Source organism: Hibiscus syriacus, unplaced genomic scaffold (genome assembly GCF_006381635.1).
Source record: "Hibiscus syriacus cultivar Baekdansim isolate YM2019G1 unplaced genomic scaffold, ASM638163v2 tig00110556_pilon, whole genome shotgun sequence".
Taxonomy (NCBI): Eukaryota; Viridiplantae; Streptophyta; class Magnoliopsida; order Malvales; family Malvaceae; genus Hibiscus; species Hibiscus syriacus.
Window position 1 is genome coordinate 2,721,044 of NW_024062779.1, and position 144,179 is coordinate 2,865,222.

At 34.3% G+C, this 144,179-nt stretch overlaps 7 protein-coding genes, 2 long non-coding RNA genes and 5 pseudogenes across 12 annotated transcripts; 8 read left to right on the forward strand and 6 right to left on the reverse strand.

Moving 5' to 3' along the window:
• The first annotated feature begins 29,758 nt into the window (after positions 1–29,758).
• LOC120131339 (protein LURP-one-related 5-like) lies at positions 29,759–31,260 on the forward strand. Its single transcript, XM_039148345.1, has 2 exons — positions 29,759–30,112; positions 30,818–31,260. The coding sequence occupies exons 1-2, from the start codon at positions 29,888–29,890 to the stop codon at positions 31,211–31,213; spliced, it is 621 nt and encodes a 206-aa protein (XP_039004276.1). The 5' UTR covers positions 29,759–29,887; the 3' UTR covers positions 31,214–31,260.
• A 2,948-nt stretch (positions 31,261–34,208) lies between these two features.
• Positions 34,209–37,100, reverse strand: LOC120131844 (annotated as a pseudogene).
• A 4,918-nt stretch (positions 37,101–42,018) lies between these two features.
• LOC120131656 lies at positions 42,019–55,076 on the reverse strand (annotated as a pseudogene).
• Positions 55,077–59,933: 4,857 nt separating this feature from the next.
• Positions 59,934–62,859, reverse strand: LOC120131897 (annotated as a pseudogene).
• Positions 62,860–71,287: 8,428 nt separating this feature from the next.
• Positions 71,288–73,375, reverse strand: LOC120131891. Of its 3 annotated transcripts, XM_039148765.1 has the most exons (4): positions 73,275–73,318; positions 72,808–72,832; positions 71,572–72,749; positions 71,288–71,470 (listed from the first exon to the last, which is right to left on the reverse strand). In XM_039148765.1, exon 3 carries the CDS (start codon positions 72,733–72,735, stop codon positions 71,608–71,610), a length of 1,128 nt encoding a protein of 375 aa, XP_039004696.1. In that variant the 5' UTR covers positions 72,736–72,749; positions 72,808–72,832; positions 73,275–73,318; the 3' UTR covers positions 71,288–71,470; positions 71,572–71,607. The 3 variants fall into 3 exon arrangements, with proteins under 3 accessions (XP_039004696.1, XP_039004694.1, XP_039004695.1); XM_039148763.1 differs by having other exon boundaries at positions 71,288–72,749; XM_039148764.1 differs by having other exon boundaries at positions 71,288–72,832; positions 73,275–73,375.
• A 1,954-nt stretch (positions 73,376–75,329) lies between these two features.
• LOC120131405 lies at positions 75,330–99,788 on the forward strand. Its single transcript, XR_005516913.1, has 3 exons — positions 75,330–75,434; positions 96,575–96,579; positions 99,778–99,788. It is a non-coding gene; the product is annotated as an uncharacterized LOC120131405 (long non-coding RNA).
• Positions 79,999–91,378, forward strand: LOC120131406. Its single transcript, XR_005516914.1, has 4 exons — positions 79,999–80,010; positions 85,865–85,868; positions 86,402–86,406; positions 91,305–91,378. It is a non-coding gene; the product is annotated as an uncharacterized LOC120131406 (long non-coding RNA).
• Positions 92,641–94,698, forward strand: LOC120131403 (WD repeat-containing protein 43-like). Its single transcript, XM_039148403.1, has 6 exons — positions 92,641–92,795; positions 93,262–93,512; positions 93,605–93,687; positions 93,731–93,842; positions 93,961–94,035; positions 94,140–94,698. The coding sequence occupies exons 1-6, from the start codon at positions 92,723–92,725 to the stop codon at positions 94,311–94,313; spliced, it is 768 nt and encodes a 255-aa protein (XP_039004334.1). The 5' UTR covers positions 92,641–92,722; the 3' UTR covers positions 94,314–94,698.
• On the forward strand, positions 98,511–99,573 carry LOC120131404 (annotated as a pseudogene).
• Positions 99,789–108,316: 8,528 nt separating the features above from the next.
• LOC120131401 lies at positions 108,317–110,558 on the reverse strand (annotated as a pseudogene).
• A 2,835-nt stretch (positions 110,559–113,393) lies between these two features.
• On the forward strand, positions 113,394–114,072 carry LOC120131461 (MAPK kinase substrate protein At1g80180-like). The gene has a single exon (XM_039148452.1). The coding sequence runs from the start codon at positions 113,453–113,455 to the stop codon at positions 113,828–113,830; it is 378 nt and encodes a 125-aa protein (XP_039004383.1). The 5' UTR covers positions 113,394–113,452; the 3' UTR covers positions 113,831–114,072.
• A 14,199-nt stretch (positions 114,073–128,271) lies between these two features.
• LOC120131573 (embryo-specific protein ATS3A-like) lies at positions 128,272–129,347 on the reverse strand. Its single transcript, XM_039148530.1, has 3 exons — positions 129,157–129,347; positions 128,865–128,972; positions 128,272–128,691 (listed from the first exon to the last, which is right to left on the reverse strand). The coding sequence occupies exons 1-3, from the start codon at positions 129,280–129,282 to the stop codon at positions 128,566–128,568; spliced, it is 360 nt and encodes a 119-aa protein (XP_039004461.1). The 5' UTR covers positions 129,283–129,347; the 3' UTR covers positions 128,272–128,565.
• Positions 129,348–131,320: 1,973 nt separating this feature from the next.
• LOC120131901 lies at positions 131,321–134,448 on the forward strand. Its single transcript, XM_039148773.1, has 5 exons — positions 131,321–131,404; positions 132,910–133,163; positions 133,325–133,415; positions 133,965–134,031; positions 134,115–134,448. The coding sequence occupies exons 1-5, from the start codon at positions 131,400–131,402 to the stop codon at positions 134,166–134,168; spliced, it is 471 nt and encodes a 156-aa protein (XP_039004704.1). The 5' UTR covers positions 131,321–131,399; the 3' UTR covers positions 134,169–134,448.
• A 79-nt stretch (positions 134,449–134,527) lies between these two features.
• On the forward strand, positions 134,528–135,758 carry LOC120131900 (26.5 kDa heat shock protein, mitochondrial-like). Of its 2 annotated transcripts, XM_039148772.1 has the most exons (3): positions 134,532–135,129; positions 135,169–135,197; positions 135,289–135,758. In XM_039148772.1, the coding sequence occupies exons 1-3, from the start codon at positions 134,909–134,911 to the stop codon at positions 135,696–135,698; spliced, it is 660 nt and encodes a 219-aa protein (XP_039004703.1). In that variant the 5' UTR covers positions 134,532–134,908; the 3' UTR covers positions 135,699–135,758. The 2 variants fall into 2 exon arrangements, with proteins under 2 accessions (XP_039004702.1, XP_039004703.1); XM_039148771.1 differs by having other exon boundaries at positions 134,528–135,197.
• The last annotated feature ends 8,421 nt before the right edge of the window (positions 135,759–144,179 follow it).

Genomic DNA, 144,179 nt, shown 5'->3' on the forward strand with positions numbered 1-144,179 from the left:
TGAATCTGTTATTGGTGGAAATTAACCCGAATTTCATAACAATTGGTATCAGAGCTCTTGGTTTATTTTAGTATGCTCTGTGATTGCGGCTTAGGCTGATCTTCCACATCAGAAAAATTTCCTTGGGATAATTGACATTCTGCATTGGCAGCTATTAAATAGAATTTGTAGCAGAAATGGCAGACGCTTCTTCATCTTCAATTTTGGCAAGAAATGTTGTGACAAATGTAGATTTGCAGTGGAGATTTTTGATGGCACCGGTCATTTCGGCATGTGGCAAAGCGAGGTTCTAGATGCCCTATTTCAGCAGGGTCTAGACATTGCTATTGAAGGAGAGAAACCAGATGATGTTGAGGAGAAAGAATGGAAGAGGATCAATAGAATGGCATGTGGTACTATTCGATCGTGTCTTTCTAGAGAGCAGAAGTATGCATTTTCTAAGGAAACTTCTGCAAGTAAATTGTGGAAGGCACTGGAGGAGAAATTTTTGAAGAAAAGCGGTCAGAACAAACTCTACATGAAAAAAGACTGTTCCGCTTCAACTATGTACCAGGTACCACTATGAATGATCACATTACTAGCTTTAATCAGCTGGTGACTGATCTGATGAATATGGACGTGACTTTTGAAGACGAAGATCTGGCTCTGATGTTGATGGGATCACTTCCTGATGAGTTTGAGTATCTTGAAACTACTCTACTTCATGGGAAGGTTGATGTGTCTCTCAGTGAAGTAACTGCTGCCTTGTATAGTTATGAATTGAGAAAGAAAGACAAACAAGAAAACACAAGTGTCGAAGCAGAAGCTCTTGTTGTTAGAGGCCGTTCCAAGAGTCAGAATAAAGGAAGCAGAGGGAGATCGAAGTCAAAGTCCAGATTGAGCAAAGATGAATGTGCCTTTTGTCGAGAAAAATGGCACTGGAAGAAAGAGTGTCCCAGGCTAAAGAATAAAGGCAAACCTGAAAGGGGGAAGGCTGTCTCAGAATCAAATGTGGTCGAGTATGATGATGGAGATTCAGATTTCGCATTCGCTGCTACGCCATCAACCAGCTGTTCCAGTTCATGGCTGTTAGATTCAGCTTGTAGCCACCATATGACCCCCAATAGAGAATGGTTCTTTGATTTTAAAGAGCTAAAAGGTGGAATTGTCTACACAGCAAATAATTCCCCTCTTGACACACTTGGGATTGGTTCAATTCGCTTGAGGAATCAGGATGGATCAATCAGAACCTTAACAGGTGTCCATTATGTACCAGATTTAATGAGAAATCTCATCTCTGTGGGAACCTTAGAGTCAAAAGGTTTAGAAGTGAGGGAAAAAGATGGGATTATGAGGATTATCTCTGGTGCACTGGTGATAATGAAGGGAATCCGAAAAAGAAACAATGTGTATTACTTTCTGGGTAGTACAATTGTTGGGACAGCAGCAGTGGCAGCTTCTACTGATGAACAGGAGTCAGAAGCAACCAGGTTATGGCATATGCGCTTGGGGCATGTTGGTGAAAAATCCTTGAAATTACTGATAGATCAAGGATTATTGAAGGGTGCTCGGGCTTGCAAATTAGCTTTTTGTGAGCATTGCATCAAAGGGAAGAAGACGAGGGTGAAATTTGGAACAGCAATCCATGATACTAAAGGTATTTTGGATTATGTTCATTCAGATGTATGGGGGCCTTCCAAGACAACTTCATTGGGAGGAACACACTATTATGTCACCTTTGTTGATGATTTTTCCCGGAGAGTTTGGGTGTATCCAATGAAGACAAAGGATGAGGTGCTAGGATTTTTCCTTAAATGGAAAAAGATGATGGAGACTCAAACAGGCAGAAAAATCAAACGTCTCCGTACAGACAATGGTGGAGAGTACAAAAATGATCCATTTCTGAAAGTCTGTGAAGAGGAAGGTATTGTTAGGCACTTCACTGTCAGAGGTACACCACAACAGAATGGAGTGGCAGAGCGTATGAACCGGACATTAGTGGAGAAGGTTCGGTGTATGTTGTCTAATGCTGGGTTAGGCAAAGAATTTTGGGCTGAGGCTTTGGTCTATGCTTGTCACCTTGTCAACCGCTTACCATCGACTGCTATTGGTGGTAAAACACCATTAGAGAAATGGTTTGGAGTACCTGCTACAGATTATGATTCCTTACATGTGTTTGGTTCCACTGCATACTACCATGTTAAGGAGTCAAAGCTGGATCCAAGAGCAAAGAAGGCGATTTTTATGGGGATCACCTCTGGTGTGAAAGGCTATCGTCTTTGGTGTCCAAGAAACAAAGAAAATAATCTTCAGCAGGGATGTTACCTTTGATGAATCTACCATGTTGAGAAAGGTGACTTCAGAAAAATTAGAGCAGACAGATGGAACTCCCAAAAAGGTGGAGTTTGAAGGAAGCAAATTTGTCCCAACCAGTAAAGAAAATGATGTTGACTCTCCTATGGTAGAAGAAGAGTCAGATGAAGAAGAGGTTCAGACCCAAGAACCTCCACAGCAACATGAATCAATTGCACTCAGAAAGGGAAAGAGGACCATTAGACAACCTGCTCGTTATGCTGATATGGTCTCTTTTGCATCACCAATTGCAATTGATGACGTTCCTGCCACTTTTAATGAAGCAGTTCAAAGTTCAGAACATAAAAAGTGGAGGATTGACATGAATGAAGAAATGCAATCCCTTCAAAAGAATCAGACGTGGAAACTAGCTAGTCTTCCGAAGGGAAAGAAGGCAATTGGGTGCAAGTGGGTATATGCAAAGAAAGATGGATTTCCTGACAAGAATAACATCCGCTACAAAGCAAGATTGGTGGCTAAAGGCTACGCTCAAACGGAGGGAGTTGATTATAATGAAGTATTTTCTCCATTTGTAAAACATTCCTCCATCAGAATTTTGTTGGCTTTGGTAGCGCAGTTGGATTTAGAACTAGTTCAGATGGATGTAAAAACTGCATTTTTACATGGAGACTTGGATGAGGAAATCTACATGACTCATCCATATGGATTCAAAGTTGCTGAAAAAGAAGAGATGGTGTGCAAATTAGAAAAATCGCTGTACGGATTGAAGCAATCTCCAAGGCAGTGGTACAAGCGATTTGACAAGTTTATGATAGGGCAGAAGTACACAAGAAGCAAATATGATCATTGTGTGTATTTACGCGATCTAGAAGACGGATCCTATATATATCTTCTTCTTTATGTTGATGATATGCTGATAGCTTCCAGGAGTCAGACAGAAATTGCGAAACTAAAGACTCAATTGAACAGGGAGTTTGAGATGAAGGATCTTGGTTTAGCAAAGAACCAGGTTTACCATGCAAGGACGAAGCACATCGATGTTCGATATCACTTTGTACGAGAGATTCTAGAAGAAGGTGGAGTCATAATCCAGAAGATTCGGACCACTGAGAATCCTGCTGATATGTTGACAAAAGTGGTAACTGCGGTCAAGTTTAAAAATTGTTTAGATTTGGTCAATATTGTTACAAATTAAAAGATTTTGTTTTTTTTAGAGATGTGTGTGGAATTTGCCAAGGTGGAGATTTGTTGGTTTTTGGCAAAAGTCCCACATTGGTTGTGTATAAGGAGGAGGGGAAATTCTTTTGTTATAAATAAAGCCCTCCTCCTCCTTAGTTAATCATCCCACAAATATAAGCCTTCTTCTATTTTAAAGGCTATTTGTATTCTTTCTCTCTTTGTAATATTTCCTCTATTAGTGAAATATTTTGGTGTTCTCTTTTATGTCTATTTAATAGCTATTGTCGGGTATAGTTGTTGTCAATTATTGTCCTATTAAAATTACTTGTCTTGGTAGTTCTGTCTAAGGAAAGTGAGTTTTAAGAGGGACCATTGTGACCCCTCCTCTTTCCTGGGAATCTACCTTGGGTGATTTTTAGTACAATCGTTTTCACACTAGTCACCTAGATAATAGTTTTCAAGGTGAATCTGTTATTGGTGGAAATTAACCCGAATTTCACAACATATCTATATTTAACATGTCCATGAAGTTTTCACTGTACACTTAAAATAACCAAGTTTAGATGCACAAATCAAGTTACCTTAGTGGTTACATGTATAATTGTTTTCTCTAGAGGTCTTATTTCGAACACCAACTATATACTACCACTTGTAATCATCATATGTTATCTAGAGGAAAAAATAACCAAGTCTAAATATAATTTTGTACTAAAATTTGATATTTTAGTAATTGATATATTCAAATTAATAGAAAAAATTATTCAAAAGATAACGATGGGATATTCTATCCGAATATGATCCAGACTGTCAAATTCGCAAACATGTTGATTCAAAATTATTAATGGTAATATTTTGTGAAGTGCTAATTGCATTTAAAATCTAGGGTCATTAATTGACATAATTCTTAAAAACGTTGATTTTTTTACCGGCATAAATTCTAGGGCCATTAATTGACATAATTCTAGTGTAATTTGTTTCTATGTATAGTTTTTTTCTAGTCACTTGATTTTGAATTTGAGATTTGTTGATGGTTTTTCAATAGTTTGATTTTTTCGTGGTTCGTTTGTTGATGCAATCAAATATATTTGTATATATCTTTTATTAGAGTTTATTTAGTTAGGTTTTTAATATTTTCTAATATAATATTTGCATTATCTTAAATGACTAATCTCTTTTGCTAATGATTATATGACAACGTTTGTATATAATATTCGTGGTAATTATACTCTCATTATAATTTAGATACTTTTATATTTTTAATAAAATTAGGGGTTCTATATTATAAAAAAATATTTGTATCCCATTTTTTCTAATAAAATAAAATTGTTATGATGCGTTCTTAGTTTTTAAGATGAATTAACGTGTTCGTATAATTAATTTTTATAAATATAAATTATTATTATTATTATTAAATATATATATATTTCGATTTCTTTTATTTTACTCCAAAATAAAAAATTTACAAAAAAGTTGTTATTCTTTTTTAAATAGTATAAGGTGATAAAGGTAATATAATGTAACTGTTTTAATTCGGGACTTATAAGAATAACAACATCTCCTTTCATTATTAAGATTACTTGATGGTTCCAAAAGATTATTACTTTTTATTGTGAAAGATGTACAATTAAATTTTTTATTATTATTTTCTTATTATTGCTTCGACAAATATTCCTCAAAAGTGAATTCCGCTTGAATAAATTAAATATATATATTTTTTATCTTTAATCTCAACAATTGAATGAAAAAAAAGGTTATTATAATTTCGAGCAAGCCATTATAATGAAATCGATAGGCATACTGCTTTAAGAAGCAATGCTAGAGACGATATAAAGAAATATTGAGAGCGCAACAAATATATATTTTTTATTTTAACCCTACGACATAAAAGGAATATGAAAGGAACAAACATTTTTTAAATTATAACTATAATTAATGTGGTGTAACTTGAACTAAAATATAAAAAAATATTTGCACAAACTAACTTACCTCAGTGATTAAAAGAATTGTTATTTTTTTAGATGTCATGAGTTCGAGCACCAATGACTGTAGCAGGGTAATTGAACGTTTATTGTCAAATGATTAAGAATATTTATAATAGATACTACTTTGTAATAATCTTAGCTTAATAATATATATATATATATATATATTTAAAGTCTGAGTTTGTCATTAAATAAAATCCTTTTAGGTGTTTAATTATCATTAAAATGAATTTATTAAATGATTTTAGTGGTTAAAGAGATTGTTGTTTCCCTTTGAAATCTTATATTCGAACAGTTGCATTTGTATAGTGTGTGTATTATTAATAATTAAAGAGAATTATAAATAAATATTACGTTATAATCACTTCAGACTATTAAAAATATTTTAAAATGTTAGCTAACAAAATAAAATTTAGGTGAGTTTGGTTCTCATTAAAATATGGGTAAACAATAAAAATAGTCTCCGAACTTTTAGGGTGTTTGAATTTTGATCACTCGACTTTTAAAACTTGCAAAACAGTTATCGAATTTTTAATTCGTTTTCAGTAAGATCCTGTCGTTACCTTCCGTTAGTTAGGACTGACATGACACGTTAAATCTGTCAACTCACCTCCATAAACTCTTCTTCTTCTTCTTCCATCATCCTTGGCAACCTAACAGCTTTATCCATACTACCGTTTAGACCTTAAACCCCCATCCTCCTCCTCCTCCTCCTCCTCTTATTCTTTCAACAGTACAATGCATTTAGCCGTGTTTTGTTTGAAACCCATGTTTTTTCTTTGTAATTTGCTGGGTTTTTTTTTACTATCCCTTACAAAGAAATGCTCTTTTTGCTTGAAACCCATGTTTTTTCTTAGTAACTTGCTAGATTTTGGCTTCGTTCCTCACGATTTGGAACTCTAGATATGATTTATAATTTTTCCTTTATTCATTGAGTATGACAACAACAACAACCATTGTTAAGGACAATGAATTTTAACTAACCAGATTTCATAAGAATAAAAATTGCTATCGAAAAGGGACATTGAAAAGTTACAATATCTCATCAACTAAACTCACAACTTGAGAAATCTTTCTTTGCTTACAAAGTCTATTAATCAAAGTAGACGAAATTACAACATTTTCCCAAAAACAGAATACCTAAAACCAATCAGACCTAATTTACAAAAACAATTAATCAAGATGTTAAAAGAATTAACATCATGTATTTCTTATATAAAGCATCGATGTGGGTAGCAAAAGAATAAGAAAAAAAACGTGGGAATTAGAAAGAATCCTTCCATTGACAACAAAACAAATAATTAGAGAAGAGTTAAGCTTACCCATGTTTGAAATGGAAAAGTAAGAACTGAGCTTGAAATGGAAAAGCAAGAACTGAGCTTGAAATGAAACCACATAAGGGGGCGGCAGTAGCAAAAGAATTAATGGTTTTTTCCGACGAGATTTGAGGCCCTTTCCACGACGAATGAATGTGAGTCTCGATGAGTGGCTAGCGGGGTTTTGGTTGTAATGGGGCGACGCTCCTACTGGTACCGGCGATGGTGGTTACCGGCAACTGACGACGGAGATTGGGATGCGTGTTCGAATAGTTTTCTTGCTATTTGGAGCAAACGGTGGACGATGAGTATGAATTGAGGGTTGGGGCGTGGCTGGGAGGCAACTCCGTTGACGATGGTGATGGCCGTGTGAGCCACTGCTGATCGGAGGTAAGGTGCACGAAAATTATTTTTGTGTGTGTGTGAGAGAAGAATAAAAAGAAAGAAGAAGAATAAAAAGAATGGGTGGGATTAACGACAGTAACATGCCATGTCAGTCCTAACTAACGAAAGGTAACGACAAGGCCTTACTTTTTTTTATAGGAATGGAGGGCTCATTAAAAACCTCCCACTTAATAGTCCTTTACCGTAAGGCAAGAACATACTAACAGTAGGATGAAAAAAGTACCTCAATTCATTAATAAAAAACCGATTATATAAGACTTCAAAAAACTCCTACAAAATAACATAATACATAACGCACTCCTCTTTCACCTTAACAGTAAAACAAACCAACCAACTAAAACATATTACACCATCACCCAATCCCCTCCTTTGCTAATTTGTCCGCCTCTATCACCTTAACGGCAAGGGCCTTACTAAAAACAAACTAAAAGTTTGATGATTGTATTGTAATTTTTAAAAGTTGGGTGACTAAAATGCAAGTGCCTAAAAGCTCGGGGACTATTTTATAGTTTACCCTTAAAGTATATAATTATATATACTACTTGTTAGGTCTATCCACTCTGATAATAAAAAGCTTTTCTTTCTTCTTCTTTTTTTCAAGAGAAAATAACCTCAGTGACCAAAAATCCTAGATAATATACGATTTTGACCAACATTTTTTGGATTTGCGAAAATGACCAACAAAATCGCAATGCGATCTCTAATTCGCATTGCGATATCCACTATCGCAAATTCGCGTCGCAAATTCGCGTTGCGATAGTGGAAAATCGCTCGCGTTGCGATAGTTGAAAATCGCGTTGCGCTTTTCCATTTCGCGTTGCGATAGTCTACAGTTGTCGTTGCGATTTTCCAAATTCGTTGTGATAGTTAAAAAAAAAGATTTTGTTTCTTAAGAATTTTCTCTAAAAAGATAGTATCCGCGCGGACGTGTCGAAGACACGTACGACCACGACCACGACCACGACCACGACCACGACCACGACCACGACCAGACCAGACCAGACCAGACCAGACCCGACCCGACCCGAGACGGACGGCGGCGGCGGCGCGCAAGAGTCCCCCTTGTTCTCTATCACTCAACAAGGAAGTGGGAAAGCCAAGCCTTAAATACCATTCCCAATAGTGTTTCCAATACTATGTGGGATTGAGCATTACCAACACTTGTTTCCAATACAATGTGATTATTCAGGAAACAATTAACAATCATGCACCTTAAAACAACTGAATCAGCAACCAATTGCATTAGTATTATACGATTAAATATGTCATAATTAAAAGTCAATCTACAATCAATCGCGATTATTGCAATTTTAAGCAAAACATTCAAAAACAATATCACTATTTAAGGCTCAATCCCACATAGTATTGGGAACAAGTGTTGGTAATGCTCAAATCCCACATAGTATTGGAAACACTATTGGGAATTATATTTAAGGCTTGGCTTTCCCACTTTCTTGTTGAGTGATAGAGAATAAGGGGGACTCTCGCGCGCCGCCGCCGCCGCCGCCGTCCGTCTCGTCTCGGGTCGTGGTAATACGTGTCTTCGACGCGTCCGCGCGGATACTATCTTTTTAGAGAAAATTCTTAAGAAACAAAATCTTTTTTTAACTATCACAACGAATTTTCGCAACGAATTTGGAAAATCGCAACGCGAATTAGAGATCGCATTGCGATTTTGTTGGTCATTTTCGTAAATCCAAAAAAAAGTCAAAATCGTATATTATCTGAGATTTTTAGTCACTGAGGTTATTTTCTCTTTTTTCAATTTAAAAAAGTCTTGCAATATCTCTATTCTAGAGTTTATAGCAGTTTGGCTCTCAACTAAAATGGTATTTAAATAACTTATTGACAATGATATTTGTAGTCTTTTTCCCCTTCTTTATTATTTGAATTTTTCCCTCAAAATTTATTTAAAGTTTGAATTTTCCCCTTTGCATTAATATTTACTTCTATCAAGGTTTTCCTTCCTACATTCAAAATTTATGAATGATGGCCACTTTCTTCCAGAAAATGATGAAATAAAATTTAGTTATTTCAAATATTAAAAGAATTATTCAAAACCATCATTGTGGACACACCAATAGATGGGAGAATTAAGGTAAAAGATCAATTAAAAGATGGATTCGGTCCATATTGTGTGGTGTATATTCAATTGCTTTAAAGTTTTAAACAGTGATGGTCGATTATAATTCTAGATGACTCTTTCCCCAATTATTTGTTCAACCAATTTTTGAATTATAAGAAGATTTTGACAGATCGTCCACTATTTTGGCTTTGTTCGAAAATATGGACCCACACAAAGATGGACACTTGATTTTATATTAGGGGTGAGTTTATAAAATTTTAAGTAAAAAGAATTTATAAAATTTTAAGAAATAAAAATATATTTTTAATAAAAAAATAAAATATATAAAAAATTTATACCAGCCCAACACACAGCGGACATCCCTGGACCCATGAGTTCGGCTGTCAAGATTGCTTGCTTTGTTACAACGTATACATTATTATGTGTATAAGCCAAATGTTAATTTAAAACTCGATTAATTTCATCGTATTTTAATTTGCATATCGTATTATCAGTGTAGATTTATTTGATTTAAACTATTTTATATAAATTATAATTAAAATTATTTTGATCTAGGTCCGGATATATTAGCATTGTCAATTTTTGGTTGTTTATGTTTTATAATGATTTGTTTTAATTGTATTTATCTAAAAATATTACTCCTATTTATAATTCCGTTTGTATATTGTATCGATTTATTTTAATTGTAGTTATATTAATATATTTTTTGTTAAAAAAACTCACCAAGTCAAATTGTTTATATATGGTCATTTTTAAATGGTTTAATACTTAAAAAGTCCCCTATACTCCAGTGAAGATTTCACTGTCCTTTTTACAAAATTCCTGTTAATTTTTACTTAATTTTCATTTCTTTATCGTATTAGGCCCTTGGCCATTTCTGTTAAAAAAAGGTTTTATGTGATCCAATCAATTTTTGTTGTTTGTAATAAGAAAATAAAAAAAAATCAAATGAAATCATAAAGGTGTAATATATATATATATATCCAATTTTTAATGAAAATGTAAAATGTTTTAAATTTCTTTTTCCTTTTTGTATTTTTTAAATAATAATGTTATACGAAGAAAGGTCGAGCCGCCTCGTCAGCGCGTGCGAAAGGTCAGTGCCATTTGTTGATAACATTATGGATTTCCATTATTGAAGCTTTAATTATTTCCTTCATCATTCTCTTTCGTTTTCCTTTCGAGTTTCGACCCAAAGCATAATGTTGTACTGCTTTTTTCCCGGCCCTTGTTCGCTGGCTTTCGTCCCCCCCCCCCTTCATTGGGTTGTTCAGGAGAACTCGGAAGAAAGTGTTGTTTTTATATTTTTATTAGTATAATAATCATGCAACTAAAATGTTGAAGTGAAGATATATTTTACATTGATACGACCTGTCGTAACCAATTTTCGTTCGGGCACGAAATATTTATTTAAAATTGATGTGAATAAATGGTTTTGAAAATAATTTGGGAGTCGCCATCGGCCTTTTGGGTCAGGTAGGTCGAATACCTAAAAATTATTTTTTAAAAGAGTTTTAAGAAAACATCAAATAAAAAATGAACTGATCTGCGTTTATAACTAAAAATTCGTTCTTTTTAATAATAAAAAGGGATTCGTGGCGATTACGTTTAGGGAAGATTAGCACCCTACAACGCCAAAATTGGTACTTTTAATTATAAATTGTCTCTATTATTAGAAATTTAAAAAAATATATATTTAATGCATAATCTTTTATTTCAAATAATTTTAAGAAAATATATTAATATATAAATAAGATATTTACTTATTTAAAAATATCAGAAAAGGGTTTCTAGGTGCTTTAAGACAGCTCTTTTCTTTGATATTAATAAATAAATAACCAAAGATTTTCTTAAAATAAAAATTTATTTTAATAAGATATTTATTTATTTAAAAATATCAGAAATAGCTTCTAGGTGCTTAAGACAACTCTTTCTTTGATATTGATAAATAAATAACTAAAAATGTAAAAATTTAAAAGTAAAATAATTTAAGTAAAATTAAATTATAATATTTAATTATTTAAAATACCAGAATAGGACATCCAGTTATCAAAACTGTCATTTTCTTCGATATTTTCTACTTGTATGATTTATAACACCACACTTATCGATATTGATTATAAACTTTCAAAATAAAGAAAATTAGTAGATAATTATAATTAAATCAACTGGGATATACGGAGTTTGGATATGTAAAACATTACTTACTTTGGATTTATTTTCTTCTAAAGATTTGAGTTAATTAGTATAATTCCAGCAATAGGCATCAACTGAAACTAGTGGTATTCGTAAAAAAGTACAAATAAAAGAGAATAAAGGAACAAGTATATTTTTCTCTAATGGCCCTTCCGTATCAAAGCTTTGAATGTGACAACATGGTCTGCAAATGTATACAAAAAAATATTAAATAATTGGATAATTGTATAGTTTTATATGCATGCATCCATGCATCTGTCTTGAACGCATTTTCTACGGCGTTGAAAGAATAAAGGTGGAGGGTTGAAAAAAATATAGAGGAATTACTTCAATTGACCTAGCAATGTCATTAATCTTATGAGATATCTTATGACTTTCTTTTCTAATATAATATTTAATTGTTTAAACTCTTATACAAGTGGAAGGATGTTTCTACGATTAAACGAGTTTCAAATAGTGACTAAATTGCAAAGTTACAAATATAGAGGGCTGCGGAAAGGTTTACCCTTGAGGGTAATTACAGAAATATCCCTCCCCCAAAACGGCGTCATTTGGGAGAGGGCATTTAAACCCAACTCAGGCCGGCCCTTCGGGCCATTCCCTCATTTTTCTTTCTCTCTCTCTCTAGCTGAGAGAGGAACTTTTCTCTCGTTTCTCTCTAAATTCCTCCTATAGGAGGCGATCTCCAGCAGCCGCCAACCACCATACTCTGGTGGTGATCGCCGCCGCAGCCGGCCACTGTACATGGTGGCCGGAATTTACTAATATACACCAAATCAAAGCCCCGATTATCCTAAAGTTAAATCCAGGGTTATCTTAACCTAAAAATCTACCTAACGTCGTAGATCTAGCCTTTTTTACCTTCAACCTTTCGGTTTTACGGTCGCACAAGGAGGCTCCGATGACTGCAAGTTCTTCGGTAAGTTTCTTTCCTCTCTTTTCCTACGATATTTGGCTACTGTGGTTGCTTGTTATTCGTTCGGCTCTCCCGTTTTCACCGTGGTCTCTTCTCTAGTGGTTGTAGTTCTTGCTCTGGTTGTTCGTATCTTTTTCTCTGTCTCTTTTTTTTTTGTTTTGTTGTTGGTTTGTTTTCGTGGCTCGTCTCTGTTGCCCCTCCTTTATTTTGCAGGTAACGGTGGCTTTTATAGCCACCACGGTGCTCCTCTCTTACTGGTTAAAGAGTGGAAACTTTGGTGAGTCACCAAACTATGTGGTGACTCACCCCATAGCCGAAACGTGGACGGCCGGCGTATGTTTCTGGAGTCTTCGAAGAGGCGGTGATGTCATGGCTACAGCGGGTGGAACACCTGGAGGTGGCAGCTAAGCTCTTCTGGAAACATGAGGCGGCGCCGCGCGGCTTCTGGAAACGGCGGATGATAACCTAGGGTTAGGAAAACCCTAGGGTTTCATTTGCTGGAACCATCTGTGGACCGTTGGATCTCTCAGATCCAACTGAGATCATTGGCGGCTGGCTGAGAAGAATGAAACCCTAATTGGGTTTAGGGTTTCTGTTAGGCCATTTCTGATTGGAATTGTAAACGGCTTCGGGTTTTGGGCTTGTAAAATGGGCCTCCGGCCCTTTGGGCTTGTAATATATATATATATATAATAATAATAATAATAATTTTAATAATAATAATAATTAAAATAATTTTAATGAAATTGAAAAATTAGTGTCTACAGATGCCCCTCTTTGCTCTTGTGTTAACAAGAATAGAGCAAAGATGAAAAAGACAATAATTTTTTTCATTTAGCTTATTTTGAGTAATATGGAAATGTTGAAAACATTCTGCCCAGAGGTCTGATGAACATCATGCACTGCAGGACTTACAGATGACCCTAAGGTTTTGAAAACATCAAAAAGCTCCCGAAGGCTTTTTGGAAACATCATGCACTGAAGGACTTACAGATGACCCTAAGGCTTTGAAACATCAAAAAGATCCCGAAGGCATTTTGGAAACATCATGCACTGAAGGACTTACAGATGACCCTAAGGCTTTGAAAACATCAAAAAGCTCCCGAAGGCTTTTTGGAAACATCATGCACTGAAGGACTTACAGATGACCCTAAGGCTTTGAAAACATCAAAAAGCTCCCGAAGGCTTTTTGGAAACATCATGCATGAAGGACTTACAGATGACCCTAAGGCTTTGAAAACATCAAAAAGCTCCCGAAGGCTTTTTGGAAACATCATGCACTGAAGGACTTACAGATGACCCGAAGGCTTTGAAACATCAAAAAGCTCCCGAAGGCTTTTTGGAAACATCATGCACTGAAGGACTTACAGATGACCCTAAGGCTTTGAAAACATCAAAAAGCTCCCGAAGGCTTTTTGGAAACATCATGCACTGAAGGACTTACAGATGACCCGAAGGCTTTGAAAACATCAAAAAGCTCCCCGAAGGCTTTTTGGAAACATCATGCACTGAAGGACTTACAGATGACCCTAAGGCTTTGAAAACATCAAAAGCTCCCGAAGGCTTTTTGGAAACATCATGCACTGAAGGACTTACAGATGACCCTAAGGCTTTGAAACATCAAAAAGCTCCCGAAGGCTTTTGGAAACATCATGCACTGAAGGACTTACAGATGACCCGAAGGCTTTGAAAACATCAAAAGCTCCCGAAGGCTTTTTGGAAACATCATGCACTGAAGGACTTACAGATGACCCTAAGGTTTTGAAAACATCAAAAAGCTCCCGAAGGCTTTTTGGAAACATCATGCACTGAAGGACTTACAGATGACCCTAAGGCTTTGAAACATCAAAAAGATCCCGAAGGCTTTTTGGAAACATCATGCACTGAAGGACTTACAGATGACCCTAAGGCTTTGAAAACATCAAAAAGCTCCCGAAGGCTTTTTGGAAACATCATGCACTGAAGGACTTACAGATGACCCTAAGGCTTTGAAAACATCAAAAAGCTCCCGAAGGCTTTTTGGAAACATCATGCACTGAAGGACTTACAGATGACCCTAAGGCTTTGAAAACATCAAAAAGCTCCCGAAGGCTTTTGGAAACATCATGCACTGAAGGACTTACAGATGACCCGAAGGCTTTGAAAACATCAAAAAGCTCCCGAAGGCTTTTTGGAAACATCATGCACTGAAGGACTTACAGATGACCCTAAGGCTTTGAAAACATCAAAAAGCTCCCGAAGGCTTTTGGAAACATCATGCACTGAAGGACTTACAGATGACCCAAGGCTTTGAAAACATCAAAAAGCTCCCGAAGGCTTTTTGGAAACATCATGCACTGAAGGACTTACAGATGACCCTAAGGCTTTGAAAACATCAAAAAGCTCCCGAAGGCTTTTTGGAAACATCATGCACTGAAGGACTTACAGATGACCCTAAGGCTTTGAAAACATCAAAAAGCTCCCGAAGGCTTTTTGGAAACATCATGCACTGAAGGACTTACAGATGACCCGAAGGCTTTGAAAACATCAAAAAGCTCCCAAAGGCTTTTTGGAAACATCATGCACTGAAGGACTTACAGATAACCCTAAGGTTTTGAAGACATCAAAAAGCTCCCGAAGGCTTTTTGGAAACATCATGCACTGAAGGACTTACAGATGACCTTAAGGCTTTGAAAACATCAAAAAGCTCCCGAAGGCTTTTTGGAAACATCATGCTGAAGGACTTACAGATGACCCTAAGGCTTTGAAAATATCAAAAAGCTCCCGAAGGCTTTTTGGAAACATCATGCACTGAAGGACTTACAGATGACCCTAAGGCTTTGAAAACATCAAAAAGCTCCTAAAGGCTTTTTGGAAACATCATGCACTGAAGGACTTACAGATGACCCTGAGGCTTTTAAAACATCAAAAAGCTCCCGAAGGCTTTTTTTTTGGAAACATCATGCACTGAAGGACTTACAGATGACCCTAAGGCTTTGAAAACATCAAAAAGCTCCCAAAGGCTTTTTGGAAACATCATGCACTGAAGGACTTACAGATGACCCTGAGGCTTTGAAAACATCAAAAAGCTCCCGAAGGCTTTTTTTTTTGGAAACATCATGCACTGAAGGACTTACAGATGACCCTAAGGCTTTGAAAACATCAAAAAGCTCCCGAAGGCTTTTTGGAAACATCATGCACTGAAGGACTTACAGATGTGGGAAATAGTTTACTAAGTAAAAAACTAAGGAAATCGTTTTCTTACTTTTCAACAATTTCATTTTAGAAAAGATTGAATGCACTCAGATGTATCAATGTAATGCATTGTCTTTTGTGTAATGATATTCTTATGAATGCATGAATGTTGATGCAATCTTCGTTTGACTTCAAAGTGGTGAACTTGATCTTCCTTTACTTCATCATTTATTGCCAGGGTTATCTCTGGATATTAGTGTAGAAACTTATGCTATCAAGCTTGCATTTCTTCAGAATCTTCTGATCAACTTGTATCTTGGCATCTTATTTGCTTCATGAAAGTCTCAGAAGAAATGTTTCATTTGTGGAACTCTTGCTGTAGTCAAAATTATGACTCTGATGCCCCATTTTGTCTTGGATTAAACTAACTTTATTTGCTTGGACTTGTGTGTAAATCCCATAAAGCTTTTATTTTTGAAAAGAGAATATATCATCTTTAAAAAGAGAATCTATCATCTTTGAAGAGTGTAGATGTAGATATGCCTGACTCAGCAGGGATGAATTAGGAGAGTAGAGTCTGTTCTAATTTAACTCTTGAAACATCACAAGGAAGATTTATTCCAATTCCTTTCATGTCTCCACATAATCAGATCTCGAATAAGGCAACTTGGACCAATACATGTCGAGATGCTTAACAACCTGTAGTTCAACCTTAGTTGACCCTATTAGTTTCTTGTTTAAAATTTCAGCTCTCTTTGGAAAGAAATCTTCATTATATCTTACTTCTAATCTTGGGGTTGAAGAAGACAAACTTCATCTTGAATGGAAACCATATGATTGCAACATTGGTTCAGCACCATAATCATTGGTTCGTAAAACATTTGACAATACATTCATCTTTTCCTGTGGTTTCTGCTCGGATTATTGGTCAATGAAGAATTTGACAACACATTCATCCTTTTCTGTGGCTTCTGCCAAGATTTCTCAATCATTGAAGCTCTTTGCCTAGCGTTCAAAGCTTTTGTATGATGTCACAAGACCATTTGAGAACAAAACTCAATAGGGATACAAGTGATATATTGGTATGACCAAAAAGTTGGTCAAATTCACAATATATGCTGGTGTCGAATTGAATAGAAGACACTAATTACTCTTGATATCATCTCGGGCAAAGGCAAATGTAATACCGATCACATTTTCTTCTGTAATGAGCATTGTAGAAAGTAGAAACACTTCAGCTATAGGATCTATATACAAAAAGATATTCATGGATTTCTTGCTGCTGGGGATGAAATGCACATGATAAACCCTAAAAAATTCAATTCAGCCTGGCTGGCAATGATAACTTCAGTAACATTGGGAAAGAGCAATATACATGAGCTTCTCTCTTCAATGTCATCAAATAAACAAAACTGATATGAAAAACAGCTTCGTAACCTCAACAGTATGGTTGAAACTAACTGGCAGAAATCTCAAAGAAATATTTTCAATTATCACCGACACACAAAAGGCCAAATTCAGAGTTTGAGGTCTCGATGAACTGATCCTTGGATGAAATGGTCTACAAAGGGACCATTTTTATTCATGATGTAGTTTAACACACTGTCATGTGATACATGGTTAAGAAGATTGGGTATTTGAAACCATACTTGCTGAGTAGATATTTGTTCAACAACATGATCATATGCAATTGCCTGATGAAGTAATTATGTGTAGTCAGCTCGACTGTCACTGTTTCATCATTTTTATTCTTCATATCTTTCTGTCTCATTGGAAATATCTGCTCAAGTCAATGATTTTTAACATATGATGATGTGGGCCTTCAGCTTGCCCCAGCATTTGCTAATACAGATGTTAAAAGTATGCTCAACATTACTTCTTGCTGAGGAGAGCCTCCAAGAATGCCCAAATATTAATATTGTTGTGAGCCTTCAAAATGCCCCAATATTCTATTTCTGGTTGAAAATGGGCCCTCAAGATGTCCCTCTAGATTTGTCTGATTCACTCTCAATGTCTGCTTGACTGAAATGTCATGATCCCCACGAGGTCCAATTTTGACAATGAACTGTTGTAGGTACTTGTGGCTTTATTCATGCCTCAAATCTGTTTATCTTGAATACTCTCATTCTGGTGTCACTAAACAGTAGTATTGTCAAGTAACTGGAGAAATTTTCTTCATGTTGTCACAAACTTAAGAAGTACTCGGTCATTCTGATAGAAACATCTGAGATATGTGTCTTCTGAATGAGGTGACCATTTTCTGTATTTGGAGGGATATATTCAGACAGAGCAGTAAAAATAGCTTGGTAATCCGTTCCAGGCTGACACGGTGGCTTATCATCTTTCAGTGAAGGTCATCTCTGAAATATACTTTTCTGTGGGAGAAAACCAATTTATGTGAATAGTAATCTGATGCAATGGCAAGACTACATATACAATGATATAAGCTCATCAAAAATCCGGCACCCATGCAACATGTTGAACCTGATAACAACTCATCTGATTATGAAGCGATCTTTCAGGATGATTTCACAGATATTGATAGTTCTTCTGTTATCGAAGAAATCATGAATTCTGATTCTGATGAGGAGAATAAACTGTTATACTTGACAAAAATGGAATTCTCAGAGGCTGAGGCTTCAATAACCATGGAGAGATGTGGTTCAGATTCATCAATTGCAGAATTGACAGATTTTATATGTGCTGATCAAATGGCTAAGGTTACTGATGCACTTCTTATGGTAGAAGATAGGAAGCCATTATGCAATGATCCCAATTACAAGCAAAGGCGAAACTTGGGCTATGATTTGTGAAAAGGAAGAAGCAGAGGAAGCTTGAAAAGAAGCTTCTTAATGAAGACGATCATGCAATTCATCTTTTAATTCCAATGATTGGTTCTGGGGTTCCTACTGAACCAGATCAGATAATTCAAAGAACACTTCCAGAAGATGCTATTGGGTCTCCTTATTTCTACTATGAGCAAATTCATCTTTCAACCAATGATTGGTTTTTTTGGGTTTATACCAAACCAGATCAGATAACTCAAAGAACACTTCCAGAAGATGCTATTGAGCCTCCTTATTTCTACCATGAGCAAATTCATCTTTCAAATCCAATGATTGATTTTTGAGTTCATACCAAATCAGATCAGATAATTCAAAGAACACTTCCAGAAGATGCTATGAGCACATTCATCTTCCAAATTCAATGATTGATTCTGTGGTTTCATACCAAACCAGATCAGATAACTCAAAGAACACTTCCAAAAGATGCTATGAGCACATTCATCTTCCAAAATCAATGATTGGTTCTGTGGTTTCATACCAAACCAGATCAGATAACTCAAAAAACACTTCCAGAAGATACTATTGGGTCTTCTTATTCCTACTAGGAGCACATGGCACTTGTTCCAGTTAATGTTTGGACTGGAATATCACAGTACTTATTCGATGTAGAGCCGGAATTTGTAGATTCGAAGCATTTTCATGCTATTACACTGAAAATGGCTATATTCATAATTCTGCCAATTGAGAACAGATTTTCTCTTATTCTGCTTCCTCCATGTGCTGATGCTTTTCCATTGACAAAGAAATGATGGTCTTCCTTCGAGTGTCCATAAGTATGTTCTTGATGAGTGCTTGAAAATGGAATCTGATATGGATTAGAAGGAATAAAATGGTTCCACTTGAACCTAATGAGGTGGAAATGCTTCTAGGTTTCCCTAAAAACCATACACGAGGAGAAGGATCTGCTAGAGACATGTTCCCCAGTGGTATCTATGTCCTGTCTTTTTTTCTTCTGGAATCAGTGATGCAGAGGCTGTCTTCTACTGTCTTGGCATATTTTTGAAAACAGATGTGCAAGAACTGAATGATGATCGGTTGGAGCAATTGATGAGTAGTTTTGTCGAATTCGACCTTGTTGTAAGTGGCATCCAGCGTAACAACCTTACTGGAAGAAATAAACATTATTGTGAGGGGCTTGAAGATTTTTTGTTGGTGCATTTACTTGCAATGATTGCTACAATATATCCACTCTTTTCGAATTAGGAACGGTTTAGTGGACAGTAAAATTTGTCATCTTTAACTTTTGGAATCCTGTAACCAATGTTACCCTATATAAAAGGCCTATAAGGGTAGATCCTGTTCCAATGTCTCATTCTGTGCCATAAGTCCTCAAATTCAAATTCAGCAATCTTCTGAAGGACCTAATGAATATCATCTTGACAAAGAAAGTGATCAGCATAGAAGAAGTAGCAATATTGTATCAAGATTTGAGCCAGCATCACGGTATAACCAGAGTGCAGGTAGTGACTTGTTCAGGCTTTATGATGTAATCTTCTAGAGACATGAATTGATGGTTGGGGAAAATAATCTGTCTGGTGATGCTTATCGCCCTCAGTATGAGATAAACGATAATCTTTCTTGATGAATTGCTAATGTCATAGGAGAGTGTCACAAGTTCAATTCTCCAGACTTTCTGGCTTCTTGGACCACTTGCCTTCAAAAATGTGAAGTGCTTATTCTTCTGGCTTCATTCATTCTTCTTCTACAACAGAGGTAGAATAAGCAACAATTGCTTCAAAGACCTTTCTCATTTGAGACTGTCCTGTTTGAAAATGTTTTTTCTCTTTCTTTATGAAGAATGAAAGAATTTGCAAAGTGTTGCCTATTAGGTTCACAATAAATCAAATCATAAACATGATTCAAGAATATCAAATAATCAACAATTCTTAATGTTTGAGAATTATAGCTCTTTGACAAGTAAAAATTTGGGTTGGTTTCAGGATGGCTTTCCTATTTTCTATGGTTACATCTATTTAAGATGTCACTCCTCTCTTTTTTGTGAACTTTGTCACATGCCTCACTTTAAGGACTTGGTATTTAACCGGATGCGTACAAAATGACGCACTAGGATTGTCATTACTAGACTTTCTAGAGTTCTTCCATTTCAATTCTCTGGAATTTTCATTTAGACTCATCTAATCAAAGTAGTGCGAAATATCGGTCTAAAAATGAAATTTCTGAGTGCTTGTGTGAAGTTGACTATAACAGGTGTTTCGTAACTCCCTTAGTCCATTTGTTACACATTTGCCATTTTGGCTAGCTGAATCAGCTTTATGTATAAAAATATAATCACCTTTATCAGGCTAATTGAAACTTATCCAAAGCCGGGGTGATTAACCAATTGCTCTAGAGGGACAGCTTTATTGCATATAATATAATGGGTTAGCTGACTAATATCCATAAAGCCAGGGTGATTAACCAATTGCTCTAGAGGGACAACTCAAGCTTATTGTATAATAATATAACATGAGTATTTAAATCCATTTCTTAAGCTTGTTAAGAAGAACCTGTTATAGTCTAGGTGTTTTAGTGGAATTCAAAATCTCTTCGTTAGAATTAATTCCCAAGCAACTGACTTAAACTAGATTTACCTATTGTAAAATTATGTTCATCATCGAAAATCATCAATAAAAAATACTCTAGTCAGTTTTGTAATGTAATACACCAATGATGCCCCATGTTGTACGCTCCTATATATAAATACCAAGCTTCTTTTTTTTTTGTAATTCCTTTCAATAGGAGGAGGCTATCTCATATTTGTAATAGGATAGTATTTGGGTGTATTTCTTCTGGGGTAAGGTCAAGGGTCCTTGTTTTTCTGGTTTTCAATCTTGATATTTTGTCAAAGATTACAATTCTAATCATGAAGAATTTTTAATCCAGTTGATATTCAAAGAACTGGAAGCTTACAAAATTGATTTAATGCAACACAAATTTATTTATTGCACAAAAAGCGGAGAAAGGAAAAAAACAAGTTCAAACAAGATGCTGAAAATAGAAAAGTACTATAGTGATAGGTAACACTTCTTTATCTATTATGCTTCATTACTTCTCTAATGTTGGGTATGTAATCAGGATTCTCATCCTTATTTGCCCCCCATTTCTTGATCATTTCTTGTGTCAAAACCCCTTTGTCAACAAGTATCTCAATTTCTTTTAACAGTGGCCTACAATTGCCTGTAGAATGCCCGGATACCCCCAAGTGAAAATTACAAACTCTATCTTGATCATAGCTATGAGCAGAAGGGTTTGGTGTCACTTTAGTTGGTCTTGGTGTGATGTATTGACCTTTAACCAAATGAGGATACAAGTCTAAAATGGAAGTTTGGAACACTTCCAAAGTTTTTCTTGATCGCATGACTTACTTTGGTCTATCCGAACAGTTACTTGCTCTTTTTCTTTTGCAGTTGCGGGGATTCTGGATGCGACATACATTTACATCATCAGCTTTTGTTTTCTGATCAGTTGGGCTCCTGGATGTGACTTTTGATTTTTCTTCACTGATTACATTCTCAATTAAATCTCCAGTTGTCACAAGATTCTCAAATTCCTTTGTCGGATTTGCCTGCATCAACTCGCAGAAAGGAGCGGGAAGGGAATTACGAAACATACGTGATATCTCTTCTTCTAACATGGGAGGTTGAACTTGTGCTGCCACTCCTCTCCATCTTAGGGCATATTCTTGAAATCTTTCATTGGTTTTTCTTCTTTACTCTTCGAAGATCCATACGTGTTGGAGCTAAGCCTTTAACATACTGATATTGTCTCAAAAATGCATTAGCTAGATCTACCCATCTCTTGATCTGTTCTTGGGTCAACTGATTGTACCAGACTACTGTTGGGCCAACAAGACTATCATGGAAAGAGTGAATTAATAGATCATCAGAACTCAAATATCCTTCCATTTTTCTGCAAAACATTCTCAAATGGATTAAGGGACAACTTGTGCCATCATATTTCTCAAAATCAGGCATTTTGAATTCATGGGGAATAATCAAATCTGGAACCAAGCTGAGCTTTCTTGCTTCTAATTCTTTATGGTGGGTACTAACATCTTTCATGTTTCTGATTGCTTTCTCTGTCCTCTTGACTTTCTCCTCATATTGTGAATAATTAATGAGGCTATTCTTTGGGTTCAAGTGGGATGCCCCAGGGTATATTATCTGTCTCGACTCTTCAATCTGATAGCACGATTTCTCTTTAGCAGTTATCTTTTCTTTATCAGATTCCATTCCCTGAATAATTTGATCTGATTCATCTGGTACTGAATCTGATGTTTCTTTCCTTATATCCTGAGGTAACCTTGTCAATTGTTCTAGCCACTGATCTTGTAGTCCCTCATAGGATTGCTCCATTGTTTTCATGATGATAGTAAAGTAATATGAATGAATGGTCTTGGTTTTTACTGTTACAGAACCTTTCAAGAATTATTTACATGTTTTTATAATTAAAGTACATAACAGTACTTAAATAAAAATGTGAAAAATGTATAAATGGAAAAATAAGAATGCAAAATGTGCAATTCAAAGGCAAACATAAAAGTATGAATGCAAAATGAAAAATGCAAAGATGCAAAATGAAAATGCATGTATGAAAAGGTGTTTCTCAAGAGTGATCATCTTAGAACAGATTTCATTGAACACAAAAGTTTCGGTACATCAAACAAAACTTTTACATGTAGGGGACAACTTTTAGTCCTAACTTCAACAAAACTTTACATATAAGGAATAACTTTCCCATTTTCTTCTCTAAAACCAAGTTAGTTTATCAGCTTATGGACCATATTGCTTGTCTGGACTGCAGCTTCTTCCATAACATTCTGGTGTTCTTTCATCTCCTATGTCAATTCTCGGAGTTGCTCCTTTTCCCTCGTGAGAGAACATTTGTGTTCAAAAAGTTTTTTGGACAAGATCTTCATGTATGTTGCAACTTTTTTTTCAGTTTGGTGACCCCTGCTATCCACTCTTCTGGGGTGTTTCCTATACCAGCATTTTGAAAGGCTTGACTGACCTTCTGGAAATCTTCATGTATGGTTTCCATTTTGGTGCTCAATTTATCGTTTTCAATCTTCAAATGACGTATTTGAGCTTTAAACCTCAGCAAATCTTCTTCTCTCTGGGCGCCCCTACTGATATTCTTACCTTTGAAGACATTTGGTGTTGATCTGGAAGGATCTTCAGTTACCAAACTAGGTTGATCATTTATCATAAACTGCAAGATTCCCTGATCCAAAAGACTTTGAACTCGACGTTTGAAAGCAAGGCAATTCTCAATGGTATGTCCTTGAGCTCCGGCATGATATTCACAATAAGCGTTGATGTCATACCACTTCGAAATACGGGGGTTGGAATGGTTTTATGTAGTACGGGGCCACTTCTCGTGCTTCAAGTAGCTTATCATATAATTCTTTATACAATATAGGGATAGCATCAAAATGAGAACCGCCTTTTGTCTTGGATTGATCCTGAGTTTTAGATGTCGGGAGCAGACTAAACTTCAACGATTTCAAATTGCATGATTTCTTCTCATCTCTGGGAGCTTTTACAGTTGTCATCATTTCCTGAATATCTCCATACGATTTGTGAATACGAATAATGACTGTCTGTAATTTCTCAAATTGGTTAAGAATCGAAATCCCTTGCGTATCTGAAACTGCAGAGTTAGGTTTATTGAGCTCTCTCTCTTTCTGTGCTGGAATCTCTTTTCCTTTGGCCAAAACAGATATTCTATCCATCATCTTGGTCATCTGCTCTCTTATTTCTCGTATCTCCTTTTGCTCTTCAATGGCCATATGATCTTTGGGTGCATAGCTTGCTTCTATCCTCAGAGTTTCCTCAGGATGTCTTTCTTTGGCCGCATCATATTTTGTTTGATCATAAAACTTTTTGTCCATTTACAATTTCTTTCCAATATGATGAACAGTCTTTCAAGTAAACACCTTTTGGTTATACTATGATCATGCAATGCAAACAAAAGAAATGAAAAAAAATAAAATAGTTAGTACCAACTAATAAAAAAATCTATCTATCAAGGTATAAATCTTAACCTCATGCTTTCTAGTTCCATGTTTTGTTAGTAAAAAATAACCTAACCGCATGATTTTTAGTTCGCAGGCATTTATTCAGAAAAAATAATAAATTAAAAAATTAAAAGCTAAAGCTTATTTCTCCTTTGTGTACACCTAAGGACAGAGGTTCAGTACTGTCTTAGATCAGGAGAAGTTCTAAGGTTTATTACATGTAGGGTTTTAGTTCTAGGAGTAAAGGTACTCGAATTGTCCATGTTAGTGTCCCCTTGGGCTGTCAACCCTCAATCCTAGTCCATTACAGATTTAAATGGATCGAGTTCAATTCGAGGGGATACATTTCTCTATACCTGACACGGAGAATAAATTCTCACGAAGACATAAAGCATATGAATCCCGAAAGTTACTTGCTAGGTCTGACACGGAGAATAAATTCTCACGAAGACGTCGCTTTCACTCCCACTTAAAAGGGACAAACTCAATTATAGAGCTTTATGTTATGCAATGCAAGTGTTGTGTGTGAGGAGAAATGTTCAAACTTCTAACAGATAAAAAAAATAAAATAAAAAATTAATGATAAGTATATGAAAATAGTATGTAATAAAAAATTTTGAAATAAAAGAATTAAAAATTAAATAAATGATTTTTTTTAATTTCTAATTAATAGAGACAATTTATAATTAATTTCAAAGCATGACTGAATCCCCAGCAGAGTCGCCAAGCTGTCGTAACCGGTTTTCGTCCGGGCACGAAATATTTATTTAAAATTGATGTGAATAAATGGTTTTGAAAATAATTTGGGAGTCGCCATCGGCCTTTTGGGTCAGGTAGGTCGAATACCTAAAAATTATTTTTTAAAGAGTTTTAAGAAAACATCAAATAAAAAATGAACTGATCTGCGTTTATAACTAAAAATTCGCTCTTTTTAATAATAAAAAGGGATTCGTGGTCGATTACGTTTAGGGAAGGATTAGCACCCCTACAACGCCCAAAATTGGTACTTTTTAATTATAAATTGTCTCTATTATTAGAAATTTAAAAATTCAATAATATATTTAATTCATAATCCTTTTATTTCAAATAATTTTAAGAAAATATATTAATATATAAATAAGATATTTACTTATTTAAAAATATCAGAAAAGGGTTTCTAGGTGCTTTAAGACAGCTCTTTTCTTTGATATTAATAAATAAATAACCAAAAGATTTTCTTAAAATAAAAATTTATTTTAATAAGATATTTATTTATTTAAAAATATCAGAAAATAGCTTCTAGGTGCCTTAAGACAACTCTTTTCTTTGATATTGATAAATAAATAACTAAAAATGTAAAAATTTAAAAGTAAAATAATTTAAGTAAAATTAAATTATAATATTTAATTATTTAAAATACCAGAATAGGACATCCAGTTATATCAAAACTGTCATTTTCTTCGATATTAAAAATAAATAAACATTATTAATTTATAAAATTAATCAAATAATATATATTAATAAAAATAAAATAATAATACTAATTAAAATATTAAACATATAAAATTAAAATATATTTAAACAATAATTAAAATAAAATTAAAACTAAATATAAAAAGTAATAAAACTTGTAATTAAATAAAAGTATTAAAATTAATGACTAAATTATAACATATTGAAATTAAATACTCTAATTCATAATTAATTATTTAATATTGCAGTGGCTAAACATGCTATTTTACGTATTTATTAATTTAGTGACTAAAATAATAATTATTAAAACATAAGGGACTAAATTTATTATTTATCCTAAAGATATATAAACTGATAATGACTAAAATGGGTATTTACCCTAAATATTATATAAGCAGGCAAGGATTAAATTATAAATTAAATAAAATTATAAAACCGAATTGAAATGATTAAAAATCAATTTTAGTGACTAAATTGCAAAGTTACAAATATAGAGGGCTGCGGAAAGGGTTTACCCTTGAGGGTAATTACAGAAATATCCCTCCCCCAAAACGGCGTCGTTTGGGAGAGGGCATTTAAACCCAACTCAGGCCGGCCCTTCGGGCCATTCCCTCATTTTCTTCTTTCTCTCCTCTCTCTCTAGCTGAGAGAGGAAACTTTTCTCTCGTTTCTCTCTAAATTCCTCCTATAGGAGGCGATCTCCAGCAGCCGCCAACCACCATACTCTGGTGGTGATCGCCGCCGCAGCCGACTACTGTACATGGTGGCCGGAATTTACTAATATACACCAAATCAAAGCCCCGATTATCCTAAAGTTAAATCCAGGGTTATCTTAACCTAAAAATCTACCTAACGTCGTAGATCTAGCCTTTTTTACCTTCAACCTTTCGGTTTTACGGTCGCACAAGGAGGCTCCGATGACTGCAAGTTCTTCGATAAGTTTCTTTCCTCTCTTTTCCTACGATATTTGGCTACTGTGGTTGCTTGTTATTCGTTCGGCTCTCCCGTTTTCATCGTGGTCTCTTCTCTAGTGGTTGTAGTTCTTGCTCTGGTTGTTCGTATCTTTTTCTCTGTCTTTTTTTTCTGTTTTGTTGTTGGTTGTGTTTTCGTGGCTCGTCTCTGTTGCCCCTCCTTTATTTTGCAGGTAACGGTGGCTTTTATAGCCACCACGGTGCTCCTCTCTTACTGGTTAAAGAGTGGAAACTTTGGTGAGTCACCAAACTATGTGGTGACTCACCCCATAGCTGAAACGTGGACGGCCGGCGTGATGTTTCTGGAGTCTTCGAAGAGGCGGTGATGTCATGGCTACAGCGGGGTGGAACACCTGGAGGTGGCAGCTGAGCTCTTCTGGAAACATGAGGCGGCGCCGCGCGGGGCTTTTGGAAACGGCGGATGATAACCCAGGGTTAGGAAAACCCTAGGGTTTCATTTGCTGGAACCATCTGTGGACCGTTGGATCTCTCAGATCCAACGGCTGAGATCATTAGCGGCTGGCTGAGAATAATGAAACCCTAATTGGGTTTAGGGTTTCTGTTAGGCCATTTCTGATTGGAATTGTAAACGGGCTTCAGGTTTTGGGCTTGTAAAATGGGCCTCCGAGCCCTTTGGGCTTGTAATATATATATATATATATATTAATAATAATAATAATAATTAAAAATAATTTTAATGAAATTGAAAAATTAGTGTCTACACGACCCACCTGAAAAAATAGATATTATTTCATTTTTTCTCTTAAAAATGATTTATTAGTACAGATACAGAGCCAATTATATTGATACTAATACTGCTGTTACGTGAAAAATATTATGTTCCATTTATGGAAAAAAATGTTTTTTTAGTTTTACATGAGCGGAGGCATAGGAGAGTGAAACTTGACATGTTGTGAAAGAGAATAAGCATTAAAGCCAAATACTAAATCTAGTATTTGTCGACTTTAACTCTTATCACCATGTTCTTGATGTCTCTCTTTCATTTGTTGGAAGATATTTATTCTTAAAATTCCAATCAAAAGCATCCGCCTCTTCTTTCTATTTTTGATTATACATCTGAAGCTAATATACAAGGAATCAAGCATAGAATTATTGACCGAAGCGGTACAGAGTAAAAGCTTATAATATTCTTTTGCTCTTTATCTGCTTCTTCATTGATCGGTCCATGTGTTGTGACTTTATATCTATTAGGTATATAGATACCTACCCCGTTATGGAAATAGCGAGCAACAAGAATGTCAACGCCGTTTTGTGAGTAGATCGAATGAAGACATTAAGCCTGAATTACTGCTAATCGATCCTTATTCTACTTGTATGATTTATAAACACCACACTTACCGATATTGATTATAAACTTTCAAAAATAAAGAAAATTAGTAGATAATTATAAATTAAATCAACTGGGATATACGGAGTTTGGATATGTAAAACATTAACTTACTTTGGGATTTATTTCTTCTAAAGATTTGAGTTAATTAGTATAATTCCAGCAATAGGCATCAACTGAAACTAGTGGTATTCGTAAAAAAGTACAAATAAAAGAGAATAAAGGAACAAGTATATTTTTCTCTAATGGCTCCTTCCGTATCAAAGCTTTGAATGTGACAACATGGTCTGCAAATGTATACAAAAAAATATTAAATAATTGGATAATTGTATAGTTTTATATGCATGCATCCATGCATCTGTCTTGAACGCATTTTCTATGGCGTTGAAAAGAATAAATGTGGAGGGTTGAAAAAAATATAGAGGAATTACTTCAATTTGACCTAGCAATGTCATTAATCTTATTGAGATATCTTATGACTTTCTTTTCTAATATAATATTTAAATTGTTTAAACTCTTATACAAGTGGAAGGATGTTCTACGATTAAACGAGTTCAAACCTAAAATATCAACAAAACCAACCAAATTAATAAAATCTTTGTATTCTTTCAAATTGTAATATTAATAAAACCAACCAAATTAGAATTTAATATTTTTCAAAATTAATGTTTATGAGTTTTTTTTATTATCTAAAATATGTAAATATGAAACATTTTATTTATAGGGTAATTATTGAAAAATAATTTTATGATATTGAAGATGATGAAAAGTGTCCTTATAATATAGTTGAGTCTTTAATTATTTTTTATAAGAAAATTTCCCACTCTCTAGTTTCTATTCAGTTTTATTGTTAATGCTTAACACTATATTTATAGAAAGGTAAAAGCAACTTTTAGTCCACTAAACGTATAATTTTAATTAATTTGATCCCTAATCTTGAAAGATGGATAAAAAATTAGCCTTTATTAAATAATATAATATTTCAATCTTTTACATTTACTAGTATTTTTTAAGAGTCAAAGTAATAAATAACTATAAATATAAACAACTGAAAATTATTTTATCTTTTAAATAATTTCCTACAAACACTTAAAGATAAAATAAAAAAAATTAAAATTTTTAAATAAAAAGAATATAAAAACTTAATATCATACAATAAAACATATAAAATAAGTTTTCAGATTAAAATAATACAATAACTTTTAATATATTTAAAACTAATAAAAGCTTTTTGTCAAAAAAAAACTAAATTGTTTTAGATGTATTAAGATGTCGGCTGGCCTGGTCCACCAACATATTCCAGTCGTTGCCCGAGTTATGCCTAAGGAACTCAGTCGAACTGTAAAGGATAAAAGGAAGTATAAAACTGAGCCATACATATTCGATCCACTTTTTCGTAGTTCAAGTCCTAACTCCCAATTTGAAATTTTCCTTTTCTCCTGCGGTACCCAGACTTTTTTCCAATGGGAGACGGGGGCTTTAACTTTAAATATAATTTTATTATAGTAAATTTATTTTTATATTTTAGCACATGTTCCAATTCAGTAACCGAGTCAGCGTCTGAAAAGAGAACACTATAAATCTTCCCTTCAGCGTTCTACCTTTCCTCAACGTCCAGTTTTCTTCTTTCTTTCTTCGTTAATTACTCCACCAAAGGCCGTCGAATCTAAAGAAGCGAAAGGTGAATTGTATTCAGGGGAACGAAATGAAAGCAGGTTTGGTTGTGGATGGCGGTTATATATACGAGGCAGAGAAGCATCTAACGGTTCTCAAAACTTCGTTTTTCTTCGCCAACGATGGCTTCACTGTTTACGATTGTAAAGGTCAGTTGGTTTTCCGAGTTGACTCGTACGGCCCCAACCCTCGTGACAAGGCCGAAGTTGTTCTTATGGATGCTCATGGAAGATGCCTTCTCACTGTTAGAAAAAAGGTAAACAATTTGACTTTGTTTGTTTGAATCTGTTTAGTGAAATGGGCAGTAATTTGATTTGCTTTAATGGGTTCTTTTACGATTTGATTTGGATAAATGGGTATAGATTCGATTTACATATTGTTTAAGAAATGTTGATTAACTTGTTTGTGGAGGGTTAGGGTAAGGATTCAAATCGCTGTCGTAGTTATATTTTTGGTCATGTTGTGTTTATTATGATTGCAGTCATAACAGATGTTATTACGGGTCATAACGAGCGTTATTGCGTATATAACGAGTATATCGGAAGATAATACTATTATTATTTCGCGGGCGCTATCACGATCACGGATTATTATTTAAAATCCTGTTTCTGGCATTTAAACGAATTGAGTCGAGACAAATCTATTTACTGAAATGGGACCGTATTTGGATTCGATTTATTCCGTTGTTTTATGATCTGATTTGGTTAAATAAGCATAGATTTGATCTTCATATGGTTTAAACTTTGGTTACTCGTTCATGGATTGTTCCTAGTTGAGTCAACTCGCCAGATACTTTTCTTTTTCCTTATTAATTTTGATTACCTAAACAGAAGCCAATACAAAACCTAATTTAGATTTTCACCAAATGGGGCATAATCTATTTAGGGAAAACAAGTATTTTCAATTTTAGTGAGTTTAACTCACCGATAAAATTTTCTTCTCCCTTGTGTTACCTAAACAGAGGCCGAGTTTGCATAACCGGTGGGAAGGGTTTCTAGGCGAAAGATCTGAGGGTCAGAAACCGGTCTTTAGTGTGAAGAGATCATCGATAATCGGACGGTGTGGAATGACAGTGGAGGTGTTCAACAATCCTGGGGAGGAGTACCAGATCGAAGGAAGTTTCGGACAGCGAAGCTGCACGTTCTTCAATGCGGCGAAGGAATCAGTGGCTGAGATTAAACGCAAAGTTGATGCTTCCACTAACGTGGTCCTTGGTAAGGACGTCTTCTTGCTTTCTTTGAAACCTGGTTTTGATGGGGCCTTTGCTATGGGCTTGGTGCTCGTTCTTGATCAGATCTACGGTTATGATTATGTGGTGAATTATGAACCTGATATGCGCCCTACCGCAGAGGATTAATGTGATTTGTATATTTTAAATTTCTTAATATTGGCCCTAGATTTCTTTTTCTTTTCCGCTAAAGGTTTGCCCACCTTGACATCGAGAGTGAGAAATCAAAATAATAAAAGCTTGTATATTATTACAAAAGTAATAAGAATTGCCCTTGAAGAAGATCAAAATTATTGTCGTTTCTACAAAATATAAGATTTTATATAAGAATTTGGAGGATGACAAAATAAATAAAATATACTAAAACTTAATTTAATTGAACTTAAATTATTTTTTATAGAAATTGTAATTAGTAAATTATTTATAATTTTTAATCTATGAATTAAAGATAGATATATTTAAGTGTATTCGATTTTACAGTTATATGAATGTTATAACAATAATATGAATGAAACTAATTTTTAATTAATTTAATCTAGTTAATTTATCTTCTTCAATAAACATATAAAATTATTAATTATTTTGGTGTAAGGTTAAAATTATTAATTTGATTCTAAATGCAAAGTTGAAAATGAAAAATCTAGATTTTAAAGTTGGTTTTAAACCACAGTTTTTACTGTACTTTTTTTATCCGTTTGACATTGATTTTGAGGTCAAAATAAACTTTTTAACTAAAAGTATTTTTAGAAAGCTTTACCAAACCCACCCATAATAATTAAACTAGCTATTTATAAAAATTATTTTATGACCATTTAATCAATAGTAACAAGAAAATATGTCGATATCATCTTAATCATCAGATGTTAGATGATAATATTATGTCACTTATATTAATTAAATAATATTTTTTAATAAAATAAATAATCAAATATATAGTTTATCATTCTTTAAAATTTCATTTTTTTTAAAAGTTTGTAACGTCAAATTCCACTTCGTATATATGATGATATTGATTACGTATTTTTAAAAGAAAAATTAAATGATCAAAATAAAAATTATATTAAATCAAATCATTGTACATGTAATTTATCCAAAAGTGAAGGAAAAGCAAAGCCATTCTTGCGGAATTGATTGTTTTTTGTATTAACTATTGAAGACTAAAAGATTCACGGTCGACCACAAAAACAATGAGTGCATATAAAAGTGATGAGAGTAAACAACATTACATGTATAGTGGAACACTTAAATACATTTAGGTAACGTTTAGGTACAATATTTAATGAACTCCAATGGGTGTCACGGCCACGCAGCATTTACTTAATAATAGGAGTTACTAATTGAATTAGCTTAAGAAATTAACAAAGCAAGACTCCACACTTATTTATCATTATTTTAATAAATATTATTTAATAAACTAATTTTAACAAATCGTAATTCTTTTTCTTTTGAAAATGTCACTTTGATTTTTATTCCTAGTTATGAGTAATGTGCGTGGTGCGAAGGGGACCAAATGAAAATGAAAGGGGTCTGATCTCACGTGTAACAAAAAGAATAATAATAAAGACAAAAACAAGAAGAATATATTCATTTTTCTTTTTGCATGGCACGACAGAGTTTAATTAGTAAAGGATATGCAGTTAGAGTGAATGGCAGGCCGTATAAAACATGACCACATCTACATGAACTTTATAAAAAAGTGTTCAGATATATATATGGCGTGGGTGGCCAGCATTTATACATGTATTATATCAGTGAAGGATTTATAAATTAAAAAATAAAGTCTAAAATTTTAATATTTTTTCTTAAAAATAATGGGTATGCAAAAAAATTATTTTTTCTATTTTCCTTAACATGTTAAATTAAATTTCACATTTTTTCGAAATAATGGGGCGTACTTGACCCCCTAGGGGGCTTAGTTCATCCACCCCTAAATTATATAATTAAACGATCCATAATTTTTATAATAGTTTATATACACCATGAAACTGTAACATATAAATTCTTGATTAGTAATTTCGGGTCTATCGAGACCTAAAATGAATTAGATCATTATTGAAAAAGAGGCTAAAATTTAAGATTTTGTTGGAGTCTTGAACGTTTGGGACTCCTAGAGATGAAAAACTTTCATCTTCTTCTCTTTATTCTCTTCCCTCTCATTTTCCTTTTCCTCATTTTCTTTCCAAGTGCCATAGATAAAGGTAAGTCCTTGAGCCCTTTTATGCTCACTTTAAGCTTCATACTAATTATTTTGGCCTTAGATATCAAAATGTGCTGATTTCATGACATTTGCTTCTGCTTCTACAATATTAACACACAAAATAATCAATGCTATTATCTATCCATTTCTGGTTACCAGTGTTACTTCCTTCTGGCAGGAACTGGCCATCTACTCCACTTGTGTCATCATCTTCATGTTGAGCTACAGATGTTACCCTCTGGGATTCATACAAGGCTGCACAAATATAGTCAGAATATCATTAATAATACATATAAATATATGTATTGTATCTGTTTAATGACTTGGAGTTGACGATTAAAGACATTCACGACCGAGATAAGTGAGAGCTAGAGTATATAATAAATTGAATACTAATATGAACCCCACCAGATCGCCAACCCCTATCCAGTACCAGTATGCTTCTGTAAAGAACTCGCGAGTCTTTAAAACTAAAACTCCCAGCCTTTCAGTATTGAATGGAATAACCTATATCAAATAGTTATTTAGACATTAGCTTTACTTGATAACCTGACAAACAAACGATCAAAGGGATACAGAGAAAAGGGTAGCCAATTGCAAGGAGGCTCCATTGTTGCAGGGTTCGGGCGAGAGTCAAATGTAGACAGCCTTAACCCTGGTATGCAGAGATGGCTTTAGCACGGCTTAAAACACTTGACCTTCCAGGTCACAATGAAAAACCTCAACTACTGCACCATGACACACCACGAAATGTTCAAATGACAAGCCAGTTCAAGGAAGTACGTGATTCCAGCTCTTTCCAAGGAATTCGTTAATTACTATAGAATTCTGTGAGTACATCATAGGGGATATCCAATAACCCCAGATCCACCATTTCCCGACTTCATCTACAAGGTGATGAAAAGACAAGGCACCAACATTAATGCTTCAAACTTTAACCAAACTTGTTATCATGTATGTAAAAGTAAAACTGTTTACTAGTATTATATCTCGTAACAAGACGTACCCACAATTCGCAAAAAGAACTAGCATAAAAAATGAAGCCATTGTGATGGTAATAGTCAGCTCCCTATCCAATGCTGCAATTAGCCGAAATAGTGCTGAAGCCATTTGGTTCGTTAGCACCAGCAAAAGAAACTGCTTTAAAACCCTGCAACACATTACATTATAGTGAATGAAAAAAATATGAGAAGCAACACTCTAATCTAGCGTATCATAAGTACAAGTATTATTTGCTCTTTGTTTTCAGCTTACCTGATAATATCGGGATCCATGCCCATGAGATAATAGGTGACTACCACCCAGAGACCAACCTCTGTGAATGATATAGAAATTTTCAAAATCCATGTAGGGAGGGCATATGCCCATGCAGGACAGAGTAAGTTGTCTCTTTGCTTGTAGAAGACTGGAAGCTTAAAAACAGTCATGCCAAGCTCAACTAATCCATTAAACATGATCATAAATACAGAAAAGAATACAGCACCCATCTGAACTATTCCATCAGTTACAGTCTTCTTATGCATCTCAGTCCTTAGGAAGATGGTTGATCCTATCAAAGCCATCATTACAAGCAACAAGCAGAAATAGAAAACCCTAGTCATAACCAACTGCTAAATTAGTACCAGGAAACGACACTGCATTGTAGAGTCCGACTCCTACCTGTACAAGCTTGAAGATGTAGACGAAGGAGTTCCTCTTCATCAACAAAAGTTCTTTTGAGAAGCAAACTTTGAGAAGCTCCATTTTCTTAACACCAAATCTCTTGGTCGTCAAAAGAGTAGGATCACTTTGAGTCTTATCAAATAGAATCTCAAGATCATTTTGCAATCTTCTTCCCACATGGAATGATAGGAAGGCCTCTGCAAATTCCTCCACAGTGACAAAACTATAGGCCCTGTCAGTTTGAGTCCAATACTGTCTTTGATCTTTTTTCGATGTAACCTGCAATTCAAAATGAAATTAAATATATGCCACACTCTAGTTCTGTGTGGTTCGTCTTTAATATGTTAATCAGTACTATCAGTATAAAATAAGGTACTCGGTAAACAATGTAGCTTGTGAATTTTAGTGAAATTTTTTTATGCTTGTAAGGTTCGACAGACAAAATCTACATGCACTCTTACTTCTTGCAAGAAGTATGCAACACCCTTTCTTGCTGGACATTTGAACCCCATCGATTTGAAAAACTCAAGCACATGTTCACGGGGACCCTGGTACACGATCTGGCCATCAGACAAGAAAACGATATCATCAAACAGTTCGAAAGTCTCCGGTGCTGGCTGGAGGAGAGAAATGAAGGCAGTTCTGTTCAGAATGTGAATATATTGCCTCAGCGATTTGACAATCTGATATGTCGTTGAACTATCCAGACCGGTGGATAACTCATCCATGAGGAGCAGTTTCGCTGGACCAGCTAGCATTTCACCTATAACGCAGTCAACAGAGAGTTAGTATTGTAATAAGCATAGGAAATTAATGTGGAGCACATGACCAATATTGAACCATTTTCAGCTGTAGCGAGTTCTTCATATTATGGGAAACTACAAGAATGCATACCGGTTGTTACTCGCTTTCTTTGTCCTCCTGAGACACCCCTAATCATTTCATCCCCCACTAGGGTATCAGCACAAATTTCTAGTCCCAAAATCTGTAAGCATGGAACAAAGTAAAGGCAAGAAGCAAAGGGGTGTGTTTTCTTCACTTTCATTGTCCAGGTTATTGATCTGAATCACAATACCTTTATAATGTAATCTGCGATTATATTTGTTTCTTGACCCTCAATGGATGCTGCCTGGAATATTGGTGTTAGAACTAATAAAATAGAGTATAAGCAACACCAATTCAAGGTCTTGCTTCCATTCACACAGCATTAGCAGAAGAAGAAATGTATTCTCTAGGTGTCAAACTCAAACCAAGATAACAGTTTCTTTCATTTATTTTAAACCCCACAATTTCCCACCACCTGTTCGGGGATATGGATATGGATATCATTTTGGCCAATATATGCAGCAGTTCTCTGTGCCACAAAATCATCCATTTCGTGCCCATGTATGTTACCCTTCCTGAAAACTGTAACAGATGTTTAACTAAATTGTACCCTTGTAAAATTCTGCAAAAAAAAAAAAAATAGTTTAGAAGTTCAACCTTTAGATCTCGGTCAGGCTTTCCCACCAATGCTAACAAAAGAGTGGTCTTTCCAAAACTTGGAGGACCCAACAGCAATGTCATTCTGCATATATTTTCATATCCATATATACACAATGTAAATGGATCATAACCGGAACTAATATTAAGATATCTCGATCCGATTCAGCCTTTTCGACTGATTCTCACCTGCATGGCCTGATGATGCCACTCACATCTCGAAGAATGTTCACGTGTTTCTTTCTGCTAGATAGCAGATGTAAGGTATGCAAAATGCTCTTCAAAACCAAAAGAAGCAAGGTTGAAACAAATAAGAAAAAACCCTTTTCTAACACGAGTTTAAAAGAAAGAATAATAAAAGAAAAATCCATAATCACCTCTAGTTTATTGATAAAAAATTGAAAAACGAAGGGAATGCCCTGCTTCCTACATATGCCTCTTCCTCAACTCTCAGATTTTTGTATCTAACTTCCAAGTTTTGGAATTTCAAGACCAACCTAATAAATATCAAGAAACAGTGAGAATAAACAGTTTCTTGCATCAGCAAACTTGTAAAAAAAAAAAATCTGGTAATGGAGCAGCAAAATAAACAGTTTCTTGCCTGTCAAGTCGCTCTCTGACCTTTAGCAGGAAACTTTCATTGTCGCTCTCAGTGTGTTTAATCAACCTCCCCATCAAATTATTCCTTGTTGGGTCTCTCGACTCGAAAAACACATTAATGTTAAAATAACGAGTTTAAAATATATAAATAGTTAAGTGATTATTTAATAATTTTTAAAGTTGAGAGACTCAACAAAGCAACACCCTATAATCTATGGATCATTATATATTTTTTAATAATCAGGAAACTCAACAAAACAACTTTCTATAATTGAGAAATCATTTGTATATTTTACCCTTTATAATATATATATGAATTGAACTAGACCAATTAATTAATTGTGTTAATAATTTTGATTTTACCTTCCTACCCCAACCCCAACCCCGTCCTACAAATTAAAGCATCTATAAAACGATATAAGATTCATTAAGTTACACATTAAATGATTACTCTTAATTACAAAAAAAAGGCTTAAACGCATCATTCCCTCAAACTATATCATTTGTACTGAATTATCCCTTAAAATATTTTTTAAAATGTTTTATCTCCTGAAATTTAAATCATTACCACGTTTGTCCTAAGTGGTTAACTATGTTAAAATATACAAGGATAAATTACATATTTGGTCACTCAATTATTCTCACAATTCTATTTTGATCACTTAACTATTTTGCTTTTTAAAATCATCAATAAAATTAAGTTTTTGATATATTCTGATTTCTAAATTCGATTCGATTTATTTTTAAATTTCTTAATATATAAAAATTCATTTATATCATTTTTTTACTAAAAAATTTACTTATTCAATGTGATAAATTCGAAACAAATAAATTTTTATTTAAATTTATAAAAATTTTTATTTTATAATAAATTTAGAAATATAAAATTAATGAATTATGTTCCACGTTGGTGATATCCTAACTGATAAGAGTGTAAAAAATAGAGTTCGGTACTAGTGGCATAGCCTATAAATAATCAGTTCCCATAATTTTCAATATTTATATATTTTATTTCTTCGATTAGTTTCATCTCCAAAACTGCAATATAATTTTTAGTTTATATACACTTACCTATCAAACTGTCGAAATGATTTTTTTCCTTAAAGGTGAAAAAATAAGATTTTTAAAAATCACATTAATTATTAATTACCTCTTTTTAATTTAAAAACAAATGTTATTTAAAAGACCTCTCGTTTCGAAAAATTTTAGATTTTCTTTACGATCGAAAAAATATGGTTCAAAGAGTCGCCACCAATATTTGATTAGGATGTGATTGGGCACCCAAAAATGATTTGTCATTTTAAATAAAAATTAATTTTAATTAAAACAACAAATTGAGTCTGCATTGCCAAAAAATGAGTTCGGGAGTCGATTACGTGTAGAGAAGGATTAGCACCCCACAACGCCCTAAATCGGTACTTAGTCGATTAATTAACGTCTTTGCAATGAACTTTATAAACTCGAACTTAATTTGGCTTTTGATCCCATAAAACAAAGATGTAAATTAAAAAAAATCAAAAACACTCAAATAAATTAAATTAAAAATTATCAAGTCGTTTTAGAAAGATAAAGAATGTTCGATTATTTACAAATATCGAGACCAGATCTTAAAGCTATAACAACCTTTTCTCGATAAATTTAAATAAACGAACATTTCCTTTTCTCTCGTTCCCAAATTTTAGGTGACGAATCAATTTTTTTGTTTCACTTTCGGAATACACTTTTAGTTTAAAATCGTCAAAACAACCCTCTAATCAGTTAAGACAAACCACTCATGATAATTTTAAATTAAAAGGGTATTATCCTTTAGTCCGATTATGTAATATGTCGAGTTATGCAAATGAGTATATCATACAAATTGTGCAAAAAGTAATACCATGCGATTTACTCCTGAATTATTCACATACTCATACCTATATAAACATATCATCATACAAAATAAATATAAACAACTAATTAAAGAAAACAAACCTAAACAGGACTAAATTAAAAGAAACTTAAATGCGGGAATTAATTTAAGTTAAATACACTAATTTTAGAATAATGACTAAATTCAAGTAAATGTAAAATTAAATTTGTAAATTAGAAATAAATCAGTGACTTATATGTAAAAATATATATATAAATTATAATGATTAAAGAGAAAATAACCCAACAACATATATTAGACTAAAATGAAAACCATGAAAATATTATGTCAAATATGTAAAATAACCGAAAACTTAAACAGTGTAGTCTAGGACCAAACTATAACATGTGTAGAATTTGATGGCAAAAAATTAAAACTTTAAAAATATGAGACATGGATTAAATGGATTAAAAAAAAGAATTTGCTCTGCAAATAACCCTCCCAGGCACTGAATTTTCCTAGCCTAAGCACTGTCGTTTTATACTTCATTTATATTCTCACTTAGACTAAAAGTAGGACCCTAGTTATCATTTTAACCATCCCACGCAACCCTTCACTATCTCAACCCCCTCCTCTTCTTCTTCTTTCATTCGACAAAACCAGGGGGCAGAGAAAAAAAATTTTCCACCATCGCTTCGAACGAGACCCAATAGAGCTAACGCCGACCACCGCCTCGATGGCCTCCCTCCATTCGACTACAACCGTGCATCACCCCAACCCAATTTGATTAACCACTTCGATTTTCCGTCTCCCAAAAAATCCACTCTCAACGATGACTCTCTATTTATTCGGCGATGGACTCAAATAACTGAGGTAAGAAAATTACTTTGCTTCCTAAATTTCTTTTATTTTTCTGTTTTGATATTTTAAAAACCCTAAACGAAAACTAAACTCTAATATTACCCTGCAAGCCTCCCGAAAAATCCCCAACGGCTCGGCCTTGGACCCAACCCTGGCGACGTTGTAATCTCGACGAAAGAACCCTAATAGTTATCTCTCATTTACCTAGACTTCACACATAACCGAAGGTAAACCCAACCTCTCTCATTTCTATTTAGAGTTTCGTACTTATTTTGAAAACTATTAAGACAAATATAAAAAATGTAACTGTAAATAGTCATGAAAAGAAAATCTTACAGGAATTAAATTTTGAATCTGCTTTGTATCGCTTTCGGAAAAAAAGGTAGGGCAAATCTCCATTATATTGCTTGCTCTTTGAACACCGGCGATGGAATATTATTTACACCGTTTTTATATTTGCTTTGCTCTGTAAAAAACGAATCTAAAGGACTCCGTTTTTTTTTCTGTCTCCTCCCTTTTAAATGCTCTTTTTTTTCGTGTCTGTGTAAAAATTCTCTGTTCTTCCCCCTCCTCCACTTTTCTGTCTGTCTATTCTCTCCCAAAACAAAGAATCAGTGGGGTCCCCCTTTTTTTGTTCACTCAATTAATTTCCTCTTTATGTGTTCTCTCCTCCCTCTTTTTTACTTTGTGCTCTTTTTTTCTATGTCTGGTCCCCCTCCTTTTCGTAATAGCCATCCTCCTTTTTTTTTTTGTAATCACCCTAAAAAACTCCCGTTTCTTTAGTGGTTAATTGAAAATTAAAACCACCATTTACAGTTTCTAGCGGTTAATTCATGATAACTATTTTTTTGGTTTTCCAAGGTTTCACGTGGGCTGCTCTGTCGGGTCATTGGTTTGGGCCTCCCACTGCTCTGCTTCGAGTCTACTGCGACCTAGCCCCGGACAAAAACGAGCATATACACAAACTAAATTAAATATGGTGTTAATTACGTTGTCGTTCTTCGCATCAAAATAATTTATTCTTCTGAAATAATAAATAAAGGAAATTAAATATAATAAAAGAAAAGTAAGGATCGATTCCATAGAAACTAAGAAAACTTCTTGATTTATCCGTGCTTTATTTTATCTTTGAGCTCAGGAGTAGATTGAATAATATTTAAATAAATAAGGGGATTGCAGATGAAGAGAAATAAATAAAACAGAAGCAAGAAAATAAAAAGATTTTAAAGAAGATTAAAATGAAAGAAAAATTAAAATAAATATATTCAATATGTAGAAATCAGCCTTAGCCTTTCGCTTTGACTCAGAAAAATGATTTTTAATTCGAGACTCACGTAAGTTATTTTGTCTACAAAGGCAATCCTCGCGACTCTTCTTTGTATACTGAATACTTAAACTGTTTAAGTTCATGGAAGACCGAATCAGATTGTTGTTTCAATAACTACTAATTCCGATCTCAATTCCCTCTTAGCAAGGCAATCTTGTTAAGTGTGTTCCCAGGAAGTCGAATATGCTTTCAATAAGCCGATTCTTTCACTCACACATTTAATTATAACAACATCCTAACAAGACCAATCTTTGGTTTTGAAATTGTTTTGATTTTAAAAATAAACGCAAAAGAAATTGAGAGAGATTTCCGAAGTTATTTGAGTTTTTTCAATTCTCATGCATGATGGAATTGAGTCATCGATTTAGCTCTCGTCTTAAATGAAAATTAAAGAAAACGAAAATAGAATAAAATAATTTTTTTATTAAACTAAAGAAAGAAAGAAATCTAGCAATTTGACATATCTTTGAAGATTTACCCAATGTGGATAATTATTGCTTCCTAAAACCCTAAAAAGTGTTAAAAATACAAAAGATAATTATTTAAATTTAAATCTTAAAAATTAAAAAGATAATTCCTAAAAACTTGAATTTCAAATGTTTGAAATGCTCCAGCCGTCCATCTACCTTCTAGAATTGCTAACTAGACGTTGTTGATTCACTGTCACGTCAGCATTTCATACCCACTGTTACAACCTTAATTCAAGAACAAAAAGTGCAGTTTTTAGTTCTTTTAAGTACATTTTCCAGAAGTCATTGTCTCATTTAAAAACGCACAAATCAACAAAAATAATGAACAAACGAGGATTATTTAATCATAAAATGTTACACAAAATAAACACTAGTCAATTAATAACTAAATAAATAAATCAAACCCATGAATTGTATGTGTCGCAAAATAAACTATTAACATCATTTAATTTTAGATTCAATAAACATATATTTATTTAAAATTCTCCTTAAAGTTAAGACATCTCATCATACATTAGAATTAATTTACATGATACTAATTAAAAACAAAATGATTAGTTATAAAAGGTAAACTAAAAGTTCACATTATCGAAAAACCAAATAACTTCTAACGCCTTTGGAAATTGAACTGCTTTATGGCCAAGGTAAAGATCGCTCCAAACAGGACATCGAAACCAAGAATAACAGCAGCAACTACTCCTAGAAAATCATTCCTGAAACCGAAATAACTTCTTATGTACTCTTTAACTGTCTGACCGTCGCCGTCTTCAAGCACTTGGTTTATGTCACCGAATTGTGAAACCACCAATCCGTACAAGGTCCAAGACACCGGACATATCCAATAGTACCATCTCCACCATACTGGCATACTCTGTAATTGTGGAACAGTTGAAATGAATAGGAAATCTTGGTCCTCAAGATTTATGCATCCAACAGATTTGAGATTCGAATAAAAGATATTGAAAACTTACAGGCCGTGGGATGATGAATCCTGAGAAGACATTCCATATACCATAGAACGCTGAGGAAACTATGGCTGCAATGTAGTGGTTCGGTGTGACAGCAACCGCCATCATGCCGTAGAAGGTGAAGTAAAGTAAGGTGAAGAACATGAAGAAGAGATACCAGAAGAACTTAGCAATGGTCCAGTCGAATCCGATCATAGCATAGACTATGATGCCATACACGGAAGCTTGAACGAAAATATATGGTATCTCAATTAAGACCTGCAATGAGAAAATGTGGAGTCAATTATGATGTGCGTACAACTTTCTTTACGGGTTTTAAGTAATCCTCAAAATGTTAAAATTACTTGCCTGTGCAATGGCATATGGCATGGCAGAATACATTCCAGCTGCTCTTTCTCTATAAAACACTGTCCTTTCAACAGCCACAACAGGCTGCACAGATGCGGAGTTTTGGATACCGATGAAAAGAACAGCAGCGTACATTGAACCCATTGCATTTGACAAATCTTGGATCTTTTTCCTATAATTTTATAATGCAGACAATTGGATATATGAAGCTGACTGTTAAAAACCAACATTGAAGCATGAGTTTTATGAATTGTAACTTACGTTTTAGAACCAAGGTCCCAGAATACTGTCCCAAACATCAGTGCTATGACGGTCGTAAAGAGAAATCTCACGGCAGTATACGGGGGGTTGCGCCAGTATGACCAGTATTGCTTCCAAAAACAAGCTGTAAACTGAGTCAAAATGATTGAGCGTACTGTGTTGGGAAATGGAGTTCCTTTGCACCTGGAGCAGGTTTGCTTAAATCTTCAATAAGAGCTTTGTTTCTCCTGAACAAATGGCATGCATCACTAGCAAATTCCAGGTAGCCAAGATAACCAGACCACATATATGTCTTATATATGATAAACTAAAGTGATTGGTTGAATCAGATTACACTTTTTTGTTGCAATTTGGAGCCTGGATAGCTTAAATTACCTGTATAGGTCCGAGTTTCTGTAGATATCAGCAAAATCGACTCCTAAAGATGACTCCTGCGCCGACGTGGTAACTTCCAACATCCAAGTTGCTGGATTGTAGCCATCTTTGATTTTACTAACTCCTTGAATTCCCTGGAGGAGATGATCATTACAGTGTCAGATACAGTTTTCATGTGAACCCTGAAATGAATAAGTTGATGAATTTTGGAAACTCTGGTCTTTCTTTTCACCTCACCTCAAAATATTTGATAAGATGTTTAGAGTGGTGTCCTAATGGCCCTACATATATCTCTTGTCCTCCACGCTTCATAAGGAATAGCTGCAATTGCAAATTTTGTCTTAGTAACGCTACTACATAAAGAACCGACTAAAACGCAGCCACCTCTTTTGAATTGGCTTTTATGTTTCTCACCTCATCAAACGCTTCGAATATGTCGATACTTGGTTGATGGATGGTACACACAACTGTTCTTCCAGTGTCCACCGTGTTCCTAACTGTTCTCATAACAATTGCAGCAGCTCTTGCATCAAGACCTGAAGTTGGCTCATCCATGAAAATGATAGAGGGATTTGCCACAAGCTCAACTGCAATAGTAAGCCTCTTTCGCTGTTCTGTTGATAAACCGTTTACGCCAGGTATACCAACTAGGGCATGCCTTAATGGATTCAGTTCCACGAGCTCCATGACTTCCTCGACAAACATCTGAAAAATATACGTTGAGATAAAACCATCAACTTAATACAGGCCAAAAGTGACTAGGAAAATGTTTTTTTTTCCTTATTGGACTCTGTTTTTCAGGAAATCAGTTTAGATGAACTGGCCTAAATACTCCATTGTCAACACAAGAAACAACTTTTCTAGAAGCTAGATATATGGTAAAAGAAAATGTTTTTCTCTTCGCCTAAGTTATATTTGTGGCTTTATTTTAATGAATTCATCCTACTCAAAGGGAAATGGAGGGGAAAGAGAAAATAAGTTTTATCAAACACAACACTTCTCAACTTAAAGCATATCCAATTTACTTATCTTTGAAAATATGTAATATGTATCAATGTTGAATAAGAGACTTGAAATAGATTAGGATTTCATAAATGCTTACCTTTCTGGTTTCAGTGTAACTTCGCTGGATAATCGTAGCCAAGCGGAATAAAGCAAGGATTCATACACAGTGACATGAGGAGAATGAATGTCATTCTGTTCACAGTATCCAGATACACGAGCAAAAGTTTCTTGCTTCTTTGGGAAACCCGAAACAGTGATATTCCCCTCGATATAACCACCGGTTTTTCTACCAGCAAGCACATCCATCAAAGTGGTTTTACCAGCACCACTAACACCCATTAGTGCTGTGAGAACGCCTGGTCTGAAAGCACCACTAACACCCTTCAAGAGCACCAATCTATCTTCAGTGACACCTTGTTCTTTCATTTCCTACAAAGTTTCAATTCAATCAAATAAACTCTCATAGGTCCAGATTAAACTGGAAAAGACTCAATCCAACCAATGGTACTCGTACGTGGGACGTTATGTTACCTGTGGCATATCAACAGAATATACAATGTCATCAAACGTTAGGGAATGTGGCTCAAATGGAAGAACCATTCCCTTTCTCCTATTGTCGATGGCCTCAACAGTTGAATCACTCATTGTAAAGGACTTCGATGAGGTGCTTTTTTGAATGTCATCTTGGATCTCTGCAAGTCAATTAAATTACAATTGCACATAATAGCTTGTTCTCGCACAAATCCAAATGTTAGAAGACAATGCAAATCTTAAAGAATTATGTGTCATTTAGTGTGTATATATATTGAGAATATTCTAGAATAATATGGAAATGGTAGATGTGTAGAAATATCCATGGAAAAATCTAGATATTTATATTATTTAATATTATATTTATTAACCTTGTGGTCGTGGGATCGTGTCTCACGGTGGGCAATTCATAATTCTGACTGCCGGAGGTCTCCCACGGAAGCTGCTCTCAACCTGGCGTTGGGGGCAGCCTACTATCCTACCTCCCCCTTACCCCATTACATATGGGAATAGGGTCAGCTAATTTTTTTTATTAGAAGAATTTAGATAATTTTAATCTTAAATGGTTAAAATTGAAATGTGTCAATAGTCTAATGGCAACTAGAAACTATAAATATGGGTGAGTTTTTACCATTGTAGTAAGAGTGAAAGTGAGAGAAGAGTGTCAAAAGTGTAAGCTAGAGAAAGAGAGCTTTAGATATAGAGAAGAGTAAATTAGTGGGGTAACTGGATAATATTATAATTGTATTTTGTATCAATAAAAATTTTCTTTTCTCTTAAGTTTCCCAATTAAGCCTTAGTTATTTCTAAGTTCTTAGTGCACTTGTGTTAGTTTTATTATATGGTCGGCTCTACCGCCTGATTGATATATGGTCGGCTCTACCGCCTGATTGATATATGGTCGGTTATACCGCCTGAATGATATATGGTCAGCCTTGCCGCCTATGTATTATTGTGCACTAAGAATTTAAAAGATAAAAGGCTAACCAACATTAAAAGTGTTGTAGTGTGAGTGGTATATTCTAGGTCCTCTATAGTGGATGTGTTGGGTTTGTCGAAATTTTCAACAATTAGTATTAGAGCAGGTGGTTCGAGACCATTTCTAATGGAAGAAATCTTCTGTAAGTGGACGCTTACATCGATGTGTTAACAAAAAGGCTCTAAGGGGAGATTCTACCGGAGCACAGTTAGGAACTGTGAAGCTCATTGGTCTGGGATTAAGTCTACTTGACGTAGACATCTTTCATAATGGAAGACCTTGCAAGCACGAGCAGTGGAATCAAGAAGCTCAATAACCACAACTATAGTTATTGGCAGTCCTGCATAAAATCCCACCTACAAGGTCAAGATTTGTGAGAAACAGTCGATGGCAGCGATACAACTCTTCCAACAAAGGAAAATGCCGAAGTCTTGAGAAAATGGAACATCAAGGCCAAGAAAGCTTTACTTATTTTGAAGACTACAATCGAGGAGGACTTATTGGAGCACATTCGTAACGAGAAGACACCAAAGGCAGCCTAGGAGACTTTAGAAAAATTATTTTCGAAGAAGAATGAAACATGCCTCTAACTCTTGAAAAATGAGTTTGCATGTATCTCACAAGGTAACCTGATTATTTCTCAATATTTCACCAAGGTGAAATCTATTTGCCACGAGATATCTCAACTTGCCCCTGAAGAGAAAGTAAGGCAAGGATAAAGAGAATTGTTATCCATGATCTAAGGCCTGAATATAACGAATTTATAACTGCTGTGAGGAGATGGCCTACTCAACTATCATTGGTAGAGTTGGAGAACCTATTAGCTAATCAAGAGGCCTTAGCTAAATAAATGAATAGAGTAACCAGACGAAGAAGAGGCATTCTTCACCAACAAGAAGAAATTCACACCTCGAAGACAAAAAATGACGAAAGAAATGTGGACACGAGGAGACAAATGTCATCCAAAAACAAGAAGCAACGATTCAGGGGGAACTCGACGATGAAGAGAAAATCACCGCCAACAACATGAGAGGAATAATAAAAGAAGAAAAATGAATGCTTTAACTATGACAAGAAAGGTCATTTTGCTCGAGATTGTAGATTCCCCATGAGGCGAACTTTCCAAGAAAACATGGCCAACACAAAAGAAGAGAAGAAAGAGGTCATATTGGAAGAATCCATTAGTGAGGAAGAATGTGATATAGAAGCTGGATTTTCTGTTGGAGTTGATGAATAAGAGATAGAGGAATCCATGGAGAACAAGCTCTCGTAGCAACCATGAAGTCAAAAATAAACTATAAAGATGATTGGATCCTTGATTCCGAGTCCTCCAATCATATGACCAATGACGAGAAGAAGCTGCAATACATGGATGAATACAAATGAAGAAGAGTAGTGTTGACGACCAATAATTTAAGGTTGTCTATTTCTCATATAGGGAAGACAACACTTCCAAAAGAAGGCTCTCACCAGCTCCAACTCGAGAAGGTGTATTTTGTCCTTGGTTTAAAGAAGAATCTATTGCCAGTGCCACAACTAACAGCAGAAGGGAATTACGTGCTCTTTAGACCTGAAGATGTGACCGTATTCAAGAGAATGAAGGCGGTTGGCAATCCAATTATGAAAGGAAGAAGAATAGAGTCAGTCTATGTGTAGTTTGCAGAAACAACATATGTGGACAAAACTCGTAAAAATGAAAATGGTAATCTTTAGCATGAATGTCTTGGGCATGTGAGCTACAATAAGTTAAAAGAGATGATGAAGATACACATAGTAAAAGGGCTTCCACAAGTAGATATCCAGACAAATACAGTATGTGCTGGATGGCAATTTAGCAAAGCTCGCCAATTGTCATTCAAGAAGTCAGAGTATCAGTCCAAGACACCACTAGAACTCATACACTCAAATGTTTTTGGCCCAATGAAACAAGCATCAATCGGGGAATGAAGTATATGGTGACATTCATTGATGACTTCTCAAGGTACGTGTGGGTTTACTTTATGAAGAAAAAGTCAATTTTTCTAAAGTTCAAAGAGTTCAAGAAGAAGATGGAAAGTGAACTCAATAAGAAAATTCATTGTCTACAAACAGATAATGGAAGAGAATATTTATCGACTGAGTTTAATATTTACCTTGAGAAGCACAAGATCAGAAGGCAATTAACTTGCGCCAATGCTCCGCAACAAAATGGAGTGGCAAAGCACAAGAATCATAACCTTGATGAAACTTGTTGAAGCATGCTTCAAGCTAAGAATGTACCGGGAAGATTCTAGGCTGAATGTATGAGAACAGCATGATACGTGATTAATAGGCTCCCGCAAGCAAAGTTGGTATTTATTTCACCATTTAAGAGACTATGGAAGATCAAGCCAATTATCAACCATCTCAAGGTATTTGGATGTGTATGTTACGTCTTCGTACCAGATCACCCAAGGAGCAAATTTGATAAGAATGAAATGCGATGTATATTTGTTGGTTATGATGATGCACGAAAAGGATAGAGGTGTTGTGAGCCAACTATTGGAAAATGTCACACTTCAGGAAATGTGGTATTTGATGAAGCTTCTTCATGGTGGTCACCTCAAAAGATCGAGCTTCCAGAATCTCATGGCTTAGAAGAAATTCCATAAGAAAAATAAGAAGGGTAAGAACAAACATTGGATCCAAGTGAAGAAGGAGAAGACTCATCCTCCAAGGAAAAGAGTCCCTGGAAGACTGGTGTACATCAACCTACATCCGAGGAGCTTCATCCAAGTCAAATGGAATTTGAGAAACACGCACAAGAATTACGAAGATCAACAAGGACAAGACAACCTAATCCAAGGTATGCTAATGTTGCCTTTGTGGATAAATCTATATATTTATTGAGCCTTTCACTTATGAAGAAACAGTATAAAGCCGAGAGTGACAGAAAGCTATGGAAGAATAAATTAAGGCATTAAAAAAAATCAGACATGAGATTTAGTTCTAGAGCAAAAAGATGTGAAGCCAATATCCTGTAAATGGGTTTACAAGGTGAAGACTCAACCAGATGGCTCTATTGAAAGGTATAAAGCTCGACTTGTTGCTAGAGATTTCTCTCAACAATATAGGCTAGATTATGAAGAAACATTTAGCCTTGTGTCAAAGATCACAACAATTCGAATCTTATAAGCTTTGGCTGCTAGTAAGTCTTGAAAGTTGTGGCAGATGGACGTCAAGAATGCTTTCCTACATGAAGAACTTGACAAAGACATATATATGGAGCAACCAAGAGGCTTTGAGAACAAGATCTATCATGAGTATGTCTACAATTTAAAGAAGACACTCTATAGCTTGAAACAAGCTCCAAGAACATGGTACAGGAAGATCGGTGAGTTCTTGATACAGAGTGGTTTTATAGTTACTCCTTCAGATTCCAGTTTATTTGAGAAAGAAGATCAAGGAAAACTAGTCATGGTGCTAGTATGTGGATGACTTAATCATCACGGGAGATCATTACAAGGAGATCGAAAGAACAAAGGAAAATCTTTCTATCAGATTTCATATGAAGGAGCTTGGAGAACTCAAACATTTTCTTGGACTCGAAGTAGAGTAGACGAAGGAAGGATTATTTATGGGATAACAGAAATATGCAGAGATCTTTTATAAAAGCATGAGATGCTTAATTGCAAACATATCTCAACCCCTATTGATACTAATATAAAACTACGAGAAGATGAAGGAAAAAGTCTAGAAGATTTTACCATGTATCGACAGTTGGTCGGAAATCTTATCTATCTCACACTAAGTCGACCAGACATAACTTATGCAGTTGGAGTAGCTAGTCGATACATGAGCAATCTAAATAAGCCTCACCTTGACGCAGTACGACGCATCTTGAGGTATATTAAAGGCACCATTAATTTTGGCATTTTATACAAGAAAACAAATGAATGTCAGGTGACTGGATATTGTGACATCGATTATGTTGGAAATTATGATATGTGATGATCGACAACTGGGTACATGTTCAGTCTTCGATCGGGAGCAATATCATGGTGTAGGAATAGACAACCAACAATATCCTTATCAAGCACCGAAGCAAAATATTGATCAGCAACATCAACAACACAAGAAAGTATTTGGTAGAAGCAACTAATGGAAGATCTTCATCAGTCAACAAATTATCAAGTATGACTTTTCTACGATAACCTATCAGATATACGTCTAGCAGAGAATTCAGTCTTTCATGCAAGGACAAAACATATAGAAGTGCACTATCACTATGTTTGCGAGAAGACCCTTGAAGGAGAGATCAATATGGTGCCAACAAAGACAGATGAACAATTTGCAAATATTTTCACGAAGAGTCTAAGTAGACTAAAGTTCTAGAAGTTCAGAGAAGCACTTGGAATGATCTACAAATCATCTATGAAAGGAAGTTTGCATTGAGGAGGAGTGTTAGAAGACAATGCAAATCCTAAAGAATTATATTTGACATTTAGTGTATATATATATATTAGGAATATTCTAGAATAATATGGAAATGGCATATGTGTAAAAATATCCATGGAAAAATCTAGATATTTGTATTATTTAATATTATATCTAGAATTATCTATTAGAAGAATCTAATGGTCACTAGAAACTAAATAGGGTTGAGTTTTACTATTGTAGTAAGAGTGAAAAAGTGAGAAAATTGTGCCAAAAGTGTGAGCTAAAGAAAGAAAGATTTAGAGAGAGAATAGTAAAGTAGTGGGGTAATTGAGTAATATTGTAATTATATTTTGTATCAATAGAAGTTTTCTCTTCTCTTAAGTTTCCCAATTAAGCCTTAGTTGTTTCTAAGTTCTTAGTGCACTTGTGTTAATTCTATTATATGGTCGGCTCTGCCGCCTGATTGATATATGGTTGGTTATACCGCCTGAATGATATGTGGTCGACCTTATTGCCTAAGTATTATTGTGCACTAAGAATTTAAAAGATAAAATGCTAACCAACATCAAAAGTGTTGGTGTAGTGTGAGTGGTATATTTTAGGTCTTCTATAGTGGTGTGTTGGGCTAGTCGAAGTTTCCAACACCAAATATATATGAACCTTTAGTACCTGATCTATTTACATGACTAGAACTGTTTTCTTGGTTTGTTAACTGAATGCTTCCGCCAACTCCAGCTTCATTGGCTTGATCGTTGCTTTCAGATTCATCTGATATTGTAGCCCGATTCTTCTCCACGGCTACATATTTGTTTGAAAAAGATGGTAAATGATTAGTTCTCACTTCCAAAGTGGCATAAGATTTAGTAGGTACACTATACTCACGGTTTAGAAAGGTAAGAGCCAGAGTATAGAAAAAGTTGAACAATACTACGAATCCGATCAATCCCCCAACTCCGATCCAATACCAATATGCTTCTGTGAAGAAACTCCTGGACTTTAGAACTTCAATTCCTAGTGATTCATTTGAGCCCGGAAGGACCTTCAATATAAAAGCAAACATTGATCAGCATATTGATAAGAGACGAGCAGAATTAGAGACGTGCTACTTCAAAAGCATTACTCGTCTCCACTGGTTCCCAAGGAACTCATTAGCCATCAACGCATTTTGCCCATACATCAAAGGCGAAATCCAGTAACCCCATATCCACCAACCCTTTATGTCCTCTGTAGCATTAAACATAAAAAGAGAGGAAAATTATATCTCAGAATTGTTTTATCTTATAATTTTCAATAAACGTTTTCTCTAGGACCTATTTTACCTCGTGACAGTACAAAGCCACCCAATGCAAAAAGTACGAGTAAAGCAAATGACCCAAAAGTATTAGCAACAATCATGTTTCTTCCGACTGCTGCAATGGACCGAAACAATCCCGAAGCCATCTGGTTAATGAGAACGAGGATGAGGTACTGTCTAAACAGCCTGCACCAGAAAAAAAAAACTTCCATATTAAATAGAATCAGAGCTAATGAGAAAAAATATATATGCATACACTATTATTTAAGTTCAAGCGAATTTGAGTTGTCATTCCTTTCTCATACCTTTCAACATTCGGATCAAAACCGATGACATAGTAGGTAAGAAATACCCATATGGAAACTTCTAAGAATGTGATAGGGATCTTCAGTATCCATGCTGGTAGAGCATAGGTCCATGGAGGAAAGAATAGAAGGTCTCTTTGCTTGTAAAAGACAGGGAGCTTAGAAATGGTCATAGACAGCTCAGCCATTCCATTAAACATGATCGTGGTCATTCCAAAAAACAAGACCCCCATATAGATCACTCCTCCTCGAACTGAATCTTTATGCATCTCAGTCCTCAAGAAGAGAGTCATTGTAATTATGGCCATTGTTGTGAGCTAGTCGCACAAAGAAAAAATAGTGTGAGTTATGATGCTTAAAAAAGGATAATTGCTGTAAAAAAATTAAATATGATTAGCACGTACTTGCATGCATTTGAAGATGTAGACAAAAGAGTTTCTCTTCATCAGCAGAAATTCCCTTGCGATGCAAGCTTTCAGCAACTCCCACTTACCAACTCCATATTTTCTAGTTGTCAAAGCAGCTGGGTGGCTCTTTGCTTTTTCAGATGGAGTCCTAAGTTCATCTCCAATTTTCATTCCCACATGGAATGATTGGAATGCCTCGGAAAATTCATTGACCGTGATAAACCTGTAAGGCTGATCTCTATGTACCCAATACTGCATTTGATCTTTCCTCGATGTGACCTGCAATTAACAATGTTAAATGTGACTGACGAGCAACTTTGTCAAAATCAGCCACAGCTTTTCCCACAATGCAATGAAACCTTTTTCAAGACTTACCTCTTGCAGGAAATCAGCCACACCTTTTCTCTCAGGACACCTGAAGCCCATGGATTCGAAAAAGCTCACCACGTGTTCACGAGGACCCTGATATACTATAACGCCATCAGAAAGAAGAATAATGTCATCAAAAAGATCATAAGTCTCTGGAGCTGGCTGCAGAAGAGAGATGACGGCAGTTCCGTTAAGGATGTGAACAGTTTGCTTGAGGGAGTTCACAATTTGGAATGTTGTAGAGCTGTCTAGACCAGTAGATATCTCATCCATAAACAGTGCCCTTGCTGGTCCAACCAGCATTTCACCTTATTGCATTAACAATGACATGATAAGAATTTTAGTGTACTTTGATCATCGAATAAACGTCGCAATTGATTTCATGAACTACCTGTCGTGACACGCTTCCTTTGTCCTCCAGAGATACCCCTCAACATTTCATTTCCTACCATAGTGTCTGCACATACATCCAGACCTAAAATCTGCAAAATGTATGGCAAAGGTATTCAATAAGTGAAGAAGGTTCTGTCTATGGCAAAGGTATTCAATAAGTGAAGAAGGTTCTGTTTTAGACCTTTCAATATACTTCAGCTTCTGTAACATTACCTTTAGAATATAATCCGTTATTACATTTGCTTCCTGTCCTTCAGTTGCTGCTGCCTGAAATGTTAAAGATGACCAAGTAAATCACCTGAATAGTATAATATGTTCATAATTCGCATTACCATGGCATCATAGTTCTTACCTTCATGAAGACATCAACGTCAGGATCAGGTTTAATGTTAGCTTCTTTCTCTCTTCTTGACAACTCTGCCAACATATCTGTGAACACCCAAAACAACAATATTTCATGCTTTGAAGAAAGTGATAAACATTTGCACCAAAAGGTGAAAAGGAAAATTGAAATGGGGTGGAAATCAATCGAACTAACCATATCGGGCTCCAACACCTTGGCATCTTGCAGAAAAGGCCAAAGTCTCCCTCACAGTCATTTCTCCTAAGTGAAGATCATGTTGACTGATATAGGCAGCAGTTCTCTGTGGCACAAACTCATTCATGCTATGCCCATTGTAAGTCACAGTCCCAGAAAACTGCAAGAGAATTTTCACTTTCAAATTAGAAACTAAACAAAATGCAGATCTCAATGGTGGGGGGAAAACAATTAGCACATAAAAGAAAACACTGAAGTAAAAGAAGATGTGGATCACCTTGAGAGCAGGATCAAGTTTCCCAGACAAAGCCAACAAGAGAGTGGTTTTTCCAGAACTTGGAGGACCCAAAAGCAATGCCATCCTACATCAAAAGAAAAATGATGGTTGAATTATCCAACTTTAAAAATCATGTGTTCCATGAGAAATCAGATGGCCCTGTTTACCTGCCAGGCTTAATGATGCCACTGACATCTTTGAGGATGGTCAACTTTTTCTTTCTACTGGAAAGAATACCCATATCTATCAAAAAGTTCTTTAATCACAAAGCAAAGTGAACTGTCAATAAGAATCTGAACAAAAAAACAAGTGTAAAATGATATATTAATTGGTTATTTCCAGGTTTCTACCTCAAATATACCAGTAATGAAATTAAGAACCGAAGGCAAAGCATTGGTTCCTACAAAAGCTTCGCCCTCAATATTTAGATTTTGGAATCGAACTTCGATCGTGGGAAGATCAATGCCAACCCTGAAAATATAAAATCAAAATGCAAATGATTATTGATACACTAGAACAGGATGTCCAAGGACTAAAACAGAGTTGTTATTTTCTTTCTTTTAATCATAAAATAAACTCTTCATACCTATTTATACGGTCCTTGAGCTTGAGCAAGAACCTTTCATTGTCTTCCTCTGCAACTGGGACCAGCCTCTCAAGTATAGTCCTCCTTTCTTGCCACCCAAGGTTAGAAACATCGATTTCATCGGCACCGCCTTGAGAGCCAGTCAATATACCTTTCTTGAGACGAGCAACAGTTGGCAGTTTCTCAAGCGCAGCCCATTTCAATGCTTCTTCATCATCTTCGTCTCGGGAAGACCTTGAAAATACGTCCACGGCACTGTTTCTCCAAACCGAAGAACTCCCCGCTCGTAAGCTTCCCCGTAAACTGTTACTCGCTTTATAAATATCACCACCCTCCATCACCGTCAAATCCTGACACCCACCAAAATTACAATATAAAAGCTTTCAAGTTCCCCGCTGCTCAAATCAAATAATCAAAACACAAAAAACAAGTGTTTTTGCAAGAAATCTAAGTAGTTGCGAAACTGGAAGAACAATAAGGTGAGCGGCCTTATCGTGTTTCCAAAAAGCTGGAGTGCGCGCTATAAATATAAAAGGTTGATAGGATTCATATACGGCGCCTGGCGGCTTTTCTGTGATTTCCATTGTATTAAAATTCATAGTTATGGTATTACCAAAAAAATCATAATCATGATAATAAATTGAGTGATAAATTATACTATCAAGTCATAAATATGACACTTTTATTATGAAAATAAAAGTACAAATATTATTAAAATGATATTTATAATTTAGTGAAAAGCAGATTTATAAGTATAGACAATAGTTAATTTTTAAATTAATTATATAAATAATTTATTATTAAAAAAGATAATTTTGTATTTTATCTTATCTTGTTAGATAATTTATATTCAAGAAAATTCTATCTTTTTGATAGATCACAATAAAAAATAATGGCAGATGTAAAGCATCATCAGGGTGGGCACGTGCACACTCTGAAATCTGAGTTTATTTATATTAAATGTTCATTTTACCATAGGTGTCCACCCTAAATTTTACTTATGTCTACTCCATATAAAAATTTTCAATAATTAATATGTGTGTCCATCCTAAAAAATATTTTTATATTCATCACTGATCAAAGATATACTAAAGATTTCAAGTAATTGAATTGATTGCATATAATAAAATTAAAATATTGTTTTGCTTTTATTATTATTATATTAACTTTTTTTAATTTATTTTCTTCATTTTCGTTAACAACGGTTTGTAAGTCAAAAAATTTTAATAAGTACTGTTTTTCTTTTATAATTTCACGTAATTTTGTTTGACAGTTTGAGTTTTTTTATTTATTTATTTGATTAATGAATGGATAACTCTGTAAAAGAACAAAACAAAACGACAAGTTTATATACTTTTTGTAGTGAATAGAGAATCTAAAATTTATATTCTTTTACATTTTTTTTGTCTATTCAAACAATGTATTTGATGAAAGCTGAACGATGAGTTGAGCTGGTAGTTCTTTTTGATACATTTGAAATAGGCTTAAATATAAAAAAAGGCGCCCAACATATGTCTTAGTTTTATTTTGGTGTCTAATATTTTTTTTGTTCCAGTTTGGTACCTAACATTTTATTCTGTAACTCAGTATGGGTCAGATCTTGATGGACCGTTAAATTTAGTAGTTAAATGCGACCTGAAATTTTTTAATATTAAAAAATACAATTAAAATAAAAAAAGTTAAATATAATTTTGGTCGTTAAGGAATTGGATAAAACGTGAAATTCATATATTAATTTGAGCTAACAAATCAAACTTAAAATATTTATTGAATAAAAAAAAGTTAGATATCAAATTATATCTTATAATTAAACTTAAATATTTATTGAATAAAAAAGTCAGATATCAAATAATATCTTATAATTAAATTTAAATATTTAATTAATTTAGAAATAAATATCAAAAGAATTTTATACAATACATATATTATCTAAAACCCTTCCCAGTCTATAAATTAAAATATAATAAACTTTTAAACATATTTAATTTTACATCTTTACATATTATATAAAATAATAATATCAATATATATATATACTTAATTTATTAAAAGTACTTTTAATTGTTTTGTATAATTTTTCTCTTTTAACGTGATCAAATCGCATTAGCCAAGTGCAATTGTGGCGGACCAAATAATGTTGTCCATGATCAATGGATTTGGCATCCTTTATTGTTATATTTCCTGAAATGATGAATAATACTTTAAAAAAGAAGCACGGATAAACATGGGTTCCACTACCCTGTCGTTTGGAAATATCTAAGGAAATATAATTTAATATACAATTAAAAAAAATGAACTATCAAAAATATTAATAGTTTTTATATTTTCTATAAATGTTAATTAAAATATTATTTTTTTATTAAAAATATTAATATTGAGTGTTACTTAAAATATTATTTTTACAGGAAATTAGGTAATAAAATTAACATTTTCGATAAAAATAATAATTTATATAACGCTTTACCGGAAATACCAAAAAAATAAAAAATAAAGTTGATGATACTTTATTAGTTTATTATAATTTTTTTCATTTTTAATTTTATTAAAGAGCACAAATCAAGTTATTATAATAATTAAAAGAATAGTTTTTATTTTTTGAATTTTTAAGTTCGAACATCATAGAGATTGCAGGATATTTAAGTTTTTATTATAAAATAATTGAAAATATTTAGAATAGATATTATTACTTGTAAATACTATATATATGAGAGAATGAGGTTTGAATTTAATATTCAGTTTAAAAAAAGAAATTACATAAAATTTTAAAAAAAATGTTTCACTTTGGATGAGTCTACAATCAATGTTACACATAGATATGTACCAGTATGAATTTATATATAATCATTAAATTATAGTGAAATGATCTTTTTAATCATTTAACTTTTAAAAAATTTATAATAAGTACTAAATTTTAGATTTCGTTAAAAATACTAACACTTAAATATCATTAAAGGATAATGTGGCATACTAAATTAACAAAAAATATATATATCTTTTTCTCTCTATTTGACTAAAATTTTGTTTTCGACATTTTTTTAATATTTTTTAAGTAATAATTAAAAAATAATTAAAAACATTTTTCAAATATATGGGTTTTTAAAATTTATTTTTAAAATTATATTTAAAACTATTAGAAAAAAGTAAATAATTAAATCACATTACGTAATAAAAAAATTGATTTCATTTCTTGATAAATGAAATATTTAGATCTCAAAAGTTGTAAATTATAAATTTTACAAATATCATCACAATTAAATTAAAAAATATTATAAAATAATTTTGTAAATTAAAAAATCATAAAGTTATATTCTTTTAAAAAATAATTTCATAATTTTTAAATAAATTATGAATTTATATATAATTATTTTAAATTATTACTCAAAAATATTGAAAATTATTAAAATAAAATTTTATTTATAATAGAGGGTCTAATGAGATAGTTTTTTTTATTAATTTAATATGTTACGTCACTCTTTTAAAGGTAGTTAAAGTATTGTATCTATTTTATAATAAAATTTGAAATTTAATATTTATTATATATCTTTTAAAAGTTTAATGTTTCAAAAAATTATTATAGCGTAGTTTAATGAAATTTTAAAAAATTTAGTATACAAAATCAATGATCTATTTACATTACGTAATTAGATATTTGTTGACTCATCCCATGAAGTTGGGTGGCTATCTAAAAAAAATCTATTCTGACCAATCAGTCCAAGTGTAGATAAGGTATTTCCCATACAAGTTGTGACAATGACTATCAATATGTCTATGTTCGCTCGTGAATCCATCCAACACTATACCAAATGCAATAATGCATAACCTTATCTCGTTAAAAAAATAATAATATATTTCTATTCAAATAATAACAATAATATAGAACGATGCATTAATTGATAACCTAAGGAATTAAAGTTTAATTAAAGTTTTCATTTATTGTGTTTCATCCACATAGCATTCCCTCGCATACTATATATAATCCACTTATACTAACGTATGTATGACATTATACAAATTAAATTTTATCACTATATTGCTTCCTGTGAAAAAAAAAATTAAAATAAAACAAGAGTTCTCACTCTCCACTTTACCTAGCCGCCCCTCCCCCACCCCACCTTCACCCCGATTTCCCTCTTTTTTTTCCAGAGTGTATGTCGTTTTATATGGAATCAAAAAAATTATGTCGTTTTATATAGATTATATTAATTTTTCTTTATTTTTGTTTACTTGATGAGAATATTGATTTTGATTTTCGATCTCAGTTTTTTTTTAATTTTATTTTTAGTATTTTGATAAGAATAGTTATATCTTTCTGACACGTTTTTTTTGTCTTCATGACATGTTTTTCGTCTTTTTTTTTTTAATCTTTTGACTGCTTTTATTTTTTTTCTGAGTCAGATTTGACGACATTACAACTGATCAAGATGATACTTATTTATAATCCTTTTGATCTTCTCTGTTATGAACCCTTGTATTGAATCTGGATACATGATTTTACGTTTCGTAGATAGTTTCTCACGATGATCGACTCTGATTTACGATTATTGGGGTATTTCAATAGTTTACTTCTTTTTTGTGGTTCATTTACTGATGCAATCATATTTGTTCGTATATTCTTTTCGTTTAAGTCTTTTGGTTAGATTTTTAATCTTTTCCATGTATGGTCCTTATATAATCTAAAGTGACAAGTTAAATGTTACAGGAAATTATCCAAAATATGTATTTAGTTTTATGTTATAATTTTGAATATTCCCAAAATATGTATTTAGTTTTTTGTTATAATTTTGAATATTCTTATTTTTTTTAATAAGACCAGCGGCTACCATTAAAAAAAGCTTACAGAAGGAAATTATTATGCAGGATAGTCATTTGGGTTTTTAAAGTTATAATGTATTAATAACTTAATCCTATAGAACATTTTACACGAACGAATTAAACTTTCGGTTTACTTGTAAAATGTTTTATGTTGACAAAAACATTGTATACGAACAAATATAGGATACTAAGTTTTTGTCAAAAAACTTGTAAGATAACATGTAAGATTATTTTCGTAAAATGTACTACATCAAACAAACACCTTTAATCTAAACCCAAAATAAAACATTTTTTAATAAAAAAAAATCAACAACTTTTCAATTGAAACGGGCCATAAAACGAAGCTTTAGGGCTGGAAGCTTGAAACGAGTAAAATGGACATGTCATTACAAACTGGCCCAAAGTCAATGCCATCAACGAGTTTTCATAAAAGTAGCACGATTAATAAGCAAAATTCATAACCATTCAGTTAGAGATCAAAAAGGGGTTTTGATTGACGTGCAATCTACAGGATACGGTAACCAAGCTCAACATCCGAGAAAATGGAGTTAAAAAACAGTCGAATGAAGCAAGGCATTTTCGCTTGATGATATTATTCTCTCTACTAAAAAATAAAAACTATAGTACCAGTAGTCACCTAGTACTGCTTATTCTGTATGTTCCATAAAAAGCGGATGAATTATTTTGTAGATGTTGCTCCCATTTCATGTTTCGGATGAACCACCGGGTGTTTCACCTACTGCTGGGTTTACTGATGAACCTCTTGTATGAGAGGCACTTCCACTTTCGGACACGACTTGGATCTTAACAGCTGCTCTCTCCATCTCTTTCTCGAGTTCTTCTTCCCTACGCAATGCTGTGAATTGAGTATCCAAAGATCTGGCGGCTGCTAGCCATGCAAAAACAATCACCATAAGTACCCCTCCAAGGTATGGGGTTGAATTCGCAAGTGATCCGAAGGTCAAGATCATGAACTGCTGAATCAGAGCACCCCCCGACTTCCCCAACGGATTGCAGACAACATCAATGGCGGCTTTTCCTTTCACCTAAGGACAGCATCGAGTAGGTTCCAAGTTAATGACCAGATGCACAGACGCACCAAACAAAAAAGGGGTTCAAATTGTGAGTAATGATTGCAAACCTTGGTGTCCTCGTCCAATGGAATATAGGCCATTTCTTTGCAAGGATCGAATAAACTGTACTTTGCACTCTTACTGAAAATGTTTTGCAAGGCACCTACATATACCGCTGCAAGAAGAGGAGTCATGCCGAACTTTGCAAGAGCAGGTGCAAGTGGATCGCCGAATAATATCAAGGAAAAGAAACCAACTCCAGTCAGAAGCAGGACAGTGGGTGTAATTGTGGCTGCAACTCCCCATCCGTATTTGTCAAATATAAATTGACTTAATAGCATCATGGAGAATGTCGCTATTCCAGTGCCGGTAGAGAAATCACCCATGAAGGAGGAGTATTCATTCGGGCTTGGAAACTGCAAGATGAAGAGAGAATCGTTTGTTTAAACCTGTTAAGATAAAAAATTAAAAAAAAATACGAGAAGCAAACAATTATAATTTTTTTACCTGAGCTTTGAGCTTCGACTTCCAAGTAACTTCAACGAGGTTGATGCTAATACCATATGCAACCACCAACGTGGCAAGATCCCTGATGTATCTTGAAGACACCAAGAATTTCAGGCTCTCCATCGTTCCCATTTTAGGCTTTTCCTGCAAACCAGTTGACAAGAAAAAGAAACTCGGCATCCACAATTTCACTTGGAATGCATATACAATGTAAGCATGATGAACTCTCCTATTTGCGACATCATACAGTTGCAGGTACAAATAAATTGTTTTTTACTCATAATATCTTAGTAGATTTTACCATCAATTATAGACACAAAACAAATGAACATTCAGATCCAAGTAAGCAGATCCTGGAGCCTAAGAACCTATGAAAAATAAAAATAAATAAGATAAACATGAAGAATTGCTAGCCAATTAGATTACCTTCTTCTTCTTGCTACGTGTGGGCAGAGGAACAAAATTATTCACCCACCAGTATAGGAAACAGATGGCTACCCCCATCAGCACCACAATGCTCATCATTCCCTTTAAGGAGATGGCCCAACCATCAACTCCAGGACCCAGATTTTGTCTCAAATTAGAGAAGTACTTGACAGTTCGACCAGAGAAAACGAGGGCAACATTCGCTCCAAGTCCAAACAGAGGATAGTATCTCTTTGCTTCCTCAACAGTAGTTATCTGAGCCAAAAAAATGCAGTGGTATGTAAATACAGCTTTAGATCTCAAAAGCAGATTAAGAACTCAGATACGCAACTGATGCAAAAAAAAAATAGTGAAAACAACTAACGAGAAGCTTAGAAACACAAGTAGTAGATTGCAACTAAACATGTGAAGAAAATGCCAGAACCATAATTTCTTGAATTCTGTATGAATGAGCAAATACAATGCGCAGAATCAATTAAGACATTGAAAGTTTGAACTTTTAGGAGTAACATTCAATTAGAACTTTGAAGATCATCAAACTTTTAGCATGATATCTATTTGTTAGGGGAAATCAAATAAGAATATTCCCAGCATATCAGGTCTACAAATATTTTAACTAAAGAATTACTAATTTCTGACACCAAAACCAACATGCCCAAACAATCATGCAGATGAATCACTACCAAAATTCAATCCCATGAAGATAGTATGACTCACCTGATTGGCAAACCCCCAAAATAGAACAGAAATGACCACACTACCCCAAAGTTCAGCCATGACATAGAACAAACAGAAACTCCAAATTCTCAGAATTGCAAGAGGACCAAGGAATCTTGGTCCAAGAACTGCAAGAAGCTTGTCAGCAAGTGCTTCGGGGTGGATGTAATTGCTAAGAGGATACAACAGAAACCCAAATGCACCAAAAAAGATTATGAAAGGAACAATAACGGTGTAGAAAAGAGCCTTCTTTGACAACACATTAGCCAACTTTGTGTATAACAACATGAACCCAACTGCCATAGGCAAATTAACCCATGTCTTCAAAAATGGTATAATCTCAGCACTGCTTCCTTTAGCTGTCACAACCAAGACATCCTTTGTGTCCCTAAGTATTGTGTAGTTGAAGAGGATGCAAAAGAACATTAACCCGAGTGGGATAATCTTCTTAAGAGTCACACAGGCTCAATACCCAAGAACTTTGGCTTCTCAGATTCTCCGACCAAAGGCTGACCATCATCAGCTGCAGCAGCAGCCTCAGCCTTGCAAATGAAATTCTTCCCTTTCGGGAATAAACCATTTGGCTTTGCTACAACTCTTGGAATTGTTTTATAAGACAGGGATAACCCATTAAGTCCCAAGGGTTTCGAAGCAAAAAGCCTCTGCTTTAAGCCTTGTGATGGGTTCAAAAAGCTTCTGGCTCTGGTCAGATTAGGTGGTAACGAAAGAAGCCCTCCGGCTTTTAAAACAGCTTCCATGTCCCTCTCTCCTGAGGTTTCCTTCAAAAGAATTATGAATCAAAGCCCCCGCAAAACCTTTTGCAAATATTTAGAACATAAGGAAGATAAGAGAGATAAGGTGGCTGGCTGGAGTCTGGAGAATATCGTTTTCTCGAAGTAAATTAATACTATAAAAAAAACAACCTTTTTACGCTAAATTAAACAAAATATCAAAACCGTAAGAAAAAACTAAAATTTTTAATCTAAGTTAAAGAATTTTAAGCTTAAAAACAAATTTTCATCTTTTTTTAGTTCTTCAAAGGGTCATTCAAAGGGGTGGCAGGGCGGTTAAACAGGAAGACAAAATTTTGCAAATTATAACACATGGACGCCCTGTGAACGACTCATTGATTTGTGGAGCGTAGGAGTCAGAGAAACCGTGAAAAGATGAAATTACAAAGGTTATATTACGTCATCAGTCACTAAAGTTTGGCTATGTTTTCTATATTTTCCGGTGGAGTTCCAAAATAATTACTACTTTTTAGAAAATAATGACAAATATTGAGGCCGGGGCCTTTTTACGATTTTGCCATAAAGCGAGGACGCAATTAGTTAAACCGATGGAACTTTAACTAATTCTCCAACCAAAACCTTTTTCACTGTGTTTGATATTGGCCTTCGGATGGAGCAGCTAAAGTCACATCCAAATAATAAAGTTGTACTAAATTCCTGGTTTTAATGATGAGGCCTTGGAAACCCTAGTGATGTAATATTTGTTACCTGTGGTAAAAGAACTTATATTACGATATATATTTACATGGTAATATGACAAGAAAATGAATGTCATCATCATTGTCATGTAATAGGTTATATAAAAAAAAGTTCATTTAGAATAAAATATACAAAACTAATATCAAAGTATATAAAGATAATGCTTACAAAATAAATAAGTAGAAGATATTGTGCAGGTCTGCAGGCTACCATGTTCCCTTGATCAATGCGGACTTTTATATTTAGTAAAATTATAATGACAAACTATTATAAAATAAAGACTATAATACCTAGTAAAAAGAAATATGCACATTAAATAACATTATTCCTCACTCTCCTCTTTCCTGTTACACAAAAAACAAAGATTTGCAATTTACACTAATATACTAGAGTTTTATATGCTAGAGAAGCTTATTAAAGAGAAAACATGGAAGACAATAAGTTGCATCCTTGGTTGGTGAAAATTCCAGCCAATCGGGGAATAACTTATACCTTATACCATAAAGTCAAAAATCAATTTTCATACTTATCAACATATTTCGGATTATTAGAAGGAATGGGTTGGTAAGGACCTTTTCTGATGTACACTCTTCAAATTTCATCTTGTTGATTTGGGGAAAAATCTCAAATAGAATTCCGTATTATGGGATCACGCTTAATAGTGGATGCATCAAAGGTTTCTTGTTCAACTCTTGGAGCTTTACTATAGGACGACTATCTATCATCGGAAAATTAATAGGTATCGAACTTGGATTTGGAGAGCTCTCACTAATATGAGGATAATTATTATTAAGTTTGGGCTCATTTTGATCTATCAAATTTTCAATATGAGAAGAACCATTGTTACTTTCGGAAGAACCTTTTAAAGAAAAAGAATTAATTTTTCGATTACTCATATTAAGCTTTAGATGTTCTTCACTTCTCCATTTCTTGAAAAAAAAATCATATTCCACACATTAATATCTCAACAATTATATTGTAATATTCAAATTATAAAAATATTTAATCTACATGTTTTCTCTTAACTAGTTAAACTTGCTCAATTTAAGCTTTTTTTTTGGCTAAATCTCAATTTGAACATTATAATAAAGAATAATCTAAACCTCAATTAAGCATTATAATATTATCATTGGATCATAAGTATTAATTTAGAAAAAATAATTTACCTAGTAATCATAGTCCCTAAAGTTCATACTAACCTAAAGTCAAGAATTGCTAATAAAGAATTTTCAAAATTGATTATCAATATGATGATTTTAAGTTAAGAATAGATCATAAATCTCTTATTGAACATAGAAAATAACTTATGAAGTTCTAAAATCAAAGAAATTTAATGAAACTAAGGTTTCACCATCGAACCTCCTAAAATTAGGGGTGTGCAAAAAAATTCGATCCGATCCGTTTTTCAATTTTAGGATAGTTCAGATCGGATATCCGAAATTTTTTTCGGATTATCGGATCGGTAAAAAACTATTTTCGGATTATCTTAAAACCCGAAAAAAAATTAGGGCTATTTTCTTCAAGTTTATATCCATTCAGGAATGCATTATAGCAGATGATCAAAGTGAAATTTTACAAAGGATAACAGCTCCACATCTTATACCAGGAGGGGGGAAAGACGTGAAGGTTGATTTGGATCCAACAATTGGTTCACTTGAAAAGTGTTGTGGTTGTGGTTGCTGCTGGGGATATGTGGAAGTTCTATACAAAGGCTTCAATTCAGGAACAGGTGCTGAAGAAAGATGTGGCTGTGAGGACCATCTCTTAACGTCTTGAGCATCTTCTGCATCAAACATATTCTGATCCATCCAGTTTAGGTAGTCTCCATCTTGAGACCAGTCAGCAGCAGATGAACCTGAAGAAAGATTCACAAGAGTAACATAAGCAATTGAAAGTATAAAAGTTACCAAGCACCACTGAAAAGAATAAACTCCGACAGATACAATACTCAAGTATTGAGTATTGAGGAGTTTCTAGTTAACAGTTAATATATTTTACACAAATGGCAATCTCTATGCAATTATCTTCAAAGGAAAGAACTAGGTTAAAGAAAAAAGGTAACTTGAATGAGAATAGCATCTTCCAAGTTAAAGAATAAACGCCGAAAATTTAAGAGGTTGTTGCAAAAAAAAAAAAAATCAGCTTCGGATCTGAATATTTGGATATCAGAATTTTCGGATATTCGATTTTTTCGGATATCCGATTTTTTCGGATCGGATACGAATCACTACTTTAGGTATCCAACATCGAGAGAATGAGTTTTTGATATATATTTTTAAAAATTATTTTTTAAATTATTTAATGATTTTTTTTAAATTTTTTAAATGAACATCATGTCGACATGATGAGTTCCCGTGAATATATAAAAATAATAATCCACATGAGACCCATTTAACTAAGACTATTAAAATAATATATCCAACTGAATTTGTCCCTTCAAAGTAACAAATTTCCTCTATACTGTAACTTTTGATGTAGATTGTAAAATAAAATTTGAGATACTCTATTAGACCAAATAATTTTGACGCCCTCAGGACAAAAAAACCTAATTAGGCCTTCGATTTTTTAAATCGGGATAAAAGGGTCTTTTAAGGGTGTGTTTGGTTGGGGAAATGTGAGATTCCCATGGGAATGAAATCCACATTCTCCCGTTTGGTTGGCTGGGAATGTCATTCCCGATAATCTTACATTACCAATAGTAGATTTTTTGGGTATATTACCGGGAATGTCATTACCTCCCTTTCCTTATGTATTGTTGGATTACCGGCGTTTTGGACTAACATGTCCTTAAAAAAAGTTTTCTTTCAAAAATATCCTTATTTTGTCATTGAATAATAAAAATTCTACGAAGGTTAAATTACAAATTTAGCCTTAAACTATTTTAGATTTACAAAAAAAAGTCTATAATTAAAATTTTATATGAAGTTCAGGGGTTAAAATAAAATTTTACCCTTTCATTAAACCTTTTTATATTTTTAATTTTGTAAAAAATAATATAAATTTTATTAATTTATATTTTTTTAAAGAAAAATATATAAATATTTTCCAACTTGTTAAAAAACAAATATATAATAAGGACAATTTGGTCAAATATACATTCCAATAATCTTTTATTCCTTTAACCAAACACGATAATATTACATTCCTGTTAAACCAACCAAATACAAAATACAACATTTCCAGTAATCCTATTTCCTGGTAATCTTTTATTCACAATGGTAATATTTTATTCTTAATGTTAATCTTACATTCATTGAACCAAACGCACCCTAAGGTCGATTAATATTATTTAACAAAAATTACAATTACATATTGATATAATGAAACGAGAAGCTTACATTACTCGAATAACGTTTACTATTCAAATTCAAGTTGTAAATGAAATAAATTAAATTAAAAGTATTATGTTAATAAACTTTTGGATTAATAAATCAATAAATAAAATGTTTATAACTATATAAAAAAATAATTATAATTTAAATCAAATTAAACTGAATTATAAATATCTAACTTATAACTATCTGATGACCAATTGTTTTTTCAAGCAAAAATCGTATTGGCATTTAATTTTTCTCATTACATTTATAATGTATATGTATGCATAATAGTTTGGTGTATGTAGATGCATGTGTTGTCTTGACTATGTACCTCGACCACCCCAACAAATGGAACCACCGCACTAATTAAACTTTGTTTGATTTGAAATAGTAAAGGCATGCTCTTCATTTAGAATCGTTAGATCAATGACCTTTTTTAATAGGTGAAAGAAAAAAAAGGGCAAAATATAAACTCATTAGGCTGTAGTGTACGAAACATTGGCAAATCCCAAGTATACAAATTGCATGTCGGAAGGTCGGAAATTTTGTTATATGTGAGCCAAAAAGATGACATGCATGCTATTTTTATCACGTTTAAATTGATTATAAGATAAGTTTTTTTAATCCAATTCATATACATAAAAAAATTGAAGTGATGTTATTTTATATTGTCTACATAACTGATAACCCCCATATATTTCATTTTCTTATAATCCGAGTTGAACTATTATCGATTGGAATGTTTATTAATGGCTTGTTTGATGATTTCAAATTGTCTAGAGACGTAGTCCATTATGGTGGAAGGTGAGGAAGTTAAAGAAGAAGGAGAAGTAGAGGTATTGGAGCTTACACAACTACCCTACATTAAAAGATGACTTATCCCTTTCCCTTGAAATTTACTAACATTACCCGACGAACACATCCCCCTCGTTTCAATTGAAAGAAACTTTCCATCACTTCACACCTAACTCTATTAGAATAGGACAGTCAACTAAAGGGTTTCTTCTTCTTCTTTTGCTTGGATGACTCAACTATCCATCATTATCTCGTTTCTTGATTTGAGGATATACAACTAAAGTTTCATTGGGTGTTCCGTAATCAAGCTCTATTCCATATCTTTTAGTGATGGATTTCATTGCTTTATGGTGATACCATGAACACCCTTTACTTGATTTCAACCACTCATTACTTGAGGGATTTTTCTTTTTAAATTGTTAAACTGTTATAATCAAAATAGATTTATTAGTGATGAATGTGATTAGACTGAAATTTGTGCCTCATGGACCCATTGAAATTCGGGAAATAGCTTTCAAATATTACATTTGAGTAATTTCCTATGTCCACGATTTACTCTATGGAACTTTTTAGCATGATCATTTAGCTGCCGGTAATGCTGAGATTTAATATCATTAAGAGAGTTGGGTGCTACACCCATATATATTGCATTAACAAATATGAAGATTCTAAGGTTCGATTTTAAGATTAAAACTACGATAGCATTCTTATACAAATATAAACCTGTCTATCTCCATCATATCTAGCTTGGACCCAAACAATTAAGAATATTATTAGTCTCTATTATTTTTGATTGAATGCGAAAGGTATTGCTTTATAATGTAAATTTGCTGAGGTTGTAAAATTGGATATATTATTGTCCCCATGCTGTATAAAGTCACACTTTGTTTTGTTTATTATTTTATTTAGTTTCAAACACTCCAATCCAAAATGGTAGTGTATATGTTCTCTGTGGGGCACTAGACAATATCATCAGGGATTCAGGTTTAGTGGAGGATGGTTCACTTGATATATTTATTTTTCACTTGAAATTAATTACAAAATTGTATTTCATCTGTCCTATTAAATCTGTTTATTATTGTTTTTTTAATCATATTTTTTAATTTTGACTCATGATTATTTTGATATATTATTATAAACTTTTTAATATATATTTAAATAATGTAAAATTAATTTTGAATATTTTGTAATAAAGTAGTCGTTTGTTTAATGATAAACTTTTGGCGTTGTTATTAAAGTTCTAATTATTATTTAATTTCGAGTTAAAAGTTTAAATATCATATAATCTCTGTTTTTGCCAATAAAAAAAGGAAGTTTAGGTAAGTTAGTGAACATATCTGCTCTTTGAATTAGTACTTAAACTTTTTCCTATAAAATTTTCAAATTTTTGTAGGACTTGAGTGATTAAAAGATAATGTTTCTAAATTTGCTTAAAGTGGACCTCCCCGGTTTTTGAATTAGTACAGCTCATTCTTGTAGTTCTTCTAGAAATACCAAGTTCTATATATTCACAATGAAGAACAAGAAAAGTGCAACGTCTTTTAGCTTTGGGTAACGTTCTTCACATAGTTTTTTATTTTTACATAATGCCGAAATTAACCCAAAACATTTATTAAAATGATTAGTTTGGCTTTTAGTTTGGCTTATATATATATTTGAAGTATTTTGGTATTTAACGTTTTATTGTAGGATAAAAAAGCCGAAGGTTAAAGTTGGTTTTAATGAACATGAACAAAGATTGTTATGGTGATTAGCACTTGCCGGTTTTGGAGAAAAATGTGGAGTTGGAATCGAGACAATTACTAAATCGGACTGTTAAGCTACTTCCAGGAGTTTGAGTGACGAGTGTAACTTGTACAGGGAATATAAAGCCTTGTTAGATGCCGAGGAGGGATTACTTAGACAAATGTCTAGGGTTCAATCGCTAAAGGAGGGTGATAAGAATATGGGGTTTTTCACCGTATGATTAAGATCAAGACCAGTCGTAATTCGACTAGAGTTCTCTTTAATGGAAATGGTGAGAGGCTTGAAGGTCATAAGCAGCTGGTTGATGAATTCTTATAATATTTTTGTAGTATTTTGGGCATGAAGGATAGCTTTGTTGAAGTCCCTCGAGCTAGTCTATTGCATGATCTTCTTGGGGGTGGGCTTGCTGCTGATGCCAGGGAGGAATTAAGTAAACCGTTTACTAGAGATGAAGTGAAGACTGCCATGTTCTCTTTGAGTGGGGATCGGACGCCTAGCCTTGATGGGCTATACGACTCGATTTTTCCAAAGGACTTGGGATATTGTTGGTGAAGAAGTGGTTGAGGCGGGTCTTTATTATTTTAGTTCATTGGAACCGTTGAGGGGTTCAATGCATTCTCCATCCAAATTCGATTTGATCAGAAAATTATATATTCTCTATACGATCTGACCTAAAAAATATATATCACCGCTTGATTTTGACCTGACCCGAATTTTTAGTCTACAATTTCGACTCGACCCAACCCGACCCTATATAAAATAAGAACTTAATTAAAATAATAATATTTTAAAAAAAAGAAAAACATTATTATCCTCCGGTCAAGTTAGGTCGGAGTTATTTCATCCTCCACTCAAACCCGACCCAACCCGACCCCACTCCTTAAAAAATCCAACCCAACCCGAACTCATAAATACAAGTCTGATCAGAACCGTTAGATTTGAGTTTAACTAAAATAGTGAGTCCCGAAAGAATTAAGTAATAATGGATAAAGTCTAACAAAGCCATCCAATGATAATTTAAAGACTTCATTTTCATTATCTACAGAGAAATGACCATCCAGCTCAGTTGGTAGAGCACAAGGTTCTTAACCTTGAGGTCGTGGGATTGAGTCCCACGGAGGACATTTCATAATTCGGAGGTCTCTTACGGAAGCTGCTCTCAACCTGATGTTGGGGGTAGCCTACTATCTTACCTCCCCCTTATCCCATACATATGGGAAAAAGGGACAGCCATTTTCATTATCTACAGAATAGGAAAAAACTTGCAAGTTTCTAACATAAATTTCTTTCAACGATCACTCAATAAAATGTTTGACTTGAACTCAAGATAACTTAATGTTTTGTTATATGCAAGAAAACCATAAGAAAATAATAACAATAACAAGCCAAAATGATCGAGGCCTGCAATTCCTATAAATAAATAAAAACAAGCCAAAATGAAGTTCATTTAGCATCGCCGATCGGAATATGATAACTAAGAACGGAAAGAAAAAAATGGAGAAAAAATAACAATACGTAGACCGCATCAAGCATAGAGCTCCCAGTTCATGTTAACAACAGACCATGATCCATGCCATACCGAGGAAGACCGGTAATCCGAATAAAACCACTTAGCATTGAACCCTGGCCATTCCAGCAACAACAACTGAGGGTGTTCTCTTTTATTCAGTTAACGAATAAAAGGATTCACTAATCGTATACAAGTGACAAAGGGCATATTTTCCAACAACATTAATTAACAAGTGCACTAAAAAGGATTCACTAATCGTATACAAGTGACAAAGGGGATATTTTCCAACAACATTTTAAGCAATTCCCGCACTGCAAACAATCAGAAGTTTTGCAGAAGTAGATAACATTTACACAGACGAAATTGATGTTCTTAACATTAAAACATTGTTTCTGTGACAAATAAATTAAAGAACAAAATAGGGATAACAGGGACTTCACTTTCTACTTCAAAGTCTAACACGACTTAATAAACCTAAACACTGACCCTTAACCCCTGCTTTTATTTCCATCTGCAATGCAAAAAACACAAAGCATAAAAAAGAACAAGGACTAAAAAGTCAGCTAGAGAAACAACAGTTAATATTAAAACTGAGCACAAAAGCTTTTGTACCTGTGACAACAAGAATCATTAAACAATGAGCTCCAATCACTGCCCATTATTGGAGGACCATCTTGGTGTTCGCCACCGCAATCCACCTTGGCCTCGACGTGTTCTGTCAGCTTGTGAGCTTCGGCGCCTACCTTGGGAAACTCTATCTGATGTTGAACTGCTATTCCTCCATTGGAGAATGCCCTGTGAGGCACGGTGTCTACCTGGAAGTCTCTCTTCTGGCATAGGATTGTTGCGGTGACCAAGGAGTGGTTGATCAAATGCAGAACTATTATTCTCCCTAGTACCATGATCAGACTCTCGATCATACCTAAACCTCCTATTCCCCAATCTCCTCCTAAAATTATCATCTTCAATACCCCTAGAATCACTGATGAACTCGAGCGCAAGTGTCAAGTATGCAAGATTTATAGTTAACCAAGAACGAAAATCCTCCAGATCTGAAAGGCTTTCTCCATTACTTTCTTCCCCAGCAACTGGTTGGATTGAGCTAAGCATGTCCTCATAATCCCTTTCGCGCTCTAACCTAGTCCAATCACGCTGTCGTTCCGGATCCACTTCTGATGGCCGGACTAAAGGATGAGCAGACCTAGCATGCTTTCTAAGTTCACTATAAGTCCCACCGAAATCACATGTCTCAGAAGAACAACTCCTGACTTTGGAATTCATGAAGTGACGAGCTGATTCTACAACACTCCAGCCGTAAATGTCTCCTCGACAAAGAGGGCAAAAAAGCTTCTGCTGTATATCACTACCCGCATCGGTTTGATGATAGTGAAAAGGTGGATTCCTCCAACCAATGGAAGTAGAGGTCGGGTTTCCCAAAGGAATTTCCTGTAACACAGCAGTGGAAGGAGACGACAACGATGACTTACAAAACTGGTCAAGACAATTTGAATGGCGGTAGCTTGTATTGCACATGAAAGGGAGACAACCCTTTTCAAAGGAAGAACACCGCAAAAGTACTGCATTGTGTGGGTGTTCCATGCAAATGGGGCACCTTGCATCCTCCCACTCTTTAACATCCTCAGCTGATCCAAATCCTAATCCCAATGGATTATCCGGGTGGCATTGCTTAGCATCCCTGTCCTTAGAACTACACGGGTAAGGAGAGATCCTAGAGCGTTGAAAAGATAAGGAACCGACTCTTCTATCCTTTGGCATTTTTCTTTTTGGAACTTAAAATTGTCAGTAACAAACTAACAATTATCTTTAAAATCTGCCTCTTTTCAACACCTCAAAAGTAGCACTCTTTTAATCCCTAGTATAATAATAATAATACATTTCAAATTTATGAGATCGAAATACAATACATGTGAATAAATTAAAATCATGAATATATACATCAATTGCATCGCTTCAACCATTTCCATTTTTTTATGACATTCATTACAAATTCAGCATGAAAAAAATCAGTCAACAATAAAAATTGTAGCACATAAAAACAAAGCCAGATTATTTAAGTTATGATCATATAGGCGAGGGAAATGAAATTTCATTCAGAAACAAAGAATAAAAACCGAATATAAGTCATTAATCAAGAAAATTATTACCTCATGTCCCGGTCAAATGTCAAAAAATAAAAAGAAAACAGCACAAGTAAACCAATTATAAACCCAGATGCAATCAATGAAATCTACAGGAGCCATAGCTATTTTTCGTTAAAAATTAGATTATAGATCATGCTTAGGGTTCGAACGTACCTGAGTTTTCCGGAAACAGGAGAGTTGAACCTTTTTTGTGTGTGTGTGTTGAAGGGAGCGTTTTGATGGAAAATAAGTTAATTTAAAGAAAACAGTGCGGCAGAGAGACTTTTCTGTTTTTACATTTTATTATTTTAAGACGCAATAATAAAATGTAAAAACATATCGATATCGTCTTGTTGGGACTTGGGAGAGATACGTGAATGTACTTAAAAGTCCCAGACCAAAGATGTCCTTTTCTGGACATTTTTAGTGTTTCATTTTTCCATTTTGATTTTAAATTCCGATAAATTATATGTTTAGTATCTAAACTATCGATTTTTATCTATTTTAATGTTAAAAATTTTATTTTTTAAATTATACATAATATTTCATTTTTGTTTTATTTTAGTATTTCAAGCTAAAAATTCAACAACATTCTTTTATGGGTAAATTATATCATTCATCACTCAACTATTTTATCACTCCTATTTTTGTACTTAAGTTTAAAAATTTTCAAATTATGTACTCAACTTTCAAATTGTTCATATTTTAATCACTTTAATTTATTTTTTTAATAACTTTTATGACACAACCTTTTTAATTATTATTTTATTAATATATAATTAAAAATAAAAAAATAAATTTAAAAGTTTGGGTGATTAAATTAAGATTAATTTGAAAGTTAAATAATTAAATTAAATATTTTAAAATTTAGGGACTAAACTAGGAGTGAAAAGATAATTGAGTAATGTATGATGCAATTTACCCATAAAAAAGTATCATGTGCAAATCACCGTTAAGTTTTTAACGGCGGGATGCTAAAATGAAACAAAAAATAAGCGTTTGTTATAATTTTTAAAAAAATTAAAAGTTTAAATATTAAAACAACTCAAATTTGATAGTTTAAGTACTAAATACATAATTTACCCACAAAGTTTTGTTAGGCTTTTCCCCGGCTTTAATTTAGAAAGTTTCATTTTCCGTCCGTTTCTGGTGAAAACATCCTTTTTTTATATTATTAAAATTCGATTAACTTTCAAATTTGAGCTAAAAAATCAATTGAAAAATGAAGTTATTGATTATTTTTGTTTAAATTTTAGATATTTTCTTTATTAAATTTAAAAAATATTTTATTTTCTATTTTTTAATTTTATTTAATTAAGTTTTGATATTCTAAAAAAATTAAGACATGATCATTAGGATCAATTACCGTTAGACTTTTAATCAAGTGAATATATAGAATTTAAAGGTATAAACTATACAAATAACCATTAATATTTAAATAATTTATCGTTATTGCCACCCAGATTTCAAAGTAATAAATTGACTTGACCGAGACCTTCTAATATGTTCGAGAATGATTTTGAACCGATACAGAACAACAATATTGGCAAGAAAGTGAGTTCCGGGAAACCGTCAAAAGGGGTAGCAGAACGACGAGTCCCACCGTCGCCGCACGAGTTGCACTACACCACGACGAACAGAGCATAAGCCGAGGAAATGAAGAAGAGGGCTTACTTGACAAGGATTTTTTGATAGCGTAGACACTCAATTTTATCCGAGTCTAAAAAAATATTATATTATATATTTTATTTATTTATTTATTTATTATTATTATTATTTATTATTATTATTTTTTTGCAACCCCAACAAATTCAACCGAACATGGACTCTCTCTAAGGTGCGCACCACCCATATTCTCTGGAAATTCAGTTCTTTGCAACAGAATGGATGATTCAAGACTTGTTTTTGGGAAGGTTGCTGAAGGTGCCACCGCCTGTACGTGGAGCAGTTACGTGGGATCCAATATATAACAGATCGTGGAGCACAAAAGCAGGGGAGGCATTTCGTGGGGAAAAAATGGAGAAGAAAGCTCAAAACACTTTGCTAATCATCACCCTTTCAAAACAGTAGCTAACGGAGTCAACAAAAAATCCAAACACAGTGGAGAAAGAGCTTCTCTCAAATCTATGTTACTAAAGAACTTGATGCTGAGATTGAAACCAATGCATGATCGGCTTGTGCAACTCCATTGGTCAGCTGCAGCATGGGATTCTGGTTGGTGAAAGCATATTCGTTTATCAATGAGTGCAGAAAGGAAGAGAAGACATCATCGTTGCAGCAATTTATATTCTCGTCATCTTCCTCATTGCTTCTTACAATCCCTTGGTTTTGGTTGTTGCTTCTCATTTCTAATCCACAACCTTCATCATTAAGCAGATTGCCATGATTTGACCGCCGCTAGAAGAAGCTGCATGGTTAATATTCGGGTTAGGGATTGTACAAGTAGCGGAGCCACGATTTTTGGAGGATGAAGAAGCTTTGAGATGGCTTGCTAATACATAAAGAAACGGAAAAACCCTTGTGGCTGTCGATGAACAAGAAATATTCTTTAATGGGGTGAAATTAGTATAAAAGGTAAACGTCATTTTTATCAGAATATTGTTATCAACTTAATGTTCTCCCCGTATGATTTATTTCCAATGTTGTCTATCTTGTTCATTTGTTCATATAGGTAAAATACCGTCTTTATTCTTGTTAGACTAACATCTTAAATCAGTAAGCTATTAAATTTTGAACTTTTGATTTCAGAGTTTTATTGAATGAAGAAGATAACTACACTCTGTTGCTTGATTTGCTTCACATTTGGTTTAAATGATTATAGTTCTTGTCGTTGTAAATTATTTTATTATTATTATTATTATTATTATTATTATTTCTAACATTTTTTACTTTTTAGAGATATTTTTAATCGATCAGAGGTAAGCAATTCAAATCAAGTTTTAAATTTTAATTTAATTTTTTAATTTTCGCAATTAAAGACAATCGACAAATTAATTGGTACCGAAAGGGCGGTTTAAGGGTGCTAATCCTTCATTGACTGTAACCGACTCCTGAACCCGATACATTTCTGGTACGACGCAGATTAGGTAAGAAATAAGGTATCCGATCAACCCATTTGTTTTAAAATAAATGATCAGTGACGACCTCAACTCTCATTTTTCAAGTCGAAGCCAATTCCGGGCCCAACCGAAAGACGGTTACGACAGCTTGGCGACTCCACTGGGGACAGATAAGTGAGTCCGGCGAAATTAATTTTCGGTTATCTTTTTTAGCGAAAGTTATAAATTTAAATTTAAATTTATTTATTCAATTCTAATTATTTACCTTTGATTATTTTTCAAGTAAATAGTTGTACTAACTTTTTTTAATGATTTCAGATTTTTCAAAATTGTCATCTCTAGCTCTATACCCGAGCTCCGAACCCTTTTAAGTGAGGGTGAAAGTGATGCCTTCGTGTGAATTTATTCCGTATGGGCCTAGCAAGTAACCTTCGGGATTCATATACCTTATGCCTTCGTGTGAATTTATTCTCCGTATGGGCATAAGGGAATGTGTCCTCTCGAGTTTAACTTAGTTCACACAAGCCTGTGATGGGTTTAGGACTAAGGGTTTGGCAAGCCCAAGAGGGCACCGACAAGGAGAACTCGAGTACCGTTTATTTAGAACCTAAACCGGGAGAGTACAGGGAATTAGAGCCCACCCCAAAACCTCATTCCAAACTCTAGGATGTTTTGTTTCATGCTTTATTTTCTGTTCAAAGCATGCGAACTAGACAAATATGCGGTTAGGATTTGTTTGAAATTAGCATACGGGATAAAAATCATGTCCGAGTAAGAATATTAAGCATGTTCGGGTAGATATCATATGGGGTAGGACTTTTATTTTTCATGATTATTTTTTATTATTTTTACCTCACTAACTCTTTTTTTCCTCTTTCATTTTATTTTCATCACTTGCACCATTTAAAAGAGGTGTTGATCCACCAAAAGCGTGTTTGCTAAACATGAATAATCTGCATTAATGGACAAAGGGGTTATAATACAAGAGATGAAAATGCAGAGGACAGTCTACAAGGAGACTATGTGTCACATTTAATCCAGAAGACGTGGTGCCCGCAATTGAAGAGTATATCACTATACTGCATTATAAAGGACTCAATGAACGGGGTCTACATTAAGCACAATGAAAGTCTATCTTTGAAGAACTGACTGGCAGAAGTTGCAGGGGTAAGATGAAGACCACTGATCTTAGGAGTCACTTCAAAGACGACAATGGCAAAACGATAACTGAAATTTGAGACCATTGCTGATGAATTCAAGAAACAGACAAATGGACTTCACATAGTTCCTATCAATTAAGGGCTCCAATGATTTAATCATTGGGAACATGCTCAACAAAAGATAAATCGGAGGTGCAGTCCTTTGAGATTTTCTTGGGGCAAACAACTCGTCATTTGCACGGTTCATCCAGAGAAGCCAGATCGGTTCGACAGGTTATTCAACTGGTGACGGATGAAGGCGGAAGACTAGTCAACATGTCAGAAGCTGTCAAAATATTTTTTGTCTCTTAAAAGATAAAACACTTTTGTCCCCAATAATGGTTATTAACATAACAGACACATTTTTTGGATCAATGCCTCGACATTTCATGCATCATGCATCATGCATTTAGACATTTGGCATTTTGTTATTTTCTTTGCATTCACATTTCTCATCAAAAGGAGCAAATACTGGATACACCGCCTCAAGCGTTGGACACACCATCCGCATAACACCCGTTTGAAGAAGAAGATGATTGAAGCCAGAATTACACAAATCGAGGAGAATATGTTGAAACTACAGAAAGAGCTAGAAGACAAGATAAACCAGAGCAGTCGAATACTCTGGAAACAATCACAAAGAATCAAGAGTCCTTGGTTGATCAGATCGTTGCCAAGTTAGTTGGCCTACAACAGACCAGTGCGCCTAGGGCAGGTTCACCAGAAGGGGTAACTATATAACCTACCCCACAAGTGGTTATCTCACCTGAAATCTTACCAGAACTTCGAGGGGACTCATCTGCTGCAAAACGAAGCCCTCGTCCTCTGTATTTAACCCTAAGAACAACCCGAGTTATTACCATGTACCGGATTTGGACGAAGATGAAAACGAGGAAGATGGAGGAAAAAATAAAACAATTGGAAGACCAAATGAAGGTAGTCAAAGGAGACCATGACTACCATGAAATCGATGTCGCGGAACTAGTCTAGTCCCGGACTTGGTTATTCCTCCGAAATTTAAGTCCTCGGAATTCAAGAAGTTTGACGGGACAGTTGTCCATCCGCTCATCACCATGTTCTGCCGAAAGATGACAGGATATGGAGAAACGACTAACTCCTGATCCACTGCATCCAGGAGAGTCTGTCGGCTCAACCATTCGGTGGTACAACCAGTTAAGCCAATCAAATATCAAGACCTGGAAGGACCTGGCCAAGTCATTTCTGGAATAATACAAGCATATCAATGACATAAGGTCAGATCTAGTTATGCTACAAAGCATGGAAAAGAAGCATAACGAGAGTTTCAGGCAATACGCACAAAAATGGAGGGATTTGGCTGTGCAAGTTCATCTACCGTTGGATGAAAAGAAAACCCGAAAGCTCTTCGTGTAGACCCTGAAGGCTCCATACTTCGGGCACCTGGTTGCGATCACATCAGGAAGCTTTTCAGACTTGGTTATGGCCGGAGAAATGATTAAGTCGGCCATAAAACAAGGCAAAATTAAGGATGGGGAGGCCAGTAGGAAACCTCCTATGCAAGAGCGGGATGGAAAGATTAACAACATCAACCATACCAGTAAAGGTGTTACGATCTCCAAACCGAAATTAACTACAGCTGTACCGTCAGGTACTTCTAAACAAGATTCCAAAGAACCAATGAGGGAAAGGGAATATTTCGACCCTATTCTCATAACCTACAAAGAGTTTTACCATCAACTTCTTGACACCCATGTAGTGTCACCATACCCGGTGAAACCCATGAAGCCCTCATACCCCAAGTGGTATGATGAGAATGAACATTGTGAATATCACGTCGGTGTCCCAAGGCACATAATTGAGAACTATTACGCATTCAAAAGAGTCGTACAGAAGATGTGTAACCAGAACTGGATCGACTTCAACAAATTGGGGGCATCTAAGTGAGGAATATCATTTCATCATTTGAGGTATTCTGTTTGAACTTGTTTTTTTTTCACTTTTTCTCAAGTTTTTGTAAGAACATTTGAATCAATTTATGTTACTTTAAAGATGTTAAGTAATGAATCAAATTTGCAAATTTGTAATTCTTTGAATATCATTTGAATTAAAAAACTCTATAAATGGTTCAGAGTTACAGATCTTTGACAAAGTAACATGATTTAAAACAAGGACTTCTTACCTTACCCAGAATATACACTCAAACAGCGTACACTGCTCTTGCAATTAACCAATGTAACATTTTCATTTCATAAGGTGCGGACAACATGGGGCATCATTTGCATATGACAATTACTATACTTTTTGTTTAAGACGTTCAATGATGATCATTATCTTTACAGATGGAATAGTCGAGTAAGTGAATTTAGGTCAGTTGCTTGAAAATTAAACTCTAAAGATGAAATTTTTTACTTTCAACAACACCTAGACTATAACAGGTTCTTCTTGACAATCTTAAGAAATTAAATCCGCAAAGCTGAGCTATTCCACTAAGGCAATTGGTTATATAGAGGTAACTTGAAAGCCCTGGCCTTATGAATAGATTACGTTCAAACCATGACATTGCTCGAACACTTGGTAATTCGGTGTTTGCTCCACTGCTATTGTCCGGCCGAAGACTTTGTGATGAGATGAACCCTTCAGTGAACTTGATAAAACTGATTATAATGTTAAGTTGTCCCTCTAAAGCAATTGGTTAAATGCCCTGGCTTTATGGATTCAGTTAGCCAGATAACGACAAGTTAAATCAAATTTATCCAAGTAAGAAATTTTTGGTAATGATGGACTAAGGAAGTTTAGGAACACCTGTTCTAGTCAAATTCACACGAGCACTCAATAATTTCATTTTCAGACCGATATTTTTGCACTGCCTTTGTTAGATGAGCCTACAAAACTTGAACAAACGGAAGATTTCAGAGGACCGAAATAAAAGATCTAGTAATTGATCATGCTAGTTGCGTCATTTTTTTCGCACCCAATTGAAATACCAAAGCATGTTGTGATATTTAAAAAAAATGACATTTTGGGTTAACAAAACCTAAGAAAGGAGGCCAACCTAAAACCAACTCATCCATTTGAACATTTGTCAAAGAGCTGTAACTCTGAAAGCTTTAAAAGAGCTCTTGATTCCTTTGATATTCTTTGAACTCACGTTTACAATTTGATTCAATTGCGAACAATATTTTAATAGCATTTTTATCATTTTTTATGAGTGTTCAGAATCGTTAATCTTTTTTCGTTATTTCTTCGATTTTGTGGAGTTATTGCTGCTTAATTGGTCGTGTTGTGCTTGTTTTTGTACAGGTCATTGCTTTTCAGAATTTGTGACAAAACGAGCAAATTCTACATTTTTTTTATTATTTGGTCACGGCTGGAGACATGGGCACGACGCGGTCTGACGTGGCAGTTTCTAGAAGGTTCAGTCAGCGACGGTTTCTAGAGAAGACTTCGTCCGCACGCCTTCTGGAAGATTGACGAGCAGAGCTGCATTATGAGACTAGTTTAAGTTTGAATTTAAATTAAAACAATTATATTTTGTATTATTTTATTATTTTCTTTGTTTATCCTTTAGGCTTTGAGAGGCTATAAATACCCGCTTGGGGTAAGCCTAAAAACATCATTCGGAATACATTATTATTTTCTCTCTAGTTTTTATAAAAGTTTTCTCTTTTCCTTTTCAAGTTCTTTTTATTTTTCTTTATTTTCAAGTTTTATTTTTATGCTAAGTATGACTTTTGTCATGCTTAGCTAAACTTTGCATAAGCCGAGAGCTGTCGCGATGATTCAATTCCAACGGGAGAATTAAAACGGCCCCTTAATATCTTCGGAATATCTCTCTCAATCTCTGTGCTTCTTTTTCAAAAATCAAAATAGTTTTTAAAATCAAAGATTGACTTTGGTCAAGAGGTTGTTGCGATTAAACGTGTGGGAGGAAGATTCGGCTTATAGAAAGCAATTCGACTTCCTGTGAACACACTTGGCGAGATAGCTTCGCCAAGGGAATTGATAATCGGAATTGTTATAGAAACAACAATCGAGTTGGTCGCCACGAACTTAAACGGTATTTGATCTACGACAATAGATGTTGTTAGAATCAATTACCAAAGCCGGAATCAAAGATTGCCTTGGGTATTCGGTATACAAGATAGAGTCACAAAGATAGCCCTTGTAGACAAAGTAACCGACGTGAATCCCGAAGAGAAAATCTTATTCGATGATCTAAAGGAAATTGAATCAAAGCAAAGCTTGAGGCTACTTTTACCGTATTTATTCACAATCTTCATGCTCTTATTTTTATTTAAATTGTTTTTATTTATTTTTACTATTTTAATCTCATATTACAAACCCCTTTTTTACTATTTTCGTCTGGTTAGAACCATTCAAACATTAAATTGTGATTTTCTAAGTCCCTGAGGATTCGACCCTTATTTCTCTATACTACGTATTTCCTTTATTTATTGATTGGGAATAAGGAATTATTTTGACATCGAAAACGACAGTTGTCAAATTGGCGCCGTTGCCGAGGACTTCGCCAAAGTTACTAATTTTTTTGTTTGCTTTTGATTTATGACCAGGACTAATCCGGGCACATTAGTGGAGTACAACCCGGAGATCGAAGCTGAAGCTAGGAGACTCCACGCACAAACACTTCGGGAAAGAATGAGACAACAAACAAATCCAGAAGAAGAATCAAACTCAGGTGAATTCGCTAATACAATTCCGATGGCCGAACCTACTATTCGGGAGTTAGCCCGGGCACCCACTGAACAATGACTTATGTGCATTAATTTTCCCCAATGTGAAACTCCATACCAGTTAAAAACCGGCCTTATTCATCTCTTCCCTACATTTTGTGGATTGCCAAACGAGAATCCACACCAATATCTCAAGGAATTTCACATGGTCTGCTCTAGCATGACACCACAGGGAGTAACCGATGACCAAATCAAACTTAGAGCTTTTCCTTTTTCCTTAGCCGATTCGGCTAAAGAGTGGTTATTTTATCTTCCTCCTAATTCTGTAACTACATGGGCTCAAATGACTCGTTGTTTTCTTGACAGGTTTTTCCCTGCGGTAAAAGTAAGTGAACTACGAAGGAGAATACTTGGAATCAAGCAGCTTGATGGAAAGTCATTTTACGACTACTGGGAGCGTTTTAAGAAGTTATGTTCTAGTTGCCCACAACATGGGTTAACCGAACACTCCTTCAATACTTTTATGAAGGATTATCTCCCCTGGAAATGAAGATGATCGATGCAGCCAGTGGTGGAGCCTTGATGAATATGACTCCTACTGAGGCAAGAGACTTAATATCGACGATGACTATAAATTCCCAACAGTTCCGCGCAAATAATGAACCTTCTTGAAGGGTTCATGAGATAAGTTCATATTTCTTAGAAAATAAAATAGACAAGTTAACTGAAGTTGTAAACTCTCTTGTTGTAAGAAAGAAAGACATGACAAAACCGATTATGTGGAATATGTGCACTACCTGATCATCCAACAGACGGTTGTCCATTGATTCAAGACGACGCAACAACTCAAGTCAAAGCAGTCAGAAACTTTCCGGGACCTCCCCAAAGAGCTTATAATCCTTATGGTAATACATACAACCCAGAATGGAGGGATAATTCGAACTTCAGTTATACGCAGAACCCGAGACCGAACCAAGGCTATCAAGCGAGACCTCCACCACCGCAACAATCGTAGAAGTCATCATTAGAATCGATTATCGAGAGGTTAGCACTATCCCAAGAGAAATTCCAGACTCGAACTTTAGCCCACTTCCAAGAGATGGACAAGCAATTGAGCCAACTGGCTCAAACCGTAGGGAGATTAGAGTCACAAAGGAGGCTACCATAACAAACTGAATCGAATCCAATAGGGAATATTAGCGCCATCACCCTCCAAAACGGTACAATTGTTGAACAGCCAGACCCAAAGGAAGTGAGCGCAAGATCCCGGAATAAAGAAGAAGATTCGAACTCCCAAAGGGAAGAAGAAGCAGTTGACATAGGATCCCAGAAAGAGAACAATGAAGAACAAATGGACGATCCGAAGCCATCTCCCTACGACGGGCCACCGCCTTTTCCATCAAGGTTAGCTAAAAAGGATAAAAAAGATGAGAAAAATGAAATATTAGACGTACTTCGGAAGGTGGAAGTTAACATACCTCTCCTCGAAGTTATCCGGAAAGTTCCAAGGTATTATCGGTTTCTGAAGGATCTCTATACGACTAAAAGGAAGCTTACCGGGGTCGAGAAAGTGGATTTAGGCGCGAACGTCTCAGCAATTTTCCAACGACCGCTTCCACCGAAGTATAAAGACCAATGTATGTTTTTAATACCTTGTAAAATTGGTGAGGTTAAAATCAAGCGAGCTATGTGCGATCTAGGTGCCTCTATCAATGTAATGCCTCTCTCCGTCTATAATTTAATTTCCACCAAACCTTTAAAGGAGACGAGAGTTACACTTCAGCTAGCCGACAAATCAATTATTTATCCTGAATGACTCATAGAGAATGTTCTAGTAGAGGTAGAAAATTTAACTTACCCTACTGATTTTTATGTGATTGATATGAAAAATGATCGTAGCAACATTGGTTTTGAAATCCTCCTCGATCGTCCCTTTCTGAGCACGACAAATGCAAAAATTGATGTTCGAAGCGGTATTCTTACTATGGAGTTCGACGGTAAGATCTTAAAATTTGATGTTTATAAAGCAATGAGATATTCGGATAACGTTCATAGTATTAATTTTGTTGGCATTTTTGAACTTGCTGATGGTAAATCTAACTTGGTTGATGAATTATGCAAGGAATCGGATGATAAAAAAGACGACATAAGGGAGTTGAAAAATGTTTCAGTTGTTGATTCAAATTTGATCTTAACTTCTTTAAAAACTAAAGATTTACCTTCCTTTTTGCAGGCACCAAAAATTAAGTCAAATCATCAAGGAGACATTTAAAAAAAATCATTTTTTTGGTAAAAAAAGATGTTTTGACAGTAATTCTTCTGGACAAGATTTTAAAATTGGGAAATATCCGAAGAAATCTTTGTGAGAATTTTCAAATTTCTCATAAGGAATTTCTTAGTTGGAAAAAGCGAATGAAGTGGAAGTGTTTGTCATGAAACTTATAGTCTGAACCAGGTCATCGAGCTAATGACGTTAAATAAAGCGCTTCATGGGAGGCAACCCATTGTTTTCAATTCCGTTATATTTTAATTTTTTTACTTTATTTTTTTTCGATTAAGCATATTTTATTTAATTTTGCAGGAGTTTCAAACTTAAACAACGAAGAATTGAGAGATTATTGTCTGAACAATGCCAAATTCTACCCTTAGGAGCATGTAACGGCGCACGTTAGCACACTTCTAAGGAGACCGGTCGACATTAAATCCAGGGAGTACTCTAGTCCTTCTCTTGCACTTTAATTTTTTTTTTCGTTTTGAGGCAAAACGCTTTAAGTGAGGGGGAGTAGAGTAGAGTGTAGGATTGAATTTCCCTTTGATTATCTTTATGTTTTGATTCAAGTATATGTTGGTTGAATTTGCGGAAACTTCACTGAATTTATGTCTTGTTGAAATTTTTTTGGAATGCTATGCTTGTTTGGGAACACATAATTGTTTAGGTTAGGATGTTCTTGATAGCGAATAACATGAATTGTGATAAGTTGGTGTTTTTGTGATATTCCATACTTTTTTTGGTTGAAATGTGATTAGCTCAATGCATGAAACAATTTGGTGAGATTTGAGCATTTACGAGCATATCATTTTCGCTCTCATTTTGTTTGATTGAGTGTGTCGAATTTGGCATTGATATTCTAGAACCTACATGTTAAGTACTGTCGAGATTACACATGAGCATGATGCTTAAAGATGATTTGGGCACTTTAGGATTAACCATTCAGTTTCCCCACTAAATAGTCTATCCATGCATTTTTTCCCTTAGTTAACCACTTTTGAGCCTTTTTTCCGTTTTTATTCCACCATATTTAGAAACCCCGAGCCTTTTTTATCCTCTTTTCTATCTTTTTCAGGGCAAGTGAATAATTTTACCATTGTATGCTCCATCGAAAAAAAAGGTTGAATGCGAAAAAACAACAGTTCGAACAGAAAAAAGAAAAAAGAAATAAAAAAAATGGGACTGTTCGAAAGAAAAAGAAAAAAGACATGGAAAAGAAATAGAAAACAAAACAGCAAAGTGTGAAAATGAAAAAAATTCATTTCGAAAAGAAATTTGTTGTTTGATATATCGTCTTTTTATCTTATTGTGCTTAATGTTTTGATGGAGTTGAGATTATTATTTGTTAGTTCCTTGCCTTGAATTTTTAGCCATATATTATTTAGCCTTTTCCCCACCTTTACCTAAGCCCCGTTACAACCAATAAAAGACCCTTTGATTTATGCATCTTGTTCTTATTAGTAGTGAAGATTTGATTTACTTGCAGGCTTATGGTAATATCGTATCGATTCTGACATTGAGCGTTTCTTTACCCTCAAACACATTGAGTGATTTGAGTGAATCCCAGTAAGGTGTTGAGTTATGAGCATTGAGATTAATGAATGAATGGACATTACAATTGCACTTGACTTGTTCCAATTGGTGATGTTCAATTGATTGATTTCTTGACTTGAATAGTTATTGTGGTCTCTACATTTCTTCCTTGAATATGAAACTTGACAAAGAACATTTAATGAAGTTTTTGACTGATTTGGTTAATCATAATTGAGGACAAGCATGAGATAAGTGAGGGGGAATTTGATGAGTGTTCAGAATCGTTAATCTTTATTCGTTATTTCTTCGATTTTGTGGAGTTATCGCTGCTTAATTGGTCTTGTTGTGCTTGTTTTTGTACAAGTCCTTGCTTTTCCAGAATTTGTGACAAAACGAGCGAATTCTGCATTTTTTTTATTATTTGGTCACGACTGGAGACATGGGCACGACTCTGGGCATGACGCAGTCTGACGTGGCAGTTTCTAGAAAGTCCAGTCAGCGACGGTTTCTAGAAAACTTCGTCCTCACGCCTTCTGGAAGATTGACGAGCAGAGTTGCATTAGAAGACTAGTTTAAGTTTGAATTTAAATTAAAACAATTATCTTTTGTATTATTTTATTATTTTCTTTGTTTATCCTTTAGGCTTTGAGAGGCTATAAATACCCACTTGGGGTAAGCCTAAAAACATCATTCGAAATACATTCTTCTTTTCTCTCTAGTTCTTATAAAAGTTTTCTCTTTTCCTTTTCAAGTTCTTTTTATTTTTCTTTATTTTAAAGTTTTATTTTTATGCTAAGTATGACTTTTGTCATGCTTAGCTAAACTTTTCATAAGCCGAGAGCTGTCGCGATTATTCAATTCCAACGGGAAAATTGAAACAGTCCTTTAATATCTTCGGAATATCTCTCTCAATCTCTGCGCTTATTTTTCAAAAATCAAAACAATTTTCAAAATAAAAGATTGACTTTGGTCAAGAGGTTGTTGCGATTAAACGTGTGGGAGGAAGATTCGGCTTATAGAAAGCAATTCGACTTCATGGGAACACACTTGGCGAGATAGCTTCGCCAAGAGGGAATTGAGATTGGAATTGACGATTATAGAAACAACAATCCGAGTTGGTCACCACGAACTTAAATTGTATTTGATCTACGACAATAGATGTTGTTAGAATCAATTATCGAAGCCGGAATCAAAGATTGCCTTGGGTATTCAATATACAAGATAGAGTCACAAGGATAGCCCTTGTAGACAAAGTAACCGACGTGAATCCCGAAGGGAAAATCTTATTCGATGATCTAAAGGAAATTGAATCAAAGCGAAGCTTGAGGCTACTTTTACCGTATTTATTCACAATCTTCATACTCTTATTTTTATTTAAATTGTTTTTATTTATTTTTACTATTTTAATATCATATTACAAACCTCCTTTTTACTATTTTCGCCTGGTTAGAACCATTCAAACATTAAATTATGATTTTCTAAGTCCTTGAGAATTCGACCCTTATTTCTCTATACTACGTATTTCCTTTATTTATTTATTAAGAATAAGGAATTATTTTGACATCGAAAACGACAGTTGTCAATTTTCCCTCTTAAAATAAGAAAAAATGAGAAAAACATTTTCAATCAGAACAGTCTCAGATATGAAGGGTCTGTAAAGCCCAAGCTTGAAAAATGATGGGGCACGATCGATTCCATAGACCAGATTGGCAGACAAAGCACGAGACTCCATCCAGGAGATAACACATAATTCATTCATATTGCATGCATCTTAGACATACTTAGGTGCATCACATTCACCATTTTAGCATATACGTTTTTTTGCAGCTTTTAGAGTCAAATTTTGACTTAATGATGAAGGATACTCGATTCTCAAGCGCCTTCAAAGAAGGATGGTGGTTGCTTAACTCGACAGTAAGAAGCTACACCTCAACCGACTTGACATCTCAGAACCAATTTCAGATAGGTTCAAGAACCAATTCAAATCAAATCCAGTTCGGCTCAAACACACCATGAGCAACATGTTTTCAGTTAATACTTTCAAGCCAGATTTCAATTCAACGACGAAAGATATCTGGCTGACAGAATTTATCTGTGGGCTTTCCTGTGAAGGGGAATCATCCAAAAATCATATTTGGTTCAGACTCGCTCAGGAGAACACCTGAAGAACTACGACCAGCTTAGACCTGTGAAGGGGAGCCATTTTTTTAAGACAACATTTGCAGTATAACTTAAGTCGATAAGGGTTATCTGCTAACAAAAGACCTTTGAGTTCGATTACACCCAGCTTCGAGGACATATCATTTACAGCATAACTCAAGGCTAAAAGGGTTATCTGTCACCAAAGACCTTCGAGTTCGACTACGCTCAGCTCCAAGGCATATCATTTGTAGCACAACTTAAGTCTAGAAGGGTTGTCTGTCAACACAAGACCTTTGAGTTCGACTACGCTCAGCTCAACGGCACATCATTTACAACATAGCTTAATTCGAGAAGGGCTATTTGCCAAAGATCCCCGAGTTCGACTACACTCAGCTTCGAGGGCGCGCCATTTACAGCATAACTTAAGTCGAGAAGGGTTATCTGCCAACCAAAGACCTTCGAGTTTGACTAGGCTCAACTCTAAGGCACATCATTTATAGCATAACTCAAGGCTAGAAGGGTTATCTGTCACCAAAAGACATTCGAGTTCGACAACGTTCAGCTCCAAGGCACATCATTTGCAGCATAGCTTAAGTCGAGAAGGGCTATCTGCCAAAGACCCCCGAGTTCGATTACACTCAGCTTCGAGGGCATATCATTTACAACATAACTCAAGGCTAGAAGGGTTATCTGTCACCAAAGACCTTCGAGTTCGACTACGCTCAGCTCAAGGCACATCATTTACAACATTGCCCAAAGCAAAAAGCGTTATATGTCAATAAAATTATTGAGTTCGATTCATTCAGCTCGATAATACATCATTCACTACTGTCCGGCTGCAATCGAGGCTTTCAAGTCGAGAATAATACTTGGGTTAGCCGTGCCTTAGTGGTAAGAAACCGCTTTCCGATAGCATAGCTTAAGTCGAGAAAAGCTATATGTCAACGAATACCTTTCGAGTTCGATTTCATTCAGCTCGAGGACCTATCAACCACACGGTGGAAGAATTATTTTCAGTCGAATTTTCAAACCAATGTCTTTAAACCGAGAAAAAGACCGAAGCAGACTACGACAAGAAGCCACATTCCGATTCAAATTTCGAACTACGGTTTCAATTCTATATCATTTCAAGATGGACTTAACTTCGCGACGGATGAGCCATCCGCAACTCAAAATTGACAGGGAGTTATTCTTCAACTCTACTGGACGAAAATTTGTGTCTTTTTTTATCTTTTTCCTATTTTTCGTTCCATGAAAAAGAATAAAGAGGGGCAGCTGTATACACTCATTTTTGTCTGGGTCTACAAAAAATTATATTATATATTTTATTTATTTATTTATTTTTTTGTAACCCCCAATAAATTCAACCGAACATGGACTCTCTGTAACGTGCGCACCACCCATATTCTCCGGAAATTCAGTTCTTTGCAACATAATGGATGATTCAAGCCTTGTTTTTGGGAATGTTGCTGAAGGTGCCACCGCCTTGTACGTGGAGCAGTTACGTGGGATCCAGTATATAACAGATCGTGGAGCACAACAGCAGGGGGAGGCATTTCATGGGGAAAAAATGGAGAGGAAAGCTCAAAACACTCTGCTAATCATCACCCTTTCAAAACAGTAGCCAACGGAGTCAACAAAAAATCCAAACACAGTGGAGAAAGAGCTTCTCTCAAATCTATGTTACTAAAGAACTTGATGCTGTGATTGAAACCAATGCATGATCGACTTGTGCAACTCCATTGGTCAGTTGCAGCATGGGATTCTGGTTGGTGAAAGCATCTTCGTTTATCAATGAGTGCAGAAAGGAATAGAAGACATCATCGTTGCAGCAGCTTATATTCTCGTCATCTTCCTCATTACTTCTTACAATCCCTTGGTTTTGGTTGTTGCTTCTCATTTCTAATCCACAACCTTCATCATTAAGTAGATTGCCATGATTTGACGGCCGCTAGAAGAAGCTGCATGGTTAATATTCGGGTTAGGGATTGTACCAGTAGCGGATCCACAATTTTTGGAGGATGAAGAAGCTTTGAGATGGCTTGTTAATACAGAAAGAAACGGAAAAACCCTTGTGGCTGTCGATGAACAAGAGATATTCTTTAATGGGGTGAAATTAGTGTAAAAGGTAAACATCATTTTTATCAGAATATTGTTATCAACTTAATGTTCTCCCCGTATGATTTATTTCCAATGTTGTTTATCTTGTTCATTTGTTCCTATAGGTAAAATACCGTCTCTATTCTTGTTAGACTAACATCTTAAATCAGTACATTATCAAATTTTGAACTTTTGATTTCAGGGTTTTATTGAATGAAGAAGATAACTACACTTTGTTGCTTGATTTGCTTCACATTTGGTTTAAATGATTATAGTTCTTGTCGTTGTAAATTATTATTTTATTATTATTATTATTTCTAACATTTTTTACTTTTTAGAGATATTTTTAATCGATTAGAGGTAAGCAATTCAAATCAAGTTTTAAATTTTAATTTAATTTTTTAATTTTCGCAATTAAAGACAATCGACAAATTAATTGGTACCGAAAGGGTGGTTCAAGGGTGCTAATCCTTCCTTGACTGTAACCGACTCCCGAACCCGATACATTTATGGTACGACGCAGATCAGGTAAGAAATAAGGTATCCGGTCAACCCATTTGTTTTAAAATAAATGATCGGTGGCGACCCCAACTCTCATTTTTCAAGTCGAAGCCCAATTTCGAGCCCAACCGAAAGACGGTTACGACAGGTATAGTTTCTTGAAATTATATTATACTGTCGTATGCATTTAACCTTAGGGAATGTTTGGTTCAAGGAATGTGAGATTTTCATGTGAATGAAATTCACATTCCATGTTTGATTGGCCGGGAATCTCATTTCCAGTAATGTCTTATTATCAATAGTAGATTTTTTTGGTATATTACTGGGAATGTCATTACCTCCCTTTCCTTAGGCATTGTTGGATTACCGACATTTTAGACTAAATGCCCTTAATTTTTTTTCTTCAAATATATTATTATTCTGTTATTGAATAATAAAAATTCTATGAATGTTAAATTACAAATTTATCCTTAAACTATTTTATATTTACAAAAAAAATCTATAATTAAAATCTATAAATATTTTTTAACTTGTTAAAAAATAAATATATAATAAGGACAATTTGGTCAAATATACATTCCAATAATCTTTTATTTCTTTAACCAAACACGGTAATCTTACATTCTTGTTAAATCAACCAAACACAAAATACAACATTCCCAGTAATCTATTCCCTGATAATCTTACATTCTCACTGGTAATCTTACATTCCGTGAACTAACACCCTTAAGGTTAGCCTATTGTACTAAGAAGCTATGTTATGTTTTAAATCAACATTGTTAAAGCCTCTTTTTGTTGTGATTACAGCATTTATTTTGGTGTTTAGACTAATCTGGGTTTTCCAGACTAGAGCATGAGACAGTGTTTTCATGGTCTGAAATCACTGTGGAACGACATGGATTTTGTATATTCCCGCTTCAAAAACGGTGGTGTATTAGCTGAGACCCACATGGATTTTGTTGTTGATGTTGGTTGGACTGTAAGCATTTGTTTATCTTGGAAATGAACTTCATTCGACCTACATGGGGAAGACCCTTGTGTGTTAATGATATGACTCTTCTGTGTTTGATGGGATTTGTTGGACGTTAAATTTTAGTCTTAGATCCGTATTTAATTTGCTATGAGAAAAACAAAATTTATTTAAATATTTTTAATTTATTTTTTTATCTTTATATATTCATTATGCAACTTAAAAGTTTAACTACAGTTAATTTTTAATGATAATATCTTAATTAATAAAATTAAAAGTGATCAAACATTTTTTTTTGAATTCAATAAAAAATTATACAAAACTTAAACGAAAATGATGAATCATGTAGTTTACCCAAAATTAAATTATACTAAAATTAATTTTATGGTAAGACTATAGTTAGTACATCAATTATCATTTTTGTTTTTTTAGTCACCTAGCTATTTTTTCCCCAAATCATACATGGCGTTATATTTTCATCATTTATCATTAAAAAGTTAATGTTAATAATGGCATGACATCATAAGGAAATGCTACATCATCATTAAATAATATTTAAAAGATCTACGTAGTAGTTACGTTAATTTTTAACGATACGCGACCAAGATGAAACTAAAATATAACATTAATATATGATCTTAGAAAATTAAAACAAAACAAAAATGATAATTAAAATACTTAATATTTAGTTTACTCTATTTTATTTAATAAAAATTAATAAAAAAATTATATTTATAATATTTTACCGTTATTAAAATTGAGATAACTATGTGAATTTCATCTCTTTATTTAATAAATAATATGCTTACTTTAATGTGATATTGATATTTTAATAAAAATAATTTTTTTTAATGTTTACTTTATCATCGAGACTACTCAAGGAATACATGATATATCTATTATTAAATAATATTTTTAAAAACTGTTTTATTATTACATATATTTCCATAATTAAGTAAGTTTATATCCTAAATATTGGTTGTTAAATTATTTTGTTAGCAGCTAAAAGGCCCATTCTATAACAGCCCATAAACCTTTGCCCTAGTTGCTTTCCTTCTTGTCTATTCCCGCTCCCTTCTTTTCCCGCAGCTTCTGTCTTCTGATCGTTGCAGACCCCTTTTCTCCTTTCTTTCTTTCTTCTGGTTTCTTCCTATTCTACTATTTTCAGTTCTCATTTACATGGCTATTCGAAATAAAAAAAGAGCGGCTCGTGATCCCGACCTTGCAGCTAAAAGAGGCACAGATAATACTGGTGAGGGCTGTTACATCTTGCTGGATTTATATTTGGCCTTTGGGTCTGATATCTGATCACATGAATGCCTTTTTTGTTTCTTGTTTCTCCAAAGTTTCTGCTTCCAAGTGGGAATTATTTTTGAATATGATTCAATTCATAGATGCCTCATTTTTGTCATTAAGTAATACTCGTGTGCTACCTCCCCTTCCCCTTCTCTCTTACAGGAGCTAATGGCTCGAGAGAAGAAAATTGCTTTAAAACCCAGCTTATCAGTTTTGTACAGGAAGAATAAAATAGTAGAATATGATGTTTTATATGCTTTTTTTTTGCATCTTTTACTACATAGCATTGATTGCGATATTCCTACTAGGTGTGAATATTATGTATGATTTAATACGCATCAGATCTGTGTGATAGTTGTGGAATATGCCCCGCCTCTTTTCTTTTTGTCTTGCAATTTATTTCATTTATGATTTTGGAATAGATCTGGGAGAGAACTTAGGCGGAGTTCTTGTTAATGGTGATCCGAATGAGCCTACAATAGCTGAGAAACTTGTAAGTTTAAATTTAATAGAAAATGGAAAAATTGAAACCAATGAAATCCAAGAAAGAAGAGAACCCTCTCCTCCTGGCAAGCCTCCCTCCGCAGATTCAGTCAATATTCTGCTTAAGCAGGCGCTGCATGCTAATGATCACGCACTTCTGTTAGATTGCTTATACACTCAAGATGAGAAGGTCATTTTATACTGACGGCCACGGGTCTTTTATTGATGGATGTTTATTTATGACAAAAATGCTTATATGACAACTTTCTTCCTTTTTTTCAGGTTATAGCAAATTCAGTATCTCACTTGAATCCATCTGATGTTCTTAAGCTTTTACATTCTCTTGTATCTATAACACAATCGAGGTGAAGTATTATATGTTTCAACCAATCATGAATTACATTGAATGGGCGCCGTATTGGCATGTGCCCTCCATTGGATAAAAAGTTTACTTCTTCATCATGCCAGTGGAATCATGTCCCAGGAATCATCTCTTCTTGCTCTGAACTCTTTGTATCAGGTCAGAATGGGAGCATTAAATTATGGATTCTTTTTATTAAAAAAATTACTTGGATCTTTTATTGTCCAACTTCAATCTTATACTAATATTCACAATGGGAATGCTTGTTTTTATGCAGCTTATTGAATCTAGAGTCTCAACTTTTGAATCAGCTCTTCAAATATCAAGTTGCTTAGACCTCCTTTATGCAGCAGTACGTGTTATGTCAAAGTTTTTGGCTGATTAGAACTCTGCAGGTTAATTTGGAACCTGTACTGTAAATTTTATTATTATTATTTTATTCATTTTTTATAACAGATTATTGAGGATGAGGTTGATGAGGATGCCACAAGTCCAGTAATATTTGAGGACACAGATGAGAGTGAGAAAGAGGCAATGGAAACTGATGATGAAGAGAAGGAAAATGGGGAAGCAGTTGATGATGCATCTAATGGGACCAGATTTGAAGGGTTCGATGACTTGAGTGACTGATTTGTAATCACGATAGGTTCAGGTTCATTCTGTTTAAAGCTGGTTAAGTGATATGGTAACCATCATACGATGGAAAGCAAGGAGTCTCACAGATGATGATCTTGTTTCCAGGAGCACCCCATTGAAAGTTAAGATTTTGTAAGTTACACCAGGAAGTATAGAAACATGTATGAGATAAGATTTGATGCAACTGCCACTCTTGCTATATCCGTCTCCATTAGCGGGATTACTTCTTTTTACTTTATCATTCTATCAAACAAACACCTAAAACCCCATTCTCCTTTTGGATTTTAGGAACTCTCCCGAATTTGCAATTTGCATCAGTTTTGCAGGATGTACTAGTAACAAACTTTTTGTAAACGTTTCCTTTCAAGTATTAGAATCATTTGTAGTTTCTTAACTTGATTTCATCTGCATAAGAAAATTTTTGATGTTACTTAGAGCTGGAGAGCTTGAGCGTATGCCTCAGTTTATGTTATATTCTAACTTCCAATTTATGCTCACGGACATCGATCTCTCCTTTGATTGTGACATTCCACCAATATTCACTGCCACATGGGCAAGTGATACTATTGCTACTCATTTATCGTTGCTTAGCAAGAAAAACAAGATGAAAGCTTCTTCTTCTTCTTCCTGTTTGAGTGCTGAAGAGATACTACCAGTATTTATTTGATCCGGGCACGCGAGGTGATCTGGGAGTTAGGCAACGGGAATACTGCAGATTAGTGAGCATATTTGGGTAGGGATTGACGTAGAATTTTATGTTAGAGAATGAATTTGAACTTATAAAATTTCAAGAAGGCGAACTTGAATTTATAAAATTTTAGGAGGTAAAAACAAATTTTTAATAGAAAATATATAGATAAAATTTAAAATATATGATAATTTTTAATTTTTAGGGGTGATCACCCCCCCCCAAGTCTATCCCTACATTTGGGGTTGTTATTGTACGAACTCTTGTATGGTAAGACCCCTTTGTGGGTAATTGTGGTGGAACTATGACCAACATCCTTGGGCAACCTGTAACTTTTCCCAGGATTTGTACCAGTTACGGTAAAGATCATTGTGAAGGGATGGGGAAGGCAGAAAGCTCCTGGTGAAACACGACGAGAATGGCAAATTTGTGGGTTGCTGTTGAAATAAATAAGCAATGGGGTTTTCAAAGGCGTGGGTTGGGCTCTAATTACATCACTTAAGCCTCCAAAAATCAAACATGCATGCCGGCGTTCCAAAATCCGATTAGGCGCTTGTAAACCTAATTGTTTTGGAGTTGTGGTTTTATCAATAATAAAAGAGTTAATTGTATCATCCTCAATCTATGACCCTCATTTCAAATTAGTATCTAAACTTTTAAATATTTCAATTCACTCTTAAACTATGACTATTATTCTAAATTAGTCCTCAAACTTTTGAACATTTCATTTTCATCCCCAAGCTATGATCTTCATCCTAAATTGGTCCCCCAAACTTTTTGAATATTTCAATTTTTTCCTAATTGTTCATATATACTAATCTCATCTCTTGTTAATAAAATCATTAGGCTAGTTATATTATTATATGTTGAAAAAAAATAAAATTTAGGTTAAACTATGGTTGAAATGGATTACATATTGGGATGAATCTGGGGATGAAATTGAAAGATCTAAAATACTAGGGACCAATTTAGAATGATATTCATAGTTTAGGGATGAAATTTGAATGTTCAAAAGTTTAAGGACTAATTTAAAATGAGAGTCATATTTTAAGGATGAAATTAAAAAATTAAAAATTTTAAGGAATAATTTGGAATGAGAGTTATATTTTAAGGACACATGATGCAATTAACTCGTAATAAAAGCTTATAGATGCATTTATGTGTGAATAACACAAATATGCAAAAACGAGGGTTTAACTAGATATGGTATTTTCTTAAATACGTGAACGGGCTGTAAGCTAAACTGCCTATATACGAAAGGAAATGTAGATATGCAAAATCGTTCCGTTTGTGTATATTTTAAGCATGAAAAAAAAAATTTGATGGAGTGGTATTAATGGTTAAAGAAAATATTTTTTAGAGGACTTAAATTCGAATAACTATATTTATAGAGTGTATACGTTATCGATTGTCATAATTATGTTTAGAAAGTGATGTTTGAAAACTTTTTAGTTTTAAACTTTAGTATTTACGATATCTAAAAAAAAATCATGGAGGGATGCTTTAGACAAAGCTTTAGCTTTGTATTACTTGAAGCATACTTAAAATGGTTGTGTCTTTATGGTAGTGGTAGTCTTACATCTCGGCCCCTTTCCATACACCCTAAAGTTGTGGATTTAAATCTCACTTTTCCAGATTTTATATGTCGCATGCAACACCGGCACAACCATGTTGGCATTCAACTCCACGTTTAATTTCTCAAGTGGTCAAAAGATGAACTAAAAACATGTATAAAATTATTTCGCAAAGGATGAAAATGTCAAACGTTTTGTTAATTTTAAAAGTTTATTTTATAAATGTTAATATATGGGAATTTTATTTGAGTTTAGACGGTAATTACATTATGTTATGTGGATTCAGTTTTGTCATTGTTTTCGTGGGTAATAGTTTGTATCGGATATTTTGTTTACTTTATGAATTGATTAATGAAAGTTTCTAATTGTTCTTTCTTTCTTCAGCCGACTTGAATGAATTATGAGGAGATTTTTAATGAATTCCTAATTATATTTCTAAAAGAATATTTTTAAAGAACCTGATAAAAACACACACGAATCCAGGCGTAACAAAATGAAAAAATTAGCTGACCCTATTCCCATATGTAATGGGGTGAGGGAGGTAAGATAGTAGGCTGCCCCCAACGCCAGGTTGAGAGCAGCTTCCGTGGAAGACCTCCGGCAGTCAGAATTATAAATTACCCACCGTGAGTCTCGATCCCACGACCACAAGGTTAAGAGCCTTGCGCTCTACCAACTGAGCTAGACGAACAATTCTGAATAAATAATAACAAGTGTTGTTCATTCTCTTGAAGAATGGTAAAGGAAAAGAGCAAAGTGCGGTGGGTGATTCCACTGGCCTTGGGAATCTCCTTCCCATTTTCTCCTTTCTTTCATGTGTATAAGTTGTATTCGTGATCATAATAAATATGATAGAATTGTTGGGGGGTTGAAAGCCGCAATTATCAATAAAGAATAGTGGTTTTGAAAGATTAAAAAAGGAAAGACAGGGCATAGTGATTAAGCAAAGCAGGCGCAGAGGAAAAAGAAAAAGAAAAGATGGTCAAAATGAAAACCTTTAAACCTATCTTTATTGAAACTCACCACTTGCCCTTTTCTTTTACCATTTGCCTTTTCTTTTCTAAGTTTTCCTCGAAATATATCCAAATTATAATCGAATATGTGCATGCATGAATTGTATTCCATTTAGCTGCTTCTTTTTCCCCCTCTCCCTTCAGATTGTTCATACATTAATGTACTACTCATCAATCAAAGCAAATATATATATGATGTTAGCCAATTTGGAAAAACCCTAATCATGTTACTTTAAGTTTCATTTATATTCTATGAATTAGATTTAAAAAACCTAAACCAAGAAAAGGATAAACGTAATTCATGAAATAAATAGAGTAACTAATATCTCTTTAACCAAAAGACTAATGCTACTTGCTCTTTAACCCCATTCAACAAAAACATTGTTAAAAAAGAAAAGGATAATATTCAAATATAGATGTAAAGTAAAAACAATTTTACTAAATAGGACATGGAACTTTTTTATTAAAATAAAAAAGATGATATAGAAAGATATATGAGATGAGAGGGGAGTGGTCAAAGACCTTTTTCAAAGGGTGATACATGATTTTCAACTTTGAATACATATACTTGAGTGAAGAGCAATTTCGGATTAGGTATGTAAGTTAACAGGATCTCCTGTTTGCTTTTTACGTGGGGGTTGGGTTGCTACCATGCATGTATATGTCCATGCACCAACTACTTGACTATAATGTTATTGTATCACCGAAACCCTATTTATTGACAATTTCAAATTTTTCCCTTTATCTCTTTTCTTGCTTTATTAGATTTTTCGTAATGTAATTATTATCAAGGCTAAATGAGAAGAACACGACACTCAGCTAGCCCTCCATTTATTGCTTTTTATCTGGTCTAAGCGCTGTATATAAAGAGCCCTTACTTGACCCGTTTCTTCAAGAATTCCTTCGATATCCACTCTCTTGTTCAAGTGCAAGCTATTATTTTTGGATTATTCTAATTAAGGTTAGTACTTCGAATCTTAGTGTTTTCTTTTCAGACATTGTATCGGCTGTTGAGTTAAAATGTATTTGTTTTGAAAAGATGAGCAGGCCGGGAGATTGGAGCTGTAGGTCATGCCAGCACCTGAACTTCCAAAGGAGGGACTCCTGCCAACGCTGTGGGGAATTCCGGTCAAGCGACAACTTCGGAGGCTTCGGCGGTGGGAGGGGAGACTCATCCTTTGGATTCACCATCGGCTCCGATGTCCGACCAGGTAACTGGTACTGCACTGCGGGAAGCTGTGGCACTCACAATTTCGCCAGTCGTTCTAGCTGCTTCAAATGCGGAGCATTCAAGGACGACTCTGCGGGAGGGTTCGACTGCGATGTTGTGCGTCTAGAGGATTCGGTGGCGCTAACAGAGCCGGGTGGAAATCCGGCGACTGGATATGTACCAGGTGAATTCTTGGTATCTTTTCAGATTCGTAAACATGCATGGGGCATGTATGTTATATGCATATGATTTGTTTGCATGTTAATGGTATGCAGGAACAGTAGCATGATTTTAAGTTTTATTTTGGGACTTTAACTTATAAAATTTTAGAGGATAAAAACAGATTTTTAATAGAAAATACATAAAAAAAAATCTAAAAATCCCAGCGCAATGGTTCTTTGTTTTCCATACTATAGTTTCTTTTGACTGTTTTTTGCACCAAGAAGAAGTTATATATATATATTTGGTGGATGAATGCAGGTCGGGATGCAATGAGCACAACTTTGCCAGCCGAATGGAATGTTTCAGATGCAGTGCTCCACGAGACATGAGCAACGCAACTTCATACTGAAAACATCCTATCCAGTTTTGGGTACATTTTATTTGTTTTCTCTGCAACTTTTAGGGTTTCTACCCTTCCAAATCGTTTAGAAATGTAATTAATATGTGGGTCTTGACTTTATTTTGTAGGTGTTGCAAACAAAGTAAGAGTTTTTGTTGATTCTATTGCTTTGGGGTGTGCTAGAGGGCGAAGAAAGCATGGTGTGAAAGCCCTTTGTTTTTATCGCCATTTGTCCCTAACCAATTACCATCTTCCTTGCATAACAATTACAACAATGTAGTACTACCTTTTGTGATTATGATGCTTTCTTTCTTTTCATCAGAATGATGCTTTCAATGTACCGTTTTTGTAGTCTTTATCGTTGTTAGAGAGTTTATCTATTTATTTTGTGACGCTTGGCTTTAAAAGAAGATGATTCTCTTGTCTAGAAACTATAATATGTATTTCCATAACTGTAACACCTTAAACCAGTACACAGTCGATCGATCAGAATGCTACAGAACCACCGGAGTGATTAACCAAAATTTTCTTTTAAAATTTTTCATTTTAAAAATGACTATTGTAAACATTCACGCTAAAATGAATCAACCACAATTTAAATAAAATGATTTACATAAGGAGCTCCCAAAAATATTATTTCAAATCATACAGACCATAGCTTAAAAATGACCCATACAAAAAATATAAAGGGGTTCACAAGTATACATACCCTCTATAAAGATGACCTCAGACGTACTCTTCACTAACCGGGTCTGGATCAATGTTGGTCCCAAAAAGTCCTCAGACTACTCCTTGTCTAACCTTGCGTAAGGAAACAAATTAAAAACGTTGAGCTAACTAGCTCAGTGCCGCACTAACAACTAAGTCATACTAATAGTGTTCATGACATGCTCAAACTATCAAGTCTACTGCTATTTGTTCTACTATATGTTTTGTTCTACTAGACCACTCCTTGAGTGTTAGACCTTGCGCCCAAGCTAGTATGCTTTAAAACCGCTTTAGTGAGTATTCTCGAATACTCAATCTCTATGCTATGGTAGACATCATGGTGCGGCTGAGGGTTTTTCATCTCGGAGTTCACACGCCCCTCTAGTTTACCCTGGATATGGCCCCCTGGAATTCTCTTACATCGGAAACCATGCCCCTGACTAACCCACCCTTTATTCTAAAGAGTGTTAAGGACTAAGTAAACATAGTTAGTCAGAAGGGCCTCGGCCCTACCTAAGGATATATCCAGACTGAATCTATACTTTCGATAATGCTAGCATTTTCTAAAGCAATTCAGGTGTCTTGGTCGTTTCTCGAGCATCATCCAAGGCTATTTTTATGTCATCCTAATAAATCTTGTTTCTAAGTATAATTAATATAATTAATATTCTCACTTGCAACCTTATTTGATGATAAAAATGAAGTTTTGTGGTACCTCGAGTCTAATTCCATTAAAAACTAACATTCTTGCCTAAACAAACTGAAAGTATCGATACTACCCTAAGAGTGTTGATACTCATTCAAAAGTTTCGATACTTTATATAAGTATCTATACTTTTAAACATTCAGTTTTGCCAAGTTTCAAAACTATGACCCAAAGTTTCGATACTATTAAAAGAGTATCGATACTTTTGGCCAGAAATACACGAATTTGCCCAAAATGAAGAACAAGTATCGATACTATCCCAATAGTATCGATACTGTACCTGTAGAAGTCATAAGACACATACAAAAATGCTATATTTCAAACCAAAGACCTTAGTGAGGTCCCCAAACACGCTTAAAGTTTTATTGAACCAACAAGGGTCATAATAGATGCTTTAAACACATTTATAACTCTAAAACAAGAATTTCATCATGGAAATGATTATCATGCTCAACTCAACCATTTAAACTATTTTTGTAACACCCCAAACCCGAATCCGACCTGGATCCGAGTCTGAAGTGTCATATTGACTTTTTAAAACATTTACTTGTATAAAATAGTGAGTAATTTAAAAACTTTTATAACATATAACTTATTCAAAACGTTTACAGAACTATTCAGAGCTTATACAATTCAAATCTTTTAAATACATGCCAACTAGACTTTTATACCATAAAATACATTTAAATCATCTATTTTCTGATCTGAAACTTTGTAAGGAAAAATGCTGACCTGACTTGCACCTCAACAATCCATAAGCTTGTAAGAACATGCGTGTGAAACACTTACACGCTAAGTCTATGACTTAGTGAGGTGAATAAATATATAATGTAAACTCTAACTTGTAATCATACAGGAACAACTATTATTATCATATCAAATCATCTCACTCATATGCTTTTCATTTAACAATTACATACATATCATCATTTATGTTTTTATCTTGCTCCTATACTATTATACTTCATATCTCTTATTTCTTATTCATATGATCTTTCATATATTCTATAACTATAACAAATTCTTATATCATCATATATAATTCATTTATACTCACTCACATATACATCAACATATATTCATGTAACAGATACAATAACCCATATCATATCATGCAATTCATATACATATATCACATACATTGATTTCACAATTATCTCTTTAATAGCCCATGTACACATGTGAGAACTGTAGACATGTGAGTCTATGAGGTTGTGCACTATGCTGTCACCACAACTCGTAGAATTCCTACTAGGGCGCGTAGAATTTATTCATTTATACTCACTCACATATACATCAACATATATTCATGTAACAGATACAATAACCCATATCATATCATGCAATTCATATACATATATCACATACATTGATTTCACAATTATCTCTTTAATAGCCCATGTACACATGTGAGAACTGTAGACATGTGAGTCTATTGAGGTTGTGCACTATGCTGTCACCACAACTCGTAGAATTCCTACTAGGGGCGCGTAGAATTTGTCCCGAAGGACCACGTAGATGTCCCAAAGGACTACATATAACACATATGTCCCGAAGGACCGCGTAGACCCTCGACTCTTGGCATGCCAACTATACCTCTAGCTCTCCTAACACTTACATGGGCATTCTCTTTTATATCGTTTCACATAGTCATATCTCATATGCTCATAGCTTTTATCATATCATTTCTCATATTCATATAATAATATGATTCACTTTCAAGTATCACATATACACATTCATATCACATGTTCTTATAAACTCATAACTTCTTTCACATGTACCTGTAATTAGGTAGCTTCTTTTCACGTAGTTCATGTCACTTTTCATATCATTAATTTATCACATACATAATCTCTATCATATATACATTTCTTCACTTATCTCATAGTTATGTATCATATTACATAATTTAACTTATATCATATTATCATGTGTGCATTTATCATGGACACTTAACATGTATCATATAAACATTTATTCACTCATATCATTAACATATGTAACAATCAATAACACACACATAGCATATCAAACATATGCTCATATTAATGAATTCATGCATTCTACTATAGGAAATAGACTTGTCACAAGTCTTATTTCCACTAAACATAATACACTATCTAATGTACACTCACATTGGCCTCACTACGTTCCAATACACTTTATGATTTTCCTCTCTTTCTATTGAATCTTAACTTGCCAATCGACCAGGACTTGTTCGTGCTCGATATCTATATAATCATACATTGATACATATCAGTATCCAATTGATATACACTAATCTATCATTTCTTAGACCAAAAGAAATGTCTATTTCAATTTCCCCTTGAAGTGCATCGATGCATTCTACAGTGCATCGATACATTCTTTAACATGTGCATCGATGCACTACCCATGCATCGATACACAAATTACCTTCGATGTTTTCATTTTTAAAGGGATGCATCGATGCACTTCTTATGCATCGATGCACCAATTGCATTCGATGTTTCTTCTTTAAAGAGTGCATCGATGCACATTGAATGTGCATCGATACACCTTGCCCAGAATTTGTATTTTAAGCCCGAAAATCCATTTGATTCAACTCAAATGCTTCATATTTCATCCACTTTCATATTCCTAACTTACATATACATATTTGCACTCATTTCTACTCAATAATCACTTCTTTAACCTCCATATCCTATTCTCCTTAAGAAATTCAAGAATCATACCCAAATTTTAGCATGTTACAAATCCAATTTTAACACTTCATACATGTTAATTAGATTGATGACAAGTCAAATTCACTCTAAAATCTCATTAAAGAACCCTCTTTCAAGATTTCACTTTAAGCTCTTCTTATGCTTATTATCACATAATCAAAATTCAACCTTAAATTTCAGCTAATAATCAACAACAAGAAATCTTACCTTTGCTTGAGCTCTCACGTGGAGGAGGAAGAAGAAGGGAGAAGAGTTTTTCAGATAACTCTCCCCACAAGCTTATCTCATAATAAAGAGATAAGATAATTATCTTTAGATAACAAAGACCATTTGCCCTAATCTCCTTTAATAATACTAATAACTTTCAGGAAATATCTCCACATAAATCATTGAACTATTCAATTTTCTACTTTTATCCCCAAATTCTAAAATTTTACAATTTAGTCACTAACCCGGTATTGAGGATGTTACAATTTTGAACTTCTAATGACTCACTAAGAGTATTGAAGAGTTGTAAAGGTGTTACCTTGCTTCCTTGGTGGCTATAACTCTTCTCAACTCAACCAATGCTCAACTATTCTTTATCTTTTGATTTGGAACTCTCTCCCAATTCCTTACTAAACAAGGTAAGAAAATGTATTACTAATCCATCTATAGGTTGAATACATTCTAAATAACTCCTTATAATCCAAAACATAGCTAGAATCCATAGATTCTCACAACCCTTTAAAACCCCATTTTTTCTCTATGGATAAAACTACTGAAATAGAACTTAAAATGAATCTTGAAGGGTGAGGGTTAATAATCTTACATTTGCTTGACCCAAACTAAACTTGACGTCCTAAATCCTTCAACTTGAATATGGGAGAAGAAAAGAGAAAATATGGAAGAAGAAGATGAGTGTTTGGTGGGAAAAACGGGGAGTTGTTCCCTTATATCTCATAAAATAGAGGAGTTTTAAGCTTTTGAATTAAGAAATGGGTAAATTACACTTTTAGTCCCTCTATTTTCTAATTCATAAGACATTCATCTTTTGCTAACTAACTCTTAGGTCCAACTCAAACCCAAAAACACTAAATTGAGTCCAACTACTTTTATAAGGTCCAATTGGACTCAACTTTAAACTTCAAGTTAACCCGAGTTATAACCTGAAATTCAGGAAATTACAATAACTTTAATGGAAAAATAATATGTTATATGTTTTCAATTTTTGTCGGTATTTATATCAATTGAAAGATAAAATTAGCTGACAGGACTGTCACATAACAAAACTGAGGATTTAAGGCTGCTTTGGAACTGGGATTGTTTTTTTTTTTGAAATACTTTGAAAAGTTTCAATCTATAATATATTATTTAGGTCAAAATTCCAGGAATCTTTATAAGCTTTACGAAGAACCCTTAAGGCCGTAATATATACCATAAAGCTTCACTCCAATTTTCTAAAACAGAATCTAAATACTAGTAATAAATAGATTGTACATTTTTATACTGTAAACTGCTTTAAATATTTTAAGAGTTTTTTATATTATATCAAATTCTATTTTTTTATTAATTTAAGACGATTACAAGGGGCAATATATATTCTAAATACTCACAATTATTTGACAATGAACGTTGAAATAGTCTACCGTCGTTGGTGCTCAAATCCGATAAATTTAGGGATAACCATCATTCCTTCAATCAATGAAGTCATTTAATTCTTGCTATTAAATTTTAATTCTTATTCTTTAAACATTGAAACTTTATATTATTTAAAAAATTAAAGTATAAAATCAACTTTTAAAATTTAAATTTTGTTATAGTACAGACAACTTTAAATATTTAACATTATTTTCACCATTGGCTGCGGCATCTACTTTTGGTTACTCACCAGCTTTCCCTTTTCCTTTATTTTCCTTCACTTCCTCTATGTTATTTATGTTATTTTTATTTAATTAGCCTTTTTTTTCTCCAGGAAAACAATAAAGGGTTTTCATTTACTTAATTTTAGGGTAAACAACATATTTAGTATCTAAATTATTACTTTTGTTTCGTCTGGTACCTAAATTTTATTTTATTTCAACATCATACCTAACGTTTAATTTATGTTTCATTTTAGTACTTCACCGTTAAAAACTTAATGGTGATTCTGACATGTCATCATAAGGTAAGGTCACATCCTCATTGAAAAATATAAAAAATGGCACACAAGCAGTTTTGTTAATTTTTTTAACGATAATATACCAAAATGAAACATAAACTAAATGTTAAGTATGATTTTGAAACAAATTAAAATCTAGGTACCAAAACAAAACTAAAATAGTAGTTTAGGTACTAATATGTAATTTACCCTTATTTTTATAAAAAAATATATTTGTGTGGTATATTTTTTTAGGATTAAATTTGATGTCATATCTCCAAATCCAAATGATATTTATTGATTATCATGTTAGTTTGTTAATACTTTGAGTTGAATATTGATATTACTCATAATCATTGAAAATAATGTATATTTGATTATAATGCTAATTTTTCATTATTTTTGGACCATCAAACTGGATATTGATATACACAATTAATATAGATATATTGTGATTGAGTTGTAGTAATATCATTTGTCAATCATCATTGTTATATATATTTTTATGTTAATGTTTATGATATTTATCTTTCATCACTCATAATTGCGTTTATTTGTATCTATTATTTGATTATTTTTTTATTCTTAAATGATTAGTTTATACACTTCACCAACTTCGATGGTTTTAGAAGGAATGCTCGACTTATGTGATTAATTTATTTTGGTATACTATGTGTTTTGTTTTTTAACGTTTCTCGCTATTTAATAAAATTAATTTAGATAATAAAAATCAATGTTTTTAAAATCGGACCGGACCTTAAACCGATTAAGGTATTGATTTACTGGTTCAATCGTGGTTCAATCGGTTTGAATCGGATTATATAAAAATAATTTTTTTTAATTTTACATAATATTCAAAGCAATATTTAATATATACAACACTACAGGAAAAAGGTCTAAAGAGCATAGAAGAGCAAAAATATGATAACAAAAAAATCTCACATGACTAAGAAAAATAGAATAGTATCAAACTGACTTCTATAAATAATAGAAGTAATTTGGCATTCAAAATCATGAAACATTTTGGTGAGCACAGAGCGAACTATTCTTTTGCTTCAATCGAGCTCGAGTTTCAGGCTTCAATCGAGCTTCTAATTTTGTTTGAGTTCGAGCCTTTTCGAGTTCAAGTTTCAGTATTATATTTCGAGTTCGAGTTGAGCTTGATAATTTTTAGCTCGCGAGTTTTTGAGTCGAGTTGAGCTTACTTTTAAAGTTTTCGAGTTCGAGTTCGAGTCGAGCTCAGCAATACTCGAGTTCGACTCGGCTCGTACAGAACGGCGGTTCACACCGATTTTGCCGATTTTCAGCCGGTTCACACCGGTTTTACCGGTTCTCAGTCGGTTCATTGCAAAACTGATTTTGGAAGTTAACCGGACCGGACAGACCACTGGTTCACGATTCAACCGGTTACGATTCAACCGATTGAACCGACCGATCCGATTTTAAAACCATGATAAAAATATAACTAAAAGAATACAAAATAGAATAAAAGTTTAGCCTTGAGAGAGAGAGAGTTGCTAGTTATGCAAAAGGAAATATTCGAAAGGTATAATCACATAGGATTCCTTTTATTGACCTATTCTATCTCTAAAAGTTTTCATGCACTGGGTTTCTTTTAAATTAAAAACTCAAATTAGGGTAAAATTCGAATTTAGCATCTAAGTTATTAGTTTTGACATGTTTTAGTATCTCAACTTTCAATTTTTTTTAAAAACCATGTCTAACGTTTAGTTTTTATTTCATTTTAGTACCCTCCATTAAAACTTAACGTGTTTAGTATCTGAACTATCGATTTCGGTCCGTTCTAGTACCTAAACTTTCAAATTTTTTAAAATTAACTTTAAATTTTGGATGGAGTACTAAAATGAAACCAAAAACTAAAGTATTTAACGACGGGGTATTAAAATGAAATAAGAACTAAACTTTTTGTATAATTTTGAAAAAAAATATAAGTTTAGATACTAAAACGAATTAAAACTCATGTTTTAGGTACTAAACACAATATTTACCCATAAAATAAAAAACAACAAATCTATTCATTAACGTTGTAGCTTTCTATTCCCCTCCATTAATAAAATTAACGGTTTTGAAAAGAAAATTGTCTTCCAACTCGACGTGTTGGGGCTACCCTCCCAGTTCTAAAGAATTTGCTCCTACAAGCGTAACATTGTACAAGTATTTTGTGAACTTAGATCGACGTGGTCCAATCTAAATTATCATTTAATAATACTTTTAAACAACAAAATGTGTCACTATGTTTGCTCCATTTTATCTGTATTTATTTTAATCAAGTTTTGGCCCAAACATGCTCTCTGAGTAGCATGCACTCATTTGCAACATGTTTATTTATGACGACTTGTGTTTCAATATTCATCGGTTTACAAGGAAATTATCAGATTTGCTAACGGATAATGCCCTAATTACTTGTACACTAATGAATAACGAAATCGAATTCGGAGCTTGATACGGTTGGTTTGTATAACCACGTCTTCAATTAATTTATACAATCGTATATGATGTCATATCTTAACATCTAAAACAGACGTTCTTTACAATCGTACGATATTATTCATGCATTTTTGTCAGATCCATATGCTGTTTTCCGGACAAGTTCTTTTGAGATGAATGTAAAGCTCAGAAGTTGTTATCAAACCGGAAATGCAACCAAAATGATTTCATAAAATGTAACAAACAAACCACATAAATATGTTGGAAAATTCCATAAGTTGTCTGGTTTCCACAACAATCTGAACAAAGAGCCACTTCTTACTCATAGTTCTCTCTCTATTTTCTGTTCTTAATAGACACAAATACTGCAGAACAATATCGGGATCGTTTCCATAACATAATCCCCAAGAATAATAAGAAAACTTGTAACCAGAAAGGGGAAAAATAAAAATATTAAGAGTGTGTAAATCTACAAATCGAGTGGCTTTTATGTACCTTCCTGCACAGCTTGCTGTGCCCACTTGATGGTTGACCTGGCCAACGCGTCCATCGGGTCAGTACATTTCTGAAGAAGTGGATCATTCTGAGGAAAAAGATTGCGCATATCATCAGATGCGAGGATAACAGTGTTCACCGCCCTCACCAGAAGAACTTGGAGAGCAATTCTCAGTAGATTCCGTGCTCCTTCCATGTCATTTCTGTTTAGAGCATCCATGGCCGGGATTACAGTGTGTTCCATGGTTGCTTTATCTGGCAGCACAACCTCAAACCCCTACATGCAGATATTAGAGTAACAAATATGGGCTCACAATTGTCAAAGCCATTGCACAATTGCACTGAAACTGGTATAATAAGGGTTTGAGATTTTTCGGGTCCGAAAGTCTTATCAACTTTAAAGGCCCATAACTGGTATAATAATGAAATCATCTGTCCATTACTCTGCATCCTTTTCTCATACCAACAAAAATGCACAAAGAAGACTTGAATTTAATGACCATATTATCAATATTGAAAATCTCTGTTGTAGTTGAAGAGACCAACTTGCTTCAGTCATGAACATCAAAAACATACGCCATTAGTCTTCAGTTCGAACCTTATAAATAATCTAATCGTACTTTCAAAATCAAAAGCATTCAAAACAAATAAGTTCAACCATGAATGATCTTCTTACCTAGCTAAAATATCTCTTCATTATCTTTAACCAAATAATTATTATCAGTTTTTTGTTTGGTACTTGGAACACAAATTCTCCTAGTATACAATCATTCTTCCTAAATGGATGCATTGAGCTTATTTCCCAGGGCAGAAAACTTACCTCTTCCTGCAGTTTCTCTTGATAAAACCCTGCTTTTAAAGTTGCATCAGTGCCGAGTACCCCAATTCGCAAAGGGCTCCCCGCTTCCAGGGGCTTCAACTTGGCTTCCTTAAGCTCCCTGGCAACACACTCGCCAACGTGAAGGGAATGAACAGAACATCCCTTAAACACTTCATCATGCCATGAGTGTGATATATGACAAGGCACTACAATGCAGTGAGCTCCCGATTTCTCGAGGAAATCCCTTTTACTCTGTAGACTGTCAACAATCCGGGTATGATTGAATTGCGAAAGATCATTTCTACTGCGAAGGAAGAATAACTTTCCTCCAGCAATGAAAGCTCCCTATTCAACGCCGGATCAGAGCAAACAACAAATGGCATACACTTCTCTTCATTCTCTTTGCTGAAATGCACTATTTTTCTCAAGAAACTTAGAGTGGAATCAGCAGATAACCCACCAATTATTCCCACAGTATTAGGAGCAGTAAGCAAGGACCCACCAGAGCTGCTTAAAGAAGCTGGATTTTTCCTAGATTCGGGGAAGTTCCCACTTTCATCAGTGTGTAAGATCACTGAAGAAGGGGGCATAGCAAGAAGTGGATTCAACCTTTTATTACAAAGGTTTTTCTGCCTAATTATACAGCCTGGGATGTAAGATGGGTAATTCCGTGACATTTGCAAGCTTCTATCCAACATCTGAACATGAAAAGTATCAAATTAATCATACATAGAAACCCCAGTTCTTGTATTTCTCCCAAAATTTCTATTTTCTACAACCAAACCCACTTACAGAACCATCCAAATGTTCGATTTTGAGCCTTCATATACATCAACAACAACAAAAAAGCTTTTCCCCCTGAGTTTAGTTCCCAAAAGACAAAACTGCTCTAACAAAGCAAATCCATTCCAGCAACCCAAACAGAAGAACAAAACCCAGGAAGTTTTGTCGTTCTAAGCTTCCAGAGTTCAAAAAAGAAGGAAAAATAAACAGAGGCAGTGTGAATAGAGAAAAAGGGAAGAGAGTTTGAAATTGTGAAGATTCTGTTGATGTGTTGTGTTACCAGTGGTTTAGAGATGAAGCAGGAGTTCACAGCGAGTGGGGAAAGGATCTTTGTGGTTTTGGGGTATAAGGATCACTCTCAAACACAAGTTTTCTCCGCTATACTATTACTACCTCCTACGCAACGAAAATGAAAGAAAACACAGCTAAGTCTGCCTGTCATCTTGTGTTTGTAGAATGTGCGACTTGGGAGACTGGCAGGTGGTGGGCCCTCGTAGCGGGGTCCAAATTGAGAAATAATTGCGCCAAAAGTTTTGTTAAAAGAAAAATAAAGAAACATGCGTATGGCTAACGTGCGCTGATCATGAACACAACTAACACTACTAATGTTGGATAACCCTTTTTTAAGGAGTAAGAACACAAGATTATGGTTGTGTGACATTTTGTAATAAAGTTAATTCCTTTTACTTAAAATTAAAAATCAAATAATAATAAAAATAATTATTTTTTCTGATTTTTTATATAGTCTTCAAACAACACTTTAATAAAATATTTTATTAAATTCTATCTGAAATATTATTTTGTAATATTTTTACCTTTTTTCATTTTGATATGATTTTTATTTTTCCTCAAACAATTATAAATAAAATTTCCCCTTTTTCTTTATTTTCCCTGTCACTTCTATTAAAAAAGCTCCAGTTGCTTATTTCTTCTATCCTATTTCAGTTTATTTATTTGATACATGAATGTGAAATTAATTTATTTATTAAAATAAAAAAAACTCCGTTAGCTTTGAGGATATGAAGTGGAGCCAATTCTTTCAACTGCAGCTTGTCAACTCCTCTCTTAAGCCCTGTTTAAACAAATAACGAGTAATGGGTAAGGATTCAGTAGTTTCTTCGATCTTCATGATATAAAGCCTACTAACCGGAAAAGGCAACCCTCCCGTGCGATGTATTGTTCGGCATCGGTTCGTTTCAGAAAGTGCGTCGAGTGGCAAGCAAAATTGGCAGACTTAACACTAAGAATTATTTCATTACCCTAATTTTCAATCACTCTTACCTTGATGCAGGGATCTTTTGGAGGCACTATATCCTGAGAAAACCAAGAAGTTTAGCCATTACAATCTAGTTGCAGTGACAGATGCTTCTCAGTGCTTTGTGAGAAAGAAAAGAAGACCGCCGGTTTCAGATTAACTACTTTGAAGTTGCTTGCTTTTGATTCTTTGCGAGAAAGAAAAGAAAACCACCACTTTCAAGCACTCTTGGCCTGTTTTCGATTCTTAGAAGGTTTGCCATTCGCATTGGATAAACCTAGATGCCTAAGGTTTTGTGGTAAAACGTTTAATTCATATGAGAAGATACACATTACCAGTCACATCAAGGCTCGGTCCTGACATGTATAATTTTCAACTTCTTTGTGAGATACTTGCACGTATGCCATTAGGCAGCGCTTGTTTCGAGTTAAAGAAAGGTGGTGGATGAGTGTTCCATAGTGGTTAGAAATTATAGCTGTTTGGACTTCTAATCCCTCCCCCTGCATTTTCCTATCATGGCATAATAAATCATGTTAAAGGCAGAAGGGAAACAAGCATTTGAGCTGATTCATTGAACAAATAAATGGAAAGAGGCTGGGCAGCACCACCTAATTTCAGCAGATGTAGTTACGAAAAGAAGGGGATAAAGAAGGATAACAAAAAGGGGAAAGGCTAAAGCAGCAGCCTAGCAATGAGGATTACCTTATCAAAGACTGAAGCGCATTATGATGCTCTTTGTTTTCTTCAATTACTCGTTCAAATAGCTCATTCTGCGATTATCAAGTTATTTACAACATTAAACTAGCACAATTCAAATTAGATTAAGGAATTCAGATATAAAATCCGAAGCAAATACTATGCATACCCACACAAATTCGAAGGGAATAAACACACCCACCAAGCAATATCTCAATTGTTAACTAGGTTCATTGAATTCTAATACGCTGTTATGTGTGCTAGAAAAATGATTTCTAAATAAAAGTGAGCAAGCAAGCAGCCTTACGTTGAATATCTTGAGATCCCCTTTTTCACCAGCTGGAACGCCTTTTCCATCTTAACCGCCCCCCTTCAACTATATTTTACCTTCAAAATGGAAGCCATATTTGAGGCTAATAATTAGAGATAAATACTGGTGATTACGCTTTAAGAAGTGTGAAATAGAGAATAAAGTGATATTGGAAAAGTTCAGAGCAAGTACCGAAGAGAAAAACGAGGCGTACATCTCTGGATCTAATAGCAAGGGCAAGGCGGAGCTTACGGTGGATGTTATGCACCTCTAAAACAATTAAACCTTTTTTTTACTCTCAAAACCTTCCTTCGAACCTAATAACAGCAGGTTATAGAGTTTGATTTAGTTAGCGTTCAAATATTGATTTAATTGTTCAAAGAATTGATGAGATTTTCTTAATCGAAACGTGTAATGCACCTTCAAAAAATTACATGGCATGTATTAGATTTTCCAAAATACAAATTCATGATCATAGAAAATATCTTCTCATCTTACTAATATGGCCAGAGCTTGATTGAAATTGTCCTTCATTAATTAGCCGAAACGCTTTGAAAATTTAATATTTAGCATTGGGTTTTGTTTTTTGTTGGGGTGGGGGGAGGATAAGTAATGGCCGTTTCCCCTTGGTCGTCTCTTTGGAAGGTTAGATGATTAAAGTCGTTCATTAACGTTAACAAATATAATCATCATCTTAATCACAATTTAAATTTTAGAGGAAAAAAGTAAAAAGTAAAAAGTAAAAAATAAATAATAAACTATATTTATATGATTAACTTTGAAATCTCAACTTTTTACAATTACATAACTATTTTTATCCATAATTAACTAAATCCCACGTTTCTCGTCAATAGTAACAGTTGACAGAAAAAAATATTTTATATATCATAAAATAATCGACTGGGCTGGCTTAGTGTGACTTTTTCATAACCAAATCTTCCAGATTTCTCTATCCTTCCCTCTCTCTTTATATATTTATACACACAAATCCTTCATTTAGTTTCATTAAAGAGAGAAGAAGAAAAGCCGGCGTCCGCCATGTCTGGTTTGCAAAGATCTGAAGTGTCTTTCAGGAGGCAGGGGTCTTCAGGGCTTGTTTGGGACGACAAATTTTTGTCGGAGGCGTTGAAACAAGAAGGAGAAACGAAGCAGCTACAGCAAGACGAACAGGGGCAGTTACAAGACAGTAGTAATCCAGAAAAGATTAACACCGTTAAGCCGACAAGAAACCTTGGACCAGTCAACACCGTTGAAAGAAGCCGATCCCACGGTGAGAGACGAAGTTACCGAACTGGTAAGGTGTCCCCTGCTATTGAGCCGCCTTCTCCGAAGGTGTCAGCTTGTGGATTTTGCAGTGCTTTTGGGAAACAACCCAAGAATCATAGGAAAAATCCTGGTAAGATTAGATCAAGATAGGCCTTTTGCTGGTAACCGGAGATGGGAATTCCGGTGAACTTCATGGGTAGTGGTTAGTACAGTAGTAAATGTTTTCTTCTTCTTCTTTTGGGTGTTAAAAGTTTTGATCTCTTTTAATTTAGTTAATGTTTGTGGTTTGAAATTTTGGATTGATATGTAATTAAAATAATCTGTAAATTTTTTAGTATTTGGGTGTTGATGAGACAGAATGTTCGAAATCTTGATTGACAGTCATCTATTGGCATCTTGGTTTGAATGTGTTTATTCTTTATTCTAGATTCGGAATTGCATAGCAGAAGTTTAAAATTTCTGGCTTGTTATTGGGGGATCTATTTCTGAAACAGGTTAAGTTTGGCAGAGAATCTCTCCCCTGTTTGTCAGAAAATTTTAAGGAATTTCTGGGGGGAGAGTGGACCCTTTTCAACCAGTTTGTATATCACTGTTATTCAATCCCAGGAGACGTAAGGATAATAATTATTCCTCTAATCATGAACATAAAAGGTTCGTACACAATTTAAAATTTCTATTAACATAAAGTTAGGGGCTTCGTACACAATTTAAAATTTATATTAACATAAAGTTGGGCGGTTTGTTGTCTCTTAATAGAATCATTCAGCGTTGAATGATGAATCGTTCAGCATTCAGCGCGTTTGTTTCGCATCTCTGAATGATTCAATGCTGACTGATTCAGCAAAATAGTGCTGAATGATTCAACACAGAAGTACATTTTGAATGATTCAGAGTCATTATCAAACAACATGTCACATTCAGAGATTATTCATACAGAGTCTCTGAATCATTCAGCATTTGAATCATTCAGCGCTTAATCATTTTGAAGTAAACAAACAGTCTCTTAAACTTCATAAAAACTCAAATGTTATTAAATATTCAGTTTTGGTTTAAATTTAACATGTTTATAAGTTCCCATCTTCTTAGGTGGAAATTATTAGTATATGCTAATTTAAAATATTGTTTTTATTCATAAGCAAATATAATATTTTTGTAATACATTTTATTGGTCATTATATATAGAATGGTTTTCATTAACCTATTTGAGAAGTTTCACTCAATGTATATTAAAAAAAAGCTAATTTTGGAATTGAAAAGCTTCACTTTTTTATTTTTTGAATAATTTTGAGTAAGTACACTGTAGAATATCTGTTCAAATATAACTCTCAACTTTTTGACATTGATCGCTCACACCCCTGATAACTATGGTGCTCAAACCCGGATCTTCAAGGAATAACAACAATTCTTTTACTATTGAGGCTACTTTGGTTCATGTGAAAAGCTTCACTTGTGTATAAAAGAACCTATTATTTAAATTAACATATTGTAAATTTATCGTGAGCAGATCCATTTTGTTTTTCAAAATTTTTGTTTAATGTGAGTTAAATGTTAGGTTTAATGGCTAAAGTATGTTTACCCCTCGACTCAGTTGTAAATAAATAGAACATTCGGTGAACTGTCCGTATGATATTTGTTTATGTTTGTTTGTTAAGCTAAATCAACGAGTATGAATAAAAAATTATATGCTCGTTTAATAAATAGAACATTCAGTGAAATGTCCGTATGATATTTGTTTATGTTTGTTTGTTAAGCAAAATAAACGAGTATGAATAAAAAATTATATGTTCGTTTAATAAACTAGCATGAACATAGGTGTGTTCGGTTTTCTATGTTCACGAACAAGCTCGTTTATCGCCTCAATTATTTATATTCATGAACAAGCTCATTTACCTGATTCTCCTTTTCATTCTATTTTTTAAATATTGGTGAATGTATGGACTAAATTGAACATATGGTAAAAGTTAAAATTTAAATTGTAAATTTTAAGGAGTTTAAGCACTAATTTTATCATTTGTCTTTAACTTGAAAATGAAAGAAAAACTAAAAATTGAACATACAAATGAACTATAAACAAATAATAAAAGAATTGTTGAAAATATTTTGATGTTTGATATAACAAATTAAATTAAATGAATTTTAAGATTTCACAAATGATTTTCTAAGTATATTCAATTTAATTACTCGAATATCAAATTATTACTCCAAGACTTTCAAGATCAATTTCAAACCTTACTAAATGTGTAAAATTGTGTTTTATACTTAAACTATTTTTGAAACAATTTTCACAAAGTATTTTGAACCAAAATCAAGCCTAAAATCAATTTTTCAAAGTGATGCACCAATGCACCAATCCATCATCGATGTACCAATTAATTTTTCAAACATCGAATGCATTTTATGCATCGATGCACTCAGTGCATTTGATGCATCGATGCATAAGACAATGCATCGATGCACTCAGGCCTTTTCAAAACATCGAATGCATTTAATGCATCGATACACTCTTAGTGCACCGATGCAGTGAGAGTCCAACGATCAAAATATTTGAATTTTACACTGATGCACCGATGCACCTAGGGTATGCATCGATGCACTGACGCTCCCAACTGCTTTAATTAATTGTTTTCACACTTAAACGACTCTATTGACTCCACTAATCATCCCCAACGTTCAGAATCATTTGAAGGTGTATTTAAACAAGCTTAGAAGCCATTGATCAAAAACAAGAAACAACAATCAACAAGAATCAAGAGAGAAAGCATCAAACCTCAAGTTTGAGCATTTCAAGCCTATTTTTCATTCAATATTCATTTTGCTTTCAAGAACACTACTTGTACTCAATTGTATTCATTTTTTAGTGTTCTTTTCTTTGTTCTAGAATTGTGCAAACAATCTACCTTGTGAGGATTTCCTTTTGCAAATTTGTAATATTCTCTTTGAGAAAGAGTGTTATCAAGAATTGGGTATATTCTTGAGGGAGTTGTAAGGTTATCTCTTTGGCCTCAAAAGAAAGAAAAATTAGTGAATTTGTTGGAAAATCCTTAGTGTGAATAACTAAGGTAGTGGACATAGAGTTTGGTTGAGAAAGTCGAACCACTCTAAATCGCTGTGCAAATCTTTTCAAATTTCTTCAAAAGCTTCCACCAAAATTTTAATTGCCAATTCACCCCCTCTTGGTCGATTCCATCAATCGATTAACTCAACAATTGGTATCAGAGTCTCACTCATTTGAAGGTTTAATCGCATCTTGAGTCGATTCGGGAAGAGTTACATCGATTGTCAAGTCATCAATGGCCTCTACTTCAAATGTCAACTCCGGTCTCGATTTGATACCCGTCAACAAGTCTCCTTTCTTCAATAGAGCTAACTATGCCTATTGGAAGAATAGGATGATGTATTTCATTCAATCAAGTGACATGGGAGCATGGAATGTTGTAGAAGACGGATATATCAAGCCTCTCACTCATCCAAGATTGTAGAGTGAATGAAAGACAAGAATGTTCCAGCTCAACTCCAAAGCAATCCATATCATATTTTGTGCTCTTGGACCAGATGAATATGGAAGGGTTTCATCTTGTACAACCGCCAAAGAAATATGGGATAAACTACAAGTCACTCATGAAGGCACCGACGAGGTAAAAGAATCTAAAATTAGTCTTCTAACACATAGCTATGAAAATTTCAGGATAAAACCAAATGAAGATATCAAAGCTATGACGGATAGATTCTCAACGATTGTCAATGGTCTCAAATCATATGGAGAGATCATTCCAAACGAAAAGCTTGTGAGGAAGTTAGTTTACTCACTTCCAAAATCATGGCAATCCAAGAAGACTGCAATCATCGAGGCTAAGAACCTAAAGTCCTTAACTCTTGAAGAGCTAATCGGTTCACTCTTTACTCATGAAATGATGCTTGAAGATGAGGTGGACCTCGATAAGATTGATGAGACACCAAAGAAGAAAGAGAAGAAGAAAAACATTGGAGTTGCTCTCAAATCCACAAAAGATGAGAGTGATTCAGATGAAGATGACGAGGAAATGGCATTATTTGCCAAACGATTCAAAAAAAATGATGAGACCTTATCGAGGAAGAAAATTCAAACGAAATGAAGGCCTCAAAAATGAACCAAAAGAGAAGGACCCTATCATTTGCTATGAATGCAAAAAGTCGGGGCATGTCAAATATGATTGCCCACAATTGAAAAAAATGGTCAATAAAAAAATAAGCACAAGGCTCATGTGGCTACATGGAGCGATGAAGAGGATTCCGATGAAGAGGAACAAAAAGTAGCAAACTTATGCTTGATGGCATTCGGGGAAGATTCTAAGGTAACCTCTAACTCATCTGAATTTGATGATTTATCTTATGATGAGCTATTAGAGGAATATAATAGGTTGGCTTCGGATTATGAGAAATTATTTTTAAAATATAAAAATGATGTTTCAAAATTGAAAAATGAAAATAAACTCATATCCAAAACCAACAACGATCTTGAAAGTAAAATCAAAGATTTGCAAATCAAACTAGAAGAGTTTGAAAAGAAAAATTTGGATTTGCAAAATTTACTTTCAAAAGTCAATGATGATCATCAAAAGAAAATTGATGATCTTAAAACTTCTTTTGATAAAGTTGGAACAAAACGTTTTGAAAATGGAGAAAATTCAAAATCCAATTTTGTTAGAAAAAGTTTTAAAAACTACAATCATAGAGGTCCCCGAAGAACCTCTAATGGAAAAATCGTTAGAAGTATATGGGTTCCTAAAGGACTTATTACTACTAAAGATAAAGATATCCTACACAAATGGATACCTAAGGGGACTAGGATTTTGGAAACTAATGAATATGGACCCAAAAGAATTTGGGTACCAAAAATTAGAAATTAATCTATTTTGTAGGAAAATGAGCATTGCTACAAGGCACGAGAATCAAATTCAAACTCATGGTACCTTGATAGCGGATGCTCAAGATACATGACCGGGGACAAAAGTCTGTTAATAGAGCTTAACGCCAAAAATGGAGGAGAATTGACTTTTGGTGATAATTCAAAAGGTCACATCGGAGGTATAGGTACTATAGGTAATACCTCTTCCATACAAATTAAAAATGTTTTATATGTGAATGGATTAAAGCATAATCTCTTAAGTATTAGTTAATTATGTGATAAAGGATTCAATGTCATGTTTGAAACTAATGGTTGTAAAGTTATTGACATTGCATCTAATCGAATTATGCTTGTTGGTCATAGAATAGGAAACATATACATGGTGCATTTAGACTCTATTGATATGACTAATTTATGCCTAGTTGCTAAGGATGAGCATGATAGTTGGTTATAGCATAGAAGACTAGGACATGCTAGTATGAGTGTTTTGCAACGGTTATTTCAAGGAAATTTAGTTCGAGGGTTGCCTAAGCTTAAATTTGATAATGATAAAATATGTGATGCTTGTGCTAAAGGAAAACAAAAGCGAATTTCTTTTAAATCTATTAATGATGTATTATGAAACTGAATTTGAAAATCTTGGATTTACTGATTTTTGTAATTCTAATGGTATTAGTCATAATTTTTCAGCACCTAGAACCCTTCAACAAAATGGAGTTATTAAGAGGAAAAATTGAACTTTAGAAGAAATGGCTAGAACCATGCTCTGTGAAAACAATTTGCCAAAATATTTTTGGGCGGAAGCCATAAATACTGCTTGTTATGTTGTAAATCGAGTAATGATTAGGCCAATCTTAAAGAAAACTCCATATGAAATTTTCAAAAATAAAAAGCCTAACATTAGCTATTTTCATCTTTTTGGATGTAAATGTTTTGTTTTAAACAACGGTAAAGACAATCTTGGCAAATTTGATCCTAAAAGTGATGAAGGAATTTTTCTGGGTTATTCCTTAAATTCTAAAACTTATCGAGTATTTAATAAAAGAACTTTAGTTGTAGAAGAGTCTATACATATTATTTTCGATGATAATCCCCTTCCGAGGAAGGATTCTTGTTTAAATGATGATGTAGGTATTATAAATATAAATGACGGTGAACATGATGTTGGAGAACCATCATCAAAGGAAGAAACAAAAGATGAGGAAACTCAAGATCCTCTGGAGAATCCAACCATTGAAGAGAGGGAAGTATCTTACCCAAGAGAGTACAACTATGTCAAGGATGGTGAGATTATAGGTGATCCATCAAAAGGGGTAACAACTCGATATTCTCTTAGAAATATTTGTAATTATGTTGCATTTATCTCATACATATAGCCTAAGAATATTAAAGAAGTATTAAAAAATGAACATTGGATTATGTCTATGCAAGAAGAGTTAAATCAATTTGAGAGAAGTAAAGTATGAACATTAGTTGAAAGGCCTAGTAATAAATCTAATGTAGGTACTAGATGGGTGTTTAGGAATAAGCTTGATGAAAGTGGTAATATAGTGAGAAACAAGGCTAGACTTGTTTCTCAAGGCTATACTCAAGAAGAGGGCATATATTATGATGAAACATACGCTCCCGTAGCTAGGATGGAAGCAATTAGAATGTTATTAGCATTTGCATGTTTTCATGAATTTAACTTATATCAAATGGATGTTAAAAGTGCATTTTTAAATGGTTTTATAAAGGAAGAAGTGTATGTGGAACAACCTCCAGGTTTTGAAGATTTAAAATTTCCAAATCATGTTCTTAAATTGACAAAAGCACTTTATGGTTTAAAACAAGCTCCTAGAGCTTGGTATGAAAGATTGTCAAATTTTTTAATTGAAAAAGGTTTTTCAAAAGGGAATGTTGACACTACATTGTTTTTAAAGCATAAAGGTAAAGATTTATTAGTAGTTCAAATTTATGTTGATGATATAATATTTGGTTATACTAATGATGTTCTTTACCAAGAATTTTCTAAGCTAATGCAAAGTGAATTCGAGAAGAGCATGATGGGGGAGCTCTCATTTTTCTTGGGACTCCAAATCAAGCAAAGAAAAGATGGCATCTTCATCAATCAAGCTAAGTACGTTAAAGATATGCTCAAGAAGTTTGGACTGGAAAATGGGAAGCCACATAACACTCCAATAAGCTCATCAACAAAGCTTGACATAGATGAAGGAGGTAAATGTGTGGATGTTAAATTATATAGGTCAATGATTGGTTCTTTGCTTTATCTAACTACAAGTAGACCAGACATTATGTTTAGTGTTTGTTTATGTGCTAGATTTCAATCATGCCTTAAGGAATCACATTTACTACCTATTAAGAGGATCTTTAGATACCTTAAGGACACTCCTAGTTTAGGACTTTGGTATCCTAGAGACTCTAGCTTTAGCTTGCATGTCTTCTTTGATGCAGATTATGGAGGATGCAAATTAGATAGGAAAAACACATCCGGTAGTTGTTGTGCACAAGTTTTATGGATGAAACAACAACTTTTTGATTTTGAAATTGAAGTAGGTATCATTCCTATCAAGTGTGACAATACTAGTGCTATTTGTCTCACTAAAAATCCCATCCAACACTCTAGAACTAAGCATATTGAAATTAGACATCACTTCATTAGAGACCATGTCGCTAAAGAAGATGTAGTTCTAGAATTTGTTGATATTTTGCACCAATTAGCGGATATCTTTACAAAACCTTTAGACAAAGAAAGATTTTGGACACTTAGGAGAGAATTAGGTTTAACTGACCTATCTTCACTTAGTGTTTAAAGTAATTTTAGCACTTTTAAGTATAAATGAAAAATGCTTATAATAATAATTTTTGGTTGCATTCTTTGCTATTAGTTAGGGGGAGTTTATGTTGCTTGATGAAAATTAATTTTATGTTCAAATAAAGCTTAAGGATTAATTTGATTGATTGAACATGATTAATTTTCAATATATGAGTTGTCAATACCACTAGAGCTAATTAATTTAGCATTTTAAGTGTTTGAAACAGATTTTTGACATTTTTGTGCTTCATGCATCGATCCACTTAACAGTGCATCGATGCATCCCTTTGAATGTGCATCGATTCATCATGTTGATGCACCGATGCACGCCTTGAATGTGCATCGATGCACGGGGTCATGCATCGATGCATCCGTCAGGTTTTGGGTTTAAAAGGCTTATTTTCTTATTTGTTTCAAACCTTAAAACTATATCCTCATCAGCCGTACGCCCCTCTCACTCTCTAAATCCTCCTTTTGCTCAAAATCAACCTAATTTTGTCAGAATCTTCAAGATTTTCAACTCCTAATCCTGCTTTAATCATCAAATCGTGCAAAACAACATCACATTCCTCTCAAATCCAAAATTTTCAAGGTAATATCTCAAAAACTTCTATTTTATTGATTTTTGATCTTAGGACTAGTTTTAATTAGTTCTAGGATGAACATTATATCGGGCATTGAATGTTTGATGATTACAAACTAGTTTTTACAACTAATTTCATCAAAAACTAACAAAGATTTTTCTGAATTTTTTGAAAAAAAAATTATATCGAAAATCTGAATTTAATTTTTAAATTTGATGTGTTTGATTTAATTATGTTGTTTTCATGAAAACTATACATATTATGATTATTTTCAAATAGTTTTCAAAACCTTGCCCATTAGGATTTGATTTAGCGAACCTTGAATTATTGAGGACTCAATTGAGTTTTAGGATTGATTAAATTGCATACATGTGTTTCAAATTGTAGGTTATATTCCTTTTTCCGATTCTTAAACCATGTCTAATCCCAAACACCTTAGGACTTCGTCGAGTCATTCTCGTTTAAACCAACCTCCTAATCTTGTTCCTCCTTCACCTTTATCTCTATTATGATCTTGTTTTAACATGCTTGAGCGTCGTAGAGACGAATTGTACTCTAGGTAAAAAAATTCTTTTCAAACTTATAGAATTCGGGAAGAGCGTATTCCTTCTCTTCAAGCTATGATAGATATTAACTTTGAATACCTTCCGATTCTTAAAGCTTGGAAGTTTGATAAAATGTTTCAGCTCAAACCTATCATTTATCAACAGTTAGTCCGCATTTTCTATTCCAATGCGGTATGTATTCAAAACGAAACTCAATATGAGACTTTAGCCATTAGATCATATCTTTTAGGCCAATATATTAATATTGACCCCGCGATTATAGCTTCACGTTTTGGATTAGATGATGATGGGTTATATAATGAGAATGAAACTGTAGATTATCCCTATGTTCCAAACGTTAGTGTTAGTACTCTACGATCTCATCACGATCGTTTTTTCATCTGATGATCTCTTGGTGGTTTAGACCATCCAGATATAGGTACTCCACTCTTCGTATTAGGGATTTGTGGTGGATGCACTGTCTCAAGAATAATATCAAAATCAATCTACCCTACATTATCTTCAGTAAACTAGTTGATGTCATAAACATTGTTCCTTCAAAACATGTCGAAACATTAGTTTATGGATGTCTTCTTAGTAGCCTCTTTATCAAACTTGGTCTAGACGTCTCACTCGACAATCCTATCCCACTCCAAAACCAAATCAATCTTACTTTCTTGAAGAAAGCGGATTGGAAACAAGATGAGGAAACTGGTCTTTGGGTATTTCGACCCGGTAAGCAAACCCCGGGAGCTAGCTCTTCACGAGCTGCTCCTAGCTCTTCTCGTGCTCCTCCTCCGGCACCGGCTGCTGATGATGATCTTGATTTTCAACAACTTATGCAAGATATCGACGATCACGTCCAGACGATGAGCCTACATCGGAACCAGTTCCACAAGAGGATCAAATGCCTCCATATTTTCGTTCGTTTTTTGAGATATTTGATCTACGGTGTGCTTCTATCGAATCCCACTTGACTGCTACTCAGGAAGCAGTAAATTAACTCTTAGACACTTTGGAAGCTCGACATATGGAATTTCAAAGGGAGATGCTAGCACGCATGGATGCTCTCTCTCTTGAGATGCAAGCCTATTTCCTCCTCCGTCTCCCGATCCCTCTATGGACGAGTAGACCTTGTTTTGTTTTGGAACATCTTTGAAATTTTATTGTTTAAACATTTTGAATACTTTGGGGATTATTATTATTATTTGGATTATTTGAATTTGTTTGAAGATATAATTTAGATGCTTTGTGTTTTTTGTGGTTTTTAAACTTGATATATATATTGGTTTGATTTGAATTTTTCACTTTGAGCTTAATATTTATTAATTTTTGCATCAATTTCATATTAGTTGCATTATGACCAATTATGCCATTTCACATTTGATTATGAATATTGATTATGAAACTAATGGCTAACATTTCTCTTGATTGTGATCTTAGCAGCTTAAGCTATATTACTAATCAATTGGCTAAATGTTTTTTTACACCCTTGTTTACATTTTTGGGTCTTTTTGAGTTAATAAAAAGGGGGAGAAATGTTAAGTGTTACAATGTTTTAAAAGGGGAGAAGTGTTATAGTAAGGGGGAGTAGTAATTTCAAAATTGATTTCAAAACTTATCTTCAAAGAAAATCTTAAAATTACACAAATGTTTTGTTATATCAAAAAGGGGGTGATTGTTGAAAACATTTTGATGTTTCGATATAACAAATTAAATTAAATGAATTTTAAGATTTCACAAATGATTTTGTAAGTATATTCAATTTAATTACTCGAATATCAAATTATTACTTCAAGACTTTCAAGATCAATTTCAAACCTTACTAAATGTGTAAAATTGTGTTTTATACCTAAACTATTTTTGAAACAATTTTCACAAAGTATTTTGAACCAAAATCAAGCCTAAAATCAAATTTTCAAAGTTATGCACGATGCACCAATCCATGCATCGGTGCACTAATTAATTTTTCAAACATTGAATGCATTTTATGCATCGATGCACATACCATGCATCGATGCACTCAGGCTTTTTCAAAACATCGAATGCATTTTATGCATCGATGCACTCTTAGTGCACCGATGCACTGAGAGTCCAACGGTCAAAATATTTGAATTTTACACTGATACACCGATGCACCTAGGGTATGCATCGATGCACTGACACTCCCAACTGCTTTAATTAATTATTTTCACACTTAAACGGCTCTATTGACTCCACTAATCATCCCCAACGTTTAGAATCATTTGAAGGTGTATTTAAACAAGTTTAGAAGTCATTGATCAAAAACAAGAAACAACAATCAACAAGAATCAAGAGAGAATCAAAGATAAAGCATCAAACCTAAAGTTTGAGCATTTCAAGCCTATTTTTCATTCAATATTCATTTTGCTTTCAAGAACACTACTTGTACTCAATTGTATTCATTTTTAGTGTTCTTTTCTTTGTTCTAGAATTGTGCAAACAATCTACCTTATGAGGATTTCCTTGTAAGTTTGCAAATTTGTAATCTTCTCTTTGAGAAAGAGTGTTCTCAAGAATTGGGGTATATTCTTGAGGGAGTTGTAAGGTTATCTCTTTGGCCTCAAAAGAAAGAACAAATTAGTGAATTTGTTGGAAAATCCTTAGTGTGATAACTAAGGTAGTGGACGTAGACTTTTGTTGAGAAAGTCGAACCACTCTAAATCGCTGTGCAAATCTTTTCAAATTTCTTCAAAAGCTTCCACCAAAATTTTAATTACCAATTCACCCCCTCTTGGCTGATTCCATCGATCGATTAACTCAACAAGAATGTTAAACGAACACTAAACGACGTGAATGTTAAATGAACATATTCGCGAATATTAAAGAGAACAATAAATAAACGAACACGAACCCCTTAAAATAAATAAACTAATACGAACATGATATTAAAATTTTAAACAAACACCTTAAAAATAAACAAACTAACACAAACATAACCTTAGTCGTTCAAGTACACCCCTAAATTTACTCATATAGTATGTGGGGTAATAGTTTTTATATGAGTAAATTACAAGATTCATCATTCAATTATTTTCTCACTCCTATTTTGGTCATTAAAGTTTAATTTTTTAATTTAATCACTTAACTTTTCAAATTACTCTTATTTTAATCACTCTAACTTTTTTTATTAATATTTTCTATGACATGACATTTTTTAATTATTATTTTATTAATATATGAATAAAATAGGGAAAAAATAGGGATGACAATATGACCCGAACCCGGCGGGAAACTCGAAACCCGGTCAAGTTCGGGTCGGGTTGAATGATATTGGGTCGGGTTGGGTATCGGTGATTTTTTTGGGTCGGGTTCGGTGCAAGGTATCCCCGCCCCGATTATATATATATATATATATATATATATATATATATATTTTATATTAATTATATATAAAATATTTTCGGGTTCGAGTATAATATTTCTGGTCAGGGTCGGGGACGAGACAAAAAAATCCCTGAAGGGGCACCCCGATAAAAAACCTGTCGGGGATCAAGTCGAGGTTGGGGATTCATTTCGGGTTTGGGGACGGGGCGAGCAAAACCTACCTCGAACCCGACCCGTTGCCATTCCTAGAAAAAAAGAATTGAGTTGGGGAGGCCAATAAGGGTGAGGCAATGAGAGTGGAGTGAGTAGTTTGTGATTTAGGGTTTGTTATGTAATTTTTTGTGTTTTGGTATAATTTTAAAATTTATTTTTTTAATTATATATCAATAAAATAATAATAATAATAAATGTGTGGTTTAGTGACCAAAATAAGAATGAGAAGATAGTTAAGTGATGAATAATGTAACTTACTCATGAAAAATGTCAGTTCTTTAGTTTTTAGTGGCTAGGTATTAAAATAAAACAAAAAGTTAATAGCGGGATACTAAAAAGAAACAAAAAGTAAACGTTATATGTGATTTTGCAAACAAATAAAAATTTAAATACTAAAACGGAACAAAAATAATAATTTAGATATTGAATATGTAGTTTACCCTAGGTTTTATTTATTCACAGTGATAATAATTTATTTTGTGAAAAAGGGTGTGAGCTCTAAAAAAGGAAGTGTAAGTTCAAAATAGGTGTAATTTGCTAATCCTACGAAGTCCACAATAAATTGAAGGCTTTTCCCCCCATTTGTAGAATAATTTAGAATGAATAAAAGAAATTATATTTAATTTGGAGAAGATAATTATGCAGTGGAGCCTTGGGTTTCCACGATTACACCTATAGAGTCAGTGATGAAAAAAAATTCATGAAGAAAGGGTTAAGGAAAAGGACAATGGGCCGATCCTCTCAAGTCCAAAGGAAAAAGACTCCATTCTTGCATTCAAATTCGGAAACAGTAATTACGCATCACGGACATAGTTTATTAATGGTCCCTTTCATTTTCAATCTCCATCAACTCAATGGCCCATCCTCAACACTATGAGGGTGTCGAATGACAGGGAAAACAAGGGGAAATTGTAGGCGGCCATTTTGCAAAACTCTACCAATTCATGATGAATGTATTAGGAAGAAGCTTCAAAGATGATCACAACTTATCTTTGCTGGGTCATATCAATAATGCTCACTACTAACTTTATCCATTTTTAGTATCGAATTAAATATACTTTTAACTATGTGAGAAAAAAAGTCTGTTATATTTGGTATATTCAATTCTCTCAATCATTTCACAATGAACATTTAATCACTTTATTACAGTCATCACTTTATTACAGTCGTTGGTGCTTGAACTTGTGACCTCTAAGAACATCAACGATTTCTTTAACCACTAAAATATGACTAAATTGAGAGAATATGTAAATAACATGACCAAATGTGTGATTATATCAAAAATATTTAATTGTTGTTAATGGTAGTTAACTCGGGTGGCCACAAATAAAAACGAAAGTAACTATATCTTGTGTTTTTTGAAATCAATGACCAAAAGTGAACAAAACACAAACATAAGTGATATTCGTGTAGTTAACCCTTTAAGTATTTGTTTTATTTTTATTTTTATTTTAAATTTAATATTAATTTTTTTATATAACTTATCTTTTATTATATTTTTTTTCTTTTATGCATTCGCAACCAATATTTTTTTAATACTTATATTATAATATTACACACATATAATTTTAACTTTTATATAATATTAAATATATAACATATAAAAATAACATAATATGATATATCATAAATTTACAAAATGGATCAAACCTTGAAGGTTGGAATTTGAATTCGGTTCATGTTTTAAACGAAATTAGTTTTATTTATACAAATCAATATTTCAAACATAATATTTTTATCCAAATTCTCTTCAATTCTAAACAAACCTTCATATGTAGAGAGATAAAGAAAGATGTTGAACAAGTCTAGTATTGATCGAGAAGTGTCATCCAATATTGGGTGCATCGTGTCCGCCTCTAATATTTGGTAGGGGCTTGGGCTTCGTGATGTTGGATCTGGCTCACTACTCGATTGACATGAACCCAAAGCACTTTGGGGTTCAATCGAGCAAGTGAACCATCTATTGCGAGTTGAAGCTAAAATGCATCTCAAATCATTGTTGTTTATTCAATACTCACCACTCCCCTCATAAATGTCCTTTTTTTTCAGACAACAAAAGCCATTACTTATTACCAACAACCATGTCAAACATGCATTGTATCTTATCTTTATTTTTAATTTTCTGACTGCCGGAGGTCTTCCACGGAAAATACTCTCAACCTGACGTTGGGGGAAACCTACTACCCTACCTCTCCTTACCCAATTACATTTGGAATAGGGTTTTGTTGTTGTTATCGTCATGTCAAACTAAGTTTTTTATTTCTCCAATCTCTGAATAAGTTCTAATACATGAAAACAGTAAATTCCCAACCTGATCTTCAACAAATTAGCCTACGTTGTTCATGCAGCTGCAGAACGCCCTGTAGGAACAAATTAGCCTACGTTGTTCATGCAGCTGCAGAACGCCCTGTAGGAACAAATTCATTGTAATAAAATGTGACAGCTTTGGTATAGATTAGTGGCCATAAACGGTCACACTCTCCGGCTTCCAACCATCATGTCCGTTCCTGTAGGGGTAGAGATAGCAAACCTGGTATGTGCAAGCCCCCTTTATTTGATGTATCAGTTGAACACCTTCCAAACGTTCTTGTGTGTGGATCATCTAGCCTCCGTACATACACCTATTCATTCAACCAATACTCGGTTTCAACTGAACCCACCCCCTCTCTTTCCCAATTTCACCATCCCACCAAAAAAAGGGTATAAACATCTTTAGCAGCCCCATTTCAGTGATTATTGTTTTTGGTTTGAATCATTAGAAAGCAATAAAGCATATGAATATATATAAACATACTTGATTTTCATAAGCATCGCCAAATGCAAGACTGATATGATCTCGTGTATAGGCAATTGAGGAGCAGCTTGTCCTTATTGATACTGTGTAAGAGCAGCTCCCCGTATTCTGTGAAAAAAGAAGTAAAAAGTCTAACTAAAACCGACACCATATTTGTATTTTCCTGGAAATTTCATGAACATTGAAGTTTGATTTCCCAGCAAGATTTGTTCGGAAGAAACTTAAACTAAAACGATCCCCTGATCAAATATGTTTTGAAGGCATGGATGGATGAATGAAATCATATCCGTACCTGGGTTGCATTGACCTTGAAGGAGCGGAGAGGCAGAGGCCGAGGGAGGAAAAGGATGCGCTTAGCATCAGCTATGGTGAAGAAGATGAAAATGAAGGTGAGTAAACAGATCAATGCTCTCATCATCTTCCAATATACAACGAATTTTTTTTTTATGGAGAAGCGAAAATCGAATAATTTATATACCGGAACCAAACAACTCACTATATATTATATAGCTGTGAGGTTTATAGTACTAGAAAGGGTACATAAGTCTTTTGGGTTAAGGAAAAAAATATCACTGCATTTCCAAATGTCTCAATTTTGCCCTTATTATCTTGGCCGTACCTGCGTGTTTATCGTCATTCGTTATTTTCAGTGCGTTCATTAGGAATTTATGACTCTTTGACGTAAAATATATAGTGAGTTGTTTGAGTTTGATTAGATTAAAATTTAATAAATATTTAAATTAAATTTAAATTATATTTAAATTTTTAATGAGTCAAATTAAATTATTTGATATTTGATTCGAAAATTTATGAGTAATTCATAAAAAACAATATATTAAAATTATATTTTAAAAAAATTATTAATAATCTTACTATTTATGTATTGATTTTTTTTAAATTCAGTATAAAATTTTCATGTAATTAATGTTCAAGTTTGAGTTTGAACTTTAATCGAATTTAAGTTTAATATTCTTTTTATTTTAAGCCTTTTCGAGTTCAAATTGTGTTTTAATTCATGGTTTCAAGTTCGAGTCGAACTTGAGAATTTTAAGTTTGCTAGCTTTCAAACCAATTCAAATATTATTTTAAATTTTTTTAATCGAATTGAGCTTAACATTATTTAAACTTGACTCGACTCATTTACTAACAACCTAAAATTATGAAAATTACACTTGAATTTTAGAGGAAGTAAATCGTTAAATTAATGACTTACATAGCGGGTTGGTTTGGATATGGTCAACCAATATGCTCATCAATTTATTCTATATGTTGAAATTACGTGTACCTAATACCAATTATTGCGGGACTAACCTTTTTCCCCCGTTAAGATCATAAATTAAATCATTAAATTTACAAGCTTTAAAAATTATGTTAATAAAATTCCTCATATATCTATAAAGTTTAAATTCTGAGAATATTGAGAAATGATCACGTACGGTAGCCTTATACGTTAGTATATACAATTAATATTTTCAATAAAATAAAAATTTTAAAAATTATGGTTGGAAAAAAATTGAAAAATGAGATTGTTTAATAATTATTTTGAGGTTTATATTATTATGACGTACGTGAAATTTATTACGAGGATGATGAGTTTTAATAAAATATATTAGAAAATAAAATTATAGAAACATCCAAAAACAAAGAGATTTGATCTTTACATTGCTGTGGAAGACCCACATTAACGTGGGCCTCTCAATTTTTTTTTCTTGGACAAGTAGTCCAATGCTTTAATTCTAGCAACATAATAAATTTAATTGGAGTTCAACAATTTTAATATTTGTTTATAATTTTTCAATCATAATTTATAAAATATAATTATTTAAATTCAAAATTTCAATAAGAATAAACTTTATTTAATAAATAAATAATTTAATGAATTAAAATATACAATTTTAAGACAAATGAATTATTTAAAACAAAATTATAATACTAACGTAGAAATAACAATAAATTTTATTTATTTTAAAAAAGTTAAAAATAAAAAATAGATGAGTCAGTCTGTACTTTATTGCCTTATTGGCAGGCACGAGTTTGGTGGTAATAAGAAAAGACAAATGGTTTAAGGGAACAGTTAAACCGGGGGGAAGCTTAAACTAAAATCCTTTTGGACTATCTAAACTCTGCTTTTTCCTCACTTTCCTTTTGGTTTTTCAAATATTTTCTCCTTCAATTTACCCAAATACTGGAAAAGAAGATTGATAAGAAGAAGAAGAAGTGGAAATCAAAAGAATAAAACAGAAATTAAGACTCAAAAAGGCTTAATCAGTGAAGGCCAAGTTTTCAAGCAATACACTAAATAAAACCAAGAAAAGAAAACCCAATTTGACCGCTTTACCGGTAAATTTATTCTCTTTCCAAAAAAATAATAATCAAATATATACTTATTTTTGGTGTTATGTCTATTCGGTTTTGTTCCATTTCCATAAATTTGATTACCTTTTGTTTCCTCAAGGTTTGGTCTTTTATTCAGGAAATCAGATTCCCATTGAGTTGTAGATCTATTTAGCTTCTGATAGTTCTTGTTTTGTATATATGGGGTAAGTTTTCTGGGTTTCTCCCCCTCCTATGATTTTACTATGTGGCTTTTTGTTGATTTTCCTTGGTTGGATATGTTTGTATATTGGAATCCTCTTTCATTAGTTTGATATGGACTTTGAGTAGATGGAAAACTTCCATTTTCCCCCTGTTGCCTAGAAATTTGCGAGTACTGTGTTTTTCTTTATTAGCTTTGAATTCACCATTCACTGGTAAACATTTTGGGCATTATTGTTGAAGGTCAATGCATTGTTTCAGTCATAAATTTAATTTGTTGAGTTTTCAGATGAAATTTCCAACATACTACCTTGAAGGGAAGCTTACTTTAGAGGGGCATTTCCTGTAGGTGTTATACCTAATTAACTTTGTTTCAACAAGTTGTTCTGTAGCACTGTGACGAATACTTCTGCTTAGTAATAGATTTGTTCCATGAATCAAGTTTGAATTTTATTCACATTTCCTTCCCAATAGATGAATCTAATAGGTTTATTAATATCAGAAGTACTGCATATTTGTATATGCTTTTTGTTTTTTTATATAGTTATGCTGGGTGAGACAAAAATAAGAGTTAACATGGACTTGAGTTACTGTAAGGAAATATTAGAACTGAAAGTTTTTGGTTAGGTTGGCCTGAAATAGAGCACGTGGAATTGGAGTTCAGAAAAGAAGGAATGTTCATGGAACAATAATAATAAAATGCGAGGAAAAAAATTATCATAAACTAATCAGATGCTTTGGCCTAATCGTGTAGAATGATGGTGTCATCAGTGGAGAAGTCAACTTCGGGAATTGCAGGTACAGATGCTAAAATGGAGAAGCCTTTTAGAAGTTGTGTGTGCAAAAATACTTCTTAAGATCAAGTGAAAGTTCTTCAGGGCATCTTGAAAACCAGCATTGCTTTATGATAGCCAGAGTTGGGTTTTTAAGTATCGATATATACAAAGTGGTTAGTGCAGCTGAGACAGGGGTGCTCCAATGGGCATATGGAAGTGAAAAAAATAATAGGATTATATGACACATGCAGTGGAGAAAACACGTGGTTGGTGCCTATATGGGATAATATGAGAGACCTGTTAAAAATGGTTTGGGTGTGTGAGATGAAAAGCCTAACAATGTTTTTTTGTTAGATTATGTCCTTTAATGGGAGAGTAATCATATTCAAAAGGGTAGATTGAGACCAACTAGGACATGGGTGGAAACTATATGGAAGGACCTAATTGTTTACTTGGGATATGGTCCTAAACCTATGCAGTTGGAGAAGGCGTTTTTGTTGTTATATTACTATGCGCTTTTTGGCTATTTAAGCTGTTTCTTTGATTCCTATGACCTCTTAGCAAGTTATTTCATTTCGAAAGAGATGTCTTGCCATGCTGTTTATCTGAATTTATGTAAATATTATTCGATACCAAACTGATGAACTTACAAGCAGAGTTTAGGCTGAGCTTTAGAGTTTTTGGTGGCTGGTACTAATCATTTATACCACTGTTTGTGATTTGCAACAGAGCAGTGGTTGTCTAGGATGCTGTAACGGGCCCATTTTCAAGCCCTTTTTTAATGAGACATCAAAAGGGCTAAAATCTCAAGGACAGACGGTGAGTAAACCCAGTATATCAGAAGGTTTCTGGACCACTAGCTGTGATATGGATAACAGTGCCATGCAGTCACAGGGAAGCATCTCCTCAATCAGCGCAAGCAACCAGACACTTGATCCAAATAGAAGTGCTGCAAGTGCTAATGGCCCATCCGAATTTGTAAATCATGGCAAGTTATCAGTTCTTAAGTTACCTTGGTTGGTGTTGGAATAACAGCTCTATGAACAGTAAAACTTCATAAGGAGTACCTTACTATCTGTATAGTCCTGTTTGGACCACTTTTGGCACTAAAACGAGGCTATGTTTGCACCATCTTCTGACTGCTCGTAGGCCTTCTTCTCTGGAATCAGACTAGGCAGCTCTGGGTAGGAAACAAGAAGTCTGAAAATCAGCCTGGACAGGTTCGAGAACCAAAGCTAAAGTGAGTTCTTATCCGAAAAAATATAATTAATGTTTTTATCATTCACATGGTTTTAAGATCTTTAACTACTCATTCTTCTAATGAACTCTTACTCACTTGCCAAATTTTTTGTGCCTATATCATTGTATTTGCAGTTAAGAAAATAACAGAGAGGGCATCAAGTATTTTTTTCCCTTTTATTATGCCTATTGTTTACACGTAGGAGGCATCCAAATAACATTAGGTCACATCTTTATTCTCCATGTATTCATTGCCATAGCCTGTAAGATTGAAAGTTAATGTTTGTACATACATGTGACACCTACAATAATTCTTACTGCCTGCATCATTGCTTGATATTTTAAGACTTGTGTCAAGTATCCTGATTTTAGTGGATTCTAGGTGCTTGCCGTACTGATTCTGTAACTTAGGTTAGTAAAGTTCGAAATGGAATTTTGTCTGTAGTGGGGGAAGTCCACTTCTGAGATGTAACCCTTAAATTATGTTTGAACTTCCTTTTCCTTATCTTACTCATTGTCGTTGCATGGTTAAACCATTCTGGCATTGCAGTTGGAATGCAACTTATGAAAGTTTACTTGGAAGCAACAAGCCGTTCCCTCATCCTATTCCTCTTTCCGTAAGTCCCAGCTCCAGCAAGCTGAGCTCATAGAATCGTAAATTGCTGGCTTACCTGATTTGTGTTGTCCTGAAATTTGACAGGAAATGATAGATTTTCTGGTGGACGTCTGGGAGCAGGAAGGATTGTATGACTGATCAACGGTATAACAACTGGCATTTGGAAGGTGGTTAGATATTAATGTCCATCTTAATTATTGTTACATTTTAATTGGTTCCACAGGGAAAACGATTGAGCATCTCGTTTGTATGTCAACTGTAGCAATTTCAGGATCTTGCTTGCCTGTGGTTCCCTATTTTCTCTCTTTTTTTTCCTTCCCGTCAAATCAATTGACCTCTTGGACTTGCCATTGTATTGCATTGGAACTAATCCAAAAACTTGCTGGCTGCCTCAGGTGTTTATGAGAGCATTTTTTTATGGTTTTCGCAAAATTTCTTCCTTAGGTTATTGACAAGTTGTGTTTATAAAATCAATTTTTCCTATTGCCAGTGAATCCGACAATAATCCTACTCTAAAAATGAGAAAATGCAAAGCATCTTATGCCTTTCCCTTTAGAACACTCCACAACGGTAACAGTTTAATGTTTGAGAAGGTCCGGGAAAAATCCTCTCAATATGTTAATAAGATGGTACCTTTTTCGAATTTTCCATGTGTCTCCACCACCTCCTTGAAGCCTAGAGCCTCGCAGAACATTCCTCCAAACTTAAATATCCAACACCTCTGTAAGTTTGTCCTAGATTTCGTCCCCCAACATCAACACTTGGAGATAAAACAGGTAACAAACAAAACTGTCACCACTGTCTCAATCTGCCCGCCTAGGAACTTCCAAACATCCGACACACACACGCACCATACCATTTTTTTCCTGCAATAAACAATGGCAGTGGCCCGTTTGGCTTTGAGAAATTTGCAACAAATGGTGTCATCGTCTTCATCTCTTTTGGGTCATAATCTTGGAGAGAGGAGCATTGGTGGGGTGCACAGACAAAGGTGGAATGATGAGATGTTGAAGAGGTTTATGGCAACGGTTACTGATAAGGACTCTGATGACAAACAAAAACAAGTATCTGTTTCAGATGGTGAAAACAAATTCAGGCTTTTCCCTGGGAGGAGGAACCTTTTGAATTGGAGGAATGAACAAAATGATTATGCTCCTCCCCTTTTTGGTAAATCTCTTGGCTTTCAAATTCCTGCTTAAATCTTTTATTTCTTATCTCGTTCTTTTAAGAATTAGTTGACCCTTTTTCTGTTTCTTAGAATTCTTTCCATCGGGCCTTGGAGATGCACTGATGCAAGCAACTGAGAACATAAACAGGCTATTCGACACCCTCGACTTGACGCCATTCCAGTCGATGGCACGAATAAAGGAGCAAGACGACTGCTATAAAATGAGTTACGACATACCAGGGCTAACAAAAGAGGATGTTAAGATCACCATTGACGATGGGGTTCTAAACATAAAAGGAGAGCATAAGGGAGGAGGAGGTTCCGAGGAAGATGACCGCTGGTCTGCCAGGAGCTATGGCAACTATAACACAAGCCTCGTGTTGCCTGATGATGCCAATGTTGATGATATTAAGGCTGAGTTGAAAGATGGTGTGCTTTCTATCATCGTCCCCAAAACTGAACAATCCAAAAAGGATGTGAAGCAAGTTCAAATCAATTGATAGGTTCATGTATGAACTTGATCAGTACCTTCCTTACGAGTTTCGTTTGTCATGCTGATGCTAGGTATTTTTGTTCGATTTCGCAATGGCAAATAAACAGTTTGAAGTTATGTTGCTAATGAAATTTAACTCGTATTTTGTTGGTTTTATATTTATATTTAATGTAAATATATAATATAATAGATGGTTTTGTATCATACGTAATAAGTTACTTGAGTAAAATTTTTAAAATGTTGACAAATATAAATTTTTAACTTTTTATTCTTTAATTAATAATTCATCAAGCATTTTAGTAGTTAAAATAGTTAAAAGAATGTTATTTTTTTTTAAAGATTTTGGGTTTAAATAATTATATTTACAATGTGTGTACAATGCTAATGATTAAAAGAAATTATAAATAGACATTATTCTGTAATCATCTTAAATTATTGGCGTAATTTGAAAGAAGAAAACGTATAATAACGAGGCCCAAAACACAAATCGAGCCTAGCAGCTCCAGCCCATCAGTTTATTGCTCATTCATTGCTCATTCATGTAGCTTAGTAATTCTAGAAGTTTGCTAGAAGCTAGGGTTGTTTGTAATCTGTTGAGTTTGTTATATGTCAGTTACAAGACGGTTAAAGAAATAACAAATCTGTAATGCTGTATATAAGGATGTAAGGAGAGCTGATCAACACAATCAACTTACTTCATTCAATTTACATGTATTCTTGTTAGTCCTTTACATGGTATCAATCGCCATTGATCGTGGGATTTTATGCTCTTACTTCTGCTCGTAAATAAAGGTTCTTGAAGTTCAGCTCATTCATGGATCTTACCTCGTCTGCAGCTCGAAGATTCTCCAACAAGAGAGTTAATGTGGTTCTTGATGAAACCAACTTCTTGCTTTGGAAACAGCAAGTTTTACTCACAGTTAGGAGTCATCGGCTGGAGCGCTTACTAACTGGTGATGTCTCTTCACCGCCTATGACGGTTCTTGATCCAAATGGTGAGACGCGAGTGAATGTAGAGTACGAGGATTTTGTTGCGCAGGACAGTGCGTTGGCATCGTGGCTTCTATCAACGATGAGTACGCATTTGCTACCACAGTTCGTTGGAGCAGAAACAGCTGCTGTTGTTTGGGAAACAGTTTTAAAATTCTTTGCAAATCGCTCGACTATGTCTGTTATGAGCCTACATTACAAATTGCAGTCTATAAGAAAAGGTAATGATTCTATGAGAGTATATCTCACACGCATCAAGGAAGTATGTGATGCTCTTGCCTCGTGTGGAAGTATTGTTTCAACAGTCGAGCAGATTGTGGCCATCTTGAAGGGCCTTCCTCGTGAATGCCAGCCCTTCATAGCTGTTGTTTCTACTATGAAGGAGGACTTATCAATTGATAATATCTACACTATGCTGATGGATGTTGAGGTCCAGATTGCGGGCTTTGATGAATGTCAGGACATTCTACCAATGTCTGCCAATTATGCTCAAGGAGATACTGATCGTAACGTCTCTAACCATCAAGATCATAGGGGCAATCGTGCAACATCATCTTCGTCTGGATCGAGGAATGGTGGTCGAGGGCGTGGTCGGTCACGTGTTCAATGTCAACTCTGTGGGAAGCTAGGTCATTTGGTTGACCGTTGTTGGCATAGATTTGATGAAGACTTCACATGTGTTAATACCAACTATTATCACTCGTCCAAGGACAGTTCCTCTAGTAACTATCCCTCGTCTGGTTCAGTCTCTACCAGTGGTAACCAAGGCTGCGAGAGTTGCTCACGGTTGAAATCAGACTCTCAAGTAAACATGGCTACTGTATCCTCTGAACGTTGGGTGGTGGACTCGGGTGCCACGCATCACATCACCCCAGACAAAGCAAATCTTACAAATGCCTCTGATTTTCTTGGACCAGGTAAAATTACAGTTGGTAACGGTGTTTCCCTTGACATTCAAACAGTTGGTAGGTCAATCTTACCTGCTAAATCCAGAATTTTGATGTTGCATGATTTGTTGTATGTTCCCCATATAACCAAAAACTTGATTTTCGTTTCGAAGCTAGGGATAATAACATATTCTTTGAGTTCTATGCAAATAACTGCTGTGTACGTGATGAGGTTTTCAACAAGTGCTTCTAACTGGTGAAGAGTCTGGAGAGCTTTACTCATTTATAGCAAGTCACACTGAATATAGATGCACTGCTGCTGATGTTTGCTTAGTTACTAAATCTCCTACTAGTGAGCTCGAGGAGTTATGGCATCGAAGACTTGGCCATCCCTCTACTGAAATACTGAGACAAATAACTAAAGAGCTTGATGTAAAATTTTCTTTAGATTCTAATAACACATGTACTGCTTGTCAAATGGGAAAGAGTCGCAGATTACCGTTTATGCATTCTACCACAATTTACGATACCCCATTCAACTTATTTTCACTGACTTATGGGGACCTCCACACATATCCTTGAATGGATTCAGGTATTATGCTTTATTTATTGATGCATGTACCAGACACACATGGATCTATCTTCTCAAGTATAAATCTCAGGCCATTAAAGCATTTCTATTATTCCAAAAGATGGTATCAACACAGTTTGGTGCCTCCATTAAGTCTGTACAGAGTGACTGGGGAGGTGAGTTTCATAACCTCTCCCCACTTCTAGCCAAAGATGGTATCATTCACAGATTGTCCTGTCCTCACACATCCGAGCAGAACGGAGTTGTTGAGAGAAAGCACAGGCATTTGGTTGAGATGACTCTTGTATTACTGGCATAGGCAGCACTACCACTGAAGTTTTGGTCATATGCAATTATTTCTACTGCTCAGTTAATAAACAAACTGCCTACTAAGGTTTTGCAAGGGCTCTCCCCTAGTGAAAAGCTATTTGGGAAGAAGCCAAACTATGATGAGCTCAAGGTGTTTGGATGCCAATGCTTCCCTCATTTAAGACCCTTTCAAGCTCATAAACTTTCTTTTCGATCTCAACCATGCACTTATCTCGGTGTTAGCCCCCAACACAAAGGCTTTCTGTGCCTGTCTGCTAATGGAAAGGTCTATGTCTCTAGGCATGTAGTCTTTAATGAAACTATGTTTCCTTTTGCAGGTCAGGTACCCCCGGTTATATCACATGTGGTTCAAAATCGCTGCTCTTAATCCCTTGAGATTGTACCACACAGACAGCTTGTACCTGTGCAGGAGTCTGCTCATCCGAATACTCCAGGCATTTCTACACCAGGAGAAACATCGCCCTTCAACATGGATGATGTTAGTATGGAAGAGGAAGTGGGTGAGTCTTCGAATGATTTCACTAACGTGAGTGGTGGAACCATGCCTGAGAACAATCATGTTGAAGAAATTATTGGAGAATCCTCTCACCTTGCTACTCCCAACAGTAACACTAGTGGAACAAATGTGAATACTGAAGGCAATTCTGATATTCCTGCCAGTAACCTCAATTTAGAAATTCCTCCTGCTGGTGATAGATTTCATGTGAACGAACATCCTATGATCACAAGGGGAAAGCGTGGTATTTACAAACCAAAAGCTTTCTCCTGTCATTTTGATGAGGTCGTTCCCTCCACTGTAGATGAAGCACTACAGTCACCCAAGTGGGCTGCTGCTGTTCAAGAAGAGTTTGATGCTCTTATAAGAAACGACACCTGGACTCTTGTTAAACTCCCTCCAGGTCGTGTTGCATTAGGGTGTAAGTGGCTATTTAAGGTAAAACGTAACCTAGATGGTTCAGTTCATAGATACAAGGCACGCCTGGTTGCCAAAGGTTTCTCGCAGGTTCTTGGACAATACTATTTGGACACCTTCAGTCCTGTTGTAAAGTTTACAACACTGAACATTATATTGTCTGTTGCTGTAGCCAATGATTGGGAATTAAGACACATCGATATCAACAACGCTTTTCTTAATGGTGATCTAAGAGAAGCAGTTTTCATGCAGCAACCACCTGGTTTTGTACAATCCGCAACAGATGGTTCGCCTCTTGTATGTCAACTGTAGAAGGCGCTTTATGGATTGAAGCAGGCTCCTCGCAACTGGCATACAAAACTAAAGGATGTGCTTCTACAAATTGGCTTTCAAGTGTCTCGAGCTGACACCTCACTATTTTTCTCAATATCAGGTACCGAACATATCTATCTTCTAGTCTACGTGGATGATATAGTAATCACAGGGTCATCATCATCCTTGATTAATAAGATTGTGAGCACGCTTCGAGATACTTTTTCACTCAAAGACCTAGGGCCTCTCAGCTATTTTTTGGGAATAGAAGTAAAACGGTGTGGTAGTTCTTTAATGCTTAGCCAAAAGAAATTTATCTTAAAACTGTTGGAGAAAGTTGGCATGGAAAAATCTTCACCATGTGCAACGCCTATGATTCTGGCACCCAAACTAGCTGAATATGGTGAGCCATTGGCTAATGCTACAATGTTTCGGTCCATTGTTGGATCATTACTATATGTTTGTTACACCAGGCCAGAGCTAGCATTTAGCGTTGGGAAGGTGGCCCAATTTATGCATGCTCCCACTGCAAGTTATTTCCCAGCTGTCAAACGAATTCTGAGGTATCTTGCAGGAACTCTTGAGTATAGATTAATGTTCCTGCCATCCAAGGCACGGTATGTCGTTTCTGCGTTTGCTGATGCTGACTGGGGTGCCAATGTTTCTGATCGTCGCTCAATTTCAGGTTTTGTGTGTTCATTGACAACCACCTGGTTGCCTGGAGCTCCAAGAAACAAAAAATTGTGTCACGTTCTACCATGGAGGCTGAGTACAAAAGTTTAGCTGATACCATAGCTGAAGTCACTTGGGTCAGTACACTAATTAGTGAACTTGGGTTGAAGCAACATGGAAAATCTGTTATCTGGTGTGACAACACAGGGGCTGTGGCAATGAGTTCCAATCCGGTTTACCATGCTCAATCAAAGCACGTGGATCTCGATGTGCACTTCATTCACGAAAAGGTAGCAGCTCAACAACTTTGTGTGAACTATATTCCTGCATCTCATCAAATTACAGATGGTTTTACTAAGCCCCTGTCCAAAGCAGCTTTTGAAATGTTTCAAGAAAAGCTTGAGGTTCAAGTTCTTTCAAGACCAGGAGAAGAGAAGAAGTAGAGGGAATGTTAGAAGTATGAATCTGTGAGTGATTAGTGTGGGCATCAACATTGCTCATTCATACAGCTTAGTAATTCTAGAAGTTTGCTAGAAGCTAGGGTTGTTTGTAATCTGTTGAGTTTGTTATATGTCAGTTACAAGACTGTTAAAGAAATAACAAATCTGTAATGTTGTATATAAGGATGTAAGGAGAGCTGATCAACACAATCAACTTACTTCATTCAATTTACATATATTCTTGTTAGTCATTTACCATAGTAGCTCAACACTTCGTCTCCTTGGCGCACACCACACCACCATTGTTTCACTTATTCCGATTCCAAAAAAGCTTCGTTTCTGATTCCTTTCAACCGTTGATATTTTTCCCGACGTTTCATCTCCATCGCCCCAATCTCTCTGGTTGCCCCTGTTCCAATTCTAGAATGCGCTCGTCAAGTTGTATCAAGATAACTAATAACCCTATTCGTCCTCAATCTATCTATAACTTAATAAGTAAAACTGAAATAATAAAATGTTATTAAATAATTAAAAGCTATTCTATCATGGTTGCATTTTAAACTGCTTTGAAGGTGGCCAGTTCGCTCTAGTTTCCTATGATCTTTTTTATGGAACAGGGTTTGCAGGAAAGTTATCCATGTTTCAAGATCAAATGTAGATCTTCTTTGCTGTTCTTTCTTGGATGCCTCTGTTCTTCTGGTCCTCTGCATCGGATGGGGAGTTGGCAACAACCTCTCTTTGGAGCCTCGAACCATACGAGTGTTTTGTTCTTAAAGCTTAAGCGTTTAAAATCAGTTCAGAAGGGGTTCAATTTTAAGCATTATGGTGATCTTCCTGGGAAAACGAGGGAGAAGAAGAGGGAGTTAGAAGCTTTACAGTTGCATCTTCTCTCTAATGGCCATGATGGTGCTCTCTTGATGCAGGTCAGGGATGTTTTTGTTGAGTGGTGGATGCGAGGAGTATTTTTTCTGGCAGAAGGCTCGAATTTTTTGGGTTCAGAATGGGGATCAAAATACTTGTTTCTTTCACACGATGGTTAAAGTCAAACAGAAAATGCATGCTATTCGGGTTATTACAAATGATCGGGGGCAGATCCTGGAAGATATTGATCTTATTGCTTCTGAGGCTATTCGATTTTTTGTAATGTTGCTTGGTACGAGGGATAACGAGGTTTTGTGCCTTCTATTGAGTTTTTGTCTGATCTGTTGGGGTTTTTTTTTCTGCTGAAGCTTGTCAGGTCTTTCAGCGTGAGGTCTCTCGAGATGAGGTTAAGAGGGCTTTATTTAATCAATGTTCAATAAGGCTCCTGGGAGGGATGGATTTTCGGCTTGTTTCTTTAGGGTTGCTTGGAGCATCATTGGAGGTGATGTTTTGCAAACGATTTTGTATTTCTTCAGGAATGCATCTCTATTGTCTGGTGTCACTGTCGTATTTCGGTTGGACCCAGAATTAGATTTCGACTTGAAATGAGTGGGTTAGAGTCGCCACCGACCATTTTAAAATAAATTTAGGTAGGTCGGACACCATCTTACCTTATCTGTGTTTAACCAGAAACGTATCGATTCGGGAGTCGGTTACAGTTAAGGAAGGATTAACACCCTTAAACCGCCCTTTCGGTACCAATTAATTTATCGGTTGTCTTAATTACGAAAATTTGAAATTTAAATTTAAATTTAAAAAGTATTTGATTCAAATTATTTACCTTTGATCAATTGGAATTTCTCTACAAAGTTAAAAATGTTAGAGAAAATAAATAAATAAATCAAAAGAAAGAAAGAAAAAGCTAAAAAATAAAATTTAAAAAAGTATAAATAAATAAATGAACAAAAAGAAATCAAAGGAAAAATATAAAGAAAATACAAAATAAAAAATAAAATAAAATATTTTTGTACGTAAGAGTTCTATAACAAATAGTATTTTTTGGATTGGTAAACTGTTAGAATCAATAGGGGTTTAAAGAATTAAAAAACCACCTAAGCAAACAAGAGGAATAGATGGGTTTAATGGGCAATAAATAAAGGAGCTGAAGCCCAGTAGTAATAAAACCCAAAGTTCATATACTACAAAGGTTTTTGCTAGAAACCCATTTCCCTGGGATGTGAACACCAAAGTAAATTAGTAGGATTACAACAGAAATAAATAATAAACAAATACAAAAATATAGTAAAAATATGAAATATAAATGAAACAAACCACAAAAAAATAAAAAAAAAATAAAAAAACTAACTAGATTTAAAAAAAAGAAAAAAAAAAAAAAAGAAAACATAATAAAAAAATATGATTAAGAAAAGAAAAGAAAATAACAAAATAAAATAATAATAAAATATAATAACTTAGTCACCACCATCATGACACGCATTTCCATTGATATTATGGTTGTCCATCTATTTTCAATTCCACGAAATATAGTGCATTGTTTAAATATAAAAAACCTACTTTTTCAATTGAGTCTTTAAGTTCCATAAACCAAGATTTACAATGGAAGTTGCAGCAACAAAGATTGGTTATGCTTTTCGGTGGAGAGAACCAAAACGAAAACAACGTCACTGTTTCTTCCGTTCCAGTTGAGATCAGCCAAGCAGAAATGCTTCAACCCATTTTGTTCCAGAATCTGGAGATTTTAAAACCTTCGAGGCTGGAATATGGTCGCTCCGGTGAAACAATGGTGGTCGGATCATTGTCTAAAGGTGAGTTTCTTTGAATCCCTTTTTGTTTGGATTTTTCGTTTAGATCTCTGTTTTGGTTCTTCCGGGTTTCTCTTTTTTTTCGAAAAAACTCTCCTTTATGGTTGCATGTGGGTATGTTCCATACTCCGTATTTCGTATGATAATTCTAAGAAGAAGAAAAAACCCTGTATTTTCCCTTGAAATCTCTGTATTTTCGTATGTGATCTTTGTGTGTAAATCTCTCACCAATAATCGTGTGTAATACGGCCTATACTCTATGTGACCTCCCCCATTCTGATTACAAGCGTTTTATTTATAGTCCAAAATAACATGCTATTTTTGGAGAGTTTTCATCCGAGTAAAATGGTTAACTCTCGTTGTCTGTTGCTTTGTGAGATCCTTGCGTCGTAGAACTCGGGAGGTTGAGGCGTGTTGGTTGCGGGCATTGCGACGCCATGAGAGGCTTGAAGCATAAGGGGTCCTCAGGTGCTTGGAGAAACGGCTGGATGAGGGTTTCTATCAGGCCTAAAATGGGCTACTGTTAAGCATGATGGGTTGTAACTGTTCATTGGGCCTGTAAATAATAATAAAATGTTTGTTAATAATATATATAACATATACAAAGAAAAAATAATATATATATATGCATGCTTTTAATTTGGTCAAAAAAGTGTGTCTACAGCTACCCTCTTTGCCCATAGTCGTGC

Bases quoted from the DNA above. Each gene is read 5' to 3' on its own strand.
- LOC120131339 (XM_039148345.1), top strand. From the start codon at position 29,888: ATGAAAGCAGGTTTGGTTGTGGATGGCGGTTATATATACGAGGCAGAG. The intron at 30,113-30,817 runs GTAAACAATTTG...TTACCTAAACAG, and splicing joins TTCTCACTGTTAGAAAAAAG to AGGCCGAGTTTGCATAACCG.
- LOC120131461 (XM_039148452.1), top strand. From the start codon at position 113,453: ATGTCTGGTTTGCAAAGATCTGAAGTGTCTTTCAGGAGGCAGGGGTCT.
- LOC120131891 (XM_039148764.1), bottom strand. From the start codon at position 72,735: ATGCCAAAGGATAGAAGAGTCGGTTCCTTATCTTTTCAACGCTCTAGG.
- LOC120131403 (XM_039148403.1), top strand. From the start codon at position 92,723: ATGGCTATTCGAAATAAAAAAAGAGCGGCTCGTGATCCCGACCTTGCA. The intron at 92,796-93,261 runs GTGAGGGCTGTT...ATTTTGGAATAG, and splicing joins AAGAGGCACAGATAATACTG to ATCTGGGAGAGAACTTAGGC. The intron at 93,513-93,604 runs GTCATTTTATAC...CCTTTTTTTCAG, and splicing joins TATACACTCAAGATGAGAAG to GTTATAGCAAATTCAGTATC.
- LOC120131900 (XM_039148771.1), top strand. From the start codon at position 134,909: ATGGCAGTGGCCCGTTTGGCTTTGAGAAATTTGCAACAAATGGTGTCA. The intron at 135,198-135,288 runs GTAAATCTCTTG...TCTGTTTCTTAG, and splicing joins TTATGCTCCTCCCCTTTTTG to AATTCTTTCCATCGGGCCTT.
- LOC120131573 (XM_039148530.1), bottom strand. From the start codon at position 129,282: ATGATGAGAGCATTGATCTGTTTACTCACCTTCATTTTCATCTTCTTC. The intron at 128,973-129,156 runs GTACGGATATGA...CTTTTTTCACAG, and splicing joins TCAAGGTCAATGCAACCCAG to AATACGGGGAGCTGCTCTTA. The intron at 128,692-128,864 runs GTATGTTTATAT...TTGAATGAATAG, and splicing joins GCGATGCTTATGAAAATCAA to GTGTATGTACGGAGGCTAGA.
- LOC120131901 (XM_039148773.1), top strand. The intron at 133,164-133,324 runs GCAAGTTATCAG...GACTGCTCGTAG, and splicing joins ATCCGAATTTGTAAATCATG to GCCTTCTTCTCTGGAATCAG. The intron at 133,416-133,964 runs GTGAGTTCTTAT...CTGGCATTGCAG, and splicing joins GTTCGAGAACCAAAGCTAAA to TTGGAATGCAACTTATGAAA.